At 34.3% G+C, this 144,179-nt stretch overlaps 1 pseudogene across 1 annotated transcript; it reads right to left on the reverse strand.

Moving 5' to 3' along the window:
- Window positions 1-50,893: 50,893 nt before the first annotated feature.
- LOC149539456 (uncharacterized) lies at window positions 50,894-103,051 on the reverse strand (annotated as a pseudogene). The gene is made up of 8 exons (XR_016356236.1): window positions 102,925-103,051; window positions 101,651-101,756; window positions 56,097-56,256; window positions 55,871-55,929; window positions 55,622-55,738; window positions 55,043-55,215; window positions 54,614-54,737; window positions 50,894-51,540 (listed from the first exon to the last, which is right to left on the reverse strand). The product of XR_016356236.1 is annotated as an uncharacterized LOC149539456 (transcript).
- Window positions 103,052-144,179: the final 41,128 nt, after the last annotated feature.

Raw genomic sequence — 144,179 nt, forward strand, 5'->3', positions numbered from 1 at the left:
CGGCTTTTAAAACATATGGTGTCTTGAAGACACTTGAATATTATGCATTCAAACTTGAAAATAAAAAATAATTTCTTCACACATCCAATGTGGGATAAACATCCAAAACACCATTTTGACTTGAACAGAGCTTCTACCTCTACAATTGGTCTCCAAGCGCAAAAAATGTCAAATTGCAACTCCAAATTGATTCTTAGTAGTCCTCTTATTGGTGTGCCACCATTAACTAGATTTTCCTTGCATGAAGACACGTGTCATGGTATTGCAGGCTAAAAAGCCCCTACACCCTTGTCTTGAAACTACCCTCATCTCGCTTCTGCATAGATGCTCTACTTGTGTCTTTCATGCCTAATGTGGATTTTGCTCCACCAATTGTCTCCTTCATGTGTGGAGCTCCATTCTTCTTCATGTGTCATGGAGCATTGTTCTGATGGCACCTCTAATGGTACATGGACTAAGCCATTTATTAACATCATGGAGATGGTTGCCAGTTCTTGCCCCTCTTTGTCATGGGCTTTCTTTAACTGTCGTCTCTCCCCAACCTCTTCCAATGTTGTTAGCACTATTAAAGATCGCTTCCTCTACCTTCATGTTGTGTCCTCCCACTTATTTTGTCATGAGAGTGCTTCCTTCCTTAATGTGGGATGTGGGTGTTCCTCCCCTACTATCTGTGTGAATGCTATGTATTTCTTCTCTACCCTTAATCTATTGATGTCTCCCATGTTATCTATACCCATTCTCATCTAGTAGTTAGTGACAACCCGTACTCCTATGCAGTACAAAATGCTTCATCATTGCCAGATTGCCTATTTCAGCATATGCACAAGAGAGAAAATAAGTTGAATAAAGCATCCAAATTTGTTAAGGGCAGCTAATGTTCTCTGCCAATAAATCTCCAAGATCTACAAGTTGATCTCTACATAATCTTGAAAGAACTTCAATTTCCTTTTCTTGAACTAGGGAAAGTCTAATGACCAATCATTTTGCCAATGGCTCCAAGTTGCATGGTAATTCAGAAAATATTTCCCATGGAGGAAAATTAGGAGTTCCATCTTGTTTGGCTCTAATTTTCTCCAGTAAATTCTCAAATGTAGAAAGATGAAATAGACTAGAAATATGCAAGCATTACATCCCTTCCATTTTGTGCAACGCTTTCCCCATCAAAAAAAGACAAAAATATGTATGTTGTACTCACTTCATTTACCAATTAAATCTCATTTCACAAAAAGAACATATCAACAAACTATAACCTCTTTTGAACATTTTAAATCCCATGATATCATCGTGTCATTCTGTAGCAATTAGTCAGAACCCCAAAGCGGGTCTAGCTAAAAAAAATTCAACTAAAATAACTAACACCTCAAATTGATCCACTAAGACTTTGGTACTAACTAGAATCAAATTAAAGCCCTAAAACATCATTTAAAGCTCGTTTACCTTGTTTTCACAAAATGTGATGTTTTGATAAGAAGGCCTATAGGCTAGCTTTAAAAACTAATAGAAACAGTTGATTGAGCCTTGGGATCCAACATAATGCTTCTTTGTTTAGCATCCTCACACCCTGTCAAATCTCATGGCATGACGACTTTAGGGTCAAAAGATATTGATCGTCAAAGTTTCTCAATTAAAACTATCTACAAATAAACATGTTAGAAAATAGCAAAATACATTTGGTTTTGGCTTCAAAAAATGCACAAACGGATTCTTAGGGGCTTGAAAACTAGGGAATTAGTTCATTTCCATGAGGAGAATATAGATCTATGATTTGGGCTCATGAAAAATAATAGGGAAAATATGGGAAGCTTGCAAAGTTAGGCATTTAGAATTGCAAAATAGGGGATATCAGTAGAATAGTTTTTGCAAATAGAATAGACCTAGGAAAGTCTACAAATGGATTGGTCAAGACTCAAACAGTGGAACACTTGAAGTATTTATAGAGTAGAACACAGTGGTGCAAACCATTTGATCTCATGCATTACAGATTCAGAGTTATGACATGCCAGATAGGGGTACCAATCTGTAATGCCTACCCCTACTTGACTTTTCTATTGTAGTGCCAAATTCTTTTAGGTTAGTTTTCTAGTCATGTTTTATGATTAGGGATGGTGGATTACTAGAATTGATTAATTGTATTTCATATTTAATTAATATATGTGTTAAGTTACTTTAGTACTAGTTATTTTAGATATTTCATGAGTGTTTCAATGATGATCTATATGTTCATTTAGTGATTTCTAGTTATTTAATGATGTTAGTTAGATGAATGATTTTTATGCAGATTCTATGGATACTTACCCCATACTTGCATGTGTATGGTTTGCATGGATATTTTCTTTATGTTTGATGTTTCTAATGTGGTTGAGGAAGGGAGTCATAGTTCCTTGCTAGTCAAGATCTACACGAAGAACCACTTCCTTCCATTGCCTATTTAGATTAGAATATTGTATTTGTACATATGCGGATTTTATTCAGATTGCAGGTATCGAGTATCAACTTCCCTGAATTGCCAAGAAGAGCATACCCTATCACAGTATTTCAACGGTATAAGTGGTGAGATAACTCTCAATTCCAATTCCTAACCTAAGCCAATTGTCCTAGAAAATAAGACAAGTATCTGAATTAGTTTCACCTTTCCAAATTCATCAAGTGATGTGAACTCGTGATTCTAACTCTTGAGTTTGATTCTATTCTTTGTCTTCAATTAAGTTGTCATTTTTGGTTTTGTGGGTATGTGATGATTTTTTGTTATAATTAAATCAAATTAAAAGACAATTTAATGATTTAATTTAATAGAAATTTTATAAAGAAATTTGATATTTAATTAATTAAGAAATTAATTAAATAAAAGAATTAAATTTAAAGATTTTATTAAAGTTCTATTTTTGATGTATTTATATTTATTTTATTTTATTATTATTATTTAGGAGTTTTATTTTAATAATAAACTCTAAATAATAGTATTAATTGAATTAATAAATATATTATTAAAATGTCATGTAATTAACTTGAGAGAGAAAACATAAAATTTATAAAGTTTATTTTTATCAAATTGCATAAAGCATATGCAAGCATTTAAAGATAAAGTTAGGGATTGCATGTGTGCGATGTCTGGATTCTGCTAGGGCCATCGTGCCCTAGCTCCTGCATTGACTAATCTATGTTTCTGTTGATTGAGGGGCATCACTTTTGGTCTTCTATTTCCACCTTGGCCACTGTTGGTAGATTTGGTGTGCGAAGTTTCCAGGCCATGGGAGAGCTCTTTACATTTCAAATTCTATTGTGTTTTGTCATTGGTTGGGGCTGCAGTGGGTTGAGATTGGTGGGGCTTTTGCCCTATTCCCTCCTCACTTTGTTGAACCCTATTTCAATTTTGAATGAAGGACTGAGGTTTTCCCTCCTCCTAGCTTCCCATTGGTGATGGGGTGATGGGGGAGTCTTTTTCTTCATTGCATGCTAATACCAAGGATCTGAATGGTAAGCTGCAATTGGGGGATGGTGAATCTTCTCCAAATGGGGGGTTTTGACTAAAGAAAGTAAATGGATGTTTGCAGAGAGTTGAGGATCAGCCAATTTTGGTTATACAACCTAAACAAGTGTCAGAAGATATTGAATATTGGAGCAATCATGCCCTTATTTGTAAGTTTTTAGTTCTTTGCCTTTCCTTGCCTATTCTGGAATCTTGGGCTCGCCGGATGTGGAACCCAAAAGGAGATATGGAGATTCTGTTAGCAACCAATAATTACTTTATGGTCATCTTTTCAAGCATGTCTGATAGGAATAAGGCATTTGAGTAGGGCTCGTATTTTTTTAACCAAGTGGGGCTTTTCATCAAGCCTTGGCATATGGGCTTTAACTCGACTAAGGAAATTCCCTCAAGAGTTTTGATGTAGATTCGCTTACCAAGGTTGCCTTTGGAATTCTAGAGAGAAGATATTCTACACTCAATCTCGCTGCTTCTTGGGAAACTTGTGGGTTCAACTACACAGGCGTACAATCGTAAGGTAATTTCTTTTTCTCATATTCGTGTAGAAGTTGATTTAAATAATTCATTCCTAGAGTCTATGGAAATTTGCATGGGATCATTATCTTGGACCCAACAGCTAGACTACGAGACATTACCATTTAGATGCAGAATTTGCAATGAATATGGGCATTTATATCATAATTGTTCTAGGAACAAGTCCACCACCTTGGCTACTCCTAGACCCCCTGGGGAGGACAAGGGGAGGGCTGCTTTATCTATGGGACCTATTGATAGCGAAGGATTTACTCAAGTCAAGTCTCGTAACAAAGGTAAAGGAAAGAAGAGAACCTGGAGGGAAAGGTGAACTAATAACACCTTTAACAGGTTTGAGGCTCTTGAAGATTTGGCCCAAGAGGAAGGCACCCCAGTTGAGCTTCTTTTGGAGGCCAAAGGGAAGCTAGAGATGTAGGTTGGGGATATGCAAAATGAGGATCAAATTCTATCTACAAGGGATCAATAGGCTGGACAGCTGGATATTGACTTGCCTCCTCTTGTGCAGGATATTGGAGATATTGGTCAATCACAAGGCTTGATGGGTCTTGTCCTGGTGGCTCCTATTTCCAATAGGTCCAAGGGGACCATAGATTCTACAAAGGTTAATAAGGCTCCTCTTGTCTTAGGCATATAGCAAAAATCCTTCAAAAAAGGGTCTTTGGATAAACCGATAAAGAGTGGCAGGAAGACTAATCAAGAAAAGGTGAAGATAATGGGTGAAAATTTGGTTGAGTCTAGGTCTATGAAACCCACTGATTCTCACTTCTCTCACCCCCATAAATTATTTTATTATCATGGAATGTTAAGGGGTTGAATAGCATCCCTAGATAAAAGGTTGTTCGCAGATTAATTGAGTCTCAATCTCCTGATTTGATCTGTATTCAAGAAACTAAGCTTTCAATAGAGGGATTGGCTAACTATGCCTCGCGGATTTGTATTCAAGAAACTAAGCTTTCAATAGAGGGATTGGCTAACTATGCCTCGCGGATTTGGCCCCAAGGCTCTTGAAAAGGATTTGGTGCCTTGAATAGTTCGGGAGGGTTGGCTTGCTTCTAAGACCCTAGAAAAATTTCCCCCTTATGGTGGATCTCCAATCGATTCTCCATCTCTTTGGTTGCTTCAAATTTTGAAACTGGAGAAAGATGCCTTTTATCCAATATATATGCTCCTACTAATTTTTTAGGTAAATCAAATTTATGGGATCATATCAGATTCATCCGGTCCCTAGACCCCTTTCTCCCATGGATTATGGCTGGAGACTTTAATGTTGTCACTAGTTTGGAGGAAAAATGAGGTGGGTTAGCCAAGCTAGACCCGTCTTAAAATTTGCTAAGGGATATGATTGGTTCTTTGAATCTCATTGATGTGAAGACATCCAATGGTGTCTTTACATGGAATAATCAAAGATGTGGGGGTGAGGCTATCTCAGAAAGGCTTGATAGATTTTTGGTTTCCTGCTATTGGATGAGCAACAAGTGGATCACCAATTCTGAAATTCTAGAGTGGAGGGGCTCTTACCACTGGCCCATTAAGCTTTCCATCACCTCTTGTAGTGTCACCAAATGGCCCTCCTTCAAATTTTAGCTGATGTGGCTTAGAGACTTGTCTTTACCTGACCTTATGGTGGATTGGTGGTATGAGGGGAAGCTTTCCCATGGAATAGTGATGTACACTTTCAGTAAGAGGCTTCAACATGTGAAGTACAGGCTTAAGAGATGGAATAAGCATCATTTTGGGATTCTCTAGTCTCATAAGGTAGCTACTCAGACCAAGCTGGACATTATTACTTGTAAGATTAGGGATCAAGGGATGACATCTGATTTGAGTAAAGCTGAAATCTTGGCTCTTAAGGAATTGGAAGAGTGGGAGCTTTGGGAGGAGATTTTCTGGAAACAAAAATCTCATGTTGATTGGCTATAGGAAGGGGATAGGAACATTTCTTTCTTCCACAACTCGATGAAGGCTTGGAGATAGGGTAATTCTATCTCCTCTCTTGTTTCATCTGATGGTGACTAGATCTCATCTTGTGGAGAAATCTCTAGGGAAGCTGTCAATTATTTTCTAATCTTTTTACTAGGGATGCTCTTCTTGTTGAGGCTGAGGAGCATGCCATTTTGGACTGTATCCCCTTCTTGGTGTCTACTAAGATGAATGAGGCCCTCTTAAGCCCTATCTAGTTACCTAAGCTTTAGAAAGTTGTTTTTAATATGAAGAAAGGAAAGGCTCCTGGTCTATATGGCTTCCTGGTTGAATTTTTCTAGGAGTTCTGGGAAATAATCAAGTTTGATCTCCTTGAAGTGGTACAGAAATCTCATAGAAATAAATAGATGTTGAAGTCTTTGAATTCTACTTTTTTGGCTCTTATACCTAAGAAGGAAGAGGCTAATAGGTTGGACCAATTTAGGCCTCTAGTGTTATGTAATGTTGTCTATAAGATTATTACCAAATTGATTGTTGAGAGACTCAAACCACTCCTTGGTTCTCTGATCTCTACTGAAAAGGGTGGTTTTATTGAAGGTAGATAGATTTTTGATGGGATTGTGATAGCAATGGAGGTGATCCACTTTATGTCGAAATATAAGGAGAAAGCAATTTTTATTAAACTCGACATGGCTAAAGCTTATGATCGGGTGAGCTGGGAATTCTTTAAAAAAATTCTTTTGGCCTTTGGTTTTGATGAGGATTGGGTGATTTTGGTTCTAAGTTGTGTGACCTCTTCCTCCTTCTCAATTCTCATTAATGGGGAACCATCTTATTTGTGTGGGGCTTCTCAGGGACTTCGAAAAGGGGATCCTTTATCTCCCTATTTATTCATCATCATGGCAGAGGGTCTCAAAAGATTTTTAAAATCATAAGTGAAGCAGGGTCTTACCCAAGGTTGGAGATGGAATAATAATCTTCCCTCTTACTCTCATCTATAGTTCGTGGATGATACTAGATTAATGGGCATGGCTAGAATTAGCGAGGTAGTGAACTTCAAGCAAGCTTTGGATATCTATTTGAGTGCTTCAAGGTAGTCTATTAATGAGGACAAGTCATCTATTTATTTATTTAATACTCCTTATCTTATTCAGAATAGGATTGTGAGGATTTTTTAGATTTGAAATTAGATCTCTTCCTTTGATGTACCTTGGGTTCTCAGAGAAGAGATTACTAGAAGGGGATTTTGGATAAATTCTGGAATAAGGTTAGTCACTAGACTCACAAATGGTTATCTTTAGCTGGGAGAGTGGTTCTCCTTTAGACTGTGGTGCAATCTCTCCCAATTTATAGATGTTGTGTTCAGGTCCCCCCTCCAACTTTGTGAGGGATTTTGATGATTTATCTAGGCAATTTCTTTGGTCTAGCAGCCTTCTTTCTTCAAAATAAAACCTTGTTAAGTGGGAATCTATGTGTAGGCCAAAGCATGTCGGGGGCCTTGGTCTTAGGTCAATGGCTCTTATTGTCATAGCTTTGGCAGCCAAGCTATATTGGAGATGTTGTAAATGTTAGGATTAGGATTGGGCCAAGATTCTTGTCCACAAGTATTTTTTGGGTGCTGATTATCTTGATATACTAAGACTTACTCTAATGAGTAAAGGGTCTGTATTTGGGACACTCTCAAGAAGGGTGCTCAACTTATCAAGGGGGGCCTCTTATGGATTTGTAACAGTGGCTCTGATGCCCTATTTTAGGAGGACTCTTGTGATGGCCATCCTCCCATTCTTTCTAGCTTTCCCCAACTTCAGACTCTTTACCACATTTTTACTAATGTTGGATGGGTTATAGTGGAGCACTTTAAGATAGTCAAGCAATTGGGTCAGGTAGATATTCAAGAGTGGCCACTTGGTGGCTCTGAGGAGGACCATGTTGTTCTCACTAAAACTTTGGAAAGTAGGTTTTGCAGTTCTATTCGAGAGCGAGATGTCTTGGCCTGGAATCCTAGCCCAAATGGAAAGTTTACTGTAGCTCAAAGTTATACTATACTTGATAGGAACCTACATGGTCCAGATGAGTTGAACTAGTGGAAGAAGCTTTGGTCTAACCTTTCTTGGCCAAAATGTAATTTTTTCCTATGGTTGCTAGCTCAGTACAAATGCCTCACTTGGGAGAATCTTTGCAAATGAGGTTTTCAGGGTCCTTCTATCTACTTCCTCTATTCAAACAATGAGGAATGTACTTCGCACTTCTTTTTTGTTGCCCTTTTTTGATAGAGATATGGCACAGATGGTGGGAGGCTTGGCGATAGGGTTGTGTACATACATCCTCTTTAGTTGACTTTTGGGAGAATTTGGGTAGACCTCCGGCGAAGACTTCTTTTTTGCAGGCTACTTGGATGGTTGGGCCATCTCTCATTCTATGGAACCTTTGGCTAGAGCGAAATCGCAGATTTTTTTGACTCCAAGTTAGAAAGTTGGTATTTATGGAGAATTATTCTTAGTAGGCTTCAAGAGACCATTTCTGTAAAGTGTGATATGTCTGAAAGTATTGATCCTGGTGATCTAGCTACTATGCAAAATTTAAATTTGGGAGAAAGTAGATGCGGTGACACCCTTAGAACAAGACCTCACAGGACAAGCAAAGGGTTTGTCAAGATGGGAGGTGGACTCCCCCCCTTGCTGGGACTTTGAAGATTAATAGAGATGGTTCATCTCATGGGAATCCTGGTCATGTCGGTATTGGGGGCATAGGTAGAGATAATGATGGTGGTATGGTGTTTCTCTTCTCTACTTATAAAGGTCAGTACTCTAATAATCTGATGGAGGCCCTTGCTATTAAGATTGTAGTTGAGAGAGCTTGTTCCTTGGGCTAGAAGAAGATTATCTGTGAGTTTGATTCTTAGATTGTTGTGGACATGTTGAATAGTCAAAGCTTGGAGAATGTTAGTTAGCAAGTAGTTGTTTTGGTCAGATAGACATTGAGTCTCTATAATTCCTTAGACCCTGTTTCATTTTGTTATATCCCTAAAGAATGGAACATAGTGGTTGATCATTTGGCGAAGTGGGCTTCAAAGAACTGGGATGGATGGGATATTATTGGAAGGGAGGAGTTACCTGCTGAGTTTAGTGGGACTATCGAGTAGCTGATATTGGATGATATGAATATGTAGTGTGTTTATGGGTTGTGTGCCTCTACTTTGTACTTTGATTTTGGTTGAATAAATTTTTACCCCTTCAAAAAAAAAAAAAAAATTAAGATTAAGTTATAGTTCTAATTGTGGCGTAGTTATATTTATTTAATTTAATGATAATTATTTAGCATTTTTATTTTAAATAATAAACTCTAAATAATGTTATTAATTAAGTTAATAAATATATTATTAAAAATTTCTATGAATTTAATTAAATAAAAGAATAAAATGTAAAGATAAAGTTATAGTTATAATTTTGGCATTTTCATAATTATGTAATTTAATAATAATTTATTTAGGAGTTTTATTTTAATTAATAAACTCTAAATAATATTATTAGTTAAATTAATAAATATTATATTAAAAATGTCTCAAGATGAATTAAAGTGAGAAAGAAAATTAATTTAATAAAGATATTTTAATTCAAATTGCATAAAGTTGTTGCATGAAAATTGTATATAGAAAATTTTAATATTTAATTATATTTAACTAATTGAAAAATTAATTAAATAAAAGATTAAATTAAAGTTCTAATTTTAGCATATTTATATTTTTTTAATTTACTATTAATTATTTAAGAGTTTTATTTTAATAATAAACTCTAAATAATATTATTAGTTGAGTAATAAATATTATTTGATTAAAAAATATATATTAAAATATGTGAATATTTGATTAATTAAAAACTAATTAAATTTATGCTTTAAATAAAAAAGTCTAAAATTAGAGGTCTAAATTTAGAAAAAAATTTAAAGAAAGATTAGAATATGATGTTATTTAATTAATTAGAAACTAACTAAATATGTACTTCAATTTAAAATATTTATTTTTAAAAGTCTAATTCAAGAAGTGGGATAAAAATAGAATTAAAATATTAAAAGATTAAAGATTTAATATTTTTTATTATGATTATTCAATTAATAATTATTAAATTAGAGTTGCATTTAAATAATGAGCTTTAATATTCTTATTAATTTAAATAATAAACTATGCTTTAAATAGTGCTTACACTAATTAATAAATGGAGGAAAAGAAAATATAAAAGAATATTTTAATTTAAAAGTTCTTAAAATGTGCATGAAAGAATTAAATTTAAAAGATTTGATTAAAGTTATAATTTAGGCGTATTTATATTTATTCAATTTAATAATTATTTTTTTAGGAGTTTTATTTTTAATAAACTCTAAATAATATTATTAGTTAAATTAATAAATATTATGTTAAAAACATCGCATAATTTAATAAGGTAGAGAAAGCTTTAATTTAATAAAGTTTATTTTAATTAAATTGTATAAAGTGTGTGCATGAAAATTAAATAATAGTAATTAAAGACAAAGGATTTTTGCATGATTGCATGATCAAAGCCTTGATTTGGGGGGAAAACTCTTTATTAAGGAAACTAGAGCTCATTTCTAGATACACGGGTTTGCAGGAGCCAATTTCTAAATAGCGATTTTTTGAAAGAAAAGGAAGATTCTTGCATGTTTGTGTGCTCATTGTTTTAGCATTAGATCTAGGTAGGATCTTGTGGGTTTATGCAATAGTTGCTCACTTTTTGAATTCTTGTTTTCTAAATTTCTTTGGGTTGAAACCATTGTTTGAGAAAATTGATTTCCATTATAGAATTGTATGTGATTTAATCCAAAAACCTTTAGTAAATATTGAACTTTAGGGTTTTCAAAACCTAATGAATTATGGAATTCACTTTTGTATGTGCTTTATGCGACGTGTGATTTACCGGTGTTGAGGTTATTTGGGTTTGTCTTAGCTTTGGCCAGTCAGGATGTTTACCAGAGGCTTGGGAGTTCTATTTTATGATGTTATGATGATGTTTTGATCTTGATCTTTTATACTCACTATGGTAATGTGTCTGGTATGCTATATGAGATGTTTTGATGCATTGACTGTTATTACTTTCCATTTTTCTTGTGTGAAACTAAGGTGAATGGTGTGACCTATATGACATAACCTTTGAGTCTTCGATCAATTGTTTTTGGATTGTTTTCTAGTCACTTGTATAGGATTGAGGTGTTTGTATAATTTGTTCTTGGTGATGTAATGTTATGACATGGATTGGTTTATGTATACTTGAATTTGGGATCAATCCTATCAGGATGATCATATTGGTGGAATCTGTGATTATGATCAATATTTTTCAATACTTGTTAGTTGCTTGTTTAAGAATTGATGTATGGTATGTGGTCTTTTGTGATCTTTTGATTTTACTAAGCTTAGGGTAGGTTATCTATATGTTAAGTTGGGAAGTGGCTTGAAATGGAGGTCGAGGACCAAAGTGGCTACCAGGGTAACCCATTGTAGGTTATTTAATAAGTGATAAAATTTTACTAAATGAGTTTAAAATGAATTAACAAGATATTGGTACCACCAGAAAGTCACTAAGGGGCCAGAGGATTAAAAGACTAGCTGGGTAACCTTAGAGTTGACTCGTTAGTATGCCTTGTTAGTATAAAAGGATACTAGTGCCACATAGAGTCACTAGGAGGGCAGAGGATTAAAAGACTAGCTAGGTAACCCTAGAGTTGGTTCATGCAATGACACTTTCCCACTGGCATAGTAGATTTCCTACATATTTGTGTTGCCTCTGGGATTAGTTGTTACTTGTGACTTGGTACCCTTTGAGATAGTTTGATTTCAGGTGATTCCTTGAACCTGAATGTTGGTTTTTGATTGTTGAATTTGTCATCCTATTTGGGACTTGAGACTATCTCCTCAATGGGATGGGAGTGGGCCATTTAGGTTCACAAGGTTGGGTGGTGGTGTTTTTTCTTATACCATTGAGATCCGACTGTTGGATGTTGTTGCTGGACATGTTTGTGTAGATGTTCCTTTCTATTTGTTCTTTTATTTCTATGATAGATGGTTGTACTATTGTATTGTATTTGATTTCATAAAATCTTAAGAGATGATGAAATTTATTTCATGATGTATATTATTTCAGCCTTTCATACACTATGACCTATATAGTGGATGATTGTGCATTCTGTTTATTGCCAAGTGGCATCATATATAATTCTATATTATTTAAATGGATTCATATTGGTATATTACTATTTGATGTGGATTTATTATATATTATATTTATTATTAATTAAACTTATGTAATTCAACATCATCGGACCCTTAAGAATTGTAATCTGTTTTATGGTATGTGTTTATGTGAATGTTCATTGCTTCCACTATGTTATAACTATTCTTGTTATGTGTTATTTTAAATAAATAAATAAATGTTTGGAAAACTTAGTAAAACTTTAGCTTTAGTTCTTTTGGATCCCTTGGTTGGGTCTTCCATGATCAATCTACATTTCTTGACAATAGTAAAAAGTTATATTTTGCATTTGGAATTGCATTTGAAAATAAATCAAACGAATTCATCATATGCTCAAATCTAAAACATAGTAAGAGTGTGACCTCTAGAATACAATGTAAAATGAAATTTCTTAGTATGGTCAACTAGGTCAAAGATGAAACTAGTAAAATAGGGTCTCTCAAAAACCAAGGCAAAAATGCATCAACATGATAGAGATAAGTAACCAACTTCGAGGGATTCAAAACCTAGTCAAAACATTTTGAAATAACTAAAAATTGAAGCATAGTTTATTTGATATGCGTAATAAAAAATTATAAAGTGGAAAGTCATGAAAAAAAACTAGGTGTGAGATATTCAAAAGCAAACTAGGCTTCATGTTTTTGTTTGATACTTAAGGAAAAATGCAAATCTGAACATTGCTCAAAACAAAACTTCACAAAATGACTCAGAATGACACTTTATCATTATAGGGCACATGGATATGTTGAATGAAAGGTGTTAGAAACATGAAACACCTCTTAGGCCTCAAAATGATAGTTGGGTACACAAGCAAGAAAATGTGTTTATAGGGCTCAAAATGACTCAAAATTTTGGATGGTACTCAAAATGGGAATGCAATTTTGAGTCTCATTAGAATGCAAGAAAAAGGTAACTTATTCTATCTTGATCCTATAGTTGAGACATGCTTATTTTCTAGAGTTGAGGATGTATGGTTATGGAATAAGAGGTTGTTTCATGTAAACTTTGAGAACATGGTGAAAATCAATCGAAAGAAAAGAATAAGAATCTTACCGAATTTGCAAAAACTAGAAAATGCTATGTGCAAAGAATATCATCTTGTTAAGATGAAAAAGTATAGTTTTTCTAGCAAGACACACACTTCAAATAATATCTTGAAATTAGTGCATACCATTCTATGTGGTCCAATTAGTGTTGACTTTTACTATGGTGATAAATATCTCATACTATTTGTTGATGATTATTCAAGGATGGCGACTGTAATATTCATGAAGTTGAAATCACATGATTTTGATATTTTCAAATGGTATAAAGATAGAGTTGAAAAGGAAACTAGTACATCTTTGAAATGTTTAAGATTTGATAGAGGTGGGGAGTTTATGTTGATTGAACTCACTAACTTTTGTGTTGAGAATGGTATTAAAAGATAGATATCTGCACTGAGTACACCACAACAAAATAGTATTGTTGAAAGGAGAAATAGATCAATTATGGATTGTGAAAGGACACTAATGATTGAGGAGATTTCTCACATATTCTAGAGAGAAGTAATCAGTACTGATGTTTACACTCTCAACCAAGTTCAAGTGAAGAAAGGAAAAAACAAGAATCCCTATGAATTGTGGTATGGTCATACACCAAATTTAAGTTATTTCAAGACCTTTGGAAGTAGATGCTATATTCATAAAGATGAAATGAATGGTAAAATTTATGTTAAAGGAGATGAAGGTATATTCCTTGGTTATTCATCTAAGAGTAAAGCTTATAAATGTTTGAATGGAGATACTAACAAGATGATTGGAAGTACAAATGTGAGATTTGATGAATTTATAGAGAGGAATTATGTGGAGAGAAAGAAGGAACCTAAAAATTAGAACAAGTTTGTTTAATTCTATAAAGAGGCTCATGATACTCTACCCGAGTTGCAACATAGAGCTACCAAGAACCAAACAATAGTTGCTGAGTCATAGATTGATATTCCCAAGCACCAAACAATTCAACCCAAGCAAGAGGTTTCATCCCTACCAAGTGAAGGAAATATTGAAAATCAAATAATTGAACTTGTATTAGCTAAATATGTGAGGAAGAATCATTCACCTAAACAGATAATTGTTGAAAGAAGTGCTAGTGTACAAACAAGAAGCGAGTTAAGAGAAGGTACATGTTTCATTGCTAATTTTGAACCAAGAACACTCAAAGTTGTATTGGAAAATGAATGTTGGGTCAATGCTATGAATGAGGAGATTGATCAAATTGAGAAGAATAATACTTGGACACTAGTACCAAGACCTACTAATAAAAATGTGATTGGAACCAAAAGGGTATATTAAAAAATAAGTTGAATGAGAATGGATAAGTGGTAAGGAACAAGGAAAGATTGGTTTGCAAAGGATATGCACAAGAACAAAGAATTGATTATGGTGAAAATTTTTCACGTTTGACAAGATTGGAAGGAGTTAGAACATTATTGGCCTATGCTACATACAAGAAGTTCAAAGGATATCAAATGGATGTCAAATCTATATTTCTAAATAAAATACTAGAGGAGGAAGTATGTATTGAACAACTTGAAGGATTCATTGAACCTAAGAAGAAGAACATGGTCTGCAAGTTGAACAAAGTGTTGTATGGATTGAAACAAGCCCCTAGAGCATGGTATGAGAGATTACACTCTTATCTCATTAAGATTGGATTTGCTAGAACAAGTGAAAATGGTAATCTATACTTGAAAAAAAAATGAATCTTAAGATATGGTGTTGATTGCTAAAATATTTGTTGATGACATAATATTTGGAGGAAATGGCATTTGAGTAAGACATTTGCTGAACAAATGAGTCCTAAATTTGAAATGTCAATATTTGGAGATATTAAAAAAAATTATTGGATTAGAAGTCTATCAAATAGAGAAAGGTATCTATGTGACTCGGTCTAAGTGTGTGAAAAATATTTTAAAAGAATTTGGGATGGATGAGTCCAAACTAGTTAGTACACTTATGGGGACTAGTGTAAAATTATCAAAAGAAGAAACTATTGGTGAGGTAGATGAAACACTACATAGATCTATCATTGGAAAGTTGCACTATGTTGTACATAGTAGACCAAATATTACACTAGTTGTTGTAATTGTTGCAAAGTTTTCATCTAATCCAGAGGAGACTCATATGACTATTGTGAAAAGGATATTTAGATATCTCAAAGGAACTAAAGATTATGGCCTATGGAAAAATAAGAGGATGATTTTAATCTTAAAGTCTACACAGATGTTGATTGTGTTGGAAATGTTGATGAAAGAAAAAAGCACAAGCGGTGGAGATTTCCTTTTAGGAGAAAGATTAATCACATAGATAAGAAATAAATAGAGTTGTATATCACAATCTACTATTGAAGCTGAATATATTGGTGTTGCAATCAATTGTTCAAATATTGTATGGATTATGAAATTTTTTAAAGGAATGCAAGAAGAGGTAACCAATCCTAATATTATTTACTATGATAATACCAGTGCTATAATAAATTTTTCTGGTGGCTAAAGGATTTTTCATTGTAAAGTTTATTTTGATTAAAGACAAGAAGACTATTTTGTACAATAACAGTTTTTCATGGGAGGACAGATATCCTCTTATGGCCAAACCATGGCATATGGATTTTAATCCGCTTGCTGAATCCTTTAACAAGGTTCCTATCTAGGTCTAGATTCTAAATCTCTCGATGCATCTCTGGCTAGATTTAGTCTACAAAGCTATTGGGGTTGCCATTGGTGATTTTTTATATGTGGACTTAGACACTTTAGATATCTTTCATTCGACATATGCTCGATTTCTTGTAGAGATGGATATTTCTAAGGGCCTTCCTGAGAAGGTTTGTTTGGATTCCTCGAGAGGCTCTTGGACCCAAATATTGGATTATGAAGGTATCCCTTTTTGTTGTAGAAAATGTCATAAGACTGGTCACATTGATGCTCGTTGTGCTATTACGAAGACTAAATCTAGACAACTTGTAATGCCCTACCTAGGGATCCAAATGTCCCTTAGTAAGTTACATTTCAAAATGCTCAATCATCCACTGTACATGCCACATGGTATGAAAGGCTTAAAAGAATATACAGATGTGAAATAAAGTACATCATCCTATTCTGATCCATAATGCAATAAAGTGAATGAAACCACATGTCATACATTATCATAAAATATATAAACATCCATCATAACAGATAACCATAAATTACAAACATAACTAAGTGCACGGTTCCTCCCAATCATAAATAGCATCATTAGACCATCGTGGGCCCTAGTCATCCCTTCGTGCATAACATCCCAAGTCACCGAAGAGATCATTGGTATTATCATAGTAGGAATGTCACTCCTAAAACATAATATATCATATGCAGAAAAGAAATCTAACATGCAAAATAAAGCATATGATAACATCATCTAACATGTGCAATCATCAATACAAGGATACGTGTCCACCATCATAATCAAGAATGCATCAGCCACGGTGTCTTAGACGAATCTCAAATGATAAGAGTAAAAAAGAACTACCACTCAACCGTGTGAAACCTAAATGGTCCACTCCCACCATACTGAGGAGATAATCTCAAGTCCCAAAAAGCTATCAATCACATGGCACAAATACTCTCTAAGTCCAAGAATCCTAAAAGTATACTAACTCAAAGGTTCCAACACAAATCAACATCTAATCCTAGAGGCACAGCAAAGACATGTAGGAAACCTACTATGCAAGTAGGAAAGTGTCATTGCATACATCATGCTAGAGTTACCCTGGTAGTCTCTCAATAGACCCCGGCCCCCTAGTGATCCCTATGCGGCCACTAGTATCCTCTCATACTGATGAGGCATACTACAGAATGCAAGGTCACAACCAAGCATTCTCTCTACTCCCATCCTAGTCTGTACTAGCACTCGAGGCATGGGCGAGAACAAACAATTATCTTATTAGGTTCATTAAGTCAATATTAGGTGTAATGTTTTCACTTATTAAAACAACTTACAATGAGTTACCTTGGGAGCCACTTAGGGCCTCGGCCCCCATTGCAAGCCACTTCCCGACACTACACTTAGATAACCTACCCTAAGCTCATGGAATCATAAATCACAAAATCATAATAGTCCTATACAAGCGACTAGAAAAATACCAAAAGCTAATACACAATAAGAGCATCAAATCTCCATGAGCAAAAGAAAAGCATCCATAGATAATCATGACCACAACAGTTCTCTATTAGCAACTGAAGGTATCACTAATAATCACAATAATCATTGGTTCTCAACAAGCAACCAAAAAGTATCTAAAAGTAATACTAATCGAAGACTCCAAAATGGTTGAGTCAAAACATGTCACAACATGACATCATCAAGATCAAATAACAATTCAATCCCATCAAAGTAACTAGAAAGTAATCCAATACAACTAATCGATAACTCATAAAAAGGTTACATAAATCACAGCTTAAACAAGAAGATTGAAGACATTATCAATTAGCATGGCATCACATAATCATGGTTGAGTTTAAAAGATCGAGATCAAAAGACATCATCATGACATCACAATCATAACCCTCGAGCCTTTGGTAGACGTCCTATAACTGGTTAACAAACTAGTCAACCCCAAATCCCAAAACAAGAAGCATAAAGAAAACCCAAATGCAAGCACATGTTTTGGTTTTGCTAAAATTAAATAATTGAATTAAGTGTGGAGGTCTCAGTTTTCATTTTTAAATTAAGATTTCAAGTGGAGAAATTTGCACATTTTACCTAACCCAACATTTGTTTGATAGATAAAAGTGTTTTCTCCATAACCCATTAAGTCAATACTTTAAAAAGTTTCTAAGAGTATACGATATTTGAAATAGACCCTCATTGTTTCATTAAGACACAAAGAAAATTCAATGTAAACAATACGATTCATCCACATATATTTATTCTTCATTTAAATCTGACTAAATTAGATTTTTATTATTCAAATAATATAAATGATTAATTATTAAAAAGGAATAAGCTATTAATAAAATTTTATAATAAATATATTAATTAATATTATATAATATTTAATATTATATAATAATTAATATTTAATAATATTTAATATTTAATATTTAAAAATTATTAATATTTAACAGTATATAAATAACATTATAATAAACAAAGTCTTTTTTTTTTAAAATGATTTATAACATATAACATTAAAAAAAGTTTAAACAAAACACAATACATATAAAACCATTGTCGCGGTACATGGGACCTTGCTGTCGCAGGGCCTGTGGCGACAACGGGTACATTGTACCCTCTATCTTCATAGTACCTGCGATGCTAGGTACCCTGCGAGATAGTGGACACGAAGGCGCGGGTTCGTCCCCCCCCCCCCCCCCCCCCAAATTTCAATTTAAAATTATTTTTTAAACGTTTTCAAAAAAAATGTTTTACTAAATGCGCATTAAAATTTCTCTTTTATTAAAATGATTTCATTTTAATCGTTTTCTCTATGACATTGTAAAAACTACAAACAGCATTTTTTTTTAAAACATATATATATATATATATATATATATATATATATAATGTTGTAGCGTTTATTAAAAACATGCATATTTGTAACATATATGTATATATATTTTTTAAAGAAACATATACATAATTTTTAAACAAGAAGGGCTTTCCAAATTTATAATTTAAGAATTTTCCTATAAAATAATTATTCTCGAAATTTACCCATTAATTCTTTTAAATAGGTTTGTCCATAGCATCTGAAAACCCTAGCCCCATAGTTTCCTCAGATCTACACATATGAGGTTTTCTGAAATAGAATTTAACTACCCATAACAAGAATGCATACAACCAAGATATTCAACACATGAAATCCTCAAAAGCATTTAGAAGACACAAAAAAGACAAGAAGTGCAAGAAGTGAAATATCATAAGCCAAAATCACAAGTGTCTACCTGGACACTGATGCTAAATCACTTCTCCTCAAAATTTCATAGAGCAAGCTCCTTCCTTCTCCAACATTCCCGTGTCCTCCAAACACGCTCTCCCCAAGCTTCTAGGAGTGCCTAAATATAAAGAACTCTCGAGAAGCACTAGAATGTTTCTAGAATCAACCAGAAGATGTTGATAACTAAGCACGAGTCTTTTCCAACCTTCTAGATGAGTCACAAGGTTGTAGACACCATGTGCTTAATTTGTGCGCTAACTCCTATGTTGTAGACATATGTGCAATCAAGAGGTGCGTTTACTCCTAGGTAGACTTATAACTTTTATGTTAATTCTTTTATCTTTTCTATTATTATTATTTATTTATTATTATTATTATTGTTATTAATTTTAATTTCTTTTATTTAATTCTTTTTCTCAATTAATTCCCATTTAATTAATTAAAATCAAAATATCTAAAGATCATGATATTATATAATTAAATTATTAATTAAATCTTTTAATTTTAGACTTAATTAATAGAAAATTCACCAGAGACCTCCAAAATAAAACATGAAAACCCATCAAAGAACAATCCACATTAAATCAATCTAAAGGGTTAAAAATCATGAATTATGTCATCCAACACATTTGGAAGGTGAAATATATCGGATACTTGTCCTACCTTTCTAGGACAAATGTTTTAAGGGCTTAGGATTTGGACTTGAGAATTTATCTCCCCTCTCTTACCATTGAGACAGTGCGATAGGGTACGCTCATCCTGGCAATTCAGGAAAGTCGATACCCAGTACCTGCAACCTACATACAATCCATGCATGTACATGCAATATATATATATATATATATATATATATATGCTAAGCTAAACAGGCAATGGTAGGAAGTGGTGCATCGTGTAGATCCCGACTAGCAGGTGACTGCGACTCCCTTCCTTAAGCACATCAAAAATGCCACACAATAAGAGAACAAACATGCACACCATACACATGCAAGAATGGAGTAAGTATCCAGAAGAAAACACATGTCATAATAAACCATCTAACTAATCATCATCAATAACTAGAAGTAATGTAATAATCATCATGCATATATGAAATGTAGAGTCTAAGTAATCTCATCACATATCAACTGAATCCATAGCACAATATCTATAGTCTCAAAACAATGCTACTAACTATCAACACAAAACTAGTCTAATAGAGTTCGTCCATGATAGCAACAATGTAACTAGAAAAAAAAATGTAAATGAGGGCAGGCACTACACGACCACCTTCTTGGTGGTCAAGGGCCTCTTCTAAACACTATACAGTGATTAAGTCCAAGGATGCACCTCTGGATTCAGTGGTTGTATCTGCGAATGATTCCTTTACTGATGATCTTTCAGTGCCAGTGTTAGAGGAGGTTATCCCTGTTCCTTCTGCCGCCCTTGTACTAGACGTTCCTCCTCTTGTTGGGGGCCAGGACCTTCCTGCCCCTACCCATGGTTCGCTCCTACCTCCTAGTTCTGTGGGGGGCCAGTTGGCTTTGGGCTCTTCTAGGAAGATTGTTGGTGTTTCGAAATCCCCTAGGCTTCATTGTTCTGTTTCTTCTAGGGATTGGATTGCTGAGGTAGCTAAGGTGGAGGATGGTTGGACTGCAATAAAAAGAAAGAATTCAAGACCATCTGCTCCTCCTTTAGAAATGACCCTCCAATCGTGCAAGGGAGGCTTTAAATCAAAGGGAAATTTGTGATATATCTGGCTCTACCCTCTTACTGGATCTTTACTTTTGGTTGGTGATAGACTTTTTGTCACCTAGGTTACCCTTTGTTTAGGGGGTGATCAATTCTACTTTTGTTTCTTTTATTTTTGTTTCTATACTTATTGAAAATCTTTAGACTTGTACAGGGTTTCAGACATCGTTCAAAATCTGTTGTTCTTAATCAAAAACAATGTGTATGCAACCTTTAACAAAGTTGGTTCCTAGTAGAACTCACTAAATAATAGTGAATATTTTTGGGTTGTTGGTCCCATGTGGTTTTTTCCTTCATAGTGTTTCCACGTTAAAGGCATGGTGTCAATGTTATTTATGTCGCAAGTTGTTTTACATGTTTTATATTTTACTACAACTTGGTAACAACTAAGTTTATGATCGGTAATAACTGAGTAATTTTACTAACTATTGGTAATGCAAAGAACAGTAAGTTAACATTTTAGAATAAAGTGAATGAAAAAGTTAAATAATAAGTTGAATTGTTACACCGAGTGATTAACGTTAAAGTTTATGAAGTTTTGTTGCTACTAAAATAGTTCAATGGGAAGTTATATGATAATTGGACATAACTGATTCACCTAACCCCCCTCCCCCTCTTGGTTATCTAACATTATTTTTTCTCAACCAGTTGTCAATCAATGATATCACTCAATGTCTTGTGAAGCTACAAACTAGTCATCGACATTTATCAGCCACTTGTGCCAAGTGGACTCACTAAGTCTATGTTGGCATATTCTTTATAGCTCCTTCTATGACATTTACTAAGACCCATGAGGGTTCCTCTAATGTTTTACTCTTGAGGGTTTTATAAATCTGTCACTATAATGTTGATCTTAATGACATAATATTATTCCTTTGATAGTGTTATTAATATAAGACTATAAAATTTTTTTTTGATTAGGTAAAACAGTTTTTACAGGGATCCTGAAACCCAAAGTTTTACAGTAAAAAGATCGAGAAAAAATAGTCTAAACAAACAAAAAAATTGCCTCAGAAGGTCAGAAACAAAAGAAGGCCCGAAGCTAAAGTATAAAGGCCAGAGACAAAGCTAGGTGAACAAGCTAGTGGTCATCTGTGTCCAAGGCCTACAGGGTTTCTGCAGCATCATTGTCCTTCTGACATGCCGCTTCATCCTAAATCCTAGTAGGAGTGTTCATCTAGTTCCCTTGATTCTCCTGGTCACTAGCCTCTTTCTGAAATTCATCCCAGTTGAATCCTTGCTTTGTGTTCTACTCCGCATCCCTTTTAAGGCCAGTAGTAGTCAAATAGTCACCCAGATTGACAATATTCTCATTCAAGGTGTGAAGTGTCTCTACTATCTGTTTGGTGATTATCTGGTGGATAGAATCCAACTTTTGGACCTTCTGCTCTAGCTAGGTGAGTCTGTCATCTTGATGGTCTCTGGAGACCTGGCCTCTGTCTTTCTCCTGGCTACCCACCTAGTCCTTGCTCCCTCTGGCTTGCTGGTCCTTGTCAGCATCCTGGTTGTTGGATTGGTTGCTCCTGTCCTTCAGAGCCTCAATTTCTTGAAAAAGCCACTTGATGGAATTAAATTTGTCAATCAAACTATTCTTTGCATTGTTCAGGAAGTTGAAACCAGTTTCTCACACATTGTCAGAGATAATCAGAAGAGCTGGGTCAAGGAGCTCAATGTAGTGGGTGCTTCTGTCAAGGTCCTCCAGCACCTGGATTTTAGCAGGTTCTCTAACAATACCCAAACTGACCTTGTCCCCATAGAAGTTCCTCCAGGCCCTCCTCTTGTTATTTCTGATTACCTCCCCCGCTTTTTCAACCATGATTTCAATCATCTCCTTTGGGGGTGAAATGGGAACCTCCTGAGGCAAATTGGGCAGGGTGGGGCTGGGGGGCACTTCAACAAGGTCACTAGGATGTTCTTGGGTCAGGGCCTGGTTCACTTTTCTTTTCTTTGTGTTAACCTTGGGGTCCATAGGGGTCTCCATCTCCTTGTCATTATTTCTCCCCTTATCTTCTTCCATCTCACTTTCCTTCCCCTTCTCCGAGTTCTCATCCTCGGACTCTGTATTAGACTCCACATCATCATCACTGGAATCTTTCACCTCCTTAGGATGAGGAGAGGGGGGGATAGGGGGAAGATATCTGGGGCTTTTCCTGCTAGGGATGCGGGGGTCACGGGTAACAGGGATAGCTTTTCTTGGAGTGTCAATTTTCTCTAATTTCACTACAAGCTCATCCCCAAAATTAGAACTGGCAATGTCCTCCGAGGCACTACCCAAGTCTCCAATGGTTTTACCTCTAGTTTTGGTTTTCAAGAACTCATAAATCAGAACCAGGAGACCCTCATGGAGGGCAGGATTTTTGACAGGGCATTTCTTAAACCCCTCTATATTCTTGGCCATGGAGGTGAAAATGAAAAACGAAAAGGAAATTTTCACTTTGTGTCTAAAATGATTTAACAGAACAAAATGATGAGTCCTAATTCTATCAAAATTGGGGTCAAGAGTGACATATTCAATGATGATCCTGAGAACATACCTTCAGAACTTTTTGATGGAATCAATATCGTAGTAGGTGTCAATCTTGACGAAATTTCTTTTCTCCTTATCATCCTTAACAAAGTCATTGATAGCGTTGGCGGACATCTTCTTGTCCTTGCAGAAGTTCAGGCCATCCTGAGAAAAGCCAATCACCTCCACAATGAGATCCTCAGAGATTTAGTGGGAAACACCATCAATTTTGACCCTGCCGTTTTGCCAGGAATCAACCATAGCTTTAGTAACCCCCACATCAGATCCATGAAGTTTCTCTATGAATTTGGTGATGCCTCCCTTCTGGAGCTTTCTCCAAACCTTCCTCTTCTCTTTCCATCTCTCTGCTTCGCCCCATGGCTCTCTTCTGATCCTTTCTCCCACCATTGCAATTTTCAGCTCAACAAACCCCAACCCACTAGCAGTACTATCAAGTTCAGAGTAGCAAAAGGCGTTGAGACTGAAAATAAATTTGCGCATGTTTATGGAATTTGTTCTGGCTTCCTTTAGCTCGTGTCTTATGTACATGTGATTATAGATCAGAGGGGGTTCCACATAACTCCTAATAAATCCCTTTTTGAAGTACGATTTTGCAAATCCTATCATAATTAAAAAGACATTATGTTGGTGCCATGGATTTGCTCCTTTTGGATTAGCTCAATCGCCGCCACTAGAAAATAATTATTGCTTCCCCATGTCATCATTGAGTTGCTAGCAACTACTTCGTTGGTGAACCAGTCAGTGACCGTGTTTGCTTCACAATAAATGTGGCTAACGTGGTAGTTTTTAAATTTCCTTAAGTCCGATTTAAGGTCCTCAATAATGCTTTCAATGGTCCATGAGGGTTTAGTGACTCCTAAGATTCTATTTATTATATTTAAGGAGTCTCCTTCAAGCCAAAGCTGCTCAATCCCTGAGGCCAGGGCCAACTTAACATTGAACCTAGCAGCATTGGCTTCAGCTAGATGGTTGGTTTGGTGGCCAATAGGGAAGAGATAGCAGCAATACCACCTCCCAAACTGTTTCTTATGATACCTCCGCATCCAACTAGACCTAGATTCCCCTTAGCCGCCCCGTCGAAATTGGCTTTGTGCCAGTTCTCAAGGGGAAAAGACCAAATAGCCTCCTGTCTTCTTCTGATCCTGTCATCTTTCCTAGCTTTACTGTTCCCTCCTACCTTTATGTCTCCTTCTCTGGTTATGGCATAGTTCTCTGTCATGAGGCTTTCAATTTTCTCAACAATTATAACCTCAGGGGCTTCTTTGTCTCTGAATATCCTGTTGTTACGCTCCTTCCAGATTCCCCAGTAGAAGTGTGGGAGGATCCAGGAGCTCAATAACTGAGAATTCAAACCTTGGTGGTGGATCCTCCACTGACTAAAGAAATCCTGGATGCTAGCTGGAGGGCACCAGTTGAAGTCCAGGTTAGTTGTCAAATGGCTCCACACCCTGGAGGAGAAGGGGTAGTGGATGAACATATAATTAACCATTTATAGGTCTTGCTTGCAGAGGCAGCATCTATTAGGTAAAATTTGGCCTCTCTTCGCTAAATTATCCTAGGTGAGGATTTTATCTTGAAGGAGGAGCCAGAAGAAAATGTTTATCTTAGGCGTAAGCCCAGGGATCTAGGCTTTGGCCCAGATAGGTTTCTCCTCTTTGCTCACAAGGTATAGATAACTAGTGGCCACAGAGTAAAGGCCCCCTGAAGAATCTCCCCAAACTAAAGAGTCACCATTCTGGTTGATGAAGATGGCATTCAAAGAAGACATTAAAGGCTTGAGGTCCTGAAAAAGTTCAACTAGATTGTGCCATTCATTACCATTTCTGTAGTTCCTTACCATCAAATTGTATCTGCTAATACATTGATCAGCCCAACTACCATATATGGGGTGATTAATGAGGGGTTCTTGACACAGCCAGGTATCCTACCAAAAAAGGATTTTGTCTCCCATTCCAACTTTCCATTTTGCCCTGGATTTAGCAAGGGGGAGGGCCTTCAAGATTCCATTCTAAATATGGGACCCCGTTGGTAGCTCAGCCCCTTGAAAAGTGGAGTTAAGAGACAATCTACCCAGATATTTCTTAGCCATAATATCCCTCCAAACACCTGTGCTTTGTAAGATGTGCCAAGGATGTTTAGCTAAAAGAGATTGATTGAGGTGAGAATTTTTTCTAATACCAAGACCACGCTGGCTTTTGGGTTGGCAGACTAAGACCCAAGCAACCAGCAGGTATCTCTTGTGGTCATCAGTCCCTATCTAGAGAAAATCTCTCTGAATTCTCTCCAATCTTTTTGCAAACTTAACCAGAATCCTGAAAAGAATGAGGGCATAGGTAGGGAGGTTCTGGAGAATAAAGTTAACCAGGGAGCATTTTCCAGCTTGACTGAGGGTGGCCCCTTTCCAAACTACAAGTTTCTTGTTGAAATTGTCTATAATGCTGATCCAAAAGGAATCTGGAGGTTTCATTCCAAGAGGTAGCCCAAGATAAGTCGTTGGAAGGGACCCGATGCCACATCCCAGGATGCGAGCAATTTTCCTCTACCTCTCCAAAGGGGTATTGAGGAAGAAAATTGAACTCTTATCCAGATTGATAGCCTATCCTGAGCCCCTAGTGTAGGAGTTCAGAATGCTTTTGAAAGTCCTGGCCTCCCAGACAGAGGTTTTGCCCCCCAAGATAGTGTCATCCACAAATTGTTGGTGGGTGAAAGTAGAGGGCCCTGAAGAAGGCCTAAGACCTTTCAAAACCCTGTCCTAGATCTTCTTCTGGATGATTCTGCCCAGGCATTCCACCAAGATGACAAAAAGGACAGCAAAAATGGGGTCACCCTGCCTTAATCCCCTTGAGGGGGAGAAGAAGGTAGTGGGGAGACCATTAACCAGAATAGACAAAGAGGGAGAAGACACTAGCTGAGAGATGAGCTTGCAAATCTGAGCATTGAAACCAAAGGCTCGAAGGACAGCAAAGAGGAAATTCCAGTCAACCCTATTGTAAGCCTTAAACAAGTCTAGTTTGAGAAGGAAACCTTCCTTGTTACTCGCCTCAAGAGAGTGAATGACTTCATGAACCAAAACGATGGAATCAAGGATTTGCCTGTCGGGGACAAAGCCAGTTTGCTGGGGTGAAATGATCAGGGGAAGAATGTTGAGGAGTCTTGAAGTGAGAACCTTGGAGATGATCTTGTAGAAAGAATTGTAGAGGCTAATGGGCCTAAATTTGTCCAAAGAGTCAGCTCCCGAAATCTTGGAGATGAGGACAATAAAAGTACCATTAAGTTCTATGAGTAGATTCCTAGCCCCAAAGAATTCTTGTACCACCTTAACCACATCCTTCTTAACCACATTCTAATAAGTCTGAAAGAAAAAGGTAGGGAAACCATTCGAGCCCGGAGCTTTATCCCCTGAGAGGGAAAAGAGGGCCTGGTGAATTTCCTCTAGGGTGGGGATAGCTTTCAGCATGGAATTATGATGATCTTTCAGCAGGGGGGGGATGGTTGCCAAGATATCCTCTTGATCAGACGCAGAGAGGGAGGGATCAACTGTGAGGAGAGAGGAGAAGTAGCAAACAACTTCCTTCACTATTTCTTCTTCCTTAGAAACCAGAACCTGGCCCTTTTTGATATTAGATATCCTATTATTAGCCCGATGCTTAAGGGTGGTCAGGTGAAAAAATCTAGTGTTACGATCTCCTTCTTTCAACCAGCTGACTCTAGATCTTTGTTTCCAATAAAGCTCTTCATTAGATATGATGTTGTGCAAATTCGAGAGGATTTCCATTTCCTCCTGCCTGTTGTTAGTGTTGTATCCAGAGAGCTATATTTCTTCCTGGATAAAATTGAGCTGATCAGTTTTCTCGTCTTTCTCTTGGAAAATGTGGCCAAAGTCAGTTTTGTTCCAAGATTTAATGTTCCTTTTCACATTTTTTAGCTTCTGGGCAACTCTGTACATAGCAGTACCGTCAACCTCAAAGTTCCACCAAGAAGAGATTTTTCCTTCTAGCGCTGGATGGGAAAGCCACATTTTCTCAAAGTGAAAAGGGAAGGCCTTTTTGCTAGATAGAGGGGAAATAGAGAGAGAAATCAGGGAATGATCGGATCCCACCCTATGGAGGAGGGATAATCTGCAAGAATGGGAAAGAAGCCATTCAGGAGAAATTAGGGCTCTGTCGAGGCGAACCTGAATGCTGTCTCCCCCAACTCTCCTGTTAGACCAAGTGAAACTACCCCCTTGAAGGTCCATATCCAAGAAGGCAAGATTTTGAATGAATAAAGCAAGGTCACGCTTACTGTCCTGATCCGGGGTGAGACCCCCCCATTTTTCAGCATCAAAGAGAGGTGTGTTGAAGTCCCCCATGAAGCTCCCTTTATTAACATTGCAATTGGAAAGGACATCGAGGAGCTTGATCTAGAAACTTTTTCTATCCTTCTTGGTGTTGGGGGCGTGCAAGTTTAGGATAAGCCAGGAATCATTGCTAAAGATGTGAGAAACCTCACACAGAAGAGCATGGTGAGTGCTGAAAAGAGTAGATAACTTGAAGACCCTGGAGTTATACAGGATTAGTACTCCTCCAGAAGCACCTTTCGAATTCGAGGATACGTAGCTAAAAGCTTTATTGAAGGATATCCTCTTAACCAGGTCCCTTTTCATCTTAGTCTCCTGTAACATTAGAAAATCAGGTCTATGGTCTCTAATCATATTTCTGACTAGATCTTGTTTATGAGCCCCATTTAGGCCCCTTATATTCCATGAAATGACTTTCATTTCTTACTGCCTGAGAAGTCCTTGATGGTTCTCTGGCTCCCATCTGCCAGGTTCCTTTTTGTTTCTTCTTGTAGAAGCTGATTTGAGCTCTTTCTTCCTACTCCCTTAGGGGTTATCCCAACGTCAGCTTTGACCCTACTTCTGGTAGACGCTAGAGATAAAGGAGGAAGGACTTTGTTCTAGTTCTTCTGGTTCTTCTTTTTCTTCTTTACCATGCACTAGTCATCTAGGCTTACCATCACACTGCTTTCTAATCGACCTTCCCACTAAGCGATCTAGTTTGGAAACATGTTTTTAATGAGAAGGTAGAGCTTGGCCTCCAACCCTTTGGGAAAAGTAGGTTCTCCCCCCTTCAACCCTAAAGGGGTCTGGGCATCTGTGAGCTTATGGGAAAGTATATCCTGGCTCTCCTTTTCTTCTGGAATAATATGGGTCTGAGCTTCCTGCCCCAAACTAAGCTGCTTTGTAGCTTCCGAGAGAGGTGCTTGCTCCACTGCAGAAATAAGCTTCTCAGTTTCTTCCAAAGGTGGAGCTAGCTCCTCAGCTGGTTCCATGGATTGGGAGTGGGGACTTGCCTGCATCTTTGGACCCTCCTTCGAGGCTGAAACTAGCATCTCTGAGTTAGGACTCTTCTCAAGACTTGCCTATGTTAGCTTAAAGAATAAATTTGACAGCTGAGTGTCAATACACTTAACCAAGATCAAGAAAAAGTGCCAAGTGCAAAAAGTGCCAAGTGATAACAAGTGCCGAGAGATAACAGGTGTCGAGTAATAACAAGTGCCGAGTAATAACAAGTGTCGAGTAATAACAAGTGCCGAGTAATAATAAGTGCCGAGTGATAACAAGTGTTGAGCACAACATATGCCGAGTGATATAGTTTTGTTCAGGTGCCGAGCTATCCGGGAAATAGCATGTACTGAGTATCAAAAATACTTCAGGAGCCGAGTAACTCAGTATATCAGCATAAGAGTTTGTAATTGCACAAACTATGATGCAAATAGTTTTTACAATCGACATAACGTAAATCTCGAAGGATTTAATGATGAGATCGAATCTTTTATTTTTCCTATGAAATTTGCATGCAGCCAATAAGAAAAATGCTAAAGGCATGCAACCAATTAGCAAAAGACAGGTATTGAGCGAGAAATTGAGATTCAATATGGATCGTAGATCCAAATCAAACCCTAAGTCTTTGCAGTCTTTATAAGGAAGAAAAAATTTCATTCTAAACATACATATGGAAGGACATACAAGGGTGCATAAGGAAATATATTTTCAGAAGCAAGAGTTATCAGATCACAAAGGATCAAGATCAGGAGAAGGCGAAAAAGGTTCCTGCATTCAGCAATCAAGGATTGCAATCTATCAGGTTTATTGTATCTAATACTCTCTAGCAATTGTATTAGAATGAAAATCCTATGGTGATAGGTTAGCTTTACAGCTATTTTGTAAGATCCTTTTGATTAGGTGATTCAAATCCTTTAACAGGGTGACACTTCATGTTAAGTGTTTGTAAATCCTCTAACCAAGTCACTATTAATACAGTGTAAAACCTTTAACAGGGTAGGCTTTTAGCAGGGCAAACCATCAGAAGTGGTTGAACAATATTGCTACAGTAAATTTTTGTGGGTATCATCCCTACTCCAGTTTTACCTTATTATTCTTGGAGGGTTTTTGGGTTACCAAATTCTAGTGTTATGAGTTATTGATGCATGTGTTTTGTTACATGTTTATTTATTCACATACATGCAATTTACTTTCAGTTAAAAGTTTTATTGACTAAAGTATGGTACTTATGATTAACCCCCCCCTCTCATAAGTACTCTTTCAATATTTGAATATTCCAACAATTGGTATCAGAGCTTAATCCAAGTTCTCTTAAGGAAAAGCCTAACAGCTTGGAGGAAAAGATCTAAAGATGGAAGCTTTCAAACTTGGAAAGATCATTGAAAATCACGTGATAGATGTGCAACTTGCTTTGCATAGCTTGGAGGAATTCAGAAACAAGTTGAGAAACTCATTAAAAAAGAAGAAGGATCTAGCCATAGCTGAAAATGATATACACTACAAGGAGATCGATACCACCAACATATTTTCCAATGGAGACACTAAAGAGTTTGATACAGCAATAGCAGAACTGATGGAGAAAAACAAAATTCAAGCAGATGAGATAAGATCTCTCAAGATGGAACATGAATCATAGGCCATAATGATATGTGAAATTAATGAACACAAGAAAAGAGCAGTTGAAGACAAAGTGATGTTGGAAAATGATAAAAGAAATCTTGCAAATAGACTTGAAGAAAAATGTACTAAACTGACAAGGATCTCAAACATGCAGATGGATACACTTGCTCAAATGATGAACCTTCATCATGAACTCAATGTAAAAAGATATTGAGATCTCCACCTTGAAGATGCAAAATGAACAAATGCAGAATGAATTGAACAGAGAAAAAAAGGTAGCAGAGAATCTCAGTAAATCAAGTGAAGCCATCAAGTATTTTGAACAGTTGCTGAAATCACCAAAATCTGCCCATGATACATCAGGACTAGGATACAATAGCACTGAAGTTGGAGAATCATCAAAGAGTGCTGAAAAAAGAAGTGATAAAGGTAAGAATTCAAAACCTACTTGTCATTTTTGTAATAAGAAGGGACATACAGCTAATGTATGCAGGAGTAGAAGATTCAATCAATCAAACATACCCAAAAGTTTCTGTCACAAATGCAACATGCAAGGACATATGACACAAAATTGCAAATCAAATGTCACAAGGACTCAAAGATTTGATGGACATTGTTATAATTGCAAGAAGTATGGACATAGAGCTTTTGAATGCAGATCAAAACCTATGTGGACATTAAATCAACCAGCAAAAATAGAAGAGAACGGAAGCCATTATCATTGGGATTACAACACCAAGTACAATTGTCACTATTGTCAAGAATATGGACATATACCACAGAACTGTATAAGAACACATTTCAAAAGAAACTACAAAATATTGTTGAATCAAACTACATGTTTTAGTTGCTTAAAAACTGGTCATGTCAACAGGAATTGCCCAACAAGGTCAAAGGCATCAAGTTCTGAGTTCAGCAATGGAAAGGCAAAGATAGATGTTGGATATATCAGAAGTGAAATGAATAAGACTTGGAGGAAGAAAGATGAGTCTAGCACATCAAGTACAAAGATCACTTCACCTAATAGGTCAAGTGATCACACTTCATCAAATTAAGCAAAGAACAAATGTGTGGGATTGATAAACCAAGCTATCTCATAAATCAATCCTAAGACATATAAGAATTGCAAAAATGAAATCAGCATAAACAAAGATGCTAAGTCAAAATTGAGAACATTTTGAAAATTTGTCAAAGTTTCCTTCAGAAGCCAAGTTGCTAACAACGATCGAGTTGATAGTTGATGTCGAGCTATGAAATATCAATAGGAGCCGAGTAAAGTAAAACACAATAGGAGCCAAGTCATGATGAAACTTTTCAAAGTGCCAAGTAGATAGTTGGCAGTGTACTAAGCATTTATTACTCTATTTTGAAGGGTACATAAATTCGATTTTTGATCATTTTCCCACCATTCGAATGAGAAGCAAAGCCGAAAAAAGTGGAGAAGATCAAGATCAGCTCAGAAGCTATTTGTGAAGATTTCAACAGCGATTCAAGACAAATTTCATCGATTTAAGGTATTTTACTTAAGTGTCGAGCTACGTAGGACTTATAAACTTGTTTAAATTATAAACCCTAGTTTGGAAAACAATGGCATCTGGGTCAGGAACCACTAAGGGTATAGAGAGTCATGAAGTTCAGTTGGTCAGCAACAAAGTTAAACAACCTGAATTTAAGCCCATTCCAGAAGTAGCATACAAGAATGATCCTGTAGGTGCATTATCAGTTATTTCGGATAAAGTTGTTATGGTCCAAGATGTTCGCAGATGTTATAATTGCAAAATTGGTGTCATAGGAGACTTAGAAATCTATAATGCATATGATAAACTATGTGAAAACAAAGTACTAAAAAATGAGTTTTCAATAATTAAAAGAAAAGGATTGACCAAAACCCTAGCATTTTCGACTGTTTTCAAAACTAAATGGGCACGGATAGTTTTGAGCCAAATACATGATGGAGCTTTTTGGTTAGAGTCAAGGCCAGTAAAATTTACCAAGAAAATTGTTCATAGGGTTACTGGTATTCCAACCCTAGATCGGCCAAAGACCCTGCGAAGTGACAAAAGGGAAGTAATAGAGAAAAATATAGGTGCCAAATGGAACAATAGAGGAATGACTATCGACACAGTCACAGATCCCCTCCTAGATTTTGCTGTGAGAGTCATTTCACATTAATTCTATCAATCAAGCATTTTAAATAGTGTACCTTGTATAGCAGTTGATGTTGCATACAAGATAATCAAAAGGGATCACACTTATGATTTGGCAGAGCTCATGTTTCAACAGATCAATGAAAATCTGGGAGCTATAAGGAAGAGCAAGGGAGCTCAATGCAAATTTGGATCAGTTTTGATATGCATGTTTTTCTATCTGATGAAAGAATTTCCTTCTATGGGTAAGGTAAAATGGAATCCGGATAAAACAATTGTTGAACAAATTAATGGATACATTGAACAGATGGGTGAAAATTTTGATGCCCAAATGACTGGTTTTTTTGAGGACTTCAAAAGGTCCATGAAACAAAGAATGAGAATTCAAATCTCATTGACTAAGAAATATGAAAAAGACATTTGTTTTCTTGTAGATATAGATTATACCTACATACAAGTTGTTATACCTAGAGTAAGATGGCTTAGGCCACTAGGTTATGAACTTTGATCAAGCCTCTGTAGCAATAACAGCTCTACTTGCAGAAGAAGCTGATAAAAATGCAAAAAAATTTGGAACTTATGATGTTGTCAAATCAAAGGTAATAACAGATTTGAAGACTGCTTCAGTAGTAAAGAAGAAAGAGAAAATGGTGAGACAAATCAAAAGAAAATTTGGCGTGGAAGAAGAAGAAGGAACAGCAAAAGAAGAGGGAGAAGACATTGAAGAAGAAGGAGATAAACTTCAAGGTCAGACCCAAGGATTAGGAGAAGACAAAGAGGAAAGTGCTGAGGTAGAAGAAGCCAAGGAAGCACCAGTTAAGAGAAAGATCACAACTCCTTCTGTTCCTAAATCCAAGGGAAGGAAAGTAGCTGCCCCTGCACCAAAAAGACCTACCACAAGGGCTGCAGCACAAAAATCCCAAGAGGAGGCAAAAGGAAAGAAGAAAGACTCAAAGAAGACTGTTGCTAAGTCAAAGAAAAGGAAATTTATTCCCCAGCCTGAAACAGATGAGAAAAAAACAGAGTCAGAAGACAATAGTCAATTTCAAGTGGTAAGACACAAACCCCAGACTACTGTTGATAAATTATGTTTAAAGATTAGGAATAATGATTTAAAAGGTTTAAAGAACCTGAATTTTTCTAAGCTCACCAAAGAAGAGAAAAATAAATTAGAGGAATCTGTGTATGCTATGATGGCTGAATATAAGCACACACCTCTAGAATTAGATGAATCTATGTCAAGAGAATTGTATAAAATTGTAGAGGATAAATGGCATTTTTGTTTACAAATGGAAAAAGAAATAAGGGAGTCAACATTAGCCAGACTTTTGCCTGATTTGACTAAAGATCAAATAATAAATGCAGTAAAGAGGCATAATAACAAATTCACTCCCAAGTATAGAGCATTTAGTATATTGCAGAATAAAATTGAAGAGGTAGTTACCAAATCCACAAGATTGTGAAAAATTGTTTATAAGAAAATAGAAGATGTATATAATGAAGAATATAAGGCAGAAGCAAGTGCCAAGACAAAGGAAAAGAAAGTACCAAAAACCAAAGAAAAAGAGAAGAAACTAGTGGAGGAGAGTAAAGAAGAAAAAGAAGAAGAGGCACATAATGAGGAGAAAGAGGAAGAGAAAGATACAGCTAAGCCACAACATCAAAGTATGCAAGATATACAGGTATCTCCTCCTAGTCCTCCTCATGCCACCATCGCACCTGCACATATCATAAAAATAAAGGATGTTACAGACACCTCAAATCTAAACATCAATCCATTAACTGCAGAGGATTTGGAAATCCTTGACCAATCATCACTAGTAGCAAAATTAAGCTCAAATCCTGTATTGGTCAGTGTCGATGAATTACAGAATCCAGAAGTCAAGGTAAAAGTAGTAGTGCCATCCTCGACCATACAAGCTACTGGTATTCTATTTCTTCCACCACCTCCTCCACCAAGTATAGTCACTTATACACTCCAAGTACCGAGTACAATAGCAGGGGAAATAAAAGAAACATCTGAACAACCAACAAGTTCAACCCCACCTAGCAATCATAAAAGGGATATTCAAGCTGAAGAAAAGGATGAGACAAAGAAGGAGGAGGAGACTGCAATACAAACACTGGTTGCATTACCAAAATCTGGTACTCCAACACAAACTCTTCAGTAGCCGAGCACAGATGGATTACAGCTGCAAATCAGGACACCAGGTTCAAGCTCATCAAAGGCAGTCAGGAAACTTCACTATGGAGTTCCTAAGCTTGATGAAGAAATAAAGATCCCATACTATGAATCAAGCACTCTTACTGAAGAAAAGATTAATGAAATTCAGAGTGCATTGGACAAAAGAAGGATACAAGAAGCACTAAGAAAGGAATACAAGCATAAGCTTACATTGAATGAAATTAAAGATATATTCACAGAAGCTTTTTGCTTACAATCTTCAGATGAGTCAAGACCAATTAATGAGAAACTATCTGATATAGTTGACCAGGTGACTAATGAAGACCAGGAAACAAATGCCAGATTACTTGAATGGTCAAAAAAGAAGTTCCAAGGTAAAGTAAATAGTAAAATATCCAGTGATATAGCACTATCTAAAGAAGAACTAGCAAAGAAAATTAAAACAGTTAAAATTGTACTAGGAAACATCTTTTCCCTATACAACAAGTTGTGTGATTTTTCCACATTCACACAGGACACTAGCCAGAAAATATTGAGCTTGGAAAAAAATCTAAAAATTTCTAGCATGCAACTTCCCACAGATCCAGCTTAGAGTGAGAAGCATTTTGTCCAATTGCTTCACACACAAAGAGAGTTAGTTGTCTTAGCAGCAGAGGAGGCAACCACAAAAGCAAAATTGATACAAATTCAATCATCAATTACTCCTCATTTGGAATTACTTCACAAGGAGCAGATAAATGCAGAGACAGTCCTCGGGAAAGACCCCAATCTTTCTTCATCTGATGGACTTGTACACCTAGCAGTAGAGATTTCCATCCAGCATAAAACATTGGATGTCGCATTAGCAAATTGGGATGCAGCTCTGAAGGTACTCCTTGAAGTAAATAGCACATTTTTGGCTAAGTATGGCATTTCATTGTAAGACCCTTGACATAAGTGTCAAAAAGGGGCAGAAATAAGTAATAAGAGTTAAGTACAAGAATGAAATGATAAGTATAATAAAAGGGGGAGATAGCAAATTTTGAGCAAATTTTGATAGCACATTTTGAATGAAGGATAAATTCATGAGTTACATGGATCTTAATTAAGTGTTTTTGCCACTCATGTCAAAGGGGGGGATTGTTAGCTTAAAGAATGAATTTGACAACTGAGTGTCAATACACTTAACCAAGATCAAGAACAAGTGCCGAGTGATAACAAGTGCCGAGTGATAACAGGTGCCGAGTAATAACAAGTGCCGAGTAATAACAAGTGTCAAGTAATAACAAGTGCGGAGTAATAATAAGTGCCGAGTGATAACAAGTGTCGAGCACAACATATGCTGAGTGATATAGTTTTGTTCAGGTGTCGAGCTATCCAGGAAGCAGCATGTGCCGAGTATCAGAAATACTTCAAGAGCCGAGTAACTTAGTATATCAGCATAAGAGTTTGTAATTGCACAAACTATGATGCAAACATTTTTTACAACTGACATAAGGTAAATATCGAAGGATTTAATGATGAGATCAAATCTTTTATTTTTCCTATGAAATTTGCATGCAGCCAATAAGAAAAATGCTAAAGGCATGCAACCAATCAGCAAAAGACAAGTATTGAGCGGGAAATTGAGATTCAATATGGATCATAGATCCAAATCAAACCCTAAGTCTTTGCAGTCTTTATAAGGAAGATGAAATTTCATTCTAAACATACATATGGAAGGACATACAAGGGTGCATAAGGAAATCTGTTTTCAAAAGCAAGAGTTATTAGATCACAAAGGATCAAAATCAGGAGAAGGCGGAAAAGGAGCCTACATTCAGTAATCAAGGATTGCAATCTATCAGGTTTATTGTATCTAATACTCTCTAGCAATTGTATTAGAATGAAAATCCTATGGTGATAGGTTAGCTTTATAGCTATTTTGTAAGATCCTTTTGATTAGGTGATTCAAATCCTTTAACAGGGTGACACTTCATGTTAAGTGTTTGTAAATCCTCTAACCAGGTCACTATTAATACAATGTAAAGCCTTTAACAGGGTAGGCCTTTAACAGGGAAAACCATCAGAAGTGGTTGAACAATATTGTTGCAGTAAATTTTTGTGGGTATCATCCCCACCCCAGTTTTACCTTCTTATTCTTGGAGGGTTTCTGGGTTACCAAATTCCAGTGTTATGAGTTATTGATGCATGTGTTTTGTTACATGTTTATTTATTCACATACATGCAATTTACTTTCAGTTAAAATTTGTATTGACTAAAGTATGGTACTTATGATTCACCCCCCCCTCTCATAAGTACTCTTTCCATATTTGAATATTCCAACAGCCTACTCCTTGGGAGTGACCTTCTTAGGGATATCCTTCAAGGCTTTATCCTTCTGGCTGACGGCCTTCCTCCCCTGCACCACAAAAAGTTTGCACCTCCAGAATAACTTCATCTTACCCTTACCAGAGGGGCGAGATTGCTGCTTGACTGAGATGACTGGTTCCGTGGGTAGCTTCTTTACCACAGTGGGGCACTGGTGGGCTTCGTGACCTGCCTTCAGGCAAAGGAAGCATGCAAAGGGGATGGTTTTGTAAATGATTTTCTAGTTATGCACCCCTAGTTTAGAGTGAAGAGCAAAGAACTCAGGCATGTTTGTTTCTTCACTCACCCCAATGCATATGCTAGCATAATTTAAATGTCGTTTGGATGCAAATATTAGATCCGTTGAGAGGAGTTCCCCGAAGGTATTCACGATACCCACAAAGAAATCCTCGTTCCAAAATTCTAATGGCAATTCTAGTAGGCTGACCCATACAAGAGCTTGAGCAAAGAAAGAATCATTCAGGATCATTCTGGAACACCACTTCTGAAGCACAAGGGTGGAGCGACCAAAGGCCCATTGCCCTTCACATAGAATGTTGGCAAGGTCTTCCGAGCATGTAAAATCGAAAGACATGAAGCCTTTCGCCATAGAAGTGACTGAGACCTGACCCTTGACAGCCCATTTTTGTTTGATGAACAACCTGACGTCATCAATGTTCGCTCTAGGTCCCAAAAATATCCCAACCAAAGTACTAGCCATGGCTCGAATGTTGTGATCCACTATCTCGTCTAGAATAGCAATCACGCAGGATCCTTTCTTAGAATCTCGGATAGTTTTAACAAGCATGAAAGAGGACTTACCTAAAGGTTTTACCCCAAATAACGAAGACCATTTTGTGGTTCCTAGCTTGTTTGTTGTGGTAACCAAAGGAATCTTAGCTGCTTCCTTGGGATGGACAGCTGGGCCCCCCTCCACGCTATTCGATCGATCCCTTGTGCCAAGATCTGCCATGCTTCCTTCATCTTGCTGTCTGTGTTCCAGACTAGGCACCGGAGACCGGCCATTCGAGGAGATCCCACCCTTGCAAGAATTCAAAATTTGAAAGCTCTCGCTCCCACCGCTCTCGCTTCCCATTCCCACACTTTTAAGACTATAAAATTTGTTTTCTTATATCATGACTGTGAATTGGAGCAACATAATTTTCTCAAAATGTTTAATTGTAATTTCTCTCTTATTAATAAAATGAATATGAATGAGTGAACTCCTTTGTTTGAAGATATTTCCATTTCATGAATCATATTTCTATCTAGCATTAATTAATAGAAAAATATGATGTACATACTAAATAACTTGTATCCAATGCTATCTAACTCATTGTTGTTTGTTCCTATCACTGTTATTGTTAATTTAGTTAGCTTTCGATAGTTATTCGTCCATATGCTATTATTTAGCAAGTAATTTTTTTGCTAACTAATTGGTTAGATTAGGGACAAATATTTGTTAATTAATTGACCACTTTTGAAAGCAACTAGAAACCAACTCAGCTAGGGTTGTTAAGTTGTTTTAATCTTGACCGTCGATTGAGAATTAATCTCGACCATTGGTTTTCCAACAGGAGTAGTATAAAAGGGGGTCAGGGGGGGCATTTGGAGAACAAGAAGTTTGTAGAAGCATTTACAGTGTTAGCAAATGAGTTTACAATAATAGCAAAGGGCGTAGTGATAGCATTAGGAATAACAATGAAGGAACATTAGTAGGAGAAATTAGAAGGTTGTCTGAGTTCTACCAGTGAGAGGCAAGGAATTTTGTATCTCTTGATTTTTTAGATGTTAATATAATTCCTCATCTGTAGAACTAGTTTTCCCTTAGGGGTTTTCCCAAGGATGATTTGTCCGAAAATATTGTGTTCTTTGTGTTGTGAATTTCTTTCTGTATTTTATTGGTGAAGTTGCAGTTGTGTTATTTTTTGGTATTAGGTGTGAATTAATTTACAGCAATTTAATAATCATTTAAGATAAGAGATTAATAATCACAATAGAAATTTTCGCAGTTATGACTTCATCAATTGTCTTGTGTGTCTGATTTGCAAATATTTTAACGCTTTCCTAATTCTATTACTTTTATATCTTGATAACAAAAAGCATTAGTATTGAAACTCTTTTTTCCTGCAACATGCCTCTTTTGCATGGGTAGGTAGCTTATGTTAAATCATTTATCAGTGAAGATTAATCAATACTAAAGAGGCATGGGTAGGTAGCTTATGTTAAATCATTTATCAGTGAAGATTAATCAATACTAAAGAGGCATGGGTAGGTAGCTTATGTTAAATCATTTATCAGTGAAGATTAATCAATACTAAATCTCCATTTATGATGATAGTGTCTTCAAGCTTCACTAAATCTGATTCAATGTCCTCTTCCAATCATTAAATCTTTAAGAATGTGATGTTGTGATGTCATTGGTTGCTTTGTTCTGAAGAAACTGGATGACATGACTCTTTTTCCTGTCATATACCGGTGGTTGTAGCTTCATACTTTGATTGAAAGATACATAACTGAAATATAATCATGTCATTCATTGGAAATATTGCATTATGATGTAAATAATATTTTGATCTCCAATGCAAATGGCCTTTGCTTATACTCTTGATCCTCTTTTGATTTGATTATATACCTTGTCTTGTTATGTATATCCACCATCATAATGCACCATTGATGCTTACTTGGAATCCATTACGCATGCTATGCACATTTTATTCAAATCATTACAATGAATTTTGTATCTATTGGCATATCCAAACTCTGTAATAATGCACCATTAACTTCTCTTAATTATTGGGATCCTTTTTATTTTTGTGTTCACTTAATCACTTTCCAAAGCTGTAACCCTGGCAACTTGTGAATATAATCGATAACATTGATCTTAAAACCACCACCTTACTTAGAGCATAACATTTTTGTATGCTCGTGCCTTTTGTCATTTCAACTGTAGAATATAATCATTCTGGTTCTAATTATTGGATTCCACTTTCATGTTGCTAGATCTCTATTCTTAACGCAATGACATCTTTTCTTGTAACATTTATTGTGTTCATTGTCTTTGTATTGTTTATTCACACCTTGATTGATGGTGTTGTTTTGATGTTGTTGCTTCTCAAAATGCTTTAAGTAGAAGATGTATCACCATGCTATCTATGTTATAGATCTACCATCTCGAATTTGAGTCTTGATCATTCTTTTGACAAATTATATGAGTTTTTGAAACTCACAGCAGTATCCTTGCACTTGGTTCTACAGCATTTTTTTCATTACAATGATTTATTACACACGCTACTACTGCAGACGCACTTTTTTTTTTCTCTTGGAATGTATGATGTAACATGGTCACCTATTAATCTCCAATAGATGCTCTTCAATGATTTCTTTAAGTCTATTAGAACATTATTTGATAGGGATCTTTAACTAGCAAAAAATGACTTATAATAATATTTTGGCAATCATACTGACGTGGACATTCTCTGATCTTTGTTCTATATAATGCAATTAGCAAACCCTTTACTATAAGCGACCACCTCTAATGCATGAAGTTCGTTGATATATGATGTGCATTTCTCATTAAGTATAGAATGCATCTTATTTTTCACATATGAGGTGTTTTCTACTGATGTTAGAATATTGGTATTGTACTTGAAATGATTGAGGCACCTCCTCTACTTGATCATAATGATTGTAAGTTTTTTTGGTTCTTTGAAGACCATGGTGTTATCTTCTCTTTGTAGCTTTGTTTGCAAGTGAATATTATGGCATTGTAAGACTATCACCATATAATATCATTCCTTTCTGAAACGGTGATCTCGTCTTTTCTCAAATTTTCTTGATAAAATTGAAACTGCTATTCATGTGCCTGTCACATTCAAACATGATGAACTCAACTTTTGACCTTCACCTTGTTCTGACATGATTGAATGTTCTATTTTGAAACTTAAATATTTGTAGCATCTCTTTAACAACCATATGAATGCCTCATTTTTTATATTATTGTTTTGTTTGAACATGAACGTCTGCTTGTTTATGGTTGTTCTATTAAACTGATATTGTTGACCACTTTCTCAATTTGAATGCGTTTGTATCCCTTTTGAACGTGTTGATCCTTTCTTTCCTTTAGTTGACATGAACTGAATACCTCGTGGCTGAAAGGTTTCACAACCAAAAAAAACCATATCACTTTAAGAACCCTGTTTTGATTTAATCTTCAGTATGTTCTAGATGGAGTCAAAAGGTTTTACAAATGAGATGTGTCCCTTTAACAACTCAACATTGCAACTTTCGTTGATCTACAACTAGATATTGACAGTTTTGGTGTATTAAGTACATATCCCTTCAACAGCATTGGTATTCATACGTGTATTTGCACATTACAAGGACTTGTTACCATAAAAATTGTTTTGCTTCAGATTGTTTCCTTCTCCATCTGTTCCAATTTTCCATGCGTTGATGCACCCTTTTTAATATGTTGAATGTAGAAGGGTAGAATTGGATAGATCTTTCATTTCTCAATTTGTAGAACTGACACCCTCCATTACCATTTTGCAAATGACCTCTTTTGGATGTGAGCTCTCGACTCCATTAACATTCAAGTTCAATTGCCGTCTAATTGCAAGTAATGGAGGCTCTATCCTTTGTTTTAGATTAAGGTAAAAGCAGGTTTTGAAGGGGCCCCGAAACCCATTACATCAAAGAGAAAGATAAATCATTAAGCACAACCAGGTTTTAAAAGGACCTGAAACCAGCCAAACAACTAAACCAGGTTTTGCAGGGACCTGAAACTAGCAGATATGACCAGTAAAATTAACCAAAAACTCTAGAATCTGAAAGGACAAACAGACTGGAGCAAAGCAGCCAGGAAGGCTATCCAAACCAGATATCAGAAAACCAGTGACAAGACCATAACACCAACCCAGAAGAACCAGTCAGCATAAGGGAACAAAAGATTATCCTTTTAAAATGAGGTTACCCTTATGCGACCGAAGGGCTCTATCCCTTGTTATCCTGTAGTGTTTTATATTTTCATAAATGTGTGTATTTGGATGTATTTGTTTTACTAGGTACCACGACTTGTGTGGATCTGTATATAAATGCATTTATGTACTCATTGTATATTGAACTAAAGATAAAGTGATATTCCATTGTACTCGTGTAAGAAGTATCTTTGATGAATGCAATGAACATACTATTTTGTACTTATCTCACCATGTGAATAAAAATGGTCAAAATCTCTTTTAGTTTGTACTTATCTCACTATGTGAATAAAAATGGTCAAAATCTCTTTATGTTCTGCATATTATTTTCAGATTTCTACATTTTAGTTTTTGTTTAAAATGAATGCAATAGTAATACTTCATAATGCAATTTGTACACAACACTTCATAACATAGCAATTTAGGTTGTAGCATAAATTGGTAATAGTTGCACCTTGTTAAATCCAACATTTTGAAGCATAATGTCCAAACTTATTGCAATTAAAGCATTAGATATTTATTTTACTATTGTCTCCCCCATTGATTATGTCTCTTTCTCTTCCAGCTCCTCTAAAGTTGTTACTTCTTCCTATAGAATAATTTCAACTTCCTCTAGAATTGTTAATTCACCTTTGTATTCATTCCTACTATTATCGTCACTTTTAATATGATTCTTCAAGAATGTACTTCTTTCCCATCTTACATTTTCTTTAGAGCAAAATACTTTTTTTATGCTTTCTTCATTACATTTCATTTTTGCTTTAGTAGTTAACAAAATTCAACTTAATTCAACAATTTTCATTCTTGTGAATTCCTTCAATATCTTTATAATAGAGACCAATATGCCTTCATACTTTAGAATAAAAATTCTCAAAGAATTTTCTATGACAAGCTTGTCATCTACATCTTATCCTAGTATTTCATCTAATTCACTAAACCTTTCACCTTTGTCAAAACTTCATTGATAGATTCACTAGTTACCATCTTTGCATTTTCAAAGTTTTTTGTCTCATTGTTTGTAACTTAGCAATTTGTGCACATTTATATTCTTGATTGGAACTAATAGCACCACTTATCTTAGGAAAGATAGCTTGAGTGGTTGCACCCTCAATCAAGAATCGAGCTTCGTTATCTTTCTTGATATTTTCTTTCTGTTCCTTTGTTTGTCATTCAATGCATTTACATCTTCTATTTCAACATATCTCTATTGAACAATATCCCACAAATCTTTAGATTTGAGTAGAGTTTGCATTCTAGAACATAACTATGTAAAATTATCTCCTTCAAATAGAGGAAACATATTAGACATTTCATTGCCTATCATAATTTCCATAAAGAATATGCACAATGTCTAAAATTCTCAACACAAAATTCAAGAGATCTCTGCAAATGAATACTCTCTTCGTCCCTTCAATTGGAATCCACGCACCAAAACTTGAAAATAAATGCCAATTACACTTCATTAAAAAGACATATATCTCTTACCACAAAACTTTGACATTTATTTTGAGAAAAACTCAATTCCTCCTTATAAAATTTTCTTATATGATCATGTTATCATTGTGTAAAATAGATATTGTTTTGTTTCAGAAAAAAACATTCCCATACTTTTTCGGGAAAAAAAATTATATAATCTCTTTTAAAAAATAATCTACATTGAATCAAAGCCCTAAAAAGAAATCTGATGGTTAAAACTTCTTTCCAAAATTTAACATGAAAATTTTCTTTGATAGACTACCTCCTTCCATTCTACTGCATACTCGTGGTTAAAACTTCTTTCCAAGAAAATGGAAATTTAACATGAAAAATTTCTTTGGCAAGCTACCTCCATCCACATTGCTACTTATGTGGGTTGAGCACACTTCCTCCTTCCAAGATATAGTTACACTTTCTACTTGCCTTTGCAAAAAGGGGGAAAATTTATATGCTTGTATTATTCCCCAACCAAAATGATGATAAAGTTTCGAGATTGGGCAACAGTCTTCTTGTATTATTTCTCATCGAATAAAATGTCAAGATTGGATTATGGTCTTCTTTTTGTATTAGCAACAAGCATTGACTTGAAACAATGGCTTCATTTTCCTTCTAACAATGTAAGCTACAATAACATATATGTGCATGCGGATAGCTTAAACATCACACACTAAGGCTTGATTCCTAGGCTAAAAGTGTTAAATAGTCAAAGTTGACTTACCTAGGCTAAAAGTGTTAAATAGTCACAGTTGTCTTATTTTTCCAAACTTAATTTCTTCCTTAATGTGTGATGTACAAAGGTGGACTTCTGCATGGAATCAGTGACTTCTCTTCTCCTATAGACACAAACACTCTTTTAAACTCTTCTTATTTATACTCTACCAAATTCTTTTGGCTCTCCAATTTTTTTTAAGATTTGGTTTTGATATTAGATGAAATCAACTGAATTAACAATTAGTAATCTATTGAAAAACAAAAAAAAATACAAAATTCTCAAATTGCCTTGAAGAAATGAGAGGTGGAGCATTCATTATGCAGAATACCAAAAGAGAGGTGACACTATAGAGTTTAACTATATTCACCAATATTACAACTACAATATTCAATAGATGTAACTATCAACTATAAAACTAAATACAATATAACATAGTCACGAAAGGTTGCCCCTAAAGTCAAGACAGATAACCCATTAATACTATTAGTAACAAGCAACCTAAAGTTGAGGCTAAGGTATCACCTATAGGAGGTGACCAGGGAGGAGCTAAGGAAGAGGAGGTGGAGGAGATGGACTCCACTCCTTTGGGGAGATGACCATGTAGAGCCACATTAGAGAGACCACCTCCAAGGGGAGTCATGGACTAAGAGCAAGAAGAGAGTAGTGCCTCCATGCCCCTAGCAATGTCTTAAGGTATAGCACCATAGGCTCTAGCCACTAATGATCCTGAGTACCAAGAGGGAGATCCAAATACAAAAACATTAGTTAAGCATATAGACATTAGTAGAAATTTTTTCATGATAGATATGTTATGAATATGATCCAAAATATTACATTGGTACTAGCATATGGTGCTATGTTAGTCATGTGGTTAGGTATATGGCACTAACATCACAAATCCCATCATCCTCGTAGATTACATATGGCAATGTAAGGACATATTTGAGCCTATGCATATAGATATGGATCTAAGGAGGGAGGAGCAAGAGCAACTCTAGATGGAGCAAGAGCACACAGAATCTAGATGTGAGCTTCAGGAGCTATGAAGTATTGTGCAAGGATATGAGATGCTTAGCACATCTAGGAATCAGTCACACTCCATGGAATCCAATAGACATTCATCTACTCCATGACCACAACCTTCTTGTTGCAGGTGAGAGGGTTCAGGGATCCACCACCCTATGGATGAAAATTGATTTGAAATATTCATATTGCATTTGGATTATGGATTATGTTTAGAATAGTTGTGGTTGTTTATTGTGTTGATATATATATATATATATATATATATATATATATATATATATATATATATATATATATATATATATATATATATATATATATATATATATATATATATATATATATATATATATATATATATATATATGATTTTAGATGTTTTACATGCTTGCAACTACTTTGATGTCATGTTTCTAACTAAAATAAATGTGAAGATGATGATGAGCATGTATATATACAAATTTAATGACATTATGATTGACTTACAATCAATACCACAATGATCAAATGATATTCATGTGATTTAATCAAAACATTGTTTAATTCAATGTGATTATTAATGATGTAATGTAATTATGTAGATAAATAAACATGTGGTAAAGTAATAACTAAATAGAAATCTATCATACATAAGACATAAAAGATTTAAGAAGTATGCAAAATATCATTTGAGTAATATCCTAATCAAATGAAAAAGACATTACAAAAGGAAATCCAAGACAAAACTTGTGCATGTATTTTTTTCATAAATGAAATGATATATGAAATAGAAAAGTAACTATCACTATCTAACATGTGTGCTTTAATGAAGAGATACAAACATACATCCTAAATTAGGAATGCATACACACATACAGAGAGAGAGAGAGAGAGAGAGAGAGAGAGAGAGAGAGAGAGAGAGAGAGAGAGAGAGAGAGAGAGAGAGAGGCGTCGGGAATTAGCTATAGTATCAATGCAATTGCATGTCAAACATTGTGATTGTGTTAGCTCCAAAAGAGTGGTTCATACTTATCTTTTGAAGACATGTTCAGTTATATCTAATTGCCTAGAAGATGTAAGGTTTTATATTGGACATGATAATGCTATAGAAAAGTGGAAGATAGGTATATATTCTACAGATCATGTGAGAATAATGTTTGTCATTTTTTCGGGTTATACTCTTATATCCAAAAGTATGTGGTTTAATTGTACATATATATAGTTGAAGATAGTAGTTGCTCAATGTGTTTTCTAAAAGGTTTTCACTCTGGAAAATAAGGCTAAAGATGTAAAAAATGATTTTACTATATTCAAGTATTGGCCTTAGTTGTGATGTTTCCTGATGATCCAAAATAATTCTTGGTGATCCAAAATTAGTGTTACCAAGGAATGCATCTATGATCAATTTATGTTCTGGTCTAAAAAAATTTTGATGGATTATGACCTGGAGTTTGGATCTCACAATAGCATGTGGAGGTCTAGAGACAACTAGACAGTGATGTAATTCTTTGGACTATGAAATGCTACATGTTTGAGATATCTGTGAATTTTTTTCATTCATTGTGGATTTGGTATTGGCTATGTGTAATGTGTTTGTGGTCCCCTCTCTCCTAGAGTGAATCATGCTTCATGATTTTGGTTAGGATATTGTATTTAATGTTTATCTTTTATCTAGATGGGTTCATGTTATGTGTGACCTATGTTTTGGTCTAGATGCTCTTGGCATGGAATCTTATTGTAATTTTCTTTTGGCATGGCCAACCTATTGTAATTCCAATAAGCTATCTTGTATATAAGTATAGTGTGTGCTTTGGCAAAAAGTAAGGCTACTAGTGTGGGAGAAGGTAAAGAATTATTAGAAGAGTTTCAAAAGAATAGAGTTTAGTTTATAAGATCCATTATTTTATGACTATGGCAAAGAAGTAGGTGCAAAGATACTGAGTTACTGAGGTTGACAAAGTTGTGCAATACAACTACATTATCAGAAGAATTTCTCTTTATATCTATCGTCAAGAGTTGGATGTACCTTATCCCTAGGACAGTGAGTCTTAGGTGCACTTGTTCTTCTTTGTATCTTGCTACTTTGGCAACATGCATCTATTTATAAGTCTAGAGTAGTGAGCTCCTCTTTTCTTTTTTCTTTTTTCCTTTTTTTTTGTGTGTGTGTGTGTCTTTATATACACACACACACACACACACACACACACACACACACACACACACACACACACACACACACACACAAAGAGAACCATGGTTTTTTCATTTAGAGTTTTGCACATATAAAAATCTTGGTGTTAATGTGTTGTTCTAGTTCATTATTTGCTCAATAAGTTGTGTCATGTGTAACATTGATGATTTGTTAAAGAGTTGTGTCACTTGAGAAAAGGTATGTCCTTCAAATTAAAAATCATGTGGAGATTCACAATGAAGGATGAGGGGGCATTATGGTGTGTATTCAACAATAAATCAAATACATACACTAGCTCTAGAAGGATAAACATGAGAATATTTTTTTAGATTCAAAGAAAAGAATACAAAGAGATTATAGTAGTGTGTGAAAAAACACACATAAGGTTTGATGAAGATCCATTGGCAAAGATTAAGTGTAGATTTATGAAGGCTTGTATTGGTAGTATTGTGATGAGTTGAATGAAGAGATTGTGGGCATTACTATTATCAGGTCATAAGCATTTGAGAATGATAGTTTGGCAAAAGAGCATTATAATGAATCAATCATCTATTGGAGAAGCAACATTATTAAGATGAAAATTTGAATGAGGGATTGGTACCTCTAACATTAATTGGGATTGGCATCTCCAGTAGATTGGTACCTACAAACTATGTGAGTTAGTGCTCTAAACTTAGAGGTTAGTACCTACAAACATTATAAAAGAGGAATGATATAAAATCAATAATCTGTCATAGTTTTCTTCCATTTGGGTCTCCACGTATGCCATGTTCTCTATTTGTATTCATGTTAGATCTCATGTGAATGCTCATATCAAATGAATATGCTTCGAGATAAAGTTATATGCTCATGATATTAAGTTGAAAAAATAAAAATTGTATGTCAATACCGTGTCATCTTGCCAGTTGTAGAGTAGGTAGAGTCTAATCTTCCCATTTCTTCTTTGAATATTTTCTTCTTAATTCATCTAAAGGTGTCCTTGTCATTTAAATCTCCTCTCTATACTCAAGGTAAAATCATTGCCTCCTTGCTTTGATTTTCCCTTCACATTTTGGAAACAACTTGCATACATCCATGTTGAGGTTGGCCCACTTCCCCATATACTTTCTTCTTCCTTCCCTTCTCTAGCATGTCACCTTTAATAGCAATTTGTCTTTTACAATCAACTCTTGTTGCACCTACTTAAGGATTCCAAAGAAGGTTGATTATTGGTCCTATCTACTAGCTTACAACTCTTTGATTCTTTCTTCCAAGTTCTACACTTCCTTCCTAAAGCCATTTTCTCTACTCACACGTGTTCATGGGGTGCTTGGAGAACCTCAAGATTCCTCTTTACTAGCTTCATCACAGCTAAATAATTCAACTAGTGATGCTCGCAACACCCTACATTTACTATAGAATGTGATCTCAAATTACCTTAATAAACTTCATTCTTATATCAATATTAGAGGGTCCTAGTCATGCATACAAATACTCCGAAAAAATAATGTCAAATTGTTCAATTTGTAATGCCCCACCTAGTAACCCATGAGAACCTACCCCAATTAGTCTTATTGTTGATGCAATATTTTTCTTTTATAAACATAACGGATACATTTAACAAATATGAGTGCAAAAGCAAGATTAATCTTAGGTTTGAATCACATTACTAACACATTTAAATCATTAGATCAAAGTACTTTAGATTTAATTCACAATCTCTAGTTTGTTACTTTAAACAACATTAATTACATTATTAAATTTAACCATGACATAATCATATGATTTAGCTTATGCTCATTTTAAACCAAATCAAAGCACGTCTAATGGGTTAGTAACACAATGAAGTCATAAGCAAAACATAACATTATCATAAGTCCAACATGGTTTAAGTACATCATCTTAACATAAGCATTAAATAGTGACATCATCTAAAAGTAAACATGAATCAACCCAAACATATTCACATCAATATAATTGCATCATCATAAAATATTGATATAACATTAAGGTATCATTAAAGAAAATTGAAGGTGACACTCATAAAAAGGGCTTAATAACATTGTACATCACAACCAAAAATAGTAGCATACAAGTTGGTATTACTCTATTGAATATGTCAAGGCAACAAGTATCCAATCATCCTAATAATGAATTATAACTTAAGTATTATTATATGTATTAAAGCTTTATAGTAGTAATAATATTATAGCAATAAATATATATTATCATAATTACTTATATGAAATAATTAATATTAATGTAGAGATCATTAATAACAATAATTATCTTTACGTATAAATAAACGTTTATAATATCAAAATAATATTAAGAAAAAAATATTGAATAATATTTATAAGATATTTTGGATAATTGATTATTTTATATTTTTTTAACTTTTTAATCATCAAATATAAATGACTATTATGATGGAAAATAATTAGGAACATTATCTATTGGTACTTTATAAAGAATTCGGAAAAAATGATAACATTGGTGCAATATAATTCATTTATTTTTAACAAATAAAATGGAATAATAAATATGTTATTTTAGTAACATGTTAAGGACCATATAAAATGTAGGTTAGCTCTTGAATTACATAACTAAATGATTTAAATGTATTAATGATGTTGACGTCAAACATAATAATAAATTGCTTTCCCATTTCATATTGTTTAGTGTCATATTTAATTGCATATGTCAACTTTAACGCTAGCTTGACATTATTAGGACATTACACACTTCATCATTTTTTCAATTTATCAAGGCAAATCTGCCCCGTTTAACAGATTGGCGGTTTCATAAATACTGTCCAAAGGAATCTGCAGATTCAAAACTGGTCTACTAGGAAAAAGACAATTTAAGCGTATTAGTTCATCGGGTGGATTTCTAAGCATGAAATTTCAAAAATGACTCCTTTTGAAATACTGTTCAAAGGAATCGGCAGTTTCAAAACTGCTCTACTAGGAAAAAACAATTTAAGCGTATTAGTTCATCGGGTGCATTTCTACGCATGAAATTTCAAAATGACTCCTTTTGTTGATGTATCATCTTTTCTCACTTCATTATGGATCAATCATTGAGCAAGCAGCTCCACCAGGTCTCCTCCAAAATGTATAAAATGTTGATTTCATAAAGGGACATGTAGAAAAAAATCATTCTTAAGGTGCTTTAGTCCTGAATGTCGGTAACTATTTTCTTAGCTAAATCATACACAGAGATAATGATCAAAGTATAATTGCCGAAGCAAGAAAACAAAAGAGGGTTTCAAGAAGCCAACATTTACATTCAATCTAGTCGTAGGATCAGACATGAAATGCTTATATGTCATCATGAATGCATGAAAGGGTGAAAAAACAGAAGCTATTGGAGAGATATGACATGATTGTTTGTCTTCTACTTTGTCAGTTTTTTAACGTATAAACTACCTTGATTTAAATTAGATATATTATTATTGTATCAGTGATTATTATTAATTGTATATCATACTGATGATTAGAGGGATGCAATACCAAATTATTCTGAAATACAAATGAAATTTTAGATTGAAAAGCGAAAAGCAGCTTTTCTGGATTATTGCCAAACCAAACGCCAATTTTGCATATAAGATCCCCCTGTATAAGTCCACATAGGGATTTGTTTCCAATTAACCCAAGGTTAGAAGCAACCACAGGCTTCCCAATCTACCTACATGTTGAATACCAATAATACCATTTAGCTTACTGTCCCTCTAATACATCCATAGGACAAAAATTGTAAATCTGTAGATTGTTTTTCCCTTTTTGGCAGCCAGGGGAATTGAAGGTAGCCCAGCGACTTGGATATATGTGCTCTTAATCAAAGACTCCCCCACAATGACCTCTAGATGGTATGCAGAGGTCCTACATCATGCATAGGCAGGATTTAAAACCAAGACATGAGGGACTCTACTCAAATATCCCAACTGTTAAGCTCCATTCCCACAGGCTATAATCCTGGAGATTGTTACAAATGTTCCACATATAATCACCGCTTATAATATTATTTCATGAATTGATGCCAGAATAGTTCAGCATATACTTTTTGTTTCCTATGTAAGCGGAAACCGATATACAACATTCTCCAACATGGGATTCCCATGGTAAATTGATAACATTTTTTGTTCCAGATTGATCACAGCAGTGCAGAGTGTGCAAAGAATAGGCCCTGCAAATTTCAATTCAACTGACAACCAAGTCAAAATATGGACTTTTTTTAAACAATTCTAGCATTTAAAGTATTTTGCTAGATTAGGTAGAGCTTCACACACCCACAAACATGTGTCTAGGGACATCAATTGTTAAGGAACAAGTAATTAAAGATGCAGATGGAATAAAAAAAAAGAAAAACTAAAAAGCTATTTAAACGGTACAAAGGTTAAGAAAACTTTATGCAGGTCTCAGGCAAAAATAGAATAACATAAACAATCCAAAATTGCACATATGAAATCCTGAGGTAGAGCTTGGTCGCTGATAGAATCTTGAAGTAGTACAGCACTTCTGCTACGATGGAACTGGGATTTTGGAACATTACCACTCAACTGTATTAAGCAAGACAAACACAAGCTGATAAGTTTGGGTACTAGTAATTAGAAGATTCCTAAACAAATAGAGGTGCTATCTTTTAGAGAAGTATCTTTTTAAAAATTTGATTGATCGACATATGATAGGAACATCTGTTGCAGTTCTAATAGTGTACTACCAAAGGTTAATGACAGTATCAACTGAGACTTCACTTTTTAACAAAATCTGTTTAGCATAATTTACTAAAGACTTCCATGGGAGAAAAAAGAAAAAACAAACTTGATTCACAACCTAATGCTAGCCAGGAAAATTTTTTAGGAAGGAAACAAACTGAAAATTTTTTAGGGAGGAAACAAACTGCAATATAAATTAAATTTTCCGTCATATTCTTACGAGGCAATGACTGCAAATACACATATAAAGAAATCTAGATTTTAAAATCACGCAAGGCATGGCACATTAAAGGTTGTGAAAGCCTATCCTCCTTTATCAGATACATTGACCAGCAGTGCCTTGCACTTTATCTGCTGGAAGCCATGCAGCTCTAGGCCCACATTCTCGAGTCCCAGTGCCCTCCAAGACAGGACTTCGACCAGCTCATCACCCCCTTCTTCACTCCTATGCCTCCTTCCTAGGGAACGAAGAGACCACTCAGTTGTCCCTCTACTTCTTAGAGCCACACCAGATCCATGAGACCTCACAGTGGTTACACTTGGCAGCTCTACTCTACCTCCAGTGGTTCTTCGAGGCAGCCCAGGACCTGTACTTGCCTTTGCCTCAGGCCTTATCCTTCGGTTCATGGTTACTTCTCACCTGTGGGAAGTACTTAGGCTCTTCTTGCCTCTTGTTCTGTCTCCTTGGCTTTTGCTTTCTTGTTTTGTTATTTGGGTGGACACCCTTTGGTGTTCCCGCTGCTGGCTGCAGTCCTTTTGTACTCTCTTCATTCCCTTAGATCCGTTTGTGGTCTCTTGTTGGACATTAATAAATTTATCTTATCTTATTTAATCTCAAGTCATTTTACAGCCTAGGAAAACAAATAAACACTAGTTTATATTTTTGTAACTAGTTCTATACAAGGTTTCCTATTCTAGTCACATAATTCTTGCTATTATGTGATCCAAAACTGAGAGAAAAAATCTGAAATAGTGAGCGTCCATCATGCAGAGCTTTTGTAACTGGGAATAACGATTATATTTAGTACCCACAGGAGGTCATTCTAGTTCTACCCATTCCTTTCTGATATCTTCATACATATTAGAAACTATTAACCTTGAGCAACCATTATCTAATACTAGAACTAAGTTGTTTCAATGTTTAATAGTATTTAATTCAGGACTAAGTGTAATTTAATGGAGATTTAAAGCCAACATTGGGCTCATAAATGTGATTAGTTCCTCTTTAATGTCCACTGAATACAAAAAATATGATGAATAAAAAATCATCAGCAATATTCCAGATTGCTCCAAGCAAGGCAAATTCCAAGAGGTCACATGAGGTGAAGATTGAAGATGATGTTTAGACTAGCATAGTTACAGGACTCGCCGGAACTCTGTGAGTCAAGAGGCGGGTCAATCATGCCAAGTCCTGGAGACACTGGACTTTGACTATCTGAGTGTGGCCAAGTCTTGGTAGACTCCCATGTCTGTAAAACTTGCCAGACTCGGCTAGATTGGGGGAGGGAAAGTGGGACAAAAAAAGATTAAAGAAACAAAATTGTAAAACATTTATTTGACACTTCACTTACTTTTTTAATAAGAACTCACAACCTCTCAATGCTTGTTTGGATTTTGACATGCCCATTTAGCCTTCTCGCTATATTTGTCTTCAAGTTAGTATCATTCTCGTAATCAGAATATGCACATCAAATATAACATTTAAGTCCTGCTTTTAAGTTATATTTCATGTATAAAATACAAGTTACCCAAGAGTCGGACAAAATGGACAAAGAGAAATCATGCTATGGCTAGGTTATAGACTACAGACTCGTAAAGCACATGAGAAACAAGAAACCCACATCGCGGACCACAAAAAGCACTGATGTGTAAGAAAGAAGTAAATAAAGAACACAACACCATGGAAACTGAAATGCTTGTGGGCAGGGCCTCAAAAACTTGCCAAGAGTCCCGTCAAACAAACAGCCTCCAATCTTCAGTGCACACTGCCTGTAGATTTTTTTATGTCCCTTGTGATAGAGTTTCTATTTGTTGGCAACACTTTAATATATTCCCAATGCTTTTTATTAAAAATTATGTTTTGACTATAAAATCTGCAGTTTCAAAACTGCCCTATTAGGAAAAAACAATTTCAGCATATTAGTTCATCAGGTGGATTTCTAAGCATGAAATTTCAAAAATGACTCCTTTTGTAGATGTATCATCTTCTCAGATCATTATGGATTAATCATTGAGCAACTAGCTCCACTATGTCTCCTCCAAAATGTATAAAATGGTTGATTTCTTAAAGGGGCATGTAGGGAAAAACCATTCTTAAGGTGCTTTAGTCCTAAATCTCAGCAACTTCTGTTTAAGTTGTAGCTTCAGTCAGATTGATTCAATCTGATATAAATTGTTGTTATTGGTAAATCATCATTTCCTATATATACTTATCCATGTTAAATAATATATATTATTGGCAGGTGACTGTATCCTAAATATAAAAAGCTCACTGTTTATGTGAAAAACTCTCATATTAAAGGCTAGCAGAAGCAACCACAATACCTTGCATGAAAATAGGATTTTTCTCATCACTTGTGTCTCCAAGAAGAGCAAGTGATTCTAGAAGGCTTAAAATTGGGAGTTCAGCTGCTTGTTTCTGTCTGCTTATGGAACTTTCATCATTTGCCTTATTGCATGATAAGACCACAAAATACAGTTGGTCTTCATAGCAATTAGCACTTCAGATTTGTGTAAAATATTATGAACTAGGTATTGCCACCAAACACTCTACTATGCCATTCTGGAAAGATATGATGAAATGTTAAGGTGTAACATATTATAAAATGTCATTAAGTATAATTATTTCATGACATTTGTTCCCAAGTAAATTAGAGATATCTTTTTTTAAATTTTGAAACTGACAATAAGCTTGAGAAAATAGTCACATGTTTCACAAACTATTAATTGACACAAAATTTGAAATAATTATACCTGGCCGATATTAAGGTGCAAATACATATTTGCATGGAAGAATGGATTTGAGCCTACTTCCAGCACTCTGAAATCCGATTTTTCGATGCAGTTTCAACATTCAAAATTCTACGCTGTCTAGCATCAATCAGATTATAGCTATGTCCAACTGAAATATTGGGCAAGTGAACACGCTGGTAAATGAAGAAATGGAAATCAATCTGAGTGCTCATTCAGAATTTCTACTGGATTGAATAGGAACCCAGCAAGCAAGGGAAATGAGTATGACAGGTCAAATATATGAATATTTCCATGAAACAAACATTACTACTAAACCTGGACAACATTAATAACAAATCAAACTGGGATTACATAGATAAAGTATTTGAGCTGTAGAGAATATTTATTTTGAAGAAACAAAAGTCATTACAACTCAATTTTGCTTTAAAAAGAGAAGAATTGGATCATTTTAACTTTTCAGCAATGAAATTATTACTATGATCCTTACTTGACAAAAAAAAAAATTATACACAAAACTATGTGAGACAATTTATAAAATAGACAAGATATGCAAACTGTATTCATTTTCTAGACACGTACACTTAATGCATCTCCAATGCTGACTGCTTCAGATAAATCACGAGACATAAAATTTCTCCCAATGCCTCCCATTTCAACCTCCTCCTTACTTGGAGGAACAGAATTCAATGTAAAAGCCTGCACGTGAAGGTTTCAGTTTATGAAATCAGTATAATAGTTTGAAAAGTAAAGCTTGCAATACCTTCTCATATAAACAGACTTTTACCACCCCATGATTATTAAACCCAAATGCACAGCTAGGAAGCTCACCAGCATATGTGTATGCTGTGAATGAAGTTCCACTTTGGAAAGTTGCTTTTACCAAATACCTGAATTCTCAAAAGAAAACTGTGTCTATATTCAGTGGGTGTAGATGTGAGAACCAATGTTCAAGAGTAATTCAAATTAGAATAACACATTGAACAAGTATAAATTCACTGAAGCCCTGCCGATGCCTATAAAGGTATCAGTATGTGAGTGGTAAATTACACATGACCTATCACAGATATTCTTGCATCCTCATTATGCACAAGTAGTGCTGTGGAGCTATTAAGAACAAGATTGTCTGAGCGCTCTTCAGCATTTGCCAATTCTGAAGCCAGTATCTTTTCTGGTAGAAAGGGCACTATCTCCTTTCTGAAGTTTAGTAACAATACCTGCATTTTATAATATAACAGCTTAATCAGATACCCCTACATATATATAAGTTTTCTATAGGTCTCTCTCTGAACATGGCTATTCATAGCTACATTTTTCTAATGCATATGTCCGTGCACTCTCATAATAATTGATCAACATTTTATTATCTAGTGTATAAAAGATTGTTTTGCAAAATTGTTTTGACACATCTGGACAAGACTGTAATTATATACACAGTAGCTTCATCAATGAGAAACATGACATTGTGAAAACTATTTTGCATGATACATATGATATTTTCAACAAAAACCATTTTATGTGCTATTTTTTGACAGCTAAATAATTGATGAGTAGGAGAAATTATCTATAGCAAGTCAAATTCTGATATATTGTTATCAGAATTCAACTCTGAAGTTTGAGTCGAACTCATTAACCCATGTTTCATGAGTAGTTGATTCCCAAGAACCCATCTCTGATGACAATGAATGGAAAACTTAGCACTCATTGCATCAAAGGTGATGCTCATAGAGGTGAAGCATTGAGATTTCTCAAGAGGCCATCCATCCCAGTACTACTCCAGCTCATGCATGCTTATCCAAGGTTAAGCCTGCTTTGCTTGATGTAAAATTTGGAGGCAGAAAACTTGTTAGCACTCTCAAAAATTTTGAGAATACTATGATGAAATTTTGCTAACTTTAAAATTTCCTTTTTGCACTTGTCTTGAAGGCCATTTTTAAGCATTGAATACCTTGAGTACCCAATGAGTTTTACATGATGTAGCTTGATAGGTGTGTTGTCCCTTTCATGTTCAGCTCATATTTCTATTTATAGCCTCATACTTGCAGGATTGACGGTTTAGGGAAATCTTATTTTGAGGAGGTCTGTCAATCTGCATTTTGCCTGAGTACAGAAATAATTGAGGCCTACTTTGTGAGTGTGCATTTTGTGCCCTATTGTATTTCATGAACTACTGACATGTGGACGTGTCAAAGACTCAAAAGCATACCAAATAGCATATATTTGAGTTTCAGGCCCTCGGCAAAAAACTTTGATAGGTTTTGTGTTAACCCAGTTGAGGGTGTTAGCATAAATCTGCATTGCACATTTTTCAGAAATTCAGACACCCTACTTTGGTGGTCAATATCTTTTGACCAGATGACAGTTATGATGTGATTGTTTCACCCTTGTTGTAGACATCAGAGACATGCCATGTGTCAGTTTTAAGTCCCTAATGAATCCATTTATCATGTTTCCTAATGTAATTCCAAAGCCAAATTATTCTGATATGTAGGCAATCAAGTCAACAAGACTCCAAGTGGTCCTTTCCATTATGTCATTGTTTACAGCCAGATGTGTGTCATGATGAATTAAGTGTTCCCATGTATTCTTGGCATCAATTATATCCATTTTGTGCATTTTTAAATATTAAGGAATCTGTTTGCCAAATTTGCCAAGACATTTCCATTTGCAAATTATTCAATTTGCCTGATTGTCAAATGCAACAGTTATCATGTGGTCAACTTTGCAAGTTTACAAAATTTGACTAGGTAACTATCATAGGCTCTTAATTGTTTCTCTGTATTCTCCACTTGAGTGAGAATATAAATCCTAAGTTGCAAGTTGTCAAGTGTTCATCTGATATGCTTTCAAAGCTGATTCCAAATCCAATTTATTCAGATTTCCTTATCACTGAATGCATAAGTTATTTAGCCGACTTTGAGAGCTGATAGAATTTGACCAGTTGATCGTCATTGCAAATTTGTTGTGGTCTTGTATTTCCAGTATATGAGTGAACATACATTTAGAGTTCCAGATCTCCTGTGATTCATTTTGCAAGTTTTTACACAAATCTGGAGGCAGTTTCAGTTAATTCTTTGCAATTTTAGTGTGTACGCAAGAAACTATTTTGAGGATGCTACATCTAGCAACATATGAATTTTGATGCAGCAACGTATGAATTTCCATGAAATTCATATTGTTATTCCATGATGATTATATCTCAATGTACTAATACGCAAAGTTGCATCTCTCCTAGACCATGTTTGGTATTTTATATTTTTTTGATCGATAATAGGTTGTTGTCAATATTTTATTAATTTTAAATTAATTTACAGTCTTGTTTTACTTTTTCCCCATTTAAAGTGCAGGCACTAAGGGAAAAGGAACAGGGAAGAAAACCCTCAGTCTTGCCCGGACAAAATTGTCCTGTCTACTTACAATCACCTCTTATTTATAGTGGAAGACTTTGAGAAACCATTCCTTCCCTTACATATATACAGATTATTACATCATAATTTCTTGTCTCTACATTTGTGCAATCCTTGGATTGCATTATTTAAGACTCCATTGTTTGTAGGCTACTGGAAGGTGGCAGTGTGGAATGAGGCAGCAACTAATGGTAAGGGTCATGGAGGCATAATGGTTCTAGTAAAAGAAAAGAAAGGACGTATCATTCAATTGGAAAAGGAAGACATTAACAAACAGTTTGTATAGTTCAGAATCATGGAAAACAACAGTCTTATTAGGATCACAGCTTATTACTTTGCTCCATAGGTTTCTAAAATCTATAAGAAGTGTGGTTTAGATCACAAAGAGCCCTATGCTGCTCTAAAGAAGGATGTTTCTATGTTTTTGCAGCATGGGGATATTCTTCTTGTTGGAGATTTCAATGCTAGAACAGCAAATGGACAAACTAGCATTTTCAGCCACAATGCAAACAACAATCCTCTTTGGCTCACAGAAAAGAGTAAACACTAATGGGAAAGAGTATCAGATGATGCTAAAGGCTACAATCAGTTTGGGGACGAATTGATTACCTTATGTGGTCCTTTTGACTTAATAATTTGCAATGGTATGGCTAGATGGACAAAATCGGGTAGTTTCAATTGCAATACTTACAACGGTGCAAGTGTGGTGGATTACGTAATATGTTCACAAAATTTGTGTGAGAGAATCGAGGAAGTTATGATTAGAGGACACATATGGGATCTTAAATCAGACCATAGACCGCTGCACATAAAATTGTTGTGGGCAAACGATTGGCAGCTTGAGATAGAAGGCCAATGCCCTCAACAACCACTTTCACAAGGCAGATTTTTTTTGACTTCAGAAAATAGGGACATCTTCAAGACTACACTTGAGAGACTATATGAGAAGTGTACACATGTGCACGATGTCAATAGCCATGCATTATCTAATCTCATTCACAAGGCACTTCCCAAGTGCGAAAGATCAAAACATAAAAAATCTGAAACAAATTGTTTTCCAACTAATGCGTGGTTTGATAAAGAGTGCAAATTGACCAGGAGAAAGCTAAGAGAGTCTAATAAAACAAGACTTGACATTAAAATGTATCAGCAGATCCTAAAGAAGAAAAAATCTAATTTTATGATCACAAGGAGGGAAGAACTTATCTCTCTTGGTAAAAATAACCCCAAGCTTTTTTGGAGAGAGCTACAACCAAGGAAGAAACAAACTGAAAATATTATTACAGCCACTCAATGGTTCGAGTTTGCTAGAAAACTTTATGAAAAAGAAGAGGAGATGGATATGCTGCCCTTGGTCAACAATATGAATGATCTTTCCAATGTGCACAAGGTTGAGATGGGCATTAGGAAGTTGGGTACCAGTATGGCAAAAGACTCGGTGGAACTTCAAGCAAAGTATCTTGAGTGGGGCATGAAAACCCTCACACCACTCATTACGGAAATATTCAATAATATCAGCCAACACAGGTTCCCATTAGACTATTAGTCTTGCTATACCCCTTTATAAGAGCAGTGATGTCAATAACCCCTCCAACTATAGGACTATAATGATTAATCCTCTGTTAGCGAAACTTTTTGGTAACATGATAGAAAACAAAATCAACAGATGGGCCGAGGAAAATTATAAGCGTGCAAAAGGTATAGCTGGTTTTGGGCCAAAACACTTGACTATTGACCATTGTATCACCCTAAGGCACATTATCTAAAAAGCGTGGGAGAGAAATGATGAGGTTTTCTGTTGCTTTGTTGACTTCAAAAAGGTTTTCGACATTGTGCCTAGAGATAAGCTTAGGCTCAAGATGGAAGAATTGGGGATCCCTAGGAATCTCAAAGTTGGTTGTCCATAGGATGTATGGGGAGGTGAAAGTCAAAAATCAGAACTTCAAATGGCATTTCAAAATGTTTTAGGAGTGACATAGGGGTCAAATAGGGCTGTCCTCTTTTTCCTAACCTGTTTGGCATATATATCGACAAACTTGAGGAATGGTTAGACATGCAAAATGGTGAGGGTATTCAGTTAGGTGAATTTCTAATTAGGTTGCTTCTATATGCAAATGATCTCATTTTGGTTGCCCAATCTGTCTATGGACTGCAAGAACATCTACTCGCACTTGAGTGCTTTTGCAAAATGGTAGGGATGCAAGTCAATATAAGTAAGACTAAAATCATGATTTTTTTCTAAAAGCATAAAACAGCATCAGCATAAGTTCTATTTTGAGGGTAGTGTTCTTGAGGAAGTTGTGGAGTATAAATACCTTAGGATTGACTTCAACAAAAGTCTAAACTAGGAAGGTTGTAGAAAGAAAAGAATTTTAGGAGAGTCTAAGGCTCTTTATGTGCTCCAAAATAGGTGTCGTGATGCAGAGGTTTGGGATTGGAAAACTACTCACACTTTGTTTGGGCCTCTTGTGTTACCGGTAGTTCTCTATGGATGTGAAATATGAGCCAGCAGCACTTCAGCTTTACAATGGAAACAAATTGAGGGAATTCAAAAACATTGGATCACAAGCAAGTTCAAGATCAAAAACATTGTCTCATATGATATCATGCTTAGTGAAGTGGAATTTGCCCCTATCGAGGCTCTTGCTATGGTTCACCTCATTCACTATCTTAAAAGAATTGAAAAAATGTGTGCAAGTAGGTGGCCTAAAGTGGTCTTTGATGATATTTTTTGCAAACATAAAAAGACTTGGATGCAACAAAACATCAAGTGGATAAAGAAATGGAATATTCTTTTCAATATGTATCCCACAAACAATAAAGAAATTAAGACCTTTATTATGGAGAAATTCTATAAGAGTAATTGGGGAAAGGGGCTTTGAAGGAAAAAGACTTATTACATCAGCGAGTTCAACCCTACATGCAATCAGCTCCAAAAGGCATACATAGAGGCTAACATTTTGTAACAAACAGATTTTTATATTTGTTAGTAAACAGATTTGTCCTTTCTTGTTTCATAATGCCTGAATGATGAACAATATCTATTTACAACAGTTGAAAAGCCATTCTCTGATTACTGGCTTCTCTCTGAATTGGTAGGTACAACTCCCTATGTGAATGATGTTCAAGGAATTATGTTTTATTCCTAAAACTAATGTGGGGTATGCTCTTAGCAGAAGAGGCAAACCAAATTAAGCCTAACTAGAACTTAATTCAGGCAAGAAAGACTTCTCAATACTGAGACAGCTTCACGTATTCACACATCTTATGAATCCATAAATCTATTCGCATAAGACTAGAATAAGTTGAAATTCAAATCTAAACTATAACTGATAAATCAGAAACATTAACAAAATCTTTAGCCGAATGAATCATAACAATACTTATCACATTCATTCATGATTTTGAAAACAGGGGAAAGAAGGTCATTTCCTCCTTAATTCTCTGTAAAACGAAAAGGAAACATAGACTAAACACAATACCTACTAGAACAGAAAATGATTGACATAAAATACCATTTAATTGACTCTGCAACAAAAAGTACTTCACACCAAAAATTTGTTGACCTTTCGTTAATCATTCAACTTCATACATATAGAGTTGAGAGATGACCGTTACAATAGGAATTTTAATCGGTTCATCTTCTAAGGATGACAAATGGCAAGATGCCAGTTTGTCGTATTACAAAATTTACAAAATTGGTTGAAGTCACAAAAGAAGGTGAAAAGGAGGCATCGTCGAATCATTTAGACTTCTTCCCCTTTTCAACTTTCGCCCTATATGCCTTGGCGGCGACTATAATGGAAACTAATTCCTCATGACTAGGCACGTGTACATTAGTGAATCTTAAGAGCCATTTGGAGTGTTCTCGAGCCAATTCTTTCACAGAATTTAGATGTCCTGTCAATTCTTCAGCAGCTACGTGTATGCATCCACCTAGTGTCTGTAGCTCTGTCACTCTGTTTTGAACGCTTGAAGCCATTCCTGACAGGTTACTTAAATACATAGAGAAGTTGTTCTTCATTATCTCTACTCCAATAAGGGCTCTCCCTTGACCACTAGTTTGTGGATCAGTGTGTAATCCCTTCATCAGTTCAAATGCCCTATCTTGAGTTCTCTTCACTTTATCTTCTGTTTCTTTGAGTCCTTTTTCAGCTTCCTAAATCATCTCTAGCTTGAATTGCATACCTTGGAGCCATTCAAACAGGGGTTCAGTTCCTTTCTTCAAAATCTTTACTTCAACCACCTCCTTTGCCTTCATCTAGATAATCATTTTCAGGAGAGAAATACACTCATCACATCGTGCCTTCTCCGCGATCAAAGTGCATTGATTAGACGAGATATTATCTTTCTCAATCTCCAGTGGAAGGATAACATTCCCAATTTGATCAATCAGAGCAACTCCATCCGCATTGAGTTTATCAATCCACTCTTTCCAAATCTGACCAAAATGTCTATCTTTCTAAAGCTATGAGATGAACGCTTGCACCTCTTCTGCTGTAGGATTCTCAGTAGCAGGCACACCAGTAATGGTTGCCAACGGGACAACTAGCTGCCGGATGAATCTTTTGAGTTCCTTTGTCTCAGCTTTCATCTTAATCTTTGACAATTTGAGGCTTTCTAACTGACCTTCTATTATCTCATTGCCTGATCTCCTTAAGCCAACTTTTGTATCATGCCTGACCTCTCCAAGATCAATTGAATGCAGAGTGAAGTCTTCAGGAGTCATATCCTCAATCCTCCCTGCTTTATTTGGTTTTGCAATCTCCATAGTCAAATGTCCGGTATCTAGATCCTGCCCAAGTATGGACAAAGTTTTCTGTTTCTTAGCTTTTACCATGGCCGACCCAGAGTGTACTGCTTGAGACACAACATCCTTTGTAGGAACACTTTCACCTTTCCTCTTTCTTTTTCTTTCTAAGGTGTCTTCAAGCCAGGACTCTGTACCAATCATCTTAGAAGCCATTCCAAGTGACTCTATGCTGAACATTTTCTTCTTTACTGAAGTCATTGCTACTATTGTTGCAGAGAAGGGGTTCTTCAGATCTTGAGAGAGAAGCCAAGATGAACCTGGGACACTCTCTTCTTCTCGAGTTCTCTTTGCAGCTTCATCCGATTCAATGGACTCGTTGCTGCTGCTCTTATCATCCCCAATTTCTACTATCTGGATAAGAGAACCAGTTGGCTTCAAAAGAGAAGCACCTGTAGATGGAGTAGGGCTATGATGAGGAGATGAAACTGGGGTAACATGTGGAGATGGAATTGGGGTAGTGTGAGGAGGCGAAGCTGGAGCGGTGGTTCCATCTTTTGGCTCTTCAATCCCTTTTTCTTCAGTACCAGCTTGAGCTCTAATCACTGGTAGAGAACCTCCTTCGCAAGTGGGAGCTATTGGAATATTCTTCTCCGAGGGTTGATCACCTCCTCCTACAGATTGAGCCGATCCTTGAGTAGCCGAAGTTGTAGCATTGGGTGTGGCGCTTTGAGAGGAAGTGGGAGTAGCAGCAGCTGGAGAAGCTTGAGTAGGCTTGCTCTTGCTCCAGCTCTTTTTTTCTGTCCACTCAACCCATTTTCCAATTCTCTTGATGATCTGGGCCATCATAACATCAATATCTTCTTCTATATTTACACATGGCTCAGAGCTGATTGGAATGCTTCTCAATTTGGTCAAATATGTATTACTATACATATTTTGACCATCATCTTCTAGCCCTTCTACATCCAAGTTGATGCCATAGGTCTTGATTTATCTATTGTTAGCAAAGGCGCAATCCCGGCTCTCTAGCTCGTCTCTGCAATCAGCCCAGTAATCTTCCACAGTAGTTATATGTTTGATGACGCTTCCGATTTGGAGCACATCTCTAGCATACCCGTTTGGATCAAACATGGGCATTACCAATTCATACTCCTCCAATCTGTATTTGTTCTCGAACACTTTGAGTATGTTCTTTGCATCAGATCTGGATTCACAACTATAAGCTCCAACTTGTATGGGGAATTCATACCCCTTCTTTCTCAAACTGGTGCTCAGCACATTTACTTGAATTGCTTGCCTGACGACCTCGATGAGCACAATCATATCATTCGGATATCTAGGCAGCTTCAGGGGAAATCCATCAAATGCTGCAAGACGCAAATAAGAGAAAGATGAGAATTGAATAAAATAATAGCCAAACTGGCTGATGACCGCCATTGCTTCTGGGTTGAACCTCTACTCCGGACACCCTTGGAGTTCCCTGCAAATTCTCATAGTAAATGCATCATTAACCCAGATATACTCCGCATAGCTATTCTGTAATTGCAAGCATGGATAAAACTCATAACTTTTTAAATTTTCAGGAAAATTCTCTATTCTAGGGAGTCCCAGCCACAATTGTAGGGAAGCCAACATATATATCAAGAAAGATGACGTATAAAATGAATTGTAAAACTTGGCTGCAAAGAGAGCCCTAGAAAGATGTTCACTAACTTCATACGCCCAATCAACATACTGTGTCTGAGCAGATAATTTGCACCATAAAGAAGTATTGTTCTATAAAATTGAATGCTTCTACCTCACCTTTTAGTCGATGCAAGAGGACCAAAATATCCACAATTTCGGGCTTAAGATCTATGCCAAACAGGGTTTTAGGGACCTTACTCTTTGCCCCTCTAGGCCTTTGGAACCAGGAATTCATGATTTCCTTTTGCCACACCATCTTCTTCAGGGAGAATTCGGACATGGCTCCTTCGATTGTTAGCTCAGAGAACTCCTCTCGTTCCGCAATCCGCAGACAATTCACCACCGCTTGCCTATTAATTGAAATCAATACCGTTTGATCAGGCAATATGATATGCTTGGTGTCCGGGTTGTAATGATTGATACATTCCACAATTAGCTCCAGAGCTTGTACTGTGATAGGAAACCCGGCTACTTCCACCAGTCCACTTCCTCGGAGCTTCTTTGTTACAGGGTGAATTGGCTCAGTTCTCAGCCTTCTCTGAAAATCTTGCATATCAAAGAAACGTAGTGAAGTATCAGAGATACTCTGCCATGTTGACTTGATTCCACCCAGCCCATCAAAACTAGAGAATCTTGATGCCATCTTTCCTGATATAGAATGATAGAAATTCAACAATTATGATAATGTAAGAAAACGAACCCTAAACTTTGAAGTTTTTCAGAAGCACTATTCAATATAACAGTATAACAGTAAAGCGGTGATTTGAAATTCTGTTATATTCTTTATATAAAAACCCTTGATCTGCCCATTAAATTCCATAATTTGTGCCACACGAGCGACTTTAAGGATAAATCCGTTGGGTTAGTAAATGTAAGGGTTCTAACAGATTTCTCCTTGTCATTTCACTGTTTTCGTTGGCCCAACGGTAACACTCCTTTATTACTGACTTACCTTTCCGTTTTCACCCTAGTTTCGGAAAAGCAAGAACGGAGTACTCCCTAAAGAAAAATCCGCTTGGCTAGATTCTGCTCAAAATATCCTTACAAATTTCACTAATTTGCTTCCATTTTTGTCCCAAACACATCTTGTGATCTATTCAAACACTTACCATGCTTGCAATAGCGATTTTTCATTAGATGCGGAGAATTGGTCTCGAGGGTAGAAAACCCGCAATGGAGAAGGCTATTTCCATTTTTCTGCTTAAGCTTTCGCTTTACCTTTTCTGCCTTAAGCACTTTACTATAAGCCTTCGAAAAACATAAACAAGGCTTCGCAAGCGAAAAATGGGGCACACTAGTAACTTTACCCTCCTATTTAGGCCTTTTCGGAAAACTTACTTCTTGGTTCGAAACCCGCCAAAGGAGAAGCTATTTCTGAGTTTTCCGCCGATGCTTATTCTGATCATTTTGGTGAATTCTGAGTGATTCCCACTATGAAAACATGATAATATTTGAACGATTCATCCATAATATGGCTTACCTTTTCTTGTTTCGACCTACAAATAGCATTTATGGATCCCTGCGGAGTTTCAACTTTGGGGTGCGAAAACCCGCTACGGAGAAGAAGAAACCTTATTTTTCGTTGGTTCAATTTTCTTTACACTCGGATCAAAACGAATTGCAAGTAAATTCATCTAATGTAGAGTTATTCAAGAATCTCCATCGAGTAAGGATCTAGACTACCTGTATGACTCATGACAATAAGGAATACCCACCCGGCTATATAATGCGGGAAAAGACAAAAGATGAAACCCGATGGAGAAACTTAACACTTGGAGGAAGGAAGAAACAACAGACTCGACCGATCCACACACAATACGAGTTAAATCCTCCACTTTGCAAAATTGGACTATGGTAAAAAGTGGGGCAACAATATTGAAAGCAAAGACAATTAAATTAAGACTTTCCAACGTTCATAAATAGACAACTGAAATCCTTTTCATATGTCTTTAACTGTTCTTAACAATTAACTGAAATAACCATAACTATATCAATGTTCATTCGATATAACTAGATTAACTATTAACTAAACATAATTGTATTCATGATTAGCTGAAATAACTAATTTAACGATCAACTAAAAATAACTGTATTTATGATCAACTGAAATATTTAGATTAATGATCAACTAAAAATAACTGTATTTATGATCAACTGAGATAACTAGATTAACTCAACTGAAAATAACTGTATTCAAGATCAACTATCCTTTCTTCATACAAGTAAATGCTTATCAAGAAAAGAAGGAAAGAATCATACAATTATCATTCCGGAGGATCTTTTAGTTGGTTGTGCAAGCCTCGGCTTTGGTGAGAGGAGAAGCATTGACATAGGCTTAACCTTCCAAACTCAGACCATACCTATCCCCACACATTTTATTAAATTAGAAAGGCCCTCCCTACATCAGCCACCTGAGCATCCTAGTGTTTAGAATGTCCGAACAGTCATGAAACGGACATGCTTGCATAACTGGCGCCACTGACATCAAGTGATCATTAAATGGCAAACATGTCTATGAACTACCTTGGCCAAGGATTTCCAATGGGTTCAACGACCCAATCGCCACCGCTCAACTTGACAACAGGTTTCATTATAGGTATGAGTATGAGCTATTAAGTATATTTCATTTAAGTTATTCTTGTCTGATTTCTCTTCTATTTTCTTGCAGATTTATTCCACCTCTTCACCTTTCGTGGCTACACAGCCGGTGATTCCCAGGTGTTTGAAAGATTATGAGCATTATGCCCTTTGCACCTCTTCACCATTTCATGGCTACACTGCCAGTGAATCCCAGGTGTTTTGGAAAGTTATGAACATTCTACTCTTGATACCTTTCATCAGGTTTTGTGATAAAAATAAAATTTGTTCTTGAGATCAATAACATTCATCCACGTTCTTACTACATTTAGAAACTCTTCTTTAAGATATACTATTCAACTTCTTTTATGATGATTCAGGAAACTATGGAGTAAGAAGAAAATTCATTATAAATCATTGGGATTATTCAGCAAGTTAAAATAACATGATCATAGACATAAAAAAAAGAGGTTCCCGTGCCTGGCCGGCTGCTATAGAAATTAAACATATTGGAATGGTAACTCATGATCCGATAAGAATTCAATATTGTTTTGAAGAACTTGCAATTTGATCGGTTCCCTCCAGTTGTTTTGAGACGTCACTTTCAATGCATATAATCTCTAATTCTTAGCCGGAGTGCTTGCATGGCAAGGATTAGAAAATCGAACAGTTTGAAACAAAGCTTAGTGAACAGTATTGCAAGTATCGACAGAAGTAATTAATTTGTAAAATGAGGAGAAGTCGGGTTTGTGGAGGCAATGAAGTTTGAAAATGTAGCAGCATTTAGAATCGAGATTATGGAATATGATGCCCGACTCCTCTTACGGCTTCCATATAGAGGAATAAACCGTGACTTCTTGGCTTACACCGGTTTAAAAAATTATAAGCCAATTCAAATTGCCTAGTGTTCAATCGATTGATAAGAAAAAAAAAAGGTTGGAAAAAAGAGTTTGAAAAATTATAATTCAACTATTATTATAATATATATTTACATACGTTCATGTAAGTATATCAATAGAGAGACATCATTTTATTAAGTTATTATAATATAATGGTGTCATTTCATTTTTATATTTAAGTGTAAGTGTGTGTGTGTGTGTGTGTGTGTGTGTATATATATATATGATGAAAGATCAATTAAAATCCCTTGAGGTATGTTTCTATATTTTAACTAAATTATTTTATGCTTTCTTAGATTATTTTCTTAATAGCTCATGCAGGTTCCACAAATGTATCCTGTGTTATATATATATATATATATATATATATATATATATATGATGAAAGATCAATTAAAATCCCTTGAGGTATGTTTCTATATTTTAACTAGATTATTTTATGCTTTCTTAGATTATTTTTTTAATAGCTCATGCAGGTCCCACAAATGTATCCTGTGTTCAAGTCGTTGTATCCTTTCCAAAGAAGTTTAAGGTCATATCTACGGAACCTAATGACTGAACTAAGCAAGCATCCCATTCTGATGATCCCGTTTAGCAATGTTTCCCCCCCTCTTCATCTTCTCCTACAATCACCCAAGAAAACACTTTGGCCATAATAACAATTCTATAATACTTTCATATAATCATTTTAAAAAACTTAAATTATTAATCATAATTTCAAATCAAGCAACTGTTAATCATCTAATAACAGTTAATGGTTAATGACCATCTTCATTAACAGTGAATACAACATATATAAATAACTACCTATTTCACATGATTGTGAAAGAATAATCCGTTAAATCCAACAGTTATGAACAAGTTTAAAATTAGGTCAAAATTTTGGGATGTAACACATTTCTTGGAGAGCTAAAACTCTTATTGCTCAGCTTAGAACCAACTCTCATCAGCTCCGATGTGAGACTGGACGATGGAAGAGACGAAAAGAGCTTTGGGAAGAGAGAGTTTGCATGTTTTGCAATTCTGGGAAGGTGGAATCTGAACAACACTTTATTTTAGAAGGCAATGCATACAAGGACAGCTGGGTCAAACTTGTGGATATTATATCTAACAGCTCTTGGCACGACTTATTCAACAAGGAGAATGTTGAACAATTGGGTGGACTCATCATCAAATTGCATAGAAGACGAACCGAATTACTTAAGTTGGTTTAGTGGGAAGGTTGTCGCATAGGCTATGCTTAGCCTCGTGGACGTTAGAATTTCATCTATCTATCTATCATTTGCAATTACTCGCTTATTTTTCTGAATACCAACATCACCTCATAATTGTGAGAAGTACAAGAATGCACTATATTTTACATAGTGATTTTTGCTAAGTTTGGAGTGTGTAGACAACTTCATTTAGCTTTGCTGCTAGTTTTTCCTGCAATCATCCTTTAGGCTAAGATCATTGTTAGTTCAAGAAAGTGCAAGAGATTTAAGAAATTTAAATATAACTTATTTTAAACCTTTTTCCAAGCTTTACTCTTTTAATTCTACTAGTTATCATAGTCAATTTTAGCTAGGATGTTTGCTAAGGAGGTCATCAAACTGAGTTTGAACTTTGCTTCACTAGGTCAATTAGCATTAATGTTTGTATATAAAATCCTGAAGTTCCCATATACCATAGTGGACATCTATAATTGATCTTCTCGCATTATTCAATTATTACTTAAACTTGTTTATAGACTAATATGTTGTCTAAAGGAGACATTAATATTACTGTTATGATCCTTTCTTTTAAATATGTGAACATTATGTTTACCCCAAATATAAATCAGTTCGTAAATTATCGAGGGACGGGGCAATATACATAATTTTCAGTTAACAAATGAAAATCTGAAAGACCGAATGAAGTTGTTAACATTTCTGCCATAGACAATTCACAAAGGGCAAGGGTGTCAAAGGTTCTAAAGGTTAACATCTCCATTAAGGGTCAACAAGCATAGAGTAATTGATCTTCTGTAAGAGGACAAAGCTACATTCGATGACCTAAAAAGGGGCATCCAAAGACTATAAATAGAGGAGAAGTTTGGAAGACTTCCTGTTCCAAATGAAAAATGTGTAATCAAAGGAACAACATGTTGGTTCCCAAAACCGCAGGTTGGAATCCTACAAACCTTGCCTACTTGATACTGCGATATCCAACCGGTTAAGGCCAACTTGACGGGATTGATCGGTGCGATCCAAATCCCCTGTGCTTCTGGCTCTACAAAACTGAGGCAGGTGTGCCTGATCCTGAACAACAACCTTATATCCAAAATGCTTAAAGCAAATTGGTTAAAACACGAATACAACGAAAGTTTTCCTAATGGCAAGAAATATAGAAAACTTCAAATTTGTGAATTACGAATTAAGAACAATAAAAGAATATATGAGAGTTTTTTAAATAAAAGTGATTATTATAGATGATTGCAACAAATAGATATATTATTTCCTCAATGGAAAGAAATGAAACAGTTGCCAGCATATGGATTATGAATCAAGAATAAAAGACCAGTGCTTAATTAAATGGGCAACTAGAGTCAATATTATAAGTTGACACATACAACTTTATAAAATCTAATATATTTAAACTATAAATAGTTTTAAAAATTCAAACGTGACGGATCAATTATATAAATGCAATTTTAAACTAGTCTAAGATGCACTCTAACTCTTGCGGAAACAAACTAGACATGAATAGGGAAACAATTAAATATTTCACAATATCTATGTATATCAAATTTAAAATGCAATAATGACCTAGTCCACTTATCCGAATATTAAAATATTTATAGAAATTAATAAAAAACATTTATAAAGGACACAACTTAATAATAATTTAAAACTCTAAAGCAAATAAATTAAATAGATATTTCTTACTAATCCGAAAATAAAATTGTACTGAGACACTCCTTACGGATGATCCATCCAATACAGTTCAACTCTAGAATCGTACAAGAATTCATTCGATAATCCACCATCCACAGGCTTAGTTCAAACTTCATTTATTTACCATTGAAAGAATACAATATATCAAGTGCATATAGTATATGTTAAAATTTTAATATGACTAATGAAATTGTCCCTTGTTTTGATTTTGTATCTCCTATTTATAAAAGATGAAGGGGCATTATTAAACATTGCACCCTTCTATAACAAATAACCGAACCCTAATATAATCCTTATTAAATATGATTTATATAGTTTTGTGTGTTATATTTTTAAATAGAGGCCACACTGGGCTCAAACATTTCTTTTCCCGCATATGCACTTCAATTCTTCTGGCGTATATCTCCAAACTTCTTTAAATTCAATGCTTTCCCATATAATTATCCCATTCATAATAAACAGTATCTTCATCTGTCAGGAGAGTCGGGTGTGCTTGATTCATCCTCTGATAATGAAACTGCATGGGCCATGAAACACTTGTATCGTATATAATTTTGCCTCCGCCTGTTTTTATCTTTTCCATAATCAACAATCCACGACAATTTCTCTTTCGATTTATTTGCAGATGGTGAGAATCACACAGGCAGGCTTCAATACTTGCATGAGCATCCTAAATCGATGTGCCTCCATATTGTGCTCCTGGTACAAATGACACAGAATATTTATAAAAGATGAATCCTCCAGTCCCATTCCTCACGTGTTGAACACTCAGACTAAGATATATCTGACTCCCATGTCAACTAGCGCTTCATTCTAGTGACGCTTCTTCTAATTGCTCATCATATAGACCTACAACCAAAGCATAATAACATTAGAGATGTATAATATTAGTCAAAACTCCTTAACCATTGATGCAAATCTCCTTGCTCCAGCGGCCCTGTTCCTTTTGCAATCATCTCCAAAATCAACCCTAAAATACTTCTTGATTGGGAGTCTATGACTTCCTTGTCATATCTTTCCGTTCACTCCTCCCATTTGATAGAAATATAGATTCCACTAATGTTGTTGACTGAGTGTGATATATTTTTTCTGGTCCAAAAGAAAACTATCCCTCAATCCACAGAATGTCCATTTATCTTTACTTGGTAGAAAAGGCTGTGTGAGATTTGTTCAATCAAATATCTCCTTTCGTAAGTACCGTACAAGGCCTTTTAACATCTTGAAAGACACATCATGTCTGTTCAAGATTTCTTTGAATTCATTATTGAGAACGAAATGCTTATGATCTTCAACTCAAAATCTATGTCATCCATGGACGAAAACTATGGAGATCAAAATTTCTGTGATGACTATTTTGAATAGCAAGGTTACTTCAAGCAGTCAACTATTTTGTGACATCTGTGCAGACCGTTATAATGATTTGCCAATCATTGCTTTGTATCGTCGTTAACCATGTTTGGAAGTTCTGTCTCATACAATCACTGTATGCAGATTTCAGAAAAATAATTTATCTGAATCAAAGAAGAATAAAAATATATTTATATTTCCAAGGCTTAAAGTTTGAAGAGGCACATATTTGGTTGTATGTCTCTCTGTCATCAAGTTGAAACAACTCCAAGCACGTGTACCGTTCCATCAAATGTTTTCTACAGTCCTCAGTAGCCTCAAATATCTGTCAAATTTGCAGCACAGTTCAAAATCATTATTCTTCATATCACATCAACACAGTTGCTCTTTAGATTTGTATCAACCATCACTCTTTCTCTCAGTGCCTTCCAGACGGAGAGTTGTGCAAATGAGTAGCCCCTTTTAATTTGTGTTATATCCAACACAGTGTGACATGCTTTATTGACTGCCTTGAGATTGAGATTCAATGCATGACCAAGTGCAGAATGTTCATTTTATGCTTTTGATTACCCAGTCTAATACAATCTGGTCTGGGATTTAGTACTTCCTTAAGTATGTAAGGATGCCCTTTCTCTTTTGCAATATGAATAGGTGTCATTCCCTTCGTATAACAGGCAGAAGAATCCACTTTCAGCAACACTTGTATCATTTCTAAATGTCCATCTTCCCTAGATATTGCCAAGTGTAATGGATTGCTCCAAGTGTATGATATCTTCTGGAGGTAGACACTTTCTACAAGTCTTTCATTCTGATTTCGGCATATTGTAAAATATCATCAATTCTATAATTAAAGATTTGAAATCGCTAAAAATGGAGGCCAAAAATTTGGGCTCCATCAAAACGATACCATACAATTTATACTAATGTTATCCTGGGGGTTGAAAGAGGACAGAAATTTGATTAAAAAAATCAACATGAAAGATAAATTTAATCCACTAGATTTGACCATTTATGGCTACCACATTAATGTTTTCTTTAACGGCGATTACAAAATGAAGCAAGATTGTAATTAATCTAAATTCCCAAAATTTGCACTTGGCCTTCATTAAACCATGTTCGAATTTTATATATCTATAACTACTTAATTACAACATGTCGTACCAAAATGAAGAGAACTTTATAGCATTTGTCTATAATCCTGAATTATACACACTAGAAGCTTAATCTAGGCAGCCTTCAACCAAAATCCAGGCCTATGAATCAATAATTCTTTTGAACCAGACTGTCAAAATGGTTGACTAATCAAGAATAAAAAGGATGGACAAAGAGAGAGCTAAAGCAAACCAGATATAGAACACTGTGCTAGAAGACCATTCAAAATTTACATAATAAGGACCACACATTACTATGGGCAAAATACAGCCGATTTATCTAAGATTGTAAATGAATGCAACAAACTAGACAAGATCTTTAGAGATGTCAATCTTACCCAAGTACTCATGGCCAAGCAACGGTAAAGAAAAGACCTTCCTGCTTGACTTGCACATATTTGGTAGAATGAACACCAAATCCTTAAGCTCACGAAGGTTTAAATTACGTGAAATTTGGAAACCAGATGCAATGCGATAGTTTCCCAACCATGCATGATTTTCTTCGCAAACTATGCCTCGCCAGCACAGAAGGAACTGAATGCTTCTTTCAATTTCAGGTCATATCTATTCAAAGTGAATGGGATCGCTAGTCCACATAATAGGATGACAATTTACCTTGGCAAATTGCAGACTACCTATAGGAGCGATCATATAACCTTCCAGAAAGAGGATTTCAAATCTTTGATTAACGCTAAAAACCGCATTGTAAGGACCTTTTAACCAAGTACTATCAAAGATATTTTCACAGAGGCGAACTATTTCCCAATGGCTAACCTTGGCTCTAAGGAAACAGGCAATAAAGGAGCCAATGACATTACTATTAGACTCTCCAGTGTGTTCATAATGCAAGTGTTTCTCCCCAAGCACTCTATGCACAACAAGTCTAGTCATGTCATCAACCTATTTAAAATCCTATTCCACCTCTCAGGTTTAATGGACCCTAGAAAAGACTAGTTCTCACTTCGGACAAGTGGAATAGGATAACTGCAAACTCCATTTTAAGCATTGGCGAGTCTACAGACCCCTAACGAGTAGTTAAATAAAGGCAAAAAGTCAAGATTCTGTTGGAAGCTTCTAGGCTCTCAAAAGGGAAAGGGGATTGAGGCGAAACACAACAAAGTAATGATTAAAGGACCTGGGGTGATCTTGTTTCGAATTATAAGTAAGCTTTGGGGGTGATAAGTTGTTTAACTAATTACAATGGTTCTCCCTTATAGCTAATATTTGTGTTACTTATGATGACCTGGACATGCTCGACTTCCATTATTATAGGCCGAAAGTTCTATCCCATAATTGTGATGAGATTTAATATTAACTTAGCTATGCTGATATGGAGGAAGCTGATGTTGAAACATATCTACCATGTGATTCAAACATAGAAAAAACATCATAATCCTAGATGGGTTACACTCCTACTTTACTAAAGCATATTCGATACTAGTTTTGAAACAAACTGGACTGAAGTCAATATAGCTTATAAATCTTAGAACTATAAAATTTCATTTTAACCTGCTTTGATAGTGTAGGGTTTCTCACCTTTGTAAAGACTAATCTTTATGCATCGATTCTGAATAAAATATGAGTACTTATTATGTTGTTATGGCTAACTTTTAAGGGTAGATAGTGGGTGCCAAAGGGTACCCCACCTAGCTACGAATGCATAGTATAGACTATTCCTCTATGTGCCCTTCTATTTTACCTGTATGTTGATATAACAAAAGGTGAGATATAGAGAGTGTTAGTCATTATTATATCTCCTAAGAATATGGTTAAATATTTTATGTTTCTCTTAATGGTTTCCTATGTTCAAAATATTTCAACTATTGAAAAAATGAGCTTACTAATATAGGATTTCTCTACTGAATTGACCCTCAACACCCTTATTAGCCAATTTGTCTAAAAGTTTGTTACCTTCTCTATATATATGCTTAAATTCAATTTTTGTGAATCCGCTTAGGTGTAAGGTACATTCAAGTAACGAATGCAACTTCCAATTAGGAGTTCTGCCTATTCGGATTGCATTTGTAATGATTTGGGAATCTCCTTCCACTATTAGATGCTCGATACCTAGATCCTTACTAAGTTGAAGACCTGATAAAGTTGTGATTTCTGCCATATTATTTGTGGTATTTCCTATGGGTTTAGCTAGTTTTGCTAGGATTTGGCCTTTGCAATCATGTATTACACAACCAATGCTTGCTACTCCAAGGTTGCCTCTTGAGGCACCATCAAAGTTCATTTTGAACCATCCCTCTCTGGGGAGTTCCCATGTGCAGTTTAATCTATCCTTTTTGCTACTATTTTCCACCTTTGCCATATTGGGGAGGGATAATCACACCCATCCAATTCTTTCGGATAAGTCTATCCCGACGCAAGAAAGATCCTTCTGCATGGTTAGAATTTTTGAGCCTACTATTCAAAGTTTCAACAATACTTGTTCCAATCTTATTCCCTAGAGATTTTGATTGTAGCACCTTGTCTTGGAACAATCTCCTGTTTCTTTCTTTCCATAATTCCCATGCCACGATTGAAGGGATGGTGATCCAAATATCTTTGCAAAGGCAATTTCTGGTTTTGGCGGGCCACTGCTGAATAGAAGTTTTAAAATCATTCGGGATTGTTGTCACCCTATTTAGTTTATGACATATACTTTTCCAACAAGAAAGGGCAAAAGGACAATTAAAGAGAATGTGATCTACTGTTTCTGATAGAGCACATCTAGATGATCCCTCATATCCTAATTTTTGGAACCATTATGCTGTTACAATGTGTTTTTGCGTAGCTGCCCAAAAGAATGTGTCAACTTTGGGCACACATGCTTTGTTCCAACATAGTTGTAACAAGTAGTCACAATTTAGTTGGTTGAGAATTTTGATAGTTTGTGTGTATCCTTCTGTAACCTTGTAATTTTGATCCTAAGATCCACTACATATGAGTTTATCCTCCCCATCTTTTAAAGAAAAAGTTCTATTATTTAAAAAATTAAAGAAAGTGTTCTTTTGTTCTTTCGAAAGGTGAGTTCGTTCTAGATTTTTCCATCTCCATCCCAAAGCTGGCAAATCAACATCAATTTCAATGTATTGATTAAGTTTGTCCCATTGTTTTAATGTTTGGATCCATTTGATGTGAGTCAACAAAGGCATAACCTACCCAAGAATCTTCCCAAAATAGGTTGTCATTTCCATTGCATATGTCCCACGTTAATTTATTATTAATAATTTCTTTACATGATATCATAAAGTTCTAGATATGAGAGCCACAACGGTGATTTTTTTATGAATAGATTGATGGGATCTGCATTTAGCACATATTTGTTTAATAAGATGGAAGCCTACTTCATATGTGGTTCTTATAGAATATTCCAAACAAGCTTGGCTGTTAATCCTAAGTTTTGACCTGTCACACTTTTAATGCATAGTCCTCCTTTATCTAGCAATTTGCAAATGTGTTACCATTTTACTATTGGAATCTTTTATTATCTAAAGTAACTTGCCAGAAAAAATTCCTAATTTTAGATTCAAATTTTTTTGTTATGCTAGGAGGCATAGGGAGGATAGACATTTGGTAAGTGGGAATGATAGAAAGGACAACTTTGATTATTGTGACTCTTCCTGCATTGGATAACCACCTTCCCTTCCAATTGTCCATTTTGTTTTGGAGTTTGGATATCACAGGGTCTCATAATTTATTACTCTTTTTCCCTTTATCTTTTGAGACCCCTAAGAATTTGCATGGGAAATTGCTCGACTTTCTACCATTATAACGCTATCTATGTTTAAGAAAAAATTCTCATTTATTCGCGTTAACTACTTGTCCTGATGCCCTTGTATACAAATTTAAAAAATTATTGAATTGGTGTGTTTCTTCCTTGGTGCTAATCCTTGGTAGAATAGTGTCATCAGCAAATTGTTGATGAGTTATGTTGGTTGTGTTTTCAGAGACTTTAATTCCTTTGATTTTCCCTTCCTCGTTAGATTTATGAATCGCTCTACCTAAGGCTTCTGCCATAATGACAAACAAAAAGGGAGATAATGGATCACCTTGCCTAATACCTCTGGATATTTGAAAGAAACCTTCTGGATTACCAAAATGGGTAGTTTAGGGGTAGATATACAACTAGAAATTGAATTAATCCATCTTTTGGAAAAGGCAAAGGATTCTAACATTTGCATGATAACCTCTAGTTGACTTTATCATATGCTTTTTGGATATCCGGTTTGATTAACATACTGGGTTCTTTATTAGATTGGGTTGTGTGAATGATTTCTTGAGCAATAATGATGTCTTCTAGGATGGATATATTCAGGATGAAACCTACTTGTTCTTCCGAGATGATCTTAGGAATATTTTATTAAGTCTATTGGCTAATGTTTTTGAGAGGCTTTATAAACTATATTACACAATGCTATTGGTCTGAAGTCTCCAAGTTTTGTATAATTGGATTTCTTTGGGATGATGGTAACAAAAGTATTATTAATTTCAGATAAATGGGTACTTGAATTGTGGTTTGCTTCTAGGGCTTCATATAGTTCTTTGCCTATTATATGCCAACAGTATTGAAAAAACTGTGTTGTAGCCATCTAGGTTAGGTGCTTTGTCTGGGTGCATCTGGAAGACGGCCTCTTCCACTTCTTTGAAGGTGAATTTACTATTTAACCACATGTTTTCTCTTTCTGTGATTAGTTTTGGGATGACTTCTAACATTTCTTGTTAGGCTTTAAGATTGGAGCCATTGGGTTCATCATATATGTTTTCAAAGTATTAACAAATCATTCTACAATTTTCCCAGGTTCTTGAATTATGTTTCTGCTGGTGTCCCTGATTTATGTAATTTTGTTGATTGCTTTCCTATGTTTGGTATTGTTGTGAAAGAACTTTGTATTTCTCTCTCCTTCTGCCAACCATGTTTCACGAGATTTTTGTTTCCAAAATGTTTCTTCTTTGGGATGACAGTAACAAAAGTATTATTAATTTTGGATAAATGAGTACCTGAATTGTAGGTTGCTTCCAGGGCTTCATATAGTTCTTTGCCTATTATATGCCAACAATTTTGGAAAAAAAATGTGTTGTAGCCATCTAGGCTAGGTGCTTTGTCTGGATACATTTGGAAGACCGCCTCTTCCACTTCTTTGAAGGTGAATTTACAATTTAACCACATGTTTTCTCTTTTTGTGATTAGTTTTGGGATGACTTCTAACATTTCTTGTTAGACTTTGAGGTTGGAGCCATTGGGTTCATCATATATGTTTTCAAAGTATTTAACAAATTCTTCAGCAATTTTCCCAAGTTTTTGAATTATGATTCCGCAAGTGTCCCTGATTTTTGTAATTTTGTTGATTGCTCTCCTATGTTTGGTATTGTTGTGAAAGAACTTTGTATTTATATCTCCTTCTGCCAACCACGTTTCACGAGATTTTTGTTTCCAGAAGGTTTCTTCTTTAGCTAGAATTTTTCTATATTTGGCTATAGTTCTTTTTCTTTATAAAAACTATCTTTATCCATTCGTTTCTTGATTACCTCATTATTTAATGCCTATAGTTCATGTTCTATATTAGATTTTTCTTCGAAAATGTTATTAAAGTGTTCTTTATTCCATCTTCAGAGTTTGTTCTTAAGGTCCTTCAAATTCGATACAAAACAAAACACTTTGGATCCCTCAAATACTTCTTCGTTCCATCATTTATCAACCAAATCCAAGAAGTCTCTATGCTGAAGCCACATGTTTTCAAATTTAAATGGGTTCCTAGTGGGTTTAATAGGTTCACTAATGTCTAGTCTAATTGGGAAGTGATTGGGACCTAAGAGTTTAAGAATTTTTGAATCTAAAGAGAAATCAAATTTCCTAAGGTCACCTTTGAAAAAGAACCTATCTAATTTTTCAGCTATATGACTAAAACCCACCCTCCTATTATTCCAAGTATAATTACCATTATTTGTCTTGATTTCAATTAAGTTATTACTAACTAGCCACTGACTAAAGTCAACTTGTGACTGAGGGGCACGAAAGGAACCCCCATATTTTTCATTTTTGTCTAAAATATCATTAAAGTCTCCTCCAACAATATGTGGTTCTTTATGTTAAAGTTTGTAGCTATGATAGAGATCTTCATCTCTTGAAATCTGGACATTATAACCGTTATTGTCATCTTCAGCCAAAAAGGACACTTAAGTTTAATTTGAAATATTAAATGTAAATGACATGTGCCATTCACATACATTGAGGCATGAGTATTTGAAGAGTTATAATTAATTATAGGACTTATGAGAAACTCAAGAGACCTTTGGTTATAATGTGAAGAGTCTCTCCTATTGTTATATATTCGCATCAAGCAAAGGATATTGTACAGTGAACTTTTATGATCAATAAAATAATATTTTTGTTGTGTGGTTGGGTTTTTCCCTTCATTCTAGAAGGGTTTTCCCAAGATATTTTTGGTGTTTATTGGTTCAGTTTTGGCTCCTTCTTACTATTGCTTATCACCATTGATTTATGGGCTCTAAACTTAATATGGTATCAGGGCCTAGTTTAGATGTCAGCATTAAAAGAAGTCACTTTTGTCAATTACCTCTATTTCTTAGCAATTTGAGTGTTATGCTTTAGAGATCTAATATTTCTGATGTTCTGTGATTTAAGTATTGTTCTGCTAGAAGCTATGTGTTTGTTTCCTATGGTTTGATGTTCTCCTTCATTCTATATGATTTCTATTTTGAGTAACTGTGTAAAGCGATGTATTTCTGTGCTATTCTTTTTTCTTTGCAAATCATTGTGAAGTAGTTAGAGTGTCGTGTTCAATGTTGGCATCTGATTTGGACTTTAAGTTTTTTCCATATCTAGTGATGTAAAGATATGCTTCGAGAATGGGGAACTATTTAGAATCCTCTCTTATTTTTGGCATTAAATCAATTTTGTCTTATGTCCGTCTAAAAGCATTGAATTTCATGTTATTGGACTTTCTTCTTGTTTTCTCTGTGGCATTATTTTAGCTCCAGCATCGGTTACGCTTGTCTCCATCTTTTTTTTTTTAATGATGTTATGGTGACACTTGTCAAGGATCATTTGTATTTTAATACATTCCTTTTAAGGCTCATGTATAACTATCACCGGTTCCACGTCATAGTACAACCTCCTTTCTATATCGACTGTGGAAACCTTTAACTTTCATCCCAGTCATAATATTCTTTTTGAGCATGTCTCGCCACTTGTAGGGGTCCGCTATTTCTTCGCATCCCTTCGTTCTTTTCAATTATGTGTGATGCATGTCCGAGCTTTTATTTTTTATATAACTGTCATTAATTGATCTTTCCTAGCATCAATTTTATCTTTATTATTATTTTTTGAACCAATCGGGGATTTACTTTATAACATACTTGGTAACGTCGATGTTGGATTGAGTTCACCGTGTCATTTGTAATATGTTCAAATGAAATAGGTCACATTCCCTATCAAATTCATTTTAATATGCTTGTCCTTTGTGTTGTTAGATTGGAATGCCTATGTGTGACTCTTGTGCGTGCTCCACCTCCTTCATTGTTAATAAGTGATTAACATGGCGGCTCATGTTTGTTTACTATGAAATATGATTTGACGTCACTAAGGAGATATTCAACAACAAGGAGAGTATCGACAATCCATGTTCGTTTAGCATCTTGGTGGGTTCTGTTGAGAGGCGTCTCTTTGGTCTATGTTATTCATTGTTAGAAGGCACTATATTGGGTTTACTTTTCATGTGGCTATAAAAAAGTTGTTTGAGCCAAGTATAATCTGAAGATTTGGATCAGATCTTGAACTGTTTTTCAAACTCAACCTCTTCATATTCATATTCTTGTGATTCCATGCATGTAACTGTTGTCTCTTTTGAGCACTGGAGAAAAGCATATCAAAGTTCAGCTTTGTCAGGGATGGTCACACATGCTGCTAGATCTCTTGCAAATTATGATTACTAGACATGGACAGCATTATTTGTGCATGTAGAGATAAGTATTATTCTACTATGTCTATTGTGTATATTATTCATGAGATGAAATTATATACAGATAGGAACTGGAATACTATTTAGAATTGATTTTTTTACTGAGAACAGTGAATGTTGTGTGATAATTTTTTATTCTTCCTAAAGTTGTGAAAGTTGTCAGTAATGGAGGGAGGAAGATTTATGCTTAAGTGTCTTCTAGTTTGTAGCAAGAGGGTTTGTTGAATGGACCTTGTTTGACATCAACATAGAGATTAGTATTACTGTTGTAGAGTTCATGATTTTTGTTTATATAACCGGAAATAATATACTTATTGTATCAATAATGATAGATTGATCTTAATCTCTCTTGGTTGCTAGATGTAACAAGATAAGGACTACAACTTCAGAGGGAAATGTTGAGCTTTAGAGGGAGGCTTCATTATTAAGAGGGAGTACTTATGGAATCCCCTTCATTCTGATATATACTTGTGACGCTTGTGGTATTTATAAAATTTGAGACTTAAATGGAATCAAGTCTTAGTTTGTTATTGCGTATTTTATTCTTGTGTGAATAAATGAGATTGTAAGATCAGCTATGATAACTCTTTCACTATGCGATAGTGAACATCATGTTGAGAGAGCCCATGATGTCATCATGTTGAGAAATTTCATGATAGGAGTTGGATGTCATGTTGAGAGATTCCATGACTGTTCACGTTGAGAGAATCTGTGATTAAAGGCTTAGTTGTGAGTCTTACAAATCTTTTTATGTTAGTGATTCCATGAATATGAATAATTGTTATAGGTTTTCATGTTGAGTGATTCCATGAATATGAGTAATTGTTATAGGTTTTCATGTTGAGTAACTCCATGAATTATGTTTTGAATTCGTATGATCAGAATTTATCATTGACATTTTTTGATTGCAGCTTTGTGTAATTGTTCAACTAAAGATCTCTCTTGCTAAGAGGGAGTGTTAAAGTTTGTAGCTGCGATAGAGATCTTTATCTCTCGAAATCTGGACGTTATTACCGTTATTGTCATCTTCAACTGAAAAGGACACTTAAGTTTAATTTGTAATATTAAATGTAAATAACATGTGTCATTCACATACATTGAGGCATGAATATGCAAAGAGTTATAATTAATTATAAGAGTTAATGAGAATCTCAAGAGACCTTCAGCTATAATGTGAAGAGTCTCTCCTATTGCTATATATTCGCATCAAGCAAAGGATATTGTACATTGAACTTTTATGATCAATAAAATAATATTTTTGTTGTGTGGCTGGGTTTTCCCTTCATTCTAGAAGGGTTTTCCCAGGATATTTATGGTGTTTATTGGTTCAGTTTTGGCTCCTTCTTACTGTTGTTTATCACCATTGATTTATGGGCTCTAAACTTAACACTTTATAGTGGTAAATTAATTCTACCCATAGCACTGCCTTTTGATTATTTTGTACAGGACCATATTTATTAGTGATGATGAAAGATAATTTACTCTTAATACTTTTGATTTTGCCAAAAATCTATTTATTGTTTTGACTAAGATGTTCAAAATTTAGCTTCGTAGGATCCCAAAGTATTGCCAATCCTCCTGGCGCTCCTATTGCTTCAACCCAATCTATTTACCAAATACCTAGTTTATTGTTCATTTTTTGTGTTTCTTTTGAATTCAGCTTGGCTTTTTGGATTAGATTTCTTTGTTCCTCTTGCCATATTTGCAATTGATTGCACACATCATTGTGAATCAATGTCTTATCATTCATCATTTTACTGAGAGATCCCATATTTTCCTTAACTTCTATGAATTTATTTTGTTGCTGACATGTTATGCAATGTCGAATGACTTCTTTCTTTTCATAGTTTTGGAAACTATCCTGCCTGTCTCATTGAATTCAGCTTGGCTTTTTGGATTAGATTTCTTTGTTCCTCTTGCCATATTTGCAATTGATTGCACACATCATTGTGAATCAATGTCTTATCATTCATCATTTTACTGAGAGATCCCATATTTTCCTTAACTTCTATGAATTTCTTTTGTTGCTGACATGTTATGCAATGTCGAATGACTTCTTTCTTTTCATAGTTTTGGAAACTATCCTGCCTGTCTCATTGAATTCAGCTTGGCTTTTTGGATTAGATTTCTTTGTTCCTCTTGCCATATTTGCAATTGATTGCACACATCATTGTGAATCAATGTCTTATCATTCATCATTTTACTGAGAGATCCCATATTTTCCTTAACTTCTATGAATTTCTTTTGTTGCTGACATGTTATGCAATGTCGAATGACTTCTTTCTTTTCATAGTTTTGGAAACTATCCTGCCTGTCTCATTGTGCCCTGTTGTTCTCCATTCTATCCTCTTGTATATATTCACTTAACACATTCTGATGACCAGAGGTGTTTGATCTATTTGGTTGAGTATGAACCCACTCCATATTATTTTGAATTAGTTGTATATCCTCTGCTTCTGCATTCCACCTTTGTTCTAATTCAATAATTTCTCCTTCCTCTATGTCCTTATTAGGGATGTAGATTTGACTAGCTAATTGATTCTTATGCCTAATTCTTTCCATCCCATCCATACTCTGTTCTTTCACCAAGCTTTTAGAATCGTTGAAATTATGGTGTCATCCTTTTGCTGCAAATTTTGCATTATTATGGAGGGGAATTTAATTCTAAGTTCTAAAGTTCTAAGGTGGAATGTAATAGACTCAGTGTCATAATTATACCTAGATTCAAGATCATATATGACTGTTTTTTTGAATTTCTCCATTAGATATAATGGGATTCAAGTTATATAAAGATATGTTAGTTATTATCTAAATGGGTTTAATTACCTGTGTATTTATCCTGAGATTTATAAGAAGCTTGACTTCATTAGCGTCCAAAAAACCAGTTTATATGCCTATAACCTCCTTTTGAGTTCCCTATACGCTTTAGGATTTGACTAAGCATTGATTCAACTAGAAATTTTTTAATTGCTATCCATGTCAGAATGATTTTATGATTAGTATCTGTTATAATGAAATTTGGTTTCCATTTAAAGAAATTCAAATTTATCCTATATCCTTCAAAGAAACACAGTGGTCCATGCAATAAATTATCCCTAGTAATCCTGTTTTTTCATTGCAGATAAATTAATTTATCAGAGATAGAAGTTATACTTACCTGTGTACCCAGCACTTCATGTAGCCATTTAACTATATCAGGTATTTTAATCCCACGGCCATTCCATAAAGCAAAGAGGCCTAATCATTTGCAATTTTACCAGCAGTCCTCCATGTGACTATTACTGCTAATTTTTTTTTCCTAAGTGATCCCTTCTCTTTCTTGATGTTTTTTTCCCTATCTGTAGAGTTTTTGTTTTGTTTTCCATATTGACTTTAGGTTTGGCCAACCCACGCATAGCAATTATCATCTGAGCTTTAGAAATTTCTGGTCTGCTCTCCGCATTTGTGAGGGTTTCCCGATCATTTCTGAATTGTACCCTCAAGGAGTTGAAGGAGCGTTGATCCTTGCTAGGGTTAGTAATATTAGATTTGGCCAAGTTGCAGCCATTGTTTCTAACTTCAAAAAACTTTCCCTTGCTCTTAGTGTTTTTTAGTTCGCACCAGCCGTCATAGAGTGGCTAGGGTTTAATCTTTTAAGAACCTTGGATGATTTCTTTTTTTGAACAATTTTCCATTCCCCTTCCTGATCTGCCATATGGCTCCATGGATTTTTTTAGTATATTATTGATATTTGCTTCCTTTTTTGGGCCTAAATCCATTTTGACTGTCTAGGTAGGTTTGTCAAGGATGCCATGATTTTTCCAGACCTGTGCTAGCTTCTTTCCTCTTTCATCATGTAGCTTTGCCAATGCTTCAAAACTATTTCTACTGACGATAGGTGTTGCTACCTGTTTTGGCCGTTGTGTTGTTTGTGGGCATGCCTTTTGTGCACCAAATATCAATGCTTCTTGATGTTTTCTATTCTTTCCACTATATTCACCCTGATTAGGGTTGCAATTCTTCCTTCCATTCTTTTGATTTGGCTAAAATTTTGTTTTCACCCATTTTTTGCTATTATCTTTAAAATTTATGACCATGTTTGGTATTTTTAGTGGATCAAGTTAAAATGCATTTTCTAGGACAATTTGGAAATGTGCATGCTTGGCTGACAATATCTTGCAAATTTAAAGGTGCCTGGTCTTTTCTTCTGATGCATATGCTATGTGTCTTGATGAGCATATCTTATCAGTCTTTGCATCCTAGGTGACCATTTGATAGTTTTCTCAGGGGCTTACACATTGGCTTTCATATTTATTCTGGTATGTTTAATTAAACAGAGAATGAAATAAGCAACTTTAGAGATTAAAATCCCACATTTAGTGAATAATCAAAAAGGGTTGATTTGAAGGGTGAATGTTGGCATATCAGACTACATAATTTCTAGTAGCAAGATCTCATGATCAGTTTTCAGGGACATTTCCGGGGGCTTTTCACTCATCAGTGACAGACGTTACAAATGGTGGATGCCAAAGAAGAGCATCCGAATTGTGATAAAATTGTCAGAATTCATCCTTAAAGTATCCTTGGAAAGAAAATGGAAAGACGAAAGAGACTGTCTCGCTGCTAAGTGGAGATCTTTCAGTGCATTGCTCAGGCTGCTTCAAGATCATCTCCGTCAAAGGAACCACAAACTGATTTCCAAATGCTTTAATAATGTGAAAAAGAATGTAGTCCTATTTTGAAAAAGGTTTCAATGTTGCCTCCCAATCCTAGTCATGCATATAGTATTAATAATGAGATTTCTTTTGTAAATGGAGATTAAAACTAAGACAAGGGGCACGTGAATGGGAAGTTTAATTACTTCCAAATAAATGCAGAATTGGCAAGAGCATCAGTATTCTACAAACAAGATTGTAGAGTGGCGGGTAGCGTGCGAGCAAGGTTGGAGGTCGTGGCAGATTAATGAATGTGTTTGGCAGTGATGAGAAAGCAGAGGATCTGCAATCATAGAATTTTCAAACACTTTTGCAAAGTGGCGATCATTGGCACAAACAGGGGAGCGACGTTTTTTATGGGAAAAGACGCACCCGGTTTGGCAATATATGCACAGATCGAACTTGATCAGTGCTATTTTGGCAATGAATGTCATGTCCCCTCTTTAGCTCTGTCTAGCAGTGACATGAGAGTTAGCTTATTATGGAGTCTCGTAGGCTGGCAGTGGTGATCAAGGACTCAATCTGGGTTTTTAGCGTTCGGATTTGGTATTACAGGCAGTAGTAGATCAGTTGAGAGAAGTTCTTTGATTGTAGGAGGAGATTCCTACCTTTTAGGAGGTGGTGATGTTTCCAGAGTTGAGGTTCTATGAGATCACCCCCTGGTCTCAATTTTAGGAGCTTTGGGTGTGTTCCCTATTTTTTTAGGAGTATCCCTAGATTTGAGGGTGTGACTACTAGTTGGCCCAAGTTGTCCGATATCAATCATAGGCAGGTGACAAACACAGTTTCATGTTTTAGAGGTGTTTGGGTTGTTCCTTGGCTACTTGGGAAATATTTTAATATATTTAAATATTCTCCTAAGTTAGCATTTTAACAATTTAACTAAGGCTAAGTGTTTAGCCATTTTGGAGTAATAAGGAGTTTTTTGCTTCCGTTTGAATCGATTTGCCTATGTGTGATAGCTTGTTGGAAAGAGCTCAATCTCTAGTATTTGATTATCACTTGCCAAGACTTATTTGATGCTTGGAGCTATTTGTCAATAATAAAGTAATGATTTCTTTCTATTTGGACGCCTTTATTAGGAAAATAATGTTATTTTATAAAGTTCAAATGAAATCCACTTTTGGGTTCTTTTAGTGTTCAAATTGCCTTGGAGAGGAGATATAAGGAGAAGGCAACCTAAAGATGAGTATCTTTTATCATTTGTCAACCTATTTTGGATGTCATTGCCCTGGAAGAGCATTCCTCACCTAGGATGCAAACCCTAGTGCTGAGAGCAGATTTGTTAGGACGTAGCCCTCAACAAGATCAGTTTTGAAGGTTCTTATGCATACAGTTTGATCAAGGCAGGGGATCGATTTCTAGTATTACGGTCACACTTTGCAGGTAATGGATTTTTAGGGAAGGCGATCACTTTGGTTCAGCCTGGCATTTCTTTATAGTAGCTTACGTAAGGAATTCTGAAGTGTTTATTTGCAGCAAATTGGAGTTGTTTTATTGCAGCAGCTTGGGTTTTATCATTTGAACTTGTTTGGTTGTAGTTGGTTCCCATCTTCAGCTGGCGTCAACCTTGTTTGAAGTACATTTGTATTGGTACTATTATGAAATAAATCACTCTGCTGGTACGGTTTTAGAATCATTTCCAGATTAGTATGTATTGTTGCATATGATTTCTATCACTTCTATTTTTATCAATTACTATTATTTATTCATTGTAATACCTATATTCTGAAAAATACAAAAAGGAACAACATTCTTATGCAACTTCTATCTAGCTCTATAAGATCAAAGAAAAATCTACAGGAAAATATAATTTATATAATTAAACATTATAGCAGCAGCAGAGCAAATATCCATTTGGGATTATTTCAATGAACAGTGGTGTCAAGAGTGAATGAATGAAAGATTTTAATAATGTCCATGAGGCCAAAGAAGCCTATAGGGATCCACAGCACACATCCCTAGAAAAGAGGAAAGACCCTAAGAAAGTTGAAATCCATTGATTAACTTGTCTCTTCTCTAGTGGATTTTGATAATTAGGTTTGTAGTTTTGCCCAATTGTCTTTCTTCAAATAAGTAGTTCAAGTTGTCGCTCTCTAAAATCTCTGCATATCCATCTCTAAATGTCACTGTACGTTGAGCACTCTTTGACAAAGTGATGCTCCGTCTCCACAGCCCCCATGTCGCAGAATAAGAACGTCTTGTTTTCCTGTTCCTCTTTTGGCATCCGTCATCTACTCATTTTGCATGAAAACTAATGAGAGCTAGTTCTAAGCTTGGCAATAAGCATTTTTGCTCTCCATTTAATTGTTGCTCCTACATACGCTATTTCCTCATGACTAGTATTGGGATTAAACTCCTTGATATAATGAGATTTTTTTCCGCCCCTTGTGTCTTGTCCACATGATGTTACGAACATTGTCATGAACAAGCTTCTTTATTTCTTCATTACTAACCGGACACCTATGAATGTTAATATCCCATTTTACATCCACTTGACAGTTTGCTTCATCCACATGCCTTTTCTCCTATCAAGCTTTTCCTCAGCGATGGCCTTCCATAATTTGAAAAGTAACTTAGCATTTGGACCAATGCAACAGCTTCTTAACAGAAAGGAACCAGCCTCTTCCAATAGAGTATAGTTGTTTTGATTTTAAGGTTGCTGATGATAAACTGTTTTTGAATTATTTCGACCAATCTCCATTTCTAATCTAACATACTGCTGCCCCAAACTTCACACCCATACAAGATTATTGAGGTGACAAGCAGACCAAAAAGCATTTCCTTGGTCTTCCAATCCCATAATTTTGTGTTCCTACACTAATTCTATAGAGTATACAGCGCCTTCCAGCCCCCCCTCAATTTCTTTTTGATCTGCATGTAACCCAGTTGAGCTTGTTTTGAAAATTGATTCCCAAATATTTGTATTCGCTCACAATCTCAAGAGAGTTACCCTCAAAGAGCAATTTGTCTAAGGACCTCCTATTTCTCTTCAACGAGAAGATCATAACTTTGGTTTTGCTGGTGTTCACTTGCATTCCCATCTCATGGCAAAAACTCTCCAATGCCTTCAAGTGCTCTCTCAAGCCATTAGCTGTCTTAGAGATTATGATGAGATCGTCCACATATAGAAGCAATTTTATCATATAACTAGCCAGCTACACCCCCTCTCCATTGGACCTGTTTAACCATTCTTCTAACTTGTCAATGTAAAACCCAAACAAGGTAGGAGATAACGGACACCCATGTTTGACCCCAATTTCACTACCAAAACATTCAAACAGCCCATCCGTAGTTCTAATTGTATCCTTAACATGCTCATACAATCTATGAATTGTAGTCCTAAGCTCTTTAGGAATTTCCATCTCTTCCATTCTATCTTAGAGTTTGTTACGCGACACTGTGTCAAAAGCTTTTCTTAAGTCCATAAAACAACAAAGATCCTCAGCACCCAAAGTGCCCCTTTTTTTTTGACAAGTATCTAAGAGTAGCCCCATGCCTATAACAAACGGTTTTTCATAACAAAATAAAAACGATCGACAAAGAGTTTTTCCCAACTGAATTCCTTTTCATGGGACATTAACTGCTTTTAACTACCAACGATTAACTAAAATAGCCATGCTCCACTAAAATAACTATAACAATGATCAAATGAAACAAAGATCAACTATAATAACTATAATAACGATTAACTAAAAATAATTGTATCAATGATCAGCTGAAACAATTAAAATAACGATTAACTAAAATAACTGTATCAATGATCAACTATAATAACGATTAACTGAAAATAGTTGTATTAATGATCAACTGAAATAATTAAAATAACAATTAACTATCTTTCCCTACAAACATGTAAAGTAAATGCTTAGCATGAAAAGAAGAAGAACATACAAGTAATATACGGTGAGCCTTGGTTGGTTGTGCAAGCCTCGGCTTTCGGTAAGAGGAGATGCATTGATTTAGGCCTAACCTCCCAACCTCGGACCATACTTATCGTCACACAATCTATTTAATTAAAAAGGCCCTCCCTACCCCATGATCAAGCTTGGGATACTTTTTAGTCCAGCCACTTAAGCATTCTGGTGTTTAGAATGTTCGCACAGTTATGGACAGACGTGTCTGAATAAATGGCTCCACTGACATCAAGTGATCATAGATGGCAAACATGCCTTTAAATGACCTTGATCAAGATTTTTTGATGGGTTCATTGACCCAATCACTACCGCTCGACTTGACAATAGGGAAACAATAATAGGGACGAGCATAAGCCATTATATAAAATTATTTTAGTTTTATTTCATTAATCTGATTTTTATTTCTATGTCAATGTAGATTCCATCTCACCTCTTCACCTTTTCCATGGCTATACAACAGTTGAGCCTTAGGTGCTCGGATCTCAGAACAATTGGCTCTGTCCATTGATTTCTCAACTGATTCATGAATAGTATATGTTCCAGCTTATCACAATCTCAACTAATTCATGAATAGTATATGTTCCAGCTTATCACAATCTGTGATTTGAAGGATGTGTTCTTCATGACTTGCAGGAAATAATATCATTTGAATTCTAATCTCCAATAGCATTATAAATCATGATTTTATAACATGGTTACTTGGTTTTTATTTGCAATAAACAACTCTAACTTAGAGAAGGTCTAACCTATGATATTTAGCAAGATATTTTGCATCATGATAAAAGTTGTAGCATACTGCTATGTAAATCGGATTTGTTGTAACAACTGAATAAGGAAATCATATTGCAAAGTTTGGATTTTGGATAACCACATAACCTGGAATAATCTGAAAAAGGAATGGAGTTTTGCTGGATGCTCAGCCACCTACCTCACTTTTGACTATAAAAATCTAGAACGCTAATCCCCAGTATGAAGATTTCTCATGATTTTGGCAGAATAATAGTATAAATAAGAAATCATGGGAAGGAACAATGCAATGGTTACTAGTTGATAACTACAGATATCGGGTGCTATGAAAAAAAATGTGGTCGGTAATATGGAAGAAGACGAGCGATGAACACAGAAGTCGGATGCTTTAACAAGGAAGTCGGGCGGTGAAAAAAATGATGTCTTCTGTCTCCCTCGACTTCAAAACATAAAGAGATATTATGCCTCTTTGGCTTCCAAGAAGCCGTAACATAAAAGAAGTGTCTTGGCTCTTGGACGCCAAATAAATATGCCAAGTGTTTCAAATGGTTTCAAGTAAGAAAATGAATAAAAAGATGGAAAAAAAATTGAAGGTTATAAATCGAAAGTAATTATGGTTTATATCTATTTACATGCATGTAAATATACTTATGAGGTGGCATCATACTATTATAAAAGAAATAATAATATTATGGTGCTACTTTATTCTTATATCTATTTGTACGTACATAGGTATTTATTATAATTATGTGGTGGAAAGATCAATTAAAATCCTTTGAGGTATGTATTATATTTTAATTAAAGTATTTTATGTTTTAAAATGTTTACGTAATAGCTCATGCGGGTCCTTCAATTGTATCCTGAAGTTCAAGTCGCTAGGTCCTTACCAAGGCAATTTAAGGTCATACCTGTCAACTTGATGATTGGACAAAGCTAGTATCCCATTCCGTTGATCTCGTTTAGCAATGCTTCCCCCCTTCATCTTCTCCTGCAATCACTCGTGCAATATTTCCATGATAATAACAAGTTCCATAATAATTTTCATATTAACAATTAAAAGAATTTAATTATTAACCATAATTCCAAAATTAAGCAACTGCTAAACATCGCATGACAAATAATGGACAACAACCATCTTCATTAAGCAGTTAATACAACGGATATAAATAACTACCTACTTCACATGATTATGAAAGAAAAATCCGTTTAATCTAACAGCTATGAATAAATTTAAAATTAGGTCAAAAATTAGGATGTAACAATGCCCTTTCCCAGCACTAAGTCCCCTCTTCCTCTACCCATATCGGATCACTACTTTCTTTGTAACTCCCTTTGAGGTTGAGAGATTGATTGTTTGCTGGCCTAGCATTAAAGTCGCCTATGATCAGAATTTCACCTAAAGCGCTATATGTAGAAATGTCCTTTTTGAGTGAAGCAAATGGATCTCCCCGATCACGATTTTTCTTCTTATAAATTTTTGAGACTTTAGGAGTGAAATAATAGGCTGCCGCCATTATAGACACCTGATTTTTCGTCATTGTCATACGTATGTACTGTTTATTTACATCCTCTTTCTCAATATTTATAAATCTGCCCCATGTTTCCTTAATTAAAATGGCAATGCCTCCATGTCCCTTGCCACTCTTCGTCCTCTCATTCCACACTAAGACTTACTTGTATCCCTCAAATTTTGGAACCCTACACCCATCGTGTTCATGTGTCTCTGTAAGCAAAATAATGTCATTATCTCTGGCTATGGGGCCCAGCCCAGGTCCTCTTCTCCATGGGTAACCTCTACAATTCCAACTAACTACAATTAAGTGTTCTTGGGTGGACCTGAGCTCCTATTTATTATGTGTTATTTTGTCAATGATTTGGGATTTCCCATTTTGTAGCCATGCCCATTTTCTATTTTCTCTTGCTAGTTTTACTTGTTGCCATTCCTTCCTTCTCTCATCTTGTTGGGTTATGGTAAGGTCATTGTCAAGGTAAATGTGAGTGCCTTTGAGAAACCTACTATTGCTTAGGATTTTGTTTTTGTCTTCTATATTCCTCATTGTCACCCTTACGTGTTTGCCCTTGCTGCCCTTTATCCATTTTCCGATCCTTTGTGTTTGCGGGACTGCTCCATTCCAATCTAGTTGGTCTCTATTTCTAAGAAAAAAATTATTAATTCTTTTGTGTTTTCATGTTCCCCATGGTCTCTTAGGCCTTTGATGATAAGGTTGCTTCCTTTTCATTTCTATCTTTCTCTTCTCTAATCTATCTCCTTACTTGCTTTTCTATGACGTCATTAGGTGTCTTTGCTGACCCCTTTACTATTTGGGTCCACGGCCTGACTTCTTCAATTTGTTCTCTTAGTTGTTTCTCCTTTATTTCCATATTGGCCATGTTAAACTACACTTTTTGCACTTGCTCTCTAAGTATATTGATCTCTTTTGTTAGTTTCCAGTTGGTTTCAGTGACCTCTTTTACTTTAACATCCTCCAAGTGACTCTTTTCCTCTAATGCCAACAACCTCTCCTTCATGAGCACTAGGTTGTTCATGTATAGGTCTGGACACCAAGTCAGAGGTGTTTTCCTAGGGTTGTAAGTGTTTGACATCCTATTTTTTGTTGCGATTGCTAGGTGAGAACCATCTACCTTACCTTTGTCTTTGGGAAAGAATCAACTTGGATGTTTCAATCTGTTCCCTTCGCGCGCATTCTGAAACCTCAATGACCAAGGTGTTTGGTACCGATTTCGGTAGTATAACTTCGATCTTTCCCCTTTTCACATACCTAATCTTTTGGATCTTTTTACATCTGATTATACCTTTATACTATTCCGCATTCACATACACACAGTTCCCCCCTGAGGATGGCACATTGACTTGGGCCAAGCCCAACAAGCCTATTGGTAGATTGCAATTTGCTTCACCAAGATTGTAAGAGTTCCCAAACCCAATTGGATATAACATCCCAAGGAAAATGAGAAAACCCTGCTGATTAATCCTAAAATAGGACCCTGTAGTACCCTATTCCCTAAGCCAATACGAAGGTATTGCCACCGGATCCTATGTTGTGCATTGTAGCCTCATTTGTGCCTGCTTGCAATTCCTCTACCTCTAATCTATTGACAAGATTTGTGTGGAAACATTTCAGCTGGTTGAGGCCCTTCAGCCTCTGGAGTGTCTCCACCAACACTTCCCTCCGTAAGGATTATGTAGGGTTCACCGAAAATTTACAGCAGATTTTTTTTTTGTGTAGAGTTGCACACTTAAAAGTGTAGAGAGTTTTTGCAGCTTTCCATTAGAGATGGAATGATAGGTTTGAATTTTTTGTCGTTGAAACAAAAGTGAAACAATAAAGACACAAAAGAGCACGAAAAGCTAAGGGACTGAACATGGCAGACCGGTTTTCATTTAAAAAAAGATAAAATATCCTGTTGTTGTTTTGTGATGCTGTAGCTGTCTGTTTAAAGCCTGAGCCTGTATGGTTGGAACTCGTGGGTGTTTGATTGAAACTTGTGCCTAGATGAAATAGAAACCCTTGTCACATTGTTATTCCCTAGCTCCCTGCGTGCCCTCCAAAATCGTTGGTTCCCTGTATGCCCTGGAAAACTTTGCTGGATGGTTTTATTGCAGAGGAGGTAGCGTTTTTGCAATGGTGCCAGCTTGTAGGAATGACGACAGTGGTTTAATGAGGCAATTTGGTGCAGATGTAGTTATTAGTGAGGCAGTGGCCTTCGGTAATACTTATATATGGAAGCACTCATCTTTTAGCTTGTCAAAAGCAAAGGCTTTTGATAGTTTGTGTGCACATGCACGCAAGGACTTGGTGATCAATTAGAGGATGACCAAGAAAATTTTTGTTCCAAGTGAGTATTTCTCAGTGGTATTGTTATGGGAGTATGGTTGCAACAGATATATTAAGGAGATCAGAAATTTTGTGTTTGTTGAACAGAGGAAGTATTTTTTGCAAATCTGATTTGAAAAGAAAACGTGGAGTTTTTTCAGTTGGGAGAAAGGGTGATTGTGCATAGAGGTTTAGGAGGGAGAGACAGGTGTCTTTTACAGATCAGATCCGGATATCCATTTTTCTGTACATGATTCTCTTCTCTCTTGTTTAGAGGTTCCAAGCTTGTTGGTCCCAGATTTTCCAGATCTTGTTGGTTCGAGTGGTTCTTTTACAGCTTTACATAATGTAATGTTTGTATAGAATAGTTAAAAGTTCAACTAGTTTCCTTTGAGTTTTGGTTGATGTAATCAGTCTATGATAATGAAAAGCAGGTCAGTTTGAGCTTCATTTTCCAGCAACATTTGTTAATGTCTCTTGAGGGTTTTAGCTATCTTTTCAGTCATGAGATTCAAGGATTTGAGTGGCTTTTGTTGCACATTTCGTTGTGACAAATTTTCAATTGTTGGCTCATATACAAAGAATGTGTTGATTTTTCTTTCAACTAAATATTGAAGATTGTTGGAGTTTTCTCAAGATATTAGCAAGAATGTTTTCGAATGTTTTCAGTGTGTTCATAAAAGGGTCTTGTCTTTGCAATGCATTGATGTTTCATAGATCAATGGTTTTGTGTTTATGTCATTGTCATAGATGGTTATTTTCATGTTCGACTCCCAATTGATTAGGAACTAGTTTGCTGGATTCTTTTTGTGCAAACCCTGGAAGGAACCCAATGATTAAATCATGAATACCTTTACTTTCTGTATAAGTTATGTTAAACTATTTTATCTCATGCTCGACTGTAATTGAGGTTCAATGAATAACTAGCCACTATTTAGTAACTTCTTACTGTTGTTGAGCCATTTCATGAGATAATCTGCTCTATTGATTCAAGAATGTGTTGAGTGAAAAGTGTTAATTTACTAAATCTAGGTGTACCCGCCTTGGTTTTGCAGAGCCTAAAGTGTAGAGGGAAATCAATATATCTATTAGTTGGTCCAGTCCTCTTTGGAAGTTTAATAATTGGAGATGGCTTCTCTGTAGAATTTGTTCAAGAGTGAACTGGTAGCTTAGAGAGTGTAAAACCATTTTGGGAACCACCAACATTCATACTGCAGCTTGAAGTTGGCCTATTTAGCTGAAATCATTGCATTAATCATGATATTGCTATAACTAATGCACATTCTGAGCTTTTTGAGAAACATTCCAAACTGATCATGTTTGTTGCACCCCACTTTATTACAGTGTGAATACTTTTAACTTTCATGTTAATGTGTGTGTAATTATGCATGTGATAATGATTTTGCATCAGATTGATGGTTTCAAATGAACATAATGTGACTTGAATGTTTTTCATTAATGCTTGCTAAGAGGTTCTCATTATTATGAAAGTGATGGCTAACTACCATCATAATTACCAAGTTGGGTGCAAGAGTTGCCTTGCCCTCCTGGATGGAGAAGAGTGAAATATCACAAACTAAGAACTGTAGAATGCCTTGCCCATATCCAATGAATGATTGGTTCAATGCTCATTGTAGAATACCAATATGGGGTCCTCTAACATGAAAACCCACATTTGACCAAGCATGTTATCAATGCACACATACACCTCTCCAAGGTTAGGTTCATTAGAATCCCCATATCCAATGGCTTGGAATACTGGAGTAATGATGGAGAATGTATATTATGCATCACCCCAAAAAGCATCACTCTTCACTACATCCTTCACCCTCTTTCCTCCTTCCTTATTGTGTTTTTAGACTCAAGCCACCAACTTCATTCTACAGTCATAACCATTAGTTGCAATCCCTCTTGCAACTCAAGCATTCTCTCCAAGAGAATGAAATAGGATGCATATCTAGTCTCAATAGGCTTTAAGAACTCTTTCATAAAGAACCTCCTAAAGAGTGCAAGTAAACATCTCTAGCATCATTAATCACTGATTTCATCCAATCAATTTCTCCCATGTCCTTGAGTGCATTGTTCTTCACATGCGCACAACAAGGAGTCCACCAAATGTCTCTAAGTTGCTCAATTGATTTTGTTGTTACTTTGCACACATGGGTCATGTTTTTCATTACTTGGATTTCATTTTGTGGTCCAACCTCCTCAATAGCATCCTTGAGGATGTGAAATTGAAATTCAACTTATTTTCAATGCCCTAAACAATCAGCTGCCTTAAGAAAATATGAGCCATCTATATGTTTAATCATAATATTGATAAGTGGAAGATGTCTGATATCAATCTACCAATCCATGATGAAACCGCATCTTGTTGCCCCGACATTCCTTCATTTTCTCCATTGACAAATTTATCTTGGAATAATTTTCATCCAAGATTGTGGTCCTCAAATTCATCTCCCCTAGTGGCACATACGATGGTCCTACCCTTACTACCATCACCATCATCTCCTTATAATTAGGATATTGAGCCACATGGAATGGAATACCATTGGTAGAGAGGAATTTACCAAAGATTATCATCTGTATTATCCTTTAATTGCACATTCAATATTTCAGCTTTGTACTAGCAACTGAACTGGTCAACTTGCATTTCCCACTAACCTCCACATGTGCCCCTAAAGAAACTAGCATATGTGCAACTTACCTTGCAAAGTAGAAGTAGAACCATATGGCAAGTCTTGATGATGCAGTGGCTCAAAACAAAGAAGCAAATATAGGTGAAGTTCATCATCTTCACTGACACCTCATACCTTATTTATTTTGGGTTCATTAGTCTCCCCAAAAATGTAAATGCTTCCACATATTTTCCTTGGATATGAAGGAGGTGGGCATTAATTCTAGTCATGCTACTAAAAATTCAATGGCATAAAAGTATTATATGTATAGCTATGCCACCCTGCCACTGTCCCCCACCATCCCCAAACTTAGGCCCTTGGTCTCCCCATCCCCCATCATAAAACTCCATAAAACTATGATACTTCAATAATTAAAATTCAAACTAAGCATGGAAGTTGCATTAACATTTATTTTTCTTATTTTCTTCACTTCAGATTGTACGAAGCGTAGGGGCTAAGGATACACAAAAAAATGTTGTTCTTGATCTTTGTCAACCGAGGCTTTCACTTTTTCTTTTCTTACTTCAAGTCCCACAAAGCCCAAATGCAGAGGATGCACAAAAAGTTACAGCCTAGTTTGCAAACTTGAAAATAATATTTAAATTTCAATATTGAATCTTGATGACAATGTACACAATGAACATTTCCAACAAACAATGAATATGCAGTTGCAGCCATGTCTATGAATTATAACTTCTTCTTTTTTGAAAATGAAGCTAATGAATAAATCATACAATCTTATGTTATACTTGCAAAATCCTCCCAACTTAGTGTAGAATCCCTCTCCTTCTTCTTCTTGCTCCTTCTCACCCCTCTTGACCTTGCAACACTTCGATCGCACTATTTCACTCCTCCACTCACTCGTTTGCTCTGATCAACCCAGCTGTTAAAATGGATTTGTGAATAAAATTGAGGGTTTGGGGTGTAGATAGAGTTTAGGAGGCATAGTGGATATTAGGGTTCGGCCCTAGGCTCTATTTCCAAAAAACAAAAAAAACAAAAATTTATTATTTTTGTCACTTTTTGAGTTACAGTCTGTAGAGATTCTTTTGTCAAAATTGTAGTCTCTTCATCTCTGCAGTATGCCTTGAGAACCAGCAGAGGCGAAGGACATCCCCTAGTGTCCACACATTCCAAAGACCTCCCTGTTGCCAAAATGCCATTTTTTTAATTTTTTATTTGTTTGGGGAGCAGGTTGGGGAGTTTGTTTGGAACTCATCCTCATGGAACAATGGCTGAAAAGTAAAAAAGCACTCCTTAAAAAGGAAAGGAAAAAATGTCGCTGACGAAATATTAGAATGAAAATGAGCTTAAATGGGGCTGACACTCATTTATTAGAATTAATACCATGAACTTGAAGTTCAAGTCTTTATTTTCAGACTGACTGGGACGATAGTGGCATGCACCTACTAAAGAAAATGATCAAAGCCACCTCATAGGCCATAATGTGGGGGCACGAGGGACAAGATATATTTGCATTATGGAACAAGTTCCTCTTCATTTTGGTGCTGCCTCTGGTCCTAGTAATGGATATTGTGCAAACTGACAAGTGAAGGCCAACAGATGGCTTTTCAAGAGAATATTTCAGGGTAAAGGTTAACAAAGTTTTCAAACAAGGTCCAGGTTGGTCCTGTATTCAGTTTTGCGAATTTTGGGGGATGAATTCATGGATACAGAGCATCACTATCAAATTAACTCCACTATTGCCTCCATGTTCATTGTTGTCAAACCAGAAATTGGGTGAATACACTGAGACAGTTCATACCATGGTAAAGGCTCTAATAAAGAACAATTTCCTGAATGGATAAATGTTTTATTGTCTGTATGTGCTCAACATTGGGCATTTCAATTGTGGGTGGTGCTCCCTCACCCTCTACTTCATCCACCACGGCTGGAAGCCTGTTATCTCAATGGATTTTCTTGCTTGTGATGTTCATAGGAAGCACAGGGTCATGTGAGCTATGGATTATCTCAAGCAGGCTACCAGAATAACAGAGGAGCAAGGCATTGAGTGGATGGCATCACTGTTAATTGAAAACTCCAAAGATGAAGAAAAACACCAGTACTGTTTGTTGAATATAGTAGCTATGAGATAGATAGATCTGTTGCCTGTGATGTTTGTCTCTGCATTCTTCAGTACCTGTTGTTTGTTTGCTAAGGCATCGCACAATGCCTCGTGTTACTACTCATCGGACTCTTTATGATGCTGATGTTCAATGTCTCTTCTAGGCCTATGGTATCTGCAGTTTTGGAGAGCTTAGTATTATATCAGAGTCCTGTATGTTTTTCATTTATTTCTGTTGTGCATCGCACATTTGGCATCATGCATATATATGGCATCGTACATACCTGTGTTTTCCTTCCTCTCATCATCAAGACTTTTCATAGAGGTATCCTTTCCCATATTGATCTTAAACAAAACTCTATAGTTGCCTATTCATATTTTGTGGTGGTGAATTTATTATTATTATGGCTGATTTATATTATCATGTGTGCCAATGAATTTTGTAACCATCAAGTATCATCATGAGCGGTAGTCTACTATTGTTTTGTATCTACTTTTCATTGTTGCGGATATTATTCATTCTTCCGACTATGTGTGATTTTCATGGAGCTCTGTGGATATAGCTCTGTGTTCTCAATTCTTGTGTCCTTGATAAGGAAAAACGTCTTTGTAGTTAGTCTGATATAGGTCAGTTTTTGCAGTTATATATATGCTCTGTTCTGTATATGATCAAAAGGTTGGAGACTATTCTGCGTCAAGTGTCCAGTCTGAAATAGATTATACCTGTCTATCGGGTTCATACACTTTCCTCTGTTGGTCATTTTTGCTCCTAATCATTGTGTGATCATTAAGCAGTCACAGTGATTCATTTGGTTTGAGTCTCAAGCTTATTGACTGTCAAGTTGAGATGTCAATAAGAAGCAATTTTCTAATTGACATTGAATCCAAATAGACGCATCATCAGTCTTTGTGGGCTGGGTTGTTTCACTCAGAGAGGAGTGTTTTTCCCAGGATAAATCCTTACTGATATTTCTTTTTCTGAGTTTCAGATTTTTCAATTTTGCAATCTTATATTTCGGGTTCATAAATTTATCACAGTTTACCATAGATAGCAGTATTATTCATAGATAGTAGTGTGCAGTACAATGAAAGCCTATAAATCTCCTTGGGCAATAATTCATATAACTGTCACCGGTCTGGTACTTTGTGATAAACCAGGCATAACTATATTATTTTTTCAATTGAATATTTTAATAAAAGGGTGCAGTTCCCCTGGCTGTATGTACTATATATCTATCAAGAGACAAGAAAGAAGCTTAACTCAATTCAAAGATGCTGCAAAGTGACAATAAAGAGACATCTCCTTCCAGGATTAGATAGCACTCAGTACATATGACACTAATACTTTTCTATCTACTAAACGAATGCTATTTCCTCCAATAAAACAAATGCTATTCAATAAAGTAACCCCAAGGGATGATATGTTGCTGAAACACAATTTGATGGCTACATAATATATTGCGGATTATATGCAAGGCCAAAAAAATATCTGTAAGTTCCTTGCTTTCTAATATTTCTCCTTAAATCCACAAATTAATTGTTATCTGCATGCAACTCTCAACACAACTAGGATACTGCCAGAAGTACTTTCTCGTTTCACAATTTAATATGATCTAAATTTCAATCTTAGATGAGAAATAATCAACGTACTGCCGGCTTCATCTGATTCTTAAGTTCTATATATTTTATGTAAAATTAATTCTTATCCATCTAGAAAATATTTATGCTGTATGCAAGAGCATTAAGCACAAATTGAAAAGTCTGAGGAAGAATAATTAGTTTCAACTGTGCCTTCATGTGGTCAGTGCTGAGCTGTTTGAAGTGAGCATTGTCCGCACTCTGCAGTATTCACTAAGACAATCCTTACAGAAGCATAAATAAAATGGACTAATTTTTCTTATGAGCGACGAAATCATGCATGATGTGTAGTAGAAGTAAGAAGAGTTCAATGGATACAGATAGAACATACTTGGAGAAATGGTACACTACTGCCTTTGCAGTCCCGCGCAACTCATTCCAGTAAGTTGGATATTTGTCCCTGGATAAAACTCCGTAAGGTATTTTATCCAAATACTCTATAAACATGCATAAAAATTAAAATTACGAGTGAAGAAATGTGGTATAATTAGATATGTACATGCTTTATATCAGGCATACAGGCTATAACAGATCTTCTTGAAAGATATTGATGTTCACTGAAGCATAATTTGAGATAGATGACAGGTATACTATCTGTATTACAAGCGCATTTTTGAAAAAAAAGTTAAAAATGAGGCTCGGGTATCACAAGCTAAACCACTCGTATTAGGAGACTTGTAATCAGAGCTTGGCTGCATACCCAGGTCAAGGCAATCCTGACGACCAGAGGCTTCCAGCTAATTCAATAATGAAACACACCAACTCAACGAACGGTAAAATCAATATAGTCTTACCTTTATTCGGTAGCATACCCAGAAAGAAGGTTTTCCCTACCTGACTGGGCGTCCATACAGGTCCACTACACCGATGTGTGTTTAATTTATAATTGTATGGTCAAGCATGAGAGGGGATTTGCACATACACATATACGCACACACATATATACAAAGTGTTTGTCATTTTAAGAGGGTTTTCCCTAATTGATTGGGTGTTCATAATGAATTACAGACTCCAGGCATATGTGGCTATCTATGCAGTTTTATATTGTATAGTCAGACCTGTCCGTGAAAATTGAATTTTCACAGATTCGTGTGGTTTACAAACATTCAAAAATAAACACAAAATCATCTGTAGTTTGGAGTCTGCAGGCAAGAATTACTCAAATGGAACAAACTTTTTCAGGCTGACCAGTAGTATACTCTTATGATAAAAAAGCAAGAAACGTTGACTCCCCCAGATACACAAGAACTATTCCTTGTCTACAGCGAATAATATTGGCTCCCGTAAGCAGCAAGTATACTTCGGATAAGCTGCTTTTATTCCAACTTTATTCATCATTATTAAAATTTGAGGAAAGTCACAAGACTCGCAACTATCATAATTCGTCAAAACATTACAAACAGCTGCAGGTCATCTAGTGTCTGACGTAAAGGCTAAAAATCACTTCTTGTATCTCTAAAAACCATTTCTCCATCAGGTTAATTGAATCCAGCCATAAAACTGAAAACGAAAAATACAGTCTTCATTTGAATGAAACAGCATGCTGGATGATGCACAGTACTATAATACCATCATCACAAAAGGAGAGACTTCAAATAAGCTCACCTATTATTAGTTGAAAGGGATTCAATAAGAGAACGCCCGTCAACAGATATTGCAAAAGGGAGCATCTCTTCTTGCAAAATCTTATCCGTAGAAACTCTGCTTTTTATCAAACGAGCGAATCTTTGTCCAGTTAAAAAACCCATTTGATAAGAATCGCAGGGTCTTATTTCTATGGATGGCAGCCATTCTCCATTGCCCTCCTCCATTGCTCAACAGTAGACTAGTAAGTAGGAATTTCGGAGGCAACAATGGAGCTTTGGCTGATTCGTATTTCATAAATCATCAAGCCGATACCTTTTCAACAAATAAATCAAGAGATACGGTGGGCCATACTTTTGGGATTAATGGTATTTTATTTTGCAAATGTATACAATGCAGATATAGAAACAAGAGACGGTTCTTTTTAAGGCATAATGGTTGTAGAGGTGTAGATGAGTGAGAAACTAAAATAACATTGTGAATGCATTAATTTTTGTCTAGAAATGCACTTGTGATTTGATATGATTGCTCATATTTTGTTGTTAAATTGATAGAATGGCATATATTTTGTTGTTAAGTTTTCATGTTATATTATTATATCTTTGGGCATTTAAGCTCAAGAATAAAAGACCAAAGTCTCCAATATAGCACTAAGTATTTAATATCATACTATGATCAATACATATGCTTTAGACAAATTTGCACCTTCTACATTGACAACTTAAATTATGTACAATGAGGAAAGATATCTATAACAATATTTGAATTATAGAACTTGAAGAAGTGATGAAGCATTTGGACTATCACATTATATGTTTAAGCATACCATGCATGCTACTAGAGAACCATAAGTAATTGGAATAACTCCCCCAACTATGTATTATTCTCATCTTGATTATCAAATGGAACTCACACTATTTTTAATCATTAGCACTCGACAAAAACTAGGATAGAGATATAGATAGAGATAAATAGCAGTATATAACAGTAACAACATAAACATATATGCATAGGGGAAAAAAGGATAGATAATATAGTAAGATAGAGTGATGCCAACATAAGTTGTGTGTGTGTGAGAAGTAAATATAATTTTTTTTTTAGTAAAATAAATAGTCAAAATAAAATCATGGTTATAATAAAATATTAAAATATATTATATTTTAATTAATGAAACTAAGAATTTAATTTTTATATTAAAACTCACATTTTTATAAGAAAAAATTAAAATGTATTGAAATATAAAAATATTTTATAAGTAAAATTAATTGTTTAATTTTACAAATTAGAGAAGGTTTACTATTTAATATTTTGTATTTCCAATTTTTTCATAAAATTAAGTAATTTTGAATTATAAAATATTATCTATATAATTTAATATGTAAATTTGTAAATAATAAATAGATGTAATACATATAAATTTGATGTTGATGAATAAATATGATGTAATAAATAAGAAATAAAATATAGCTATTTAATTTTAATACATAGTTTATAAAAACTTAATAATAATTTATATATCTTTTAGAATTGAATTATTTCTTTTTGTGGTTATTTCTTTAGTATTTTTTATATAAAATATAATTATTAATATAATATTAAAATATATATTTAAATTTTAAATGTATTTAAACTAAATGATAAATTATTTAAATAAAAAATATTAATAATAATAAATGATATAATTTATAAATTGTAACACTTATTAATTATACATATTACAAACACTATTATAAAATATAATTAAAAAATAATATTGTTTAATTTATTTTTATAAAAGTAAAATAATAGTACTAATTTAACTGTTTTTATTAAAAAAGAAAAGTTTTAAGAAAATTAGAAATTCAAATACAAAGCTATAACATATTGAAATTATATTAAAAAGACATATTTATTATTAGTTTTATATGTGTGTGTGTGTGTATAATTTTAACTTATGCATTACATGAAATTTTAGGCGCAAGTTATATTAAATAGTCAAAAATAAACATCAATGTAAAACTAATAATAAATATATTTAAAATAAAAAATTAAAAATATTTAATAGATTGTGATAATGAATATTGATTAGACATGTTGTGTGAGGTGGAAGATAAAATGATTGAAAAAATAAAATCTTATTAACTTGTCACAAATGTGAAAAAGATAATATTGTAATTAATACATTCATTAATGAAAGATTAAGTTGTTAAAAAATATTTATATTTTTTGTTGAAAAAAATTAATTTTCTCCCCTACCAAAAATAGTATGGACCAATAGAATGGATGAAAAATGTGATCTATAAAATAATGAAAAATTAGAAAAAGATATAAACATTTGAAATCTCATATAATCTTTTAAATTTTTTGATTTGATTGGTTAGTGTTAATGTCATATTTGCATTGACATGAATGCATAAGTATTCTTGCCTTGGTAGGAACTAATAAGAGATGCAATATGCCAATAATTGTAAAAGAAGGAAAGTAGAGATTTATAGATAGGAAGGTACAATATGAAGAAAAAGTTTGTTATTATAAGAGGACAAGTAAAGGTAGAATGATAGAGAGAGTTGAATGAAATTTTAAAAATATAAATAATTATATTATTGGAAGAAATATATAAATACTAATAGAAATTATATTATATGAATGAACTACTCATTTTTACCAATTCAATTATAAGTTTAAATATTTGATCTCAAAAAATAAATTGTTAATTACTTAATTCAAATTACCAAAATATCTAGCAAGTTAGAGGGGTGGTATTATTAGTCTATAGGCAGGGTACTAATGTTTTTTGTTGTGGTCACCAATTAAATTTTTTGAGCAAAGTCTACATATTGCTAAAGTTTACAATGATTTATTTTTAAATGAATTTTTAAACATTAATTCCTTATTTGTGATTGGTTGATCTCTATTTTTGTAGAGGTAATATTCAATTTTCTCTAAAACAAATTCAAATATTTTTCTAACATTAATTAATGAATGCATTAATTACACCTTTATCTTTTCAACATTTGTGACAAGTGGATTAACTTTTAAAAAAATAATCATTTTATCTTCCACCTCACAAATAAATGTCTAATCAATATTAATTATCAACATTAATTCCAAATCAATTGCACTTGTCACCAATTTATACTTTTAAATTTATTTTTTCTTTCAATTTATTTTTTTATTTTTAATATTTTAAAAGTTTATAATAAATTAATCAATACAAAACTTAAGATATGCAATATAACATATTAATGGTTAATAACTTATTTTTATTAGTTCCTGCCAAAGGCAAGAAACTAATGGAATCACCAAGTTCCATATTAGTTATAAAATCTAAAAATTTCATTTATAAACTAATGTTTGCAAAAGGTTTACTCATTTGCATGTATTTTTGAGACTGAAAAATACATTTTTTTATAAATTTTATTGGCTGCTGATGAAAAAGACAATGATAATTTCCAATTTTCTTCAACAAAAATTCAAATAATTCTTCCATCAACTGCATTGATTGCAATTTTATCTTTTGCACACCTGTAACAGGTGTATAAACTTTTTTTTTTTAAATAGTTCTTCTAACACCTCCATTAACAACTTCATTAATTGCAATTTTATCCTCTAATTGTCGGCATCGCTTTCATCATCTCTATTAGAGGTCTTATTTCCCAGTTTTTTTTACTACGTGGTTTAATCTCAGACCAGTGGATTTAGAGGTTTCGGATTTTTACCAAAAGTGCGATCCAAGTCAATTTGTGATTTTATCTTATATTGTTTTTTGAAATTTATGCAATTTTTCTTGGGTCAGCCCATAACGCCAAACCCATCTATTGTTGTTTCATGGGTTTTAAAATCCTTTCAGTCGAAAAGCTGCGTAAATGTGTCATTGGTTTTTAAAGTTAATAGCGTTTATCATTCTGGGTTATACTTCTCCTCTTCTTCAGCTGCCTCAGTCAGAGTGGAGCATTATAAGCTTTTTAAATCCAGTTGTTAACACACGAAAACTTTGGGCGAGAAATCTTTTCAAAGGATGCTCACAAAAATCTGAGTTTATATACAATAAGGGCACAACTTCAATCGGATTTTTCATTTTTTCCCCCTTTTGAAAAGGATGGCAGCTCTGCATGAACACGTCCATTTTCATATCCTTGTCGTTGCAAATATCTAACCCCTAGCTAAATTTTCAATTCGTATACAACTGTAGCCTGCCAGTCTGCAACCATCTCGAAATCTTATGGAAGCTTGAATTATTTTCCATTTCTAGGGTATCTTGCAAAATATACCACTAGTAATTGCTTTGTTTTGCAGCTTGGCTGTCTAAATCAAAACTTAATTATGGTGGCGTGACATAGGGAAACAAAATTTAATGCGTAAGGTCAAGTTGTTCGCATACACGGCAAGTCATGAATTTATGTGGAAACAGTCTTGTCGTGCTTACTACTACTATAAGCTTCCTTGCAACTTTTTGTCACATTTGATTAATGAATTTAGTTACACGCCAAATGCAAAAAAGTTAGCTGAGTTATCATACCAAGAATCCTGATTGTAAAAGCACCATAATTAATGATATCCATTTTGTGAACGCAGCTCCTTATTAGATTGGAGAATTATATTTTAGGGGCGCAAGATCTAGAAGGACCGAAATTTTAACAAAAAAGACATGTTGGGTGCAAACTACTTAATCTGTTTTTATCCTTTTTGTTGAATCTTTGTGAGAGATCAACAAGCCAATGAACTTTTTCACTGTTTTCAAATTGTCATGTTAATCGATCCACTTTATTTTTTCTGCAATACTTTCACATAGTACGAACGGGAAAAAGCTTCACAAACTTCTTTCAAAAGAACAATGATCACTTATTTCAGCCTCTTCGATACATTGTATGTACTGGATATATGTTGCCACAAGGGCTCCCATTACATCTCCAATACAAAATTGTACTGCAATTGCAGGTTGGGCAAATTACAATCGTAGCAGGGAAAACTGTACGACTATTACAAATCTACTATTCACCTACCTATTTGCTCTGAATCATTTATCAAAACTTCAGCTCTAAACATAAAACCAGAATTTCTTAAACACAAGTGAAATAAAATTTCGCTCACACATAAAACCAAAATATAAAAAGCTTTCCATATAATTTGTTGGAAATCTCATTATGAGATTGACATTGTCAAATTTATCCAGAAAGAAAATGATTCTAGAAACAATCTGCTGTATTATCCAGTGGAATATCAAAGAGCACATTCTTTTTTGTTTAGAGCATATTCTTTGTTTTTTTAATCATATTATTTCAACTTTATCCATTGAAATGTTATTTATGTCTCAATGCACTCTTTCAAGCTCTTCCCGCTGTTATTATCACTTGGCAGATTTAAAAGTGTCAAATTGTTTTTCACGTGATATTTTTTCAACAAATTATGTGCGTTGTTTAAAATATTAATATTAATATAAATATAAACTTTTTAACATATTTCAACATAAACTTTAAAATAGTTTATTTTATTATATGAATTTTTAAAAAAATATAAAAATTTAGTATTGATTATTAATTAATTATGTTTTATAATATTTATTATATCGACAGTATTAAGTTTTTATCTGTATTTAGGTTCTTTCAGTTGATCTATTGTCATAATATAAAAAAGAATAAATAAATCATACATATTAAATTGAAAAATTCAATTGTAGTAATGTTTATTATTATATACTTATATCACTAATTTATTGTCATCTAACAAATCTATATTTCTTTTCAATACCTTCATCTATATTTCTATATATAAGTTTCAATTTTCTCTTTCTTCATTTTTACATATAAAATTTATATTTATTTTATTCTAAAAGCAAAAAAAAAATTGAATTAAAAAAATCTCTGATTTTTATAAGCGCTTTAATTATATTGTATTATATTATTTTTAACATTTGCATATAAATATTATATATTAACTAATAGAATCTCTACGAGACTTTCTAAAGATATTTTTTCTCTACAAAAATCTATTTTTTACTACACAATTTCTATATAAAAAATAGATTATTTTAAAAAGTTAAATAAAATAGCAATTTCTATAAAGGACTAAATTATTTTAGAAAGAGAAATAATAGAATAGTTAGTTGATATTAAAATAATAGAAATTCAATTTTTCATGATTTAAATATTTAGTTATTATATTTAATATTCAAAGGTTATTTTAATTCTTTTTTATATAATTTTAGTAAATTCTAAGAATTTAAGCAAAAAATATTTTATCGCTTTTCAACTTTGAGCAATGACAATATCACTCATTTGAAATTACTTCTTATTGTATTTGTATTTGTATTACATGCACAGGGTAAGCAATATTGTTCAACTCTAAAGGCTCCTTTCAAAAAATACTAAGATAAACACTGTGTGACAGGTATGCAAGTATCTATTTTCGTTCTATAGTTTCTCATTTCTCCTATAAATGTTTCTAAGTTTTATGTATCAAAGTAAGCACTATGAAGTAAGAAATGATTTTAGCTTTTTAGTAGAACTCGCATTCATTTGAATTCATTCTTCTCTTTCCTCTTTGTATCTAGTATTTAATTTAATCGAACAAATGATGTTTCAATCATGTAGTTTGCAAACACTTTATGCATAGAAATAGTAGGAGCTGATTGGAATTCTTTTCCATTATTGCTAGGGGTTATCTGCGAATCAATTTCAATACAACATCTATAGGTAATAGTGTGTTAAATGTTTGTATGTGGATTAAATGGCAGATTGCAAACATGTTAGAAGTTATGGCCGTACAAACCAACCAATAGAAAACATTTCAAAAATTATAAATGTAGAAAGCTATGTAACCCGAACAAAAGTTCCAGAATTTGACATTGACACTATTCTAGAAAAAGAAGGATTATGCAGAGTAAATTCATTCAAATACATAGTTGGAGATTGTTCATTCGACTCCTTCCAATACTTGCTTGGTAACAAGTATACATCAATTCAACTACAAAAAGGAACCATTGAATACTTTATGGCTTGTTTGCAAAGAGGTGAAAAGGACGCTATTGATTCATACAGCCTTGAATTGAATGCGCAAACATTATATGAACTGCATAAAGTTACAGATGTTACATCATATTTGCATAGAATGCAATTGTCTGCGAATCCAGCTATAGGCAATACTGAAATTGGACTATGGGGCAATGTCTTCAGCATTCATTGGTTATCAAAATGGTTGAATATACAAGTATGTGTTTGGTCACTAACCAAATGCAAGAAGTACTTGCACTTCAATAGCATATCGCATACAGAACCATATTCATTACTTTTCAACGACACTAATCCACTCCATGGACACTTTGAGCCTCTTTTGCATTGCAGATTCAATTATAGCAATGATCAGGCAGAAGAACAGTTCAAGAATATATCAAGAGATAAGAAAACCACAAAACTTTGTCAAATACAATTAACAACGATTGAAAAAAAAAATTCTACTGAAAGAATATCACTTCATACTACAAACAAATTGATTAGGGACAATAATCGAATTGATGAAAAAAAAAAATTCAATGCATTCAAAAATCAAACAAAAATTGCCCAAACTACAAAAAAAGGAAAAATTCGCCTCAACAAAGGAAAAAAACATTATCACCAATACAACTATTCAAAAAACAAATTCAAGACACACCAAAATACTCATGTAGTATTTGTCAATTGTTGTGTTTCAAAAAAGACATTAGAGCATTTCAGAATGAACAAAAACTGACCTACCATAAACTAGTCCAACCACCTATCAATATGCTAACAAATTACATTTGTCACAAATGCAATGTTGCATTAAAACAATCAACTCTTCCTACATATGCTACACCACATAATATTAGAATGAGTGATGCAATGCAATATGCTAAAATGTTAACACCATTGGAAGAGCATCTTGTTTCACTACGAATTGCTTTTGCACAAATATGGGAGCTTGGATACAAAAGATCTCAGTTTGGCCTAACTGGTTCCATCATTAATGTTCCTATTGACACAAACATTGTTTAAAGAGCTTTGCCTGTATCTACAACTAATACAACAATAGTTGTAGTTTCCTTGAAAAGACGTTTAGAATATAAAAATGCTTTCCAAAAAGGCATGGTACGTCTAACAATTATCATGCAAGCTCTTCAAGAATTGACAAAAACAACATTATATGGAATGCAAAATGTAAAACTCAATGACAACTGGAAACAAGCTATCAAAATAGATACTGACACTATTAACCAAAATGAACCGTCCACAACTGACTTTGAGTCAGATAGTGATGGTGAACAAGGACCATGTCAAACTTTGGTACATGGTTTCACTGAATCTATTAACATACATAAAATGCAAGACAAGTTGATTGAAGTTGCACCTGCCTAAAACCAATATCCTATTGGAATATTCCAAGACAAATATGCTGAAGAAATGAATTTTCCAACTTTGTTCTTTGGTAACCCATGTGATAATGATATCACTAAAAATTTTAGTTACCAAAAAATAGTGCTATGGGAATTGACACATTTGCAAAGGCGATTTGTGTACCATACAACTGACCTCTTCTTTAAAACAATTAAAATACTTATACAACAAGTGATGTCCACAGTGTGGATAAGAATTCGGAAGGGCCAACTAAAAGGAAGAAAGCTACTAGCAAAAGAAGTCAAGCATAAACCAAATCTAGAGAAAATATTAAAGTCAGATATAGGTTATGTGGACTTAAAAAAAATATGCACATCTCTTGATTACACACAACACCTTAAAAAGAATGTCTTTGCAATGATACGACAACTAGGACCACCTACTTTCTTCCTCACATTTACCAGTGCCGAACAGGGAACTTAATGTTATTTAGCTTAGCTCCTATCAAGAATACCAGATATAAAACAAATGCTTATGTAAATCATGGATAAGTTCAGCATGCATATTCTTACATATATACAAGTTTGTTTTACTTATTGCAAAGCAAATAATGCACATCCATAGAAACTGTCCAACAGAGAATGCTGCATATGGTTGCTTCAGGTTAACAGTTTTTATGTTCATTCACCTGTAACCAGTCCCATAGCTCTGTGCTACCTGCAATTTTTATGTTCCTAAATATTCACCTTGTAATTAAATGTATCATTTTAAAAGAAAGGCTTATTGTATACATGTCAACAAGTATCTTGCATCTAAAAAACTGTCACCTTGTAATTAAATATATCATTGTAATTGAATGTAGTCAATAAATATCTTTGTTATGATAAATGTATGGTAAATGTTCTTTATGTTCTTTCATTTTAATTTACCATGATACTATAATGTCCACTTATATATTATTCTAGAGCTTTAATTAATATATTATTGTAATTGAATGTAGTCAATAAATATCTTTGTTATGATAAATGTATGGTAAATGTTCTTTATGTTTTTTCATTTTAATTTACTTATATATTCTTCTAGAGCTTTAATCTGTTATAACTATTAAATTAAATAGGCTACTTCAATCACCATGAAATGACAAAGGCAGGAACTCTGGCTCAAGCGCCCCTTGTTATATATAAAATAATTATTATATCATATCACATGTAATATATAAATAAATGATTTTATCGTATATAATGTAAATATGATTTGTAATGATATTTTAAAAGTATTGAATATTTTAATAATAGTTTTGAATACAATAAGACAACATAAAGAAGATCAAATATTTAAAATTGATTAGTTTGTAATTTTTAATGTATTTTACAAATAAAACCTCCATATATTCTTTTTCTATTTTTTCTAGGTAATTCTTATATTTTATTAAGTAGAAGTAAAGATTTACAATTTTTAGGCAATTCATACCTGCCAAAGATCTGAACATCTTGACACTAAGCCACTACAACTATTCAGCTACACCCATTGTACATTTGACAAAATGGTCATAAGCACCGAAGAACCTCCATCTATTTTATCTACTTTCTAACCATCACATAAGGCAGAGACTTGAGCTCAACCAGAGCTCTTGTTTTTACAATTTATAAAATGGTATTAAAAAAATTAAAGTAAGATTGTAAAATAGTAGCTAATAAAATATAGTGTAAATTTAAAAGAAATAACATTTTACAATTGGCAAAAATAAACATCAATGTAAAATTAATAGATATTTTTTTTAAAAAAAATATAAAACATTTAAATCTATATTTGAACTTGAAAAATATATTGTGATAATTAATATTGATTAGACATTCATTTGTGAGGTGGAAGATAAAAATGATTTTTTTTTTTTTGGAAAATCTAATCCACTTGTCACAAATGTGAAAAAGATAAAGTTGTAATTAATGCATTCAGTAATGCATAATAGACTTGTTAGAAAATATTTGTATTTTTTGTTGAAGAAAATTGAATTTTCTCTTTGTCAAAAATAGTATGGTCCAATATAATGAATGAAAAATGTGATTTATAAAATAATGAAAAATTAGAAAAAGATATAAACATTTAAAGCTTCTTTTAATCTTTTAAATTCTATGAGTTGATTGGTCAATTGAATTGAATGAAAGCAATAGTATCATGCCTTTGGTAGGAACTAATAAACACCCCTTTATAAATATTTAGGTTAATATTTAAAATTAAATAAAAAATCTAATAAATTTATTAAAAAAATAATTAAATACTTTTACATTTACAAACAATAAAATTAGAGTATTGACTTCTTATAGTACAACAATTGAGCACATAGAGACACAACACACTAACAGGAGATAAACATCAAAACTCACCTGATGTAGAGCTAATAAAAGGCAATGGCTACCACAAAATTTGTTGGCTAGATGTCACGCTATGTTATGTCATATCATCCATCTTGGTTGTATGCGACACAAGGGAGGCCAGACGTGTTATTGGGTGGGGAACTCCCTTACCTTGGACAAAGTGCTCGGATGACACATTCGATGAGGAAGCCCACTTCCTTCAATAGTTGAACGCCATCAATCACATTCAACCATTGACTTCCTCTAGGGTGACGTGGGGAGGAGGTATGGAGGGGACCACTGACCCAAAGGGGTCCCTTCCATTGTTATTATATATAATTTTTTGTGAATGTTTCTTCTCTCATACTCATATTTAGGTGGTTGATTTCCCTTGCTTAGAGAAAGGTGTAGATATATATATATATATATATATATATATATATATATATATATATATATATATATATATATATATATATAATTTAATTTTTTATTTATTTTATTTTATTTTTTAAAAAAAATTTATTTATTTAATTTATTTTTTAGTTCACTTTCACGTGATTCCCATGGGTCTTCACATGATTATGATGTTTTTTTTTTAAAATTAGGTGTTGTTGGTGTTAAAATTTTCCTAAGGTCAGTTTAACTTTATTATTTTCTATATAGAGAATCACTAGGAATATTCCAATTGAATATTATAATGGGCTTAATAAGTAGAGGGGGGTTTTTTTCATCCCCATACAAAATCTGAAGAGCTAAATGCGTGTGCACAAGCTTATTTATTCATGTTAGTTTATGTTATGTGATTTATTTGATTTATCTTCTCTACTTAACTATGATGTTATGAATATTGGTTTGGTAGTAATATGATGTTATTTTAACATTACAATATAACTCTCTAGATTAATGAATCTTTTTAATATTACTTGAACAATAAACTTAATACATGAAATACATTTGATACAAGATCAAATATGAAACTAATAGATTAATCTTTTCTATGAATAAAATTTTTTTGAATGACCTTTATTAATGAACTAATGCTTGGTGAAATACCTTTATATGAACAATTTTTTCTTTTCTTTTTTGAAATGTATTCTCTTGTATTGTTGTGTGATTCAAAACTAGCATGATATAAACAATGCATGTCCATTCCTTAAGTGTCAAAAGTAATGAGCTATCCTCTAAAATGAATCTATTTTACATTCCAATATTCTAAATGCATGTTATTGAAACTTACAATGTGAATGCATATGGTCTTGTCCTAATTTCTTCATGACTTCCATGAAATCATTCTTCACAACAATGTACATAAGATGAAGATTTCATTTTTACAAAAGTAATACACAAATGACTTAAAGGGGGATGTTATCTTTATTATTGTAATACTCAATGACATAGATGAAGATTGCATCCTTAGAAATACAATACACAAATGACATATTCCTCCCTTGTTACATCATTACACAGGGTAACCCAAGCTTCTTCCTTGGATCCAATGAGCACAAGACTGCAAAAATGTTCAAAACAAGAACCATGGAAGCTTACCTCTCATCTTAGGCCTCTAAGAAGCAACCCCTGAGCTAGGGGAAACAAGGCTCAAACGGGTTACAAACAACCAAACTCACCAATGCATAAACAACACAACACAACACAATATTTCACAACCCCATCGAAGGCTTTCACAATGATTCACATATGGAATCATGAACATTGGGTGAAGGAGGGCTCTCTAAAGAGCAGAATGTCATATCCACGTAAATCACATAAATTTTGCAATTGCAACATGCCTCAACAAGACTTTCTCATAACATACTTCTCTTCACACCACTTCACTTATACCTCCCATCACACACTAGAAGGGCATATGGCTTCAATGGAGCTCATACTCCATGAAATCTCTCTCTGTCCAAGAGAAGAGTTTCTCAACTACATTATTGAGCCCAACTAACCCCTTCACCCAAGGATTCTCTTCCCTCTTAAGGGTGAGTGAAGCCTTCACACCCCAAAACAACATGCATTCCAAAAACAAGAAGGCCAAAGAGAGAAACCAAATGCAAAAAGATTCAAAATGATCGTTCACACACACAACAACAATATACACCATATGCAATTCACATTCCTACTTGCTCATGAGTGCAACAAAAATATTCATCTTAAAAGAATAAAAAAATTCTATGGGCAAAAAGAACCAACCTTTATCCAACCAATGATGAATGAAAGTTGATGAAGAGCTCCATTTTCCCTTAGCTTCCAATAACCCTAATTGTCTCTAAAGTTAGAGAGTGGGTGAACACCCACTAGTTTTCCAAAACTCTCTTAAAAAGACCTCTAACCTTCCCACTATCTTAATTTTGGAAAAAACATGAAGCCCACTTTCTCTTACACTATTTCCCCTTCTAAAAGTAAAGTCGTGACCAAGTGTGAAGGTGAGGTTAAAGTCACCTAACAATTCTAGTTTCGAAATGCTTAAGGAATGGCTTGCTAAAAGGGTCTCCAAAGTTATTTAGACACTTAAATGGTGAAACTTAGACGCCTAACATGTTATGATATCATGTGGGCACCTTTTTCCTACTAAAATGACATCTTTGGACCACTTTTAGACCTTCTAAAGTCCCTATCAAGTTTGAATTCGATTTTCAACATGATGGTAACCTCTCCTAAAACTCTCAAGTGGGTTTAACTTGAATACTTAATGAGGATTAGATTAGGTTGATGACTTCATGCTCAAAACCCTAAATGATATGTCATCCAGACATAAACAATGCAAGTGTCAAGTGACACCTATTGGGTGGATATTTTGCAACCAATAGTTTTGGGTAAAAATCCAGTCACAAAATAGGATGACCAACCACAGCGTGTGAGATAGTGTCTCTCCTACCTTAAAGGTAAGGCTTCCCCTTTTCATCATTCCTTGGATCAACTCAAGGTAAGCAAGAAGTTGAGAGATTTTATAAAATGGGTGTTACCAATATCCTTTCTTCTTATCTTTCAATAAAGAATCCACTTACTCATAGAGCAAGTAATGGGAAGGGTGAATCTCTAACTACACTTCTATTAAGACTTGGAAATAGTGATACCAATAAACCTTCACTAACTCAAAGGTTAGCTAAAAATGTATAGGTTTGGCTCTAAGGCCTATCATACTTCTATATTAAAAAGCTTTAGAATTAGGGCACAAAGACTCATAAAAATAAAAATATAACTATTTTGTGAATTAAGAAAGAAGTATAAGCTGCAGACAAAGCTTCTAGCTATAATTTCCACAATTGCTCCTGGTCAAAGCTCTGGCTCCAATTGCTTCTTAATTCATTTTTATTCAATTAATGAGATACAATTATCAATAACATAAGATAAAATGAATCAAATATAACTTAGATGAATTATAGACAAAGCTTATAACTCATGAAATTAACAATCTCACTTAATCAAAGATAAGTCTCAAATGCTCCTTTGTATTCACTTTCTCTCAAAATAATGCTTACAAAAACAAAGTTATGTTGGCACAATTTCTCTAGAGCTCTCTTGCATAAAGATAATGATGATTTTACAATGAGAGGGCACTCCTTTATATAGGCATAGGAGTTGAGAAAAAGGTGGAGGAAAAAGTGGGAGCAACTCAACCAACTTTGACCTAGTCTAACTATAGGAGAAAATATAGAGTTACATGCAACTGCACATACAACTCACATTACATCCTTTTACATACATGTGACTCGCATTACATGGAATTACACTTTTTCATGTAATGCATCCTTTTACAACTACTAACATAAAATAAAAACAAAAGCAATAATCTCAAAGATTGTTTCTTAGTGCCTTGAATTTGAAGATGAGGTCACGTACTGTGAGAAGATCAGTAACTTTCATGGTCTTCGATATGGCTTCTACTCTCACTATATTTTCATATGCTAATTGTAAAACTTTGAAATTCGATGCCATAGTATCCAACAAGTGTTTTTTTGAGAATTTATAAAAGACAAACTTGTTCATTATGTGTGAACCAAAGTCTTCAGAATCTACAACAGCATTGAAACTGATTGTATATTCTAAGTTTACTCTTTCTACTGCAATGAGATTACCGGAGTCATCAATAACATGGTATCCCGTTTGATCCAAATCACATGTAACACTTGTTTCAATTGCTTGACAATCTCTAAAGGCCACCTAAAAATTTGTAATTAGCTTCCTCAATGTTTTCTCTTTGTAACCAATGGGCCCTTGAAATCTGAAGAACATTTCACTTGATGGAAGAATGTCACATGAAACCAAGGCATCCAGATCAAATCTTACCATTTCATCTTATTCATCAAGGATTAATTTCAAATTATTCGCTTCTTGATTCAAAGAGGAAATTAAGTTTCGCTCCATTTCATTCATCTCTTTGACACACCTAAGGACTACAAATATCTCTATGATGGTTCAAACTCCTTCAGAAATGATTTCCTATATCCAAGACTTGGCAGCTTCAATCAACTTTTTCTCCTTAGATGTTTGAGACATAACAACAACACTCTAAGAGGATTTTTGCTAAATGACCTTGTTTAGATGAGAGACCTCCTATTTTAGTTGTTTTTTCTTTTCTCGTATCTCATGATTGCTCTTTGATACATTAGCCAATGCATCATGAGCATCTTACAAACAACTCAAATGTGATTTCTTTCAGATTTCAACCTTAGTAAACTTGTAATTAGAATAAGTTCCTCAATAGGCTTATTTACCAAGGGCTTAACAACTTCAACAAATTTGGTTTTATTGGAATCAACCAAAATCCTTGAAATAATCTTATCCTTCAAAGATTTGGATTTGGTCTTCTTAATAGGGAGATTGTCTGAAGGAGCAACCACTTTTATCCTCTTCATTGTTATTTTGTTCAACCATGTAGGTAGGTTGAAACCTTCATCCCTAGAAGTAGATATAGTGGAAACCATTGGCATTGATTCAGCTTGTATTTCTATTGTAATAGAAAAAGATTTAGTCTGCATAGCTGAAGGCATAGGAACATGCTGAGAAGACTTCGTCATGAAAATCTCAAAGCCTATCAAAGACGTATCAAGTTGGGAAACTTGACCACTTGTAAGAGTTGGAAAATCCTCAAACACATTCGCTAGATGTTCATATTGTTCATTTTTAGGAATGTGAGGAGCAATAGAAGAAATAGGAAGAGCCATTGTATTGATATCCAAGACTAGAATATAAGGAGTGAAAATAGTGGAGAATGAATCCACATCATCATCTACTTCATGCAAAAAAGGCTCTTCATGTATAGAATGTGCACAAGCTTGTGCAGGCTTTGGGGGAGATATGATCATGACTTCCCCTTCTTTGTCTGAATCTTCTTTATCATATTTTGTTTCCAATTATTCTTCTGATTCTTCCTTTGATTCTTGAATTGGTTTACCTTCTCCCATGCCGCATCAAATACTCTCTTGACAGATAACTGTTTATTGAACAAGCACTAGAAATATCCAAAGAAGGCATCTTGGACTCTTTTATAATAAAATTTACTATTTGCCAAAGTGATTTGGTCATAGTAATCTCAAATAAGAACCTAAAGATGATCTGCCTTGTTTGCGAGATTAGAGAAAGATCCCATGGAAATAACAATATAAACAAGGTAAGAGTTCATGTAGAAAGGCACTAAAGTTCCCACATTGAGTGTCTACTAGAAAAGTGCAATGCTAATGAGCTCCCCATAAAAGATGTGTTCTTTATTCTCCATGATTTGAAACATGAACTTATACATCCATGGCTTGAAATTAGTAGAATCTTTGAGACTGCAAATTCTACTGAGAAGGATGATGAGATCATTATATTCTTGTTTGAAGTTAGACCGATGAATAGTCTTTGGCCATCTAGAGAAGTTGTTTATTTTATTGCCTAACCAATATTAGTTAACATATTTTGATAGTCACCTTTCTACCCATTCCAACATGCTAAAGATTATTACTTGATCAATTCTACACATTTTACTTTATGTGGTACCTTGAAGATTTGTTCAATGACCTCAAGATCAAGGCTAATGATAACCTTGGCATCAACATCTTTACTAGTCTTTGTCTTTGGAGTAAAACGTCATGCACATCCAAGAATGAAATCAAGTTCTATGGCCACCATAGGGAAAGTAGACACCAAGTGAATATTACTTCTTTTGATACACTTCATTTTATGGTCAACTCAAGTTTCAACTCTCTACAGAAAATCAACCACATCCACATGACCAATCTTTGTGTCCATCACATTATCAAGAATAGATATGACTGATGAGGGAGTTGCATGAGCCAATTCTTCATCATACTGATATTTTATTTTGCCTTTGGATTTTGATGGTGAGAACATTTCTTGTACTTTTACTACAACACAAAAATTCCAAAACATAAATATATCATCAAATAGAATCACCATACAAGTTGATTTGTGATCAATAAAGATTTGAAAACATATTGGAGACTTAGTAGATCCAACGAAATGATTTCAAAGAAATCATATCCATATGCAATGGATGAAATGAAATGAACAGAAAGTAGAATGAAGTGTTATGATGGTGTAAAAAAGAAAGATGGAATAAAATGAGAATGTGCGAAGGTGGAACACATGGGAATGTGTGCAAATGAAGACTGTTGATTTTCAAATATGACGTAGGGTTTTCAAGGCATTATTATATGAAAATTAATATGTGTAAGTGCAACATGTATTAAGATATGGAAGGTGAGATGAGATGTGAATGTGGATAGAGGATGCACTTTACATGCAAGTGTGAATGGAGGATGAGATGGAAAGCATGGAAAAAAAGCAGAAACATGTATTTGCTCATGAAGGTGCAAATGCATATGGAGGGATGGAAATGGAAAATGGAAAAGGGATAATGAGCTTTATAATCACTTTTGGTGAAAAGGAGAAGTCAAAGTGCATGGAAGATGAAAATGGCATCTTTCTGACTTTTCAAAAAGTGACTTTTAATCAAAAGCGAACCTTTTTGGATGCAATTATATGTAAGGCATTTCATGTAATTGTGTCTTGTGAATGAATGAAAAAAGTGAGATGAGTGAAAATGGAAACAAAAAATAAGATTACATGCATGTACGAATGGTGAATGAGATGGAAAATATGTAATCACATTCATCAAATGAGAGGTGAGGTGTTGTGACACAAAAATATAATATGAAATGTGATGATGCTTTCACTTGAAGTGAAGCAACAAGTAGTTCATGGGAAAGAACTTGTGACTTCTCCAAAGTGGAGAAAACTGACAAGCAAACACAATACACAAAAAGACAAAGAAAAATGTACCTTTGGAAAGTGACTCAAACATGCCAAGATGCAAAACACTTCAACAATCAAATTCGAAATTGGAACTTGGAAAAGAACCAAAAACATGAAAATGAACAAATCCTTCATTTTTAAAGGAAAAATACACTTTCCATGGCATAGATTTCAACAAGTGGCAATCATCAAGCAATTATATGCATAAAATCAGCAAGATAAGCACAAATTAAATAGCAAGAAAGAAGAAGTCCACTTACATGAAGATTAAGTGCCAAAAATGAAGGAGAAGGATGCTCCAATGTTGAAAAATTCTCCAAAAATGTTTGAATCTTTCAATCTCTTATAAATCTGAATGGGAGAAGGCATCAATCAAGGAGTAGTTGTTAAAAGATGCCAAAATTTGCCCTAAGAATGTTCCAAGATCCCAACGTTTTTGGGATACATGTGCTTGGGACATTTTTGGTGAAAAATAGTTTTTACCAAAATGCACAAACAAATTGATTTGATATTTAATCATCAAATCATGCACCAATATGCAATGTAATCACCAAATAAAGCCAAATCATTTTGTATTGGAGCAAAAATATTGATAAAAAAATAGAGTTATTTGCTTATTTCTTCATAAATGTGCCCTAGATTTGAGCTTATAATAACATTTTTTAGCATGTTAGATCCATTTTTATGTATGAAAACTCATTTCCAAGCAAAAATGCCTCCAATGAAAAAGATTTCATACAAATCCATCAAGAAAATCTCCCTTAATGATCAAAAAAGAGTTCTTGGAGGGCAAAGACATGTATTTCTTCAAAATTGAACTTTTTGAAGGGAAATACACATATTAAGACATAAGTTTAGTTAAAATCAAACATTTTGAGGTCAATGACATGTTTTAAAATCCTTCAACAAGGCAAATCAAATCTTTTTGGGTCAATGCCATGTTTTAAAATGTGCACTTGATCAAAATTGGACCTTTTGGAGTAGAATGCACATTTTAAGTTACATCTCACATTTTGGATGCAAAGACATAAAAACTTATTTTTTGATGCAATGACATCAAAAAGGTCCACTTATGATACCAAGTTGAACTTTATATGCAATGACATGTAAAATATCCACTTTTGATGAATTTTACATATGATTGCATCTAAAATATCCACTTTTGATAACTTAAAGTCATTTAATCCACTTAATTTTATAAAAATGTTACGAAATGGGTAATAAATAATATAATATATCATATTTAAAAATATGACATATAAACATTATTTAAAATGTAATATTTAAATGAGCATTTGATTTAAAAATTAAAAATTAAACTGGAACTATATAGTTATATAGTCACTTTAAGTGAAAATTTTGAAGTTAAAGTAACTTAAAAACATAACAAAAAGTGATTTTAAGTTATATTTATCAAAAAGTGAAAGTCAAGTTAAAAATATAACATCATATTTTAAATTTGTGTTGTTATACCAAAAAGGTCCACTTTTGATGCACTAAAACGGGCATATCTCTTGACTGACACCTCTGATTGAGCTCTATGTTAGACCAAATCGAAGGAAAAAGTGAAAGGAATGACATGAGAAAAACTAAAAGATTAAAAAGTAACAAACACAAATTGAAAAGAAAAAAAAAGGATGATGAAGGCTTCAAATATCAAGCAAAGGCTAGACAAAAAGCAAAATGAAAAAGACTTAATGAAAGCCTTCAACAAAACAATTTGATATACAAATTGAAATTGATCGATCGATCAACATCAAACAATTGAATATCAAATTAAAACTTAGAGATATGTGAAACTAACTTGAAAATGTTTCATGTTGTTATCACTTATCACAATTGATTTTACTTTCTAATCATTTTCATATAAAATATTTGAAACATTGATATATCAAAATTTGCATATCAACATTAATCTCTACTTAACATAAACAAATAAACATTCTTAATATCATCATAATCCATTATCTATCATAGTAATGCAATATTGAATCCATAACTATTAAATCATCAAAGCATATAAAATAGGTCTTAGCACATAACATGGGTGAAAATTGCCAAAATGTAAACATTATCAGTAGTATCTTTTCAATTCGATTAAATATAGTGAAATTACTAACAATATCTCATTATCATTATGAGCTATAACACATCATAATGTATATGTCCTTAAAATCAATTATATTAGGTAATCAAGATGCTTGCATAATCATCAACATAGGTCCAAAATCAATCCTCAGATACAACCACTACATTCTATTAATCAATAGTCTATCCTACTGGAACATCAACATATTGGTTTATCTTCCCATTACTCTAATGCAGGAGCATCGAACTTGGATTTTGGTGGAGCTATGATTTTCATGGTTAGGGATGTGTTGGAGACATATTGGAGAACCTTTCCTCATGATTGCATAGAGATTGGATGGATTAAGTTAAAGTTTGGACTATTTTTACCTTGCTATTGGAACTATGTTTTTTTGGTTTCTGGGTACCTGTTGCAGGATGCATAACTAATTATCCTTAATGAATGAGAGGCTAAATACTTTATGGATTGAAGAGAGCCTAGAGTACTATCTATTATTAAGAGAAAAATTTCTAATCCATTATGAGTTGGGAGATATGGCAATTCTCCTATAGTATCAATTTCTAGCAAACTGTGCAATAGTTTTCTGTGCTTGAATTTAGGAGTGGATGTGCAGTTATTATTAAGGTATAAGCTTTTGCACATTTAAGGGGTTGTAGAGGACCTAGAGTACTACCTATAGTTCAAAGTGCGAGTTATAATTCAATTAGAGCTAGGAGATATCATGATTTTACTTGGATATCAATTTTTGGATCTTTAATTGTTGTTGCAGGCCGACTTGTGGCATTTAATTTATGTATTTGTATTTAATTTGTGTTCCAAGCCAACTTGTGGCCTAGATTGGTATAAGTAAGGGTTGTGGTAGAGTCTTTAGTCATTCATTCATTGAATGATTAATGTGGGAGCAGCTGATGGGAAAGTTTTCTTGAGTTTGTGGACAAAGTGCCAAATTAGAGGCAGTTTACAATGATGGAGTAGTGAATGTGTGGATAGTGTGCCGAATTTGAGGTAGTTTACACTTGGATCTTGGATGAAATTGGAGTAGAGCTAGGGCTATAACTAAAAAACAAGGAGATTTATTGGTGGGCTTGCGAGCACAAATTGAGATTTCCTTGGTCGTTTCTACCAGACTGTTGTTATGTTAAAGATCTAGACTAGCTAGGTTTGGATTGGATCTTGAGGAATCTTGTAGAACTATTACTTGCTTTGTATTTGGCCATAACTGGGAAGGCCTTACAGCCTGGCACATTGCATGTAATAGTTATTTTAGGAATAAATTATTATAATTTGGTATCAGATCTTGCATTTTTATTTCTTACTATTGTGTTTTCGTTGCATGGTTATTTTTTGGTGGCTAGGACATCTCTGTTTGGGATTCTCCTACCTTGCGCTACATTAGATGGTATTAGAGTGAAGGTTGTTCCTGAGTCTATAGAAAAATCACTAAAGTTGAGGCAGTTGTCACCAGGACTTGGGTTGGAGAAGTAGATCTAAGTTGATCTTGATCTAGTGGTGGATTGTTCTTTCTAGAGTCCTAGATCTCTTGGTTGTGAGGTGGCAGATCGTGGTTCTGACTTGCAATTGTAGAGGGCTTGCAAATGGATCAATGGATGCAAATATGGAAGATTGATCTTATTGAGGCATGATTGTAGAGAGTTTGTGGATTGTAGATCTGTGGTCCTAGACTTGTGATGTGGTTCCAGATTATTCGTGTGAGGTGGCAAGTTGCGATCTGGCTTACAAAAAATTTGGGTTTGTCACAAGGAGCATGGGAAGGATTTTTTGTTGAGGGTTTACAAAGATCTTGGGAGATGGCCCCAAGAGGATTGGACCCTGAGAAGATTGAAAATCTTTATGATGTACTAGCAAGGAGGTTTTCTGAGATGTTTGCTCAATTTGAATCTAGTTTGGTTGATAGAGCTAAGGAGTTGGTTGTTCGGTTTGAAACTAGTTTGGTTGATCGAGTTAAGGATGGGGTAAGGAGGCATTTCATAGATGTTTATGGAGTTGGAATATACCAATCTGAATGAGAGTTGTTTAACTGGTTAAGAGAATTTTTCGTGAGAGAAGATGGTATAGCAAGGTGAAGGTGGAAGAACTTGGTTTTGCTGATTAGTTTGTGGAGTCTGATACAAAACTTGTAGAGGAGCTGGAGTTTTTTACTAAATATATTCATAACCTTGTTGATGCTGGGATAGAGGATGGTTTTCATAATCAATTGGGTGAGTCTGACATGGAAATTGCAAAGCACTTGGTCATGGATGATCTGGTTGTTGTTGGTGATGAGTTGTGTGTTGCAGAGCATCTTGCTGTGAGCAATGAGATTGCTAGTGTTGTGAGTTTGGCATATGTTGCTGAGGAGTTACATATTTCTTTTGATGTGGAGTTTGATGTTGTTAGTGTGGATTCACTAGCTGCTAACTTGGTTTTGGAGTTACATGATGTTTCTAACATGGAGTACATGTTTGAGGATATTGTTGTTCCTGGTTGTGATTAGTGGTAGAGATTCTTGATGAAGCATTATGTTCAGTTTGTTCCTGGGAATGAGCATGCTGATTGGGTGGTTGAGATTCTAGTGTTTGATAGAATGATGTGGATTTTTTTCTTTTCCCTATTGGAGTGGAAGCCTTTGCTAAAGATGAAGTTGGTTGCAGATCCTTCTTTGCACATCAAAGTGTGGGGCACACTTTTCTATTTACCTGGGGAGTCTGATGTAGGAGCATCAAGCTTGGATTTTGGTGGAGCTATGCTTTTCATGGTTAGGGATGTGTTGGAGACATATTGGATAACATTTCCTCATGTTTGCATAGAGATTGGATGGATTGAGTTGAAGTTTGGATTGTTTTTACCTTGTTGTTGGAACTATGCTTTTCTAGTTTTTGGGTGCTTGTTGTAGGATGCATATATAACTATCCTTAATGAATGAAAGTATTCTCACTTCAAGGATTTAAGAGGGCCTAGATTAATATATATGGTTAAGAGCACAAGTTCTAATTCATTATGATTTGGGAGTTATGGAAATTCCCCTACATTATCGATTTCTGGTAGACTGCACGACAGTTTTCTGTGCTTGAATTTCAGAGTGGATGTGTAGTTATTCTTAAGGAATTAGCCTTTGTGCATTTAAGGGGTTGTAGAGGACCTAGAGTAATACCTACGATTTGAAGTACGAGTTCTAATTCAATTGGATCTAGGAGATATCACAATTTTACTCGGATATCAATTTTTGGACATTTAATTGTTGTTATAGGCCGACTTGTGACATTTAATTTATGTATTTGTATTTAATTTGTGTTCTAGGCCAAATTATGGCCTAGATTGGTATAATTAGGGGTTGTGATGTATTCATTAGTCATTCATTCATGGAATGATTCATGTGGGAACAACTAATGGGCGAGTTTTCTTGAGTTTGTGGATAGAGCATCGAATTTGAGGCAGTTTACAATAGAATTATTAAGGAGTTGTGAATGTGTGGATAGAGCACTGAATGTGAGGTGGTTTACACTTGGATCTTGGATGAAGTTGGAGTAGAGCTAGGGATGTGGCTAGAAAACAAGGAGATTTCTTAGCGGGCTTGCGAGCACAAGTTAAGATTTCCTTGGTGGTTTCTACTAGATTGCTATTATGTTATAGATCTAGACTAGCTAGGTTTGGATTGGATCTTGAGGGATCTTGTAGAACTATTACTTGCTTTGTATTTGGCTATAACTGAGAAGGCCTTACAGCCTAGCACATGCATGTAACAATTATTTTATGAATAAATTATTGTAATTTGGTATCACATCTTGCATTGTTATTTCTTGTTGTTGTGTTTCCATTGCATGGTTATTTGTTTTGGGCTAGGACATCTCCATTAGGGATTCTCCTACCTTGTAGTGCATCATACTCTCACAATAATTGACTCATTACATACATATCATACTTAATCATATCATCCAAACGCTTACCAAATTCTAATAACAACTTTCTCTCATAAGGGTGAGTGTTGAATCATCTTAATAGAGAATAAGATATTATGAAGTCCTCTACATAGTTCTGGGGCTAGTACCATGACATCCTAAACCTTGATTCAATAAGGTCTCATCATATCAGTGTAATATGATAGTAACATATCACCTTACATCCCCTAATTTTCTTAGCTTTCTGTCATACCCATAACATTTAGGGTTTATAGTAAGGCACTAGAGAAGGGGTCTTACATGAAGTTTCTCATAATTGTCATTTGGTATAGGTACAACCTTTTCCAAAAATGAGTCTGATTCTTGTTGCCTTAGTTCCATCATTATTCTAAGTTTCCTAGAGACAAAATTTTTGGATCCTTCAAGTTTATCTTTGAATCTAATTCCACTCACCATTTTTACTTATTTAATTTATTTTAATGATGATTAGACTTTCTACTTGGTTTTAAATGGTTTTGATCTTTTCTTTAATGAGTCTTTGATACCGTGTTAAAAGTATTGATTAGATTATAGATTGAGGCAGTGTTATGTTTTTAATGCAATGGATCAGAATTATCACTATTATGATATCTTTTTAGTTTGAAACATTTCTCTCTTTTCTTTGCAATGACATACTAAAGAAAATAGTGTAGATATGTAATTATATATATTTAATTTGATATGTGTGTATGCATGTGTGTGTTTAGAATGTGTAACTTGTAATGACACTCAATTCAATTCAATATAGATACATACACATGTATACATACATACATACATACATACATACATACATACATATATATATATATGTATGCATATATATATGTATGTATGTATATATATACATATATATATATATATGTATGTATATGTATATATATACATATATATGTATATGTATATATATACATACATATATATATATATGTATATATATACATATACATATATACATACATATACACACACACACACACACACACACACACACACACACACACACACACACACACACACACATATATAGAGAGAGAGATCTTAATGTAGAGACATGTCATTTCTCATTTATTGATCATTGTTTAACAATAATTACTAATCAAATAATGTCTCATTAATATCAATAAATCATATTTTTGTAAGTGTGATTATAACATGTGCTATCTGCAAGGGGATATGTTCAAACACATATATATGTTGAAATAATAATACTATTCAAATACATACAAACACACACACCCACACATATATTTAATGCAATAGATCAAAATTAGCACTGTTATGATATATTTTCAGTCCAATATAGTTCTCTCTTTTCTTTGCAACGATATATACTAAAGAAAATAGTGCAGTTATGTAAGTAAGTATTTTAAATCTGATGTGTGTGTGTCTATGTGGAATGTGTAGCTTTTAATGACACTTAATTGATCATGTATGTGTTTAATTAAACATGTGTGTGTGTGTGTGTGTGTGTGTGTGTGTGTGTGTGTGTGTGTACACATATACACACATATATCAAGGTATGTCTTGATGTAGAGACATGTCTCTATGTGATTCTAATTCATGTAGGGACATGTCTCTACATTGAGATATGTCACTTCCCATTTAATAACCATTGTTTGATAGTAATTGCTAATTGAATAATGTGTCATTAATATCAATAAATTTGATTTTTGTAAGTGTGATTTTAACATGTGTGATCTGCAAGGATATATGTTTGAACACATATATGTTGGAGCAATAAAACTATTAAAAAATACACACATATGCACATATATGTATATAGTGTAGATACGTAATTATATATTTTAAATCTAATATGTGTGTGTGTGTGTGTGTGTGTGTGTGTGGAATGTGTAACTTGTAGTGACACACAAATGATCTTTTATGTGTTTAATTGAATGTGTGTGTATGTGCACATATATATGTGTGTGTGTGTGTGTATCGAGGTATGTCTTGATGTAAAGACATGTCTCTATGTGAGTCTCATTCATGCAGGGACATGTCTCTACATTGAGATATGTTGCTTCCCATTTAATGATCATGGTTTGACAATAATTACTAATTGAATAATGTGTTGCTAATATCAATAAATCATATTTTTGTAAGTGTGGTTATAACATGTGTGATCTGCAAGGACATACATCTGAACACATATCAAAACAATAATACTATTTGAACACACACACATATGCATTTATATGTATATATACATATATATGTTGTTGGAAATATAAGAGTAACTAAGAGGGGAGGGGTGAATTAGTTACCACTAAGATAATCCTAGATCCCTTAGATGTCAATACAAAACATAAACTCTACTAAAAATAATGTTACTCAATTAACACACAGGAATTTGGTTAACACAACAATATGTTGTAACTTGGCAAGCACTATAATATCAATTGTTACTTTACAAATAATGAATGTTTAGATCTTAAGATATTAATTATGATTAACTTTAATTAACTTAGTTGCATACACATAAAAGAAATAGCATGAACACAAGTGACACCAAGATTTAATGTGGAAATTCAATTTGGGAAAAACTACCAATTGCAATAGTTACTATTTTCTACTCTTCTAAAGTGAGCCTTCTTAGGAGCCAACCCTATTAAAGGTTACAAAACACACTGTTAGGTGTGACCCTATTAGAGGATTTAATCACCTTATTAGGAGTGACCTTGTTGGAGGTCTTTAAACACTTCAATATAGAAATGCCACCTTGTTAGAGGATTTAACATAGAGCTGTTAGTTTAACTCTATTAAGAGATTTGATACACTGCTATAATGGTTAGAGAGTAACAATGATATGACCTGATTGCTGATGTAACTATATTATTGATTTCAGATCTCAATCCTAGCTCGAATACTTGATCCTTCCTAATCAAATTAATCTTTTCCACTCAACAAGGATATTTTTCTTATCCTTCCAATTCACTTCCTCTAAGCATCTTCTTATCTTCCATACTTTCTCACTCATTCAATCCTCAACTTGACCTTATCCTTATATCATATGCATTGTCAAGTTAGCTTGAATACAACTTAGAATAATTAATATTCATCTCCTCAGTTGGCTAGAACCAACAAACAAATCCATTAAACTCAATATGTGAAAATAAGAAAATCGTTTGCTAGTTGACGCTGCTTAGTAGACACTAACACTAGAATGATTTTCTTATGTTAACAAAGTGAACTCGATTAACATTACATCTTTGCAAGTTTCCTTTGGTAACTAAGTGAGCTCAGTTAACACTGGTTCCATCCAAATTTCCTTTATTAACCGAGTGATCTCGGTTAACACTCAACTTTTGCAAACTTCTCTTTGATGCTCGAGTGAACTCGGTAGACATTTTCCTCTAAACCTAGAAAACATTGGAATGCTTGGAAAATATAGGAAACTGTCTTCATTGCCTGATTGAGCTCGACATACACTGACTGGTAAAGATATGACATTTTGTGTAACATAAAAGATAATATACAATTGATCAATTTTTTTCAACATATGTATATATACATATAGATATATACACATACATATATACATACACACATATGTGTGTGTATGTATGTATATATATGCATATATGTGTGTGTGTATGTATATATACACACACAACACATTCAAACATGTATATTACTATCATTCAACCAATAATATGCTATGTATAAGTGACTTCTAAAGACAGTCGACCATTATTTAGATCAACATTTAGAGATTTTCTTGATCTTCAACAATAATAATATTATTAATATTTTTTGGATAAATAAAATCACACACACACATTATATATAAAACAATATCATAGATTTAGATAGTCATTGAATGTGTAAGTGTAAAAGATAATGATTTGATTTTATGAATTGACCAAAACTACAAATCAATAATAGTCTAGACATAGTGATTACTAAATACTTGGAACGAAAACTTTCAAATCAGCATGCAATCAAATTAAGTGGTTGAATTTTGTTTGAACATGTACATAGAAAAATTAGGCATTTGATGACACCAACAATAAGTATTTTCTATGAGAATGAATAGAAATATGAATTGTCAATTAATCATTAAGATCTCATAGAGTCAATTTACAACCTTGTTAACACAATTAAAACATACCATCAATTTCAAATGTTTGATGAAAATTCAAGAATTATAGATACATAATTTTGAAAACTTCATTCGTCATAGAAATTCAATTCCTAAGCTAGAACATAACATCTTGATAACAAGATGGAAAGAACCTCAAATTTTCCATAACGACTTACCAAATGTGGTGTGATTTGCTAATCTAATTTTATTATATGATTGATTTCCCAAGTCTTACCTTTGTTAAAGGGAATATACTATCATTTCTCTTTTTAGTGCTTGAGGGGGTGTGCATCCATTCTATTAAAGTAATTAGATATTTCCTAATTAACTCTAGTTGCTTAAGCTAAACTTTAGGCATTTATTAATTAATTCTTTTATTAATTATTTGATGTAACCTAGGTTATCCTTTTTAGGGTTTCGATCTCCTTTATAAAGATGATCAACCCCATAAGTCCCAAGAATCACCTGCATGCAAACACCTATTATATAAGAAAGAAGCAAAAAGCTATGGATGCAAAAATTGTCAGATCCATAGATGAGACATTCTTGATGAGCAAAAAAGTTGATTGCTATAATCAACAGTGAATGAATCTCAATTCTCAATTAATGTGTACAATGAGAGATCATCCTTATAAAGGAGATCAAAACCCTAAAAAGGTCTAAGCTAGGTTGCATCAAATAATTAATAAAATAATTAATTATTAGATGCCTAAAGTTTAGCTTAAGCAACTAGAGTTAATTAGGAAATATCTAATTACTCTAACACCCACCTTTAAGATAAACTTAGGGAGTAGCTAAAAACCTAGAAACTACTACTAAAAGTATAAATGGGTCTTGAAAAACAAGGCCTAATGAAGTACCCAAGCACAACTAAATCTCTGAAAAGAGGAGAATATAGAGAAAACCACATGGGAAAAAACCCTACTCTAAACAGAGATGGAAAACATGCCGAAAAGACTAGTGAAGGATTGTAGAAGCCTCTAAGCTAGGGAATGTCCCAAATGATAGGAACAAGAGATGATCATGAAGAACACCATCAAAGCATGTAGAAGCTACAAAGATTTGTCAAAAGTAACTGCTGATCTAAAGAACCTCCACTAAAATAGAACCTGACCAGGTAGAGAAGACTATAATCTGCATCAAATCAAGAGGCACACAAAGGAAAATAACTAAACTTGAAGATACATATGTTATGAAATACCAAATCCTTATGAGTTGATCAATTGAACCAAGGAAGCATGAGAAACAATAAAATAATTCCTCTTAATATTGATAAGGGTGAGGTGACAAGCAATTGAAAAAGTGGGCCAAAATAACTGCAAGTCAAGGAAACATGATCAAGATGCACAAAAGAGTACATATGTGTGTATTGAGGTGATCAATCTTAGACACACCATTAGGCTACTGTCATGGAAGGGACACTCACTAGACAAATGAAGATGGCAAACAAAGGCAAAACATCAACCCCCCTATGACACTTTAATCATGAGTACATGTACAATAAGGCACAAGATATGGTGAATCCCAAGAATATAATAATTTGCATGAGTGTCCTCAGATGACACTGTTCGAATTAGAAGGAAAAATAAATAAAACAACTGAAACAAAAATATAGATGTAATATGGCACTCTATCTCAGTTTTTTTATAAGAATGCATACAAATGATGTCTAAATAGACCATAAGAGACATATTACTAATAAAATAGATGGTACAAGTCATGATGAATCATCTAAAGCAAAGAAATTGATCCTTAGACTTGAAACAACCGAGCTATCCATGAGAATGCATAATGAAAAAGACTAAATAGAATGTGCCTACGATAGAACCTAGAAAAACAACTAGCATCACTGGAAAGAGCTCATAAAGACTTTTCCAATGATAAAGAATTCCCAAAATAGAGATTAGATGCTCAAGATATGTCTCCCAGCATGAAAAAAGAAACTTCTAACTTTAATAGTAGCCAAAGCTATCAAAAAGACATCAAAACTAAAAACTAACTATACCACTACGATGGGCTCGAAAGTAGCTTTCTAAAAATATCTCATCTGTAAAAAACAAAGTCTGTATGCCCAAGATATAAGCAAAAAGGTGAAGCTAGGTCCAAACAGAGTCTGAGGAGGTGATAGGAATGCTGTAATGTTGATGTAGTGCTGACATCAACAAGTGATGAGCATAAATTTGATAGTCAAATGACCATCAAGGAAAAAATGCCAGAAAAAGGCCCTTGTTGGAAAAAAGTCAAACTACCAAAAATAAGACAGGATGACAAAAGATCACTATTGTTGGTAAAAGGGTAGGTATTGGATAAAAAAATCTAGCGGCCAAAATAAACATGCGCGAGAACATACATGAATGGAAAAAGATTTCCAAATAAGGAAATAAGATGCCATCAGAGAGATAAAACAACTAAATTCTATGACAATTTGTGTGGGGCCCACTTAACTCGGAATATCTCGACACAATATTCCAACAACCATCTAATTTTGTTCTATAAAATATGATAATATTTTGTAAAGAAAAACAATTCATTTTGTTTGCAATGTTATAAGAATATGGAATGTTATAAAGGGAAAATGCTTAGGTTAATGAATTCATATTTCATTTTTCCTAGCAGTACTCCAAATTGACTATGTAAGTTCTAACTAGTTACCAATTTTTCACACTACTCCAACCATACCAGATATAGAAAATGCAGTTGGGATTGTCCTCTAGTTCTATCTTTGGGTTTGCCATTTATATTATAGACAATAATATCATCGATATATGTTTATCTCTATGATGACACACAATTGTTTTGGTCCGGACTCATGATTTGTAGCACAAAATAATATTTTCATATGGTTGACTTCATTGATATGTTTTGTTTGCATACGCACAAGTTTTTATCTTCAAACCAAATTGACATGAAAGGATATTTTACCAATGACGATCTATATTTGAAGTGATTTAAATCCAAAAAGAGATGACCATGTTGATATGATAGATATGCGATTTAAGTAAGTACACCAAGATGGTGTGCAAAAAGGGGTCTATAAGTGGACACCTTTTTTTTGAAATCAGGTAAACTTGATCTTGAAAGAGCCATTTACGGGTCGTGTACTCAAAATGAGAAAACATATAATTTTTTTTTGTAGTACTCTAAATCTAGTTTCTAAACTACTAAGGTTTTTTTTAATGGGTAAGATTAAGAGGGTTAAACCCCACATGCACAAAAATAGTTCCTATTTTTTTGTTGAAAAACATAAGATAGTTGTTTCTGTGCATTCCACAAAAAATATAGTATTTTGTAAAACCCTTTAGTATGATGATAGGTTTGATTGAAGTCTAGAAGTTGTGTATTTTTTCATAATTTTCTTGCTAGTAATTTTTTCCTATGATTTTTTGAATTGATCCTATCCTAAAAATTTGGTACCTCTTTGTGCACTAAGCATAACTTGCATCAAAATAATATAAAATAAAAACTTTTTTAAAAAACTATATAGAATTAAGTGTAGAACAATAATATGTAACTTATTTTCTATTTGGTTAAGTAGATCAAATGTTATTAAAAAAATGGTAGACGTATATCTGAGAGGACTATCAAGAAAATGATATAGAAAAATTAACTTCACAATGTTAATCTTGTCTAATTTTTTATTTTTTTAAAAAAATGCTTGGAAAGATACAAAAATGTAGTAATTTTAGAGATACACACTTCACCATTTGTAAACCTAATGAAGTGAAAGGCAAGAATTGATCTTAGAAGATGAAAAAATGTCTAAAGAAACAAAAATGGAGGGAAAACATCAACCAAGGCCTTTGGGTAGTTTAACAAGGCTATTAACAAGTCTAAATGTGATCACTCTTTTTTGTTTACAAAGCACAATCATGTTATTCTCTATAAGTGTACATTGTCATACTAGACATAACATGATCATGTTATGCTTATTATAACTATACTAGCAATAACACAATCATGTTATGCTTAGTGATAGCAAAGTCAATTGTTCAAAGGTCTAATAGGACTAATTAGGCCTAGTTAAAGAGGTATCGAACCAAAAAATGAATTGATTTCACCAAATAACTAATTGGATCAGCTAAGGAAGTCTAAAAAATGTCTAAATCCATAGTTTTGTGCTTTGAATCAGCCATGTATGGGACACATTAGAACCATCACATTTTTTCAATTGATTCATCGTCTAGTTCATAATATTGTGAGAGTAGTCAAGAAAAATTGTGTAAGGAAAATATGTGTATTACCAAAGACTACCCAAAGCCCACCACAAAAGGAGTGTGGTGGAAGGATGATGCACGATGAGCTTTATACAAAGATTCAAATGTCAATTCTATCAAGGAAAGTTTAGCTTTTGCAACTTAGATTGTGGATCTTGGAATCATTCAGTTTGTTATTCATTCAAATGGTGCCCCTTATAGGGAAGACCTAATTGAAATGCAACAACACAATCTAATGTCAGGATATAAGAGAGAGGTTCTTGTTGTTGAACCTAATAGGCTTACAAGACTATTAGGTCTCACCTTTAAGCAAGGCGAGACCTAATAGTCTTGTAAGCCTTTAACAGAGAAAACCCCTCATAGGGTAGATCATATCTTATGATCAAAACATTGTAGCCATAATTGGCCACACTTTACAAGTACAGTAGTGATTATTTGTGTTGGACACAATTGATTAATTGTGTATTGTCTTTGATATTATACAAAATGTCATATCATTACCAGTTAGTGGGTGCCAAGCTCACTCGAGCAATGAAGATAGTTTTATGTGTCTACTGAGTGTTCCTAAGTTTTCCAAGCTTAGAAGGCAGTATCTACCGAGTTCACTCAGGCTTCAAAGAAAAGTTTGTAGAAGAAGAGTGTTAACTAAGCTCACTCAGTTAATGAAGGAAAAGTTGGATGGAACCAATGTTAACAAAGCTCACTCAATTACCAAAGGAACTTTTCTAGTATACAATGTTGACCAAGTTTTAGTTGGTTAACATAGGAAAATCATTTCCAAGTTAGTGTCTACCAAGTAGGGTCGACTAATAAAGGATTTTCTTATTTTGGCATATTGAGTTCAATTGATTTATTTGTTGGTTCTAGCCAACTGAGAAGATGAATATTAATTATTCTAAGTTGTATTCTAGCTGACTTGACAATATGAAAGATATAAGTATAAGGTCAAGTTGAGATTTAGAAGAGTGTGTGAGAGTATGGAAGATTTGATGATGCTAAGAAGAAGCGTATTAGAAGGATAAGTAGAATATCTTTATGGAGTAGAAAAGATATATTTGATTAGGAAGGATCAAGTATAAGCTAGAATTAAGATCTATAACCAACAATTTAGTTGCATCCAAATCAGGTCATGTCATTGTTACTCTATAATCATTGTAGTAGTGATCTAAATCTCTTAATAGAGTTGGCTTAACAACTATTTGTAAATCTTCTAACAAGGTAGCATTTCTATTGAATTGTCTAAAGACCTCTAACAAGGCCACTCCTACCAGGGTGATTAAGTCCTCTAATAGGGTCACACCTAACAGTGTGTTTTGTAACCTTTAACAGGGTTGGCTCCTAAAAGGACTCACTTCAGAAGAGAGAAAATAGTAACTAGTTGCATTTGGTGATTTTTTCCAAATTGGATTTCCACATTAAATCTTGGTGTGAAATGTATTCATGCTATTTTTTTTATATGTTTGTAACTAAGTTAAAGTTAAAAGTAATCCCAAATAACATCTAAAGTTTTTCATCTTAAGTGTTTGTCGAGCAGTTATAGTGTTTACCAAGTTACAACATTTCTTTGTTTGCTGAACATCAGCATAATTAATTCTTAACAGGATTGTTTTGTATTGACATCTAAGGGATCTGGGATTTATTTTTGTAGTAACTGATTCATCCCTCCCCTCTCAGTTACTTCTCTTATATTTTAGCAATTGGTATAAGAGTTTTTTTGGTGCTTGCTAAGAAGGTTTTAAGGACCTAAGGTAAAGAGCAAGATGTCTTACAGAAGAGAGATTCCCAGGCTAAATAGAGACAATGTTGCACATGGCAAGAACTTATGAGGTTACATTTGGCAACCATCAATGATTTGGGTTACAAATATCTTGATGTTGAACACAAGACTCCTACTGGAACATTATCAGTTGAGGATCTCTTAGTTATGATGAGTTTGATGAAGTAAAAGACTACAAAATAGCTCATGAAATTTGGACCAAATTGAAAGACATTTATAGAGGAGATGATAATGTAAGAAGAGCTAAAGTAGAAAGTCTTAGAGGCCAATTTGATCAGATGAAAATGAGAGAAGATGAAAACATTGCAAAATATGTGGAAAGAATCAAAGCAAGTGTGAGTGCAATCAAAACATCTAGAGGAGATGTTGATGAAAAAATAGTTGTAAGAAAGGTACTGAAGACTCTTCTTCCTATTTATGCAATTAGAGTGTTTTCTATTCAAGAGATGAGATGTGATCCAAATACAGAAAACTTTGGATGCTCTAGTTGGAAGATTGATAGTTTTTGAGTTGGATAATTATGATAACTATCTTCCTAGTTTCCAAAAATATTGAGTCTACATTTGAAGCCAAACACTCATTCAAAGAAAAAGGCAAGAAGGAATTCAAGAATTAAAAGGACTACAAGGACAAAGGTAAGAAATCTTGTTTTATGGATAAAGATTCTAACAACAATGAAGATGAAATGGTATATAGTGTTGTAAAAGATGAATCAGATGATGAAGGAGATAAGATGGTACTCATCTCTCATGTTAGCAAAAATGATATATGGATTATTGATAGTGGTTGCTCACATCATATGACTGGAGATAAATCAAAGTTTGAACACATAGAATATTATGATGGTGGTAGTGTAATATTTGGAAAAAAATGAACCTTGTAACATAAAAGGAAGAGGATGTATCTCTTTAACTAATGAACTTGTATATGATAATTCTTATTGGGTTGAAGGACTAAAGCATAATCTAGTAAGTGTGGCATAGTTGAATAACATTGGATTCAAGGTAGAATTCATGAATGGAAAGACCAAATTGCTAGATGGAAAAGGAAATCTGGTTGGATCTAGCAAACAAAAAAAAGGTGACCTATTCTATCTTGATCTCAGTGAAAGTTCATTTTTTATTACTCAAGTGGATGAAAGTTGGTTGTGGCACAAAAGACTATGTCATGTAAACTTTGATAATCTAGTTAAGATAAGAAAACATAGAAGAGTAAGAGGTATTCCTAGTTTGAAGAAACCTGATATGTGTTTATGCAAAAATTGTCAAATTAGTAAGATGGGAAAGACTAGTTTTAAAAGAAAAACATATCATTTTGAAGAAGTATTAGAGCTTGTTCACATAGACTTATGTGGACCTATTGGAATAGAGAGTTACAGTGGTGAAATTTTTTTCATTCTTTTTGTTGATGATTATTCTAGAATAATGACTGTAATGTATCTAAAAGAAAAATTAGAAGCCTTTCAAAAATTCAAGTGGTACTTGGCAAGAGTAGAAAAAGAAACTGAAAAAAGATTGAAATGTTTGAGATCAGACAAAGGTGGTGAATTCATCTCTAATGAATTCTATATTGAAAAAGGAATTAAAAGATAAATATCAACCCACCTTAGTAGAATGGTATAGCTGAAAGAAGGAATAGATCCATTATGGATTGTGCAAGGACATTTATGATAGAAAAAATTGTTGCAATCAAATATTGGAAGGAAGCAATCAACACTACACAGTTCATACCTTAAATAGAATACAATTGAAGAAAGATTCAAATCAAACTCATTATGAACTATGGTATAGCTACAAACCTAATGTAAACTTTGCTTTAAAGTATTTGGTAACAAATGTTATTCCTTGAAAGAATCTAGAAAAGGCAAATTTGATGTCAAAGGTGATGAAGAAATATTTGTAGGATACTCCTACATAAGTAAGACATAAAAATGTTTGAATTTGTATACTCATAAAATTATAGAAAGTGCACATGTGAGAATTGATGGGTTTGCAGAAAAGTGTGAAGAAGAAAGTAACAAAGAGCCAAAGGATTACAAAAGATTTGTTTAATATGAACCTGATACCCTATCAAACCTATCTAAAAGAAAGAAGGCTTTGCCTCCCATGTCCCCAAAATCTATAACAACTACTGAGTTGCAGATAGTGCAACCCAAGTCACAGTCTGAAGGACCCAAGTCATAGTCTGAGGCTATCAAGCTAGAGCAAACTGAGTTTGATGGACTTGAGTCACAAACAATGGGACCCGAGATTGATACTAAAATTCATGTTGAAATTAGTGAAACTTATTCCAAATCTAAAGAACCTATGTTAGAAAGATATGTCAAAAGGCATCATGCACCTGATTAGATCATCAGAGTTAAATTAGATGGAACAATGACACAAAACAAATTGAAAGGTACATGTTTATTTGTTGAATTTGAACCTAGAAATGTCAAAGATGCATTGGCTAATGAAAGTTGGATTGAAGCAATGAATGGAGAAATAGAACAAATGGAGAAGAACAAAAATTGGACTTTTGTTACTAGACCCAAGGATAAAAATGTAATTGGCACAAAGTGGGTATTCAGAAACAAGCTAATTGAAGATGGAAAAGTTTCTAGAAACAAAGCAAGGTTAGTATGTAAAGGCTATTCTCAAGAAGAAGGTATTGATTATCATGCAAATTTTTCTCCTGTTGCAAGATTAGAAGGTGTTAGTACATTACTAGCATATGAAGCACACAAAGGATTTAAAGTTTATTAAGTGGATGTCAAATCTGCATTCTTGATGAGGAAGTCTACATTGAACAACCAAAAAGTTTTGTAGATCCTTGCAAAAAGGACATGGTCTACAAATTACACAAGGTATTATATGATCTCAAGTAAGCTCCAAGAGTTTGGTATGAAAGACTACATAACTACTTGGTACAGATTGGTTTTCAAAGAACAAATGATAACAATAGCCTGAATATCAAAGAGGAACCAGACAAGAAGATTGTGCCAGTAGAAATATTTGTTGATGACGCTTTATTAAAAGAAAATGATGACTTATGCAAGGAATTTTTAGAAGAAATGATTAAAGAAATTGAAATGTCTATATTTGGTGAGATAAAATTCTTTGTTGGACTGTAGATTCAACAAAACAAAAATGGTACCTATGTTACTCAATCTAAATACATCAAGGAAATACTAAAGAAATTTGGAATGGAGGATTCAAGACTAGTTGGAACCCCTATGTCTACTAGACATAAGCTCTCCAAGAATGATGATTCCAAAATGGTCATTCAAACCACATACAGATCAATGATTGGAAAATTATAGTATGTAGTGTATACAAGGCCTAATATTGCATTAGTATTTGGTATGGTGGCATGATTCTCAGAAAATCCCAAAGAAAATCACTTAATGGAAGTCAAAAGAATCTTGAGATATCTAAAAGGTACTGAAGGCTATGGTTTATGGTACAAAATAGGAGATAATTTGGACTTGAAATTATTTACAGATGTTGACTGGGTAGGAAGTATTGGTGATAGGAAGAGCACTAGTGGAAGAACATTCTTTCTCAGTACAAGACTAGTGTCTTGGACAAGAAAGAAACAAAATTGTATCTCTCAATCCACAGTAGAGGCAAAATATGTGACAATAATAGTAAATTGTTCTAACATTGTTTGGTTCAAACAACTGATGTCAGGAATGAAGATAGAGATCAAGGATCCAGTAGTCATATACTGTGATAACACCAATGCAATCAATATATCAAAGAATCTAGTGATGCATACCAAAACAAAGCACATTGCTATAAATATCATTTCTTGAGAGAATTGGTGTAATATAAAGAAGTCAAATTGGAATATGTAAATACAAAAAAGAAAATTGCAGACATATTCACCAAGCTATTACCTAAGGATGCATTTATGTATCTAATAGGTAATTTAGGGGCCATTCCCTTATCTGAAGCTCACTAAATAAAATTTAGTGATGTATCAACCAGAGCATGTTGAATATCATTCAGTTGGTGCAATATTGACTAGAATTTATTGCAAATGAATCAATACCTAAGGTACATTGATATTAATAGATGTATTATCTTTGGCATGTGTTGTTAAAGAAGGAGAAGTATATTGTCATATCTCATAGAAATTTTAGTTGTAAAGAAGGAGAAGTTTTTTGTCATAGTGAAGAGGGAGATTGGAAGAGAAGAATTGTCTAAGAGAGAGAATGAACTTGGCAAAATATATTGCAGACATAAGTTTTCTAATAGAGGGAGAAATTGAAGACATAAAGAGTTTGCACTGATAGAGGGAATTCTCATGAATGAGAATCACAATGAAACTAAGGATATGTTTCTACTTCAAAAATTTCATTATGTTATGAAATGTTGTGTTTCCATCAATGCCAAACAGGGAGATTATTGGATACAATTGATTAGTTATGTATTTTCTTTGATGTTACACAAAATGTCATATCATTACCAATCAATGGGTGCTGAGCTCACTTGGGAATTGGAGATAGTTTTTGTGTCTACCGAGCATTCCTAAGTTTTCCAAGCTTAGAAGGTAGTATCTACCAAGTTCACTCATGTGTCAAAAGAAAGTTTGCAGAAGAAGAGTGTTAATTGAGCTCACTCAGTTAATGAAGGAAAATTTGGATGGAATTAGTGCTAATAGAGCTCACTTGGTTACCAAAGGAACTTTGTTGATATTTAGTGTTGACTATGTTTCTATTGGTTAACACAGGAAAATCATTTCTAAGTTAGTGTCTATCGAGAAGGGTTAGGTAACAAAGGATTTTCTTGTTTTGGCATATTGAGTTCAATTGATTTGTTTATTGGTTCTAGCTGACCAAGAAGATGAATATTAATTATTCTAAGTTGTATTCTATTTGACTTGACAATATGAAAGATATAAGTATAAGGTCAAGTTGATATTTAGAAGAGTGTGTGAGAGTATAGAAGATTTGATGATGCTAAGAAGAAGAAAATTAGAAGGATAAAGAGAATATCCTTGTGGAGTAGAAAAGATATATTAGATCAGAAAGGATCAAGTATAAACTAGAATTGAGATTTGTAACCAACAATTTAGTTGCATCCAAATTAGGTCATTTCATTGTTACTCTCTAATCATTGTAGTAGTGATTCAAATCTCTTAACAGAGTTTTCTTAACAACTATTTGTAAATCCTCTAACAAGGTGGCATTTCTATTGAATTGTCTAAAGACCTCTAACATGGCCACTCCTAATAGGATGATTAAATCCTCTAATAGGGTCACACCTAATAGTGTGTTTTGTAACCTTTAACAAGATTGGCTCCTAATAGGGCTCACTTCAGAAGAGTGAAAAACAATAACTAGATGCAATTGGTAGTTTTTCCCAAATTGGGTTTCCACGTCAAATCTTGGTATCAAATGTGTTCGTGCTATTTCATTTATATGTTTGCCAATAATTTAAAGTTAAAAGTAATCATAGATAACATCTAAAGCTTTTCATGTTAAGTGTTTACCAAGCAATTACAGTGTTTATTGAGTTACAACATTTCTTTGTTTGCCAAACATCAACAAAATTAAGTTTTGCCAGGATTGTTTTGTATTGACATCAAAGGGATCTGGGATTTATTTTTGTAGTAACTAATTTACCCCTCCCCTCTCAGTTACTCCTCTTATATTTTCAAAATATTTGTGGGTGTCATCCCCACCCCAGTTTTACCTTCTCCTTGGAGGGTTTCTAGGTAACTGATGCATTGCTGGATTGGATCTCTAAGATAGAAAAATATTTTGAGTATGAAGGTATTCTTGATAATAAGAAGGGTAATATTGTAGTCACAAAGTTGAAAGGTCATCCATCTCTTTGGTGGGATCATTTGCAAACTGATAGACAAAAGAGAAAAAAGGAAAAGATCAAAATATGAATGAAGATGCTTGGAAAGATGAAGAAGTTTCTCCTAGTAGACTACCAGGTTAGTTTGTTGAGAAAACTAAAAAATGTGAGACAAAAGGACATGAGTATGAAGGAATATACTAAGAAATTCTACAAATTGGGCATATGATCTAGATATATTGATGATGAAGTTGAAAAAGTGGCTAGATACTGTTAGAAATGCTTTAGAATAACTGGGGGGGGGGGGGGGGGGGGGGGTGAATTAGTTATTCAAGGTCCAAATGTCCTAATAAAACTTTTTCACTAGATATAGTGAGCCCATTTAACTAATCATGCATTCAAGCTTAAACTTTCCTACTTAGCAAGTTACTATAAAATCAACATGCAAGAAAAACACATGAAGAATCAACACATAACATAGTGATTTATGTGGAAACCCAATTTGAGAAAAACTACCAGTAACATGCTACTCAATTCTCAATCTTTTGAAGTTATGCCCTATGAAAGGCTTGCCTTGTTAAAGGCTACAACACACTGTTAAATGTGACCTGGTTAAAGGATTTAACCACCTTGTTAGAAGTGGGCCTGGTTAGATAATTTTAGAACATTCACTTGGAATGCCACTATGTTAAAATATTTACAAATGACTATTAAACCAACCTAAGTCCATAGAATTTTACCCTAATTGATACAATTTCTAAAGAGTAACAATAATGGCTTTTGATCTAATACAACTCACAACATAACTTATAGATTTCATATCTTAGTTCAGTTCTCAATTTTCCCGACTTTTAGTCATTGCAGCTCTGACAACTTATCCTCCTTTCAAGCTTTGTCTCCTTGAGTCTCCATGCTCAATGTATTAGTGCAATCTCTTATGTGGTCACTTATCGAAGCAGAGTCTTTGTACTCTGTTCTTTCTCTCTCTCAATGCCTTCACCTTAACATCTTACCAACCACTTCAACAACCTAGCTACTCAGCAACTCTTGCTTCTTGACTTGCAACTCCTTAAATAGAAGTCTGGAATGCTTTTCCTGCTCTAATCTTCCCACTTTTAATTTCAATTCAAATGGATTAGGTAAGATTTAGTGAATCTACCCCTTATGTTGTTTCCTTCTAGAAACATCATGAAGAATCCTCCTAAATTTCCCAAAAATAGTTTACCTAAAATTCTATGCCACTAGCTCATCGTCCTTATCCTCCATCTGGTTCACAAAATTCAAGGTAACAAACTTGTCTGCTCAGATCTGGCAAATCTTTGACTTTTCAAGTAATGCAACAGCTCGACACTATTGAAATTCTAATGCTCAACACATACTATGTTACTTAGCACCAACTGTGTTTTACTGATACTCAACACCTACTGTGGATTCA

The sequence above is a fragment of the Cupressus sempervirens genome, chromosome 9, assembly GCF_028749045.1.
Source record: "Cupressus sempervirens isolate cs-2001-9-10 chromosome 9, ASM2874904v1, whole genome shotgun sequence".
NCBI classification, from domain to species: Eukaryota; Viridiplantae; Streptophyta; class Pinopsida; order Cupressales; family Cupressaceae; genus Cupressus; species Cupressus sempervirens.